At 38.6% G+C, this 144,179-nt stretch overlaps 2 protein-coding genes across 12 annotated transcripts; one reads left to right on the forward strand and one right to left on the reverse strand.

Moving 5' to 3' along the window:
- Nucleotides 1-11,128: 11,128 nt before the first annotated feature.
- On the reverse strand, nt 11,129-65,110 carry Znf280c (zinc finger protein 280C). 11 transcript variants are annotated; one of them, XM_085684606.2, is made up of 21 exons: nt 65,003-65,043; nt 63,561-63,625; nt 63,388-63,460; nt 61,505-61,685; nt 57,458-57,618; nt 50,638-50,703; nt 50,174-50,307; nt 46,839-46,950; nt 42,563-42,730; nt 42,319-42,428; nt 39,015-39,235; nt 33,233-33,390; nt 32,956-33,056; nt 32,202-32,348; nt 26,982-27,113; nt 22,748-23,055; nt 21,981-22,118; nt 17,853-17,915; nt 13,247-13,365; nt 13,065-13,101; nt 11,129-12,938 (listed from the first exon to the last, which is right to left on the reverse strand). In XM_085684606.2, exons 4-21 carry the CDS (start codon nt 61,546-61,548, stop codon nt 12,923-12,925), a joined length of 2,235 nt encoding a protein of 744 aa, XP_085540732.1. In that variant the 5' UTR covers nt 61,549-61,685; nt 63,388-63,460; nt 63,561-63,625; nt 65,003-65,043; the 3' UTR covers nt 11,129-12,922. The 11 variants fall into 11 exon arrangements, with proteins under 11 accessions (XP_085540732.1, XP_087759297.1, XP_087759300.1 ...); XM_087903171.1 differs by lacking the exon at nt 65,003-65,043 and adding an exon at nt 64,825-64,972; XM_087903174.1 differs by lacking the exon at nt 50,638-50,703 and having other exon boundaries at nt 65,003-65,047.
- Nucleotides 65,111-65,402: 292 nt separating this feature from the next.
- On the forward strand, nt 65,403-95,729 carry LOC148117267 (transcription initiation factor TFIID subunit 7-like). The gene is made up of 2 exons (XM_087902542.1): nt 65,403-65,513; nt 94,362-95,729. The coding sequence occupies exons 1-2, from the start codon at nt 65,403-65,405 to the stop codon at nt 95,274-95,276; spliced, it is 1,026 nt and encodes a 341-aa protein (XP_087758668.1). The 3' UTR covers nt 95,277-95,729.
- The last annotated feature ends 48,450 nt before the right edge of the window (nt 95,730-144,179 follow it).

Raw genomic sequence — 144,179 nt, forward strand, 5'->3', positions numbered from 1 at the left:
TTAGAAACAGGAATTCAACAACAGAAGGCTGGAGAGATGACTCAGTGATTAAGAGTCCTTGATGTTCTTAGAGAGGAGGCAGGTTTGATCCCCAAGTCCACATCATGGTTCACAACTGTCTGTAACCCCAGTTTCAGGCGGTTCAGCCTCCTGTTCTTACCTCTGCGTGCACATGGCACACATACATACATGCAGTCAAAACACTCATGCACACAAAATAAATCTTTTTTAAAGATTTTATTTATTATGTATACAGTGTTCTGCCTGCATGTACAGCTGCAGGCCAGAAGAGGACACCAGATCTCATCATAGATACTTGTGAGCCACCATATGGTTGCTGGGCCTTAACTCAGAACCTCTGGAAGAGCAGTCAGTGCTCTTAACCTCTGAGCCATCTCTCCATCCCACAAAATAAATCTTTAAAAAATAAAATTAAGCAAGAGTGAGTTCAAGGGTATGTTGAGAACATATACTCAACATCACTGACTGCTCCCAGAAAGAATAATCTAATTTATTTTAATATTTTTATTTATTTGTGTGTAGTGAGTGTATAAGCATGCTGGTATTTGTGTGGAGGTCACAGGATGGCGTGCAGGAGTTGATTCTCACCTTCCACCATATGGGTTCCAAGGATTGAACTCAGGTCATCAGACTTGGCAGCAAATGCCTTTGCCTACTGAGCCATCTCACAGCCCTCATAAGTTTTTAAAAATATTTATTTAACTATTTTATGTGCATTTGGTATGAGGGTGTCAGATTCCCTGGAACTGGAGTTACAGACAGTTGTGACCTGTCGTATGGGTGCTGGGAATTAAACCCGGGTCCTCTAGGAGACCAGCCTGTTAACCACTGAGCCATCTCCCCAGCCCTGCCCTAAATAGTTTTTGTGTACAAGTCTACATTATGTTTTTTTTCTTTTTGCTAAATTTATTTTGAAACATTAATTCTTTTGGTATTATTGTTCTAAAGGGTGTTGAGGTGGATGGCCTTACTGTCAGGTGGAACACTCTATTTGGTTTTTGGTGATTCTCCAGCAGGAGACTTCAATAGTTGTTTTTTTATACATCTAGCTCTTTGTCCAACTGTAATCTAAAGATGTCTAGTAAAGGAACAACAGTCCCGGGTGAGTATCCATGTTTGAAGATGCTCCTTTAATGGTCTCACTGGAACCCTGCTATGAGAGAGTCCTGAGATGACAGCTCCTGTGTTCTTTCCTGTTAGGCCTATGCAGCAAAATGTAACACATTTCAGTGGGCTTCTCAAAGAACGGTTCAGTTCACCTCTACAGTCCTTTGCCAAGACCACCTGGCCTTGGGCTCATCACAATCACCAGTATGCTTCTTGTTTCCTGGCCTGGATCCCAGTCTTTAGTATTCCAAAAAAACCAGCTCTTACTGGAATTCTTGTCAGTTGCCCCTACCCAATGTCTTGCCTCTGCATCTTACCAAAAGAGCTCGAGTTCTGTTGTCTGTTGACTTGATGACTAATGAAACCCTGGTTGGTATGCTTTTTCATGACTGAAAATCTTGCAGCCGTGACTCAGACTGTACTTGCTTGCTCAGAGGCTAGTAGCTAGCATGAGGACATATTGTGGCTTAGGTCAGTGATGTTAAGGACCGTCACCTCAATTACTAAGAGAGTCCAGGGTCAGATGCTGATCTAAGCACAATTGGTCAGGGCAAGGCCAGAAAAAAATTCTTAGTCCAGAATAGCTGGATAAGCCCAGGAAAGGAACTAAGCCCACTTGGAATGGCATGGGCCCAGTTATGTACAGACAGCTTTCTAGAAAGCAAGGCTTAATTTCTACTGTGTTTACTAGCAAATGCCTCTAAAGGTAGTTTATTATCTTGAAACACCTAAGGGTACAGAGTTGCTGCCTTCCTTCATTGCTACCTTCCTCCATTGGTCATTCCTCATCATCTTCCTGGAACGGCACTTGCTTCTTTTGGAAAAAAGGCTGGCTTAAGCTCTTAAACTACCGTTAAGTTTTCTTTCTTCTTTCTTTCTTTCTTTCTTTCTTTCTTTCTTTCTTTCTTTCTTTCTTTCTTTCTTTCTTTCTCTTTCTTGCCTTGCCTTGCCTTTCTTTTCTTTTGGATTTTCAAGACAGGATTTCTCTGTGTAACAGCCCTAGGGTCCTGGAACTAGTTCTTATAGACCATGCTGGCCTCAAACTCACAGAGATCCGCTTACCTCTGCCTCCCGAGTGCTGAGATTAAAGACATGTGCCACCACCTCCTGGCACCTTTAAGTTTCTTGACGATATCAGCATGATTTACACAGAGCAACCACCTGGGTTAAACTCTTGTTTTGATTCCAAGTCCTTTGGCTGTCTGTGCCTCTAAGGGCTGTGCATAGACATTAAGACTAATGAAATATTTCACCTGAGAGTTTCTTAGATTAGTGAATCTCAAATATTGGTTCAAGTTAACTGCAGAGTTTCAATTACTTATAGAACAGATTTCCAAACCACTTTATCTAGAAGCTCAAAAGTGTTGTTCAGGAATTGGAATTTTTAAAATGGTCAGAGATGATTCTGTGGTGCCCCCATGTCTATATGTGTATAGCTTTCCCAACGCTTCCTGACAAGCTCTAACAGCAGAAACTATCTTTCTTTAGCCATGTCGTTAAAGCCAGCTATGTGAATAGGACACTCAGTCCCTAAGCAAGAAAAAAATGAAACTATTTTGGTCACACCCATTGTCCTTGGGCTGCTTGCCTGAAACTACTAGGTAAGAGCCTCTTAACTTCAAGAGACTTGGGAAGACTAATCCTGAGTATAAACACTTCCACATTGAGTGCCACTCTAGATGCAAGCGACAAAATTGACACAAGGAGGAATGCACGTCCACCACACGCCTCCTGTTGGCGAAGTTAGTGATGGCAGAAAAGTGGTTTTCTGACAGCTGAAGGAATATTTCCTGGATGTTGTCTAAGTAGCAGGAACAAATTCTGGCCCCAACTCGGGCACTTAGACACCAGGAGCTAGGATATCCTTACGCCAGGAAATGACCTGAAGGTGCCCTGACATTACTCCCTGTCCAATCACTAGGGCTTCGCTCTCCCCGGGAAGCCTGTGAACCTGCTATGTTAAGAACTGTAGCAAAGCAGCAGAGTGGAAGAACAGGGACACATAGGAAGCACTTGACCTGTGCGGAGAGGTAGTCTCTGAAGCCCAGTAAAGTAGCTAGTCCTGTTGCTTTGGGTGTGTATTGATTGCCTTAAACCAGGATGCAGCTGAACCAGAATAAGAAATGGAATTTTAAGGCTGACTCTGACTCTGTGGTTGGTATTTATTTCTTCCCCAATAACTGAGTAAGCACTGTGACTTTGCATTTAATCTTACACAACCAGAGGAAGCTGTAGGCACAATCATGGCTAAGAAACCTGCTTTACTTGAGTCTACCCACAAACCCCATATGGAAATTCAGATACTTCAAACAAAAATGGCAGCATTTCTTTAGTCCTAGCACTCAAGAAGCAGAGGGAAAGGCACATGGATCTTTGAGTTCAAGTCCAGCCTTCCTACAGAGCGAGTTTCAGGACAGTCAGGGGCTACACAGAGAAACCTTGTCTTAAAAAACCAAAAAAGAAAAATAAATAAATAAAAATAAAAAACAAAATCAAATAAAGGGGAGTACATCAAATGCTGTCCTGCTTATTCTTCTGGGGACCTCACTGAATGGAAACAATATCAGACTAAATGACAAAAAGATTAGCTCTATTCTTCTCAGTTTGTGTGTGGATTCCTTGGCAAGATCAATGAACTCAGTTAACACAAGAACTGATTGACAAGGCTTTTTTTCAATTAATTTTACATATACACTGTAATTTTCACAACATTGAGCTCTGAAGAATTGATCAAAGCATGGTGTATTCATACTTTTCTAGATCAAGGTCAATAAATCTGTACAGTAATAACATGATGGTTTGTTATCTGGACTAGGGTCTTAAGTTCTAGGGATGTCCTTACAGAGAAAAATGGTGGGGGTGGGTGTAGTAACTATTGGAAGATAAGAGTTAAATTAAGGAGTTTGTTTACTCAAGGTCACTGAAGCCCTAACAACCAGTCTATTGTGACCAAGGCCATTTCCCAGCTTTGGTATGTGAAGGCCATCCCTCCTGAGAGAATCATTATGACTTGTCACTGTGACTTGCTGCTGCCTGTTGAAAATACAGGTCAAATGGCCTTTTCCGAAGTTAGATATGCTTCAGTGATTTCAGCTTGACACAATCAATTGAAAAGTTTGGTTTATTTAGACATGGTAGTTCTTTTTTTTAGGTTTATTTATTATCTATACAGTGTTCTCCCTGCATGTATGCCTGCACACCTGCACACCAGAACTTATTACAGATGGTTGTGAACCACCATGTGGTTGCTGTGAATCAAACTCAAGGACCTTTGGAAGAGCAGCTAGTGCTCTTTACCGCCGAGTCATTTCTCCAGCCCCAACATGGTACTTCTTGAGGACTAACTCTAGTTTTCAGTCTCTGTTTCCCACTGAATTAACGACAGCTCTTAGATTATTATTATTATTATTGCTGTTGTTTTTTGAGACAGGGTTTCTCTGTAGCTTTGGCTCCTATCCAGGAACTCATTCTGTAGACCAGGCTGGCCTTGAACTCACAGAGATCTGCCTGTCTCTATCTCCCGAGTGCTGGGATTTAAGGCATATGCCACCACCGTCTGACAGCTCTTACATTATTACTTTTGGTTGTTTGAATTAGAGTCTTGTTTTGTAGCGTAAGCTGTCTAGAAACTCAGTATGTAACAGCTCAGGCTGAAACTCTCAATTCTTCTGCCTCAGTCTCTTGGGTGCTGGGATAACAGGCATGCACTAACACATCTAAGTACTACATGATGGTTTTAGCATGGGCTGTCACGCTTAATCCTCACAACAGCCTCTGAGGTATATAATGAGCCAAGTATTTTGCCTAGGGTTACGTGGCTGCCAAGTGTTGGAATAGGGTAGAACCCTGTTCTGCCTAACTGCAGTCTGAAGCACAGTGCATACTTTCCTTACCCCACTCCATCTCAAACTTGAGAGGAGGAAACACTCTTGGGCCTGAGCTTATTGGCCCCATATCTGTGTCATTTAGGATAAGTAGAGTAGATGGGCATTGATACAGGATGCCAGGGCTTGAGTTGGTTAAATCATCCTAAGAATAGGCTTAGGCCTAGAACCTGGGAGTTCACAGGCACACAAGGATCAAAACATCCTAGGAACGGCAAGGGATGGAAAATCTAGTTTCGAACTATAGAGCTTTTAAAGAAGAGGTATTTTATAGACACTTCTTGCGCCATTTGGGAAATGGGAATATGATCTGTAAGATTCTTTCCAGGTCACTATTCCTATGACAAATATAAGTATTAGGATTGAGCACTACTTTTTATGGACCTATGCATGTTAAGCTCACTATGAAGATAATGAAGATTTAGGCCAAAAGATAAGGATTACATGTTTGTCTACAAATCAGAAATCAGTTTTGAATAGTATAAATTTTCTGATAAAGAAAATGCTTCAAGGGATAGCTGTAGTTGGTTTAAACACACACTTATTCTTACTTATGAATGCCTTGGCTTGTTTCTAGTCAGCTTTTCTAACATAATTTACCCCACTTTAACTACATTTCGACTCTGGGCTTTTTACCTTTCTTTATTCTATACATCTTTCTTTCCTTCTTATTCCGTGGCTGGCCCCTGGCATCCTCTTCTCTTTTTCTCCCTCCTCCTCTTAGCTCTCTCCCCTAGATTTCTCCTCTTTATTCTCTGCCTGGCAGCCCCATCTATCCCTCTCTCCTGCCTAGCTATTGGCTGTTTAACTCTTTATTAGACCAATCAGGTGTTTTAGACAGGCAAAGTAACACAGCTTTACAGAATTAAACAAACACAACATAAAAAGAATTCAACACATCTTTGTTCAAGACCATCCTTTGGCCAGGTATGGTGGCTTAGGGCAGGTTCCAGCATTCAGGTGGCAGAGGCAGGTAGCCTCTGTGAGTTCAAGACCAGCCTGGTCTACATAATGAGTCACAGGAAAGCCAAAGGTATAATGGAGAGATTCTGTCTCAAAAAACAAACAAAAACATTGCTAGTGGCATGTTCGAGGCCAACCTGATGGCTATGTGAGAATATGCTCCAGCTTGGAGTATAGCTCAGTTGGTAGAGTATGACTAGCAAGCATGAAGCCCTAAGTTCCATCTCCAGCACCACCATAAAAAAAAAAAATCAATCAAACTCCCCAAACCCATCTTCCTGCTTCTCCCACCCCTCCAAAACACACCACTCAAAACAACTCAAAACCAAAACCTTTAGTAGTAAAAAGAAAATGCTGATTTTCCTAACATGAGGCAGGGAAAGTGGTACTTCTACCATGCAGATGTAAGTACTTCCTGATAATGATGTTATCTTCCAGAATGATGTCACTCTAGTTTTCTCATACATAAAATAGGCTTGGAAACCATTTGTTCAGGAATTTTGGAAGGTTAATGAAGATAACTTAGGGGCTGGAGAGATGGCTCAGTGGTTAAGAGCACTGTCTGCTCTTCCAAATGTCCTGAGTTCAATTCCCAGCAACCACATGGTGGTTCACAACCATCTGTAATGAAATCTGGTGCTCTCTTCTGGCCTGCAGGCATACATGCGGACAGAATACTGAGAATACTGTACACACAATAAATAAAATAAATCTAAAAAAAGATAACTTATGTGAAATTTAACTTTTGGATAGATATTTGTATATTGCATGTATTTTCCATATATATAGTTATTTTGAGACAGGGTCTCTTGATGAAGCCTTGACTGTCCTGGAGTTCTCTAAATAGACCTGGCTGGCCTCAAACTCATAGAGATCCACCTGCCTCTGTTTGTCAAGTGCTGCGATTAAAGGCTGTGCTCACACCAACCCCGAATTCTTTTGAGAAATAAATGAAAATGGAAGGTTACACAATCTCTTTTATCTAGCGTAAAAAAGTAATTTTGTGTTGAATTACATTTCTTTTATTTAGAGGCACTCACAGATTACTAAGTGATCTAAACTAACTTAAAAATTATTTCAAATTGTCTTTAGGGCATTTGATCCAATCAGTGAGAGACAACTTGGTAAATAGCCTACTCATTTACTAACAATTATCTTGTTTTGAGGCTCTGAAGATTTGGCAAATAGTAATATCTCATTCTAGGGCTGGTGAGATGGCTCAGTCAGCAAAGTCCATCATTAAACCTGAGTTTGAGCCTCAGATCCCACATAGTAGAGATCATCAGACTCCCAAAAAATGTTCTTTGACTTCCACTTATGGGCTATGGCATGTGCACACCCATACACATAACAAATGACTAAATAAATAACTGGGCAGTAGTGATGCACGCCTTTAATTCCAGCATTCAGGAGGCAGAGATAGGTGGACCTCTGTGAGTCTGAGGCCAGCATGGTCTACAGAGGAAATTTCAGGACAGGCTTCAAAGCTACAGAGAAACCTGTCTCTAAAATAAAAAAAAAAAAGTTCTAAAATTAAAAACGTTTTCCTACTAGAATATGCTATAATGCATCTCATCAGACAGATTATGATAAAAGATATGAAACATAGAGTAAATGGAGATCAACGGTTAAAAAAAACAACCTCAAGACTGAGTGACAGTATCTTTAATCTCTAAGAAAGGAACATATTTTTTTAATTATTTCAAAGCAAAGCCACTTACCTATTGATACAACATGTTTTCAGAAATTAAAAGCATTAAGTAGCCAAGATTTCTGAAAGTAAATTCCTGATAATAAAAAAACTTCAGGGGGCCGGGCGGTGGTGGCACACGCCTTTAATCCCAGCACTTGGGAGGCAGAGGCAGGCGGATCTCTGTGGGAGTGTGAGGCCAGCCTGGGCTACAAGAGCTAGCTAGTTCCAGGACAGGCTCCGAAGCTATAGAGAAACCCTATCTCGAAAAGGAAAAAAAAATATTCAGGGGGTGGAGAGATAGCTTAGTAGTTGAGAGGACTGGCTGCTCTTCCAGAGTTCCCTGGTTCAATTCCTAACACCCGCATGGCAGCTAGCACCCACAACTGTCTGTGACTCTAGTTCCAGGGAACCCAACACCCTCACACAGACATACATGTAGACAAATCACCAATGCACATAAAATAAAAATAACTAAATTTAAATTTTCCCCATTTTTGGAGTAGGGATTCAAAATAGAGTCCAGGCTAGCCTCAAACTATCCTCCTATCCTGGCCTCTATCATGGTAAGATTATAGGTGCTCAACATGCTCAGTCAAAATCTTTCTGTTAATGAATTCCCAGGCATGGTATCACACACCTACAATTCCAACACTTGTGAAACTGAAGCCGAAGGATCAAGAATTTAAGGTTGTTTGGGCTATTAAAGGCTAGAGAATGTTTAGCATATATAAGGCCTTGGGTTAAGTCTTGAGCATCACAAAAAGGAATTCTAAAAGTAAGAGCAATGTTTTTTTCCAAATGAGATAACATTCTATAGTGCTTTTCAGCAAGGCAGTATCACCTTAGTTTTCAGACACATGCCTTTAATCCCAGCAGTTTGAAGGAAGAGGCAGGTGGATCTCTGACTCTGAGGCCAGCCCGATCTACACAGCGAGTTCTGGGACAGCTAGGACTACATACTGAGGGCTTGTCTCACCACCCCCAAAATTCCCACAAAATCAAAGTCCTCCATTCAGCAGCATGGTAAGCAAAACTTATGAATAGCCATAGTGGTGACGGATTGCTAGAATTTATTGATGAGTTTCCAGTATCTCTTCTGAGGATTATTATTAGTAGCAATAGTAGTTTACACCTAGAACTCTTGTTTTAAAGATTTATTTATTATGTATAAAGTATTTTGCCTGCATGTATGCCTTCACACCAGAAGAGGGCACCAGATCTCACTATAAATGGTTAAGAGCCACCACTGGTGATGCTGGAAGAGCAGCCAATGCTCTTTTATGACTGGGCTGAGTAGTTAAGAGCACTCGATTCTCTTGCCTAGAAACCAACAGTGTGTGACTTCCAGCACCTACAACTCTAATTCCAAGGGCAATGATTCTCCAAGGGGATCTGAATACACATAGTGCACAGATATGCATGCAGGCAAAAAAAAGCAATGATTTACTCTGGGTTCCACATGAGAAGACACGGCTTCTTTCTCTTTTCTATCTTGTCATCATCCTGTCCTGTTTCCCCTTCCATGGTCCCCTTCATTTACACACACACCATCACCAGTCACTTTTCAGATATGAAAGAAAATGTAGTACTTTAGCCTGACATAACACAGTAAACTCTAGTCCCACCTATTTTCCTGTAAATGCCACAATTACCATCATCCTTATGGCTGACAAAAACTCCACTGTGTATTTATATACACACATACACACAAAACAATGGAGTTTTGTCAGTCACACACATATAACTGACTTTTAAAATTCATTCACTTCCGCCATTCAGCTGTTGATGAGTATCTAGGTATTCCATATTTTGACTATTGTGAATAGTGTCGCAATAAGTATAGACAAAAGTAATTCTGTGGTATGCTTACTCAGAGTCCTTTGGATGTCTAGGTCATAGAGGTACAGGTGGGTTATATAGCACTTCTACTTTAGTTTTTTGAGGAACCTCATTGAGTTCCATAGTGGCTGCATGAGTGTACATTACTATCAGATATGTGTTCTAAAACAAAATGTAATAAAATGTACTAAATGTACTAAAACAAAATGTTCTATAAATAGAGTGGAAAGATGGTAACTGACAAAAATAATTCCTTTAGTTAGGTACATAAATAAAAGTCTAGTGTATCACCACGGTCACTATTTCAAAATAAGTCAATCCCAAAAGATTTTGAAATACATTGTTGGCAGGTATCAGTATGAAAAACTAGCCTAATGATTCAAACTTTTTTTCCTGAGACAGGGTTTCTCTGTGTAACAGCCCTAGCTGTTCTGGAACTAGCTTTTGCAGACTAGGCTGGCCTTGAACTTACAGAGAGAGATCTGCCTGCCTGTGCCTCTGGAGTGCTGGGATTAAAGGCATGTGCAAAAACTGGCTATGAATTCAATTCTTAATTATGACTACAAAGGATATACTACATAACAAGTGACCACTTGAACTGGCTTTTAGTGTGTTTCAAAGTATGCTCATATAAATCTGACTTCAAATTAAAAAGAAACAAACAAAGAAATAACTAATGAACAAAACCCCTCATAACTGAATTGGGACTTCAGATTTGGATTCCTTTCACCATAATTAAGAAATTAAGTCATTTGTTAGCTTAAAAAATTCTTTTTATGGGGCTGGAGAATGACTGAGGTTAAGAGCACTGGCCGCTCTTCAAAAGTCTTGAGTTCAATTCTTAGCAACTGCATGGTGACTCATAACCATCTGTAGTGAGATCTGGTGCTCTCTTCTGGCATGCAGGCAGAACACTGTATATATAAATAAATATTTTTTTAAGTACAGGTGTGGTGCTGCATGCCTTTAAACTCATCAATCAGGAGGCCGAGGCAGGTGGAACTCTGTGAGTTCAATGTCAGCTTGGTCTACACAGCAAGTTCCAGGACAGCCAAGGCTATACAGAAAGATTCTGTATCAAAACTTTAAAAGAAATTTTATTTTAGGTATATGGGTATTTTGCCTACATGTACATCTGTACACCACATGTATGCCAGAATGGGACATTAGGATTTCCTGATACAGAAGTTGCAGATGGTTGTGAGCTACCATATGGGTACTTGGAATTGAACTGGAAGAACAGTCAAATGTTCTGAACAAATGAGCCATCTCTTCAGCCCATCTTTTGCTAGCTTGTAAAATAGTTCAAATTAGCTGGGAGGTGGTGGCACACACCTTTAATTCCAGCACTCGGGAGGTAGAGGCAGGAGGATCTCTGTGAGTTTGAGGTCACCCTGGTCTACAAGAGCTAATTCCAGGACAGGCTCTAAAACTACAGAGAAACTCTGTCTCAGGAAAAAAAAAAACAACAAAAAACCAAAACCCTAAATTAGTGAGCTTTTAAGTATGCTTAAGGAAACAGCACAAGATGTACTCTGTAGATAAAGACCTTAGTCTATAGGCAAAGCAGGCAGGCTTCCATGTAAAAAGGAAAACAATTTTTGTTATATGATACAATCTATAGGTTTTTATAGCAACTTATTTATTATAAAATAATTCCTAAGAGTGTTTAACAATACAAATTTTATTAAAAAAATAACATCAAGACTGTTCAGAAAATCTATATTCAATGTAAACCAAAATAAACAAACACCAAAATAAAAAAATATACATCTCTATATATATGTGGGCAAGAAACAAGTGCATTTTTTGGTCCCAATATTATTGAATATATTATCTTTATCTAAAGGAATTACATTAATGGCTAAGAAGATAACTACTAATTGAATAGCAATGTAAAACTTGCTGTAATATTTGTAAGGGGAGTTTTTGTTCTTTGTCTTTGAATTCCTGACCGCTAAGATGTTCATGATAGTCTCAAGATAGACAGAGCATATATTAATGTATAATGACCTGAACAAGTACCTCACATGCCTTTAAAAGCAGTACTTGGGAGGCTAAGGCAGAAAAATCTGTGAGTTCAAGGTCAGCCTGAACTATATAGTAGAAACCGTGGCTCAAAAAAAAAAAACAAAAAACAAAAAACAAAAAAAACCAAAACAACAAAAACCCTCCAAAAGAGAAAGAAAAAAAGAAAAAGAAACTACCAACAGGTAGCTGCATGAAATCTGTAGAAAATTTTAAAGAAATTTCTTGGCATTTTTAACAAACACAAAAGATTTAATCAGAAATTACAAAAGTTGACATACAAAGTAGACATCAATAAATTTGGTGAATGACAAAAACCAAGCTATCAAAATTGAATTTAAAAAAAATTAGGAATTTAAATAGTATCACTGCTGAGAACTCTTGGAATACTGGCTAAAACTTTAAATGACAACATAAAAAAGTTACTTTGGAGCTAGAACTTTACAAAGTTTGTTTTTCCAAGAACATGAAAGCAATTTTCACTCCCTATACAATCAGGTTTTTCATATACCCCAGACTGTATTCATGCTAGTGGAAGATTAAAGGACTGTAGCCAAAGTGATTAAATTTGAACTTGGGTGTTAAAGCACTTACTTGGTGGGCTTTCATTATTATAATCGTTCATAAGCCTAAACTTAAGTACCAAAGCCCCCACTAGGAAGCTGTGCTCATTTTAGTGGACCTTGAGGTTATCGATGGCCAAATCAACATCAGCCTTATGTAAGGCTAGTTAGGCAGGAAGGGACTTTGCCTATGAACTGATAGATTCCCAAGGCCACAAATTGAAACAGGTCTCACAGTCAAACAATTCACATTCTGTGGAAAGAAAAACAGGCATTCGTTGTGTCCATCGAAGGGGGACACTGTCCAGGAGTATACTGGACATTTTTTGAAATTTGTGTTGCTTCTGCACCTGAAAAATATGAAAAATAGAACAATGACAGACAAAGAATGAAGGAAAAAGCTATTTGAGCAGTAAGACTTAGAAGAAATTAAGAGGCAGACAAAATAGAAAAAAGAAATAGAATAGCTACACTGTTTGATATTTAATATTCTGAAGGCAAAGAGAAACACAAATTATCTAAAGTTAAAGACTATAGCAACTAAAGTTCTTTTAGTCAGAGCTAACTGGAGAAGCCAAGTACTGGTTAAGATATGTTAACCTGACACAAAGATAAGGTGGAACAAGAATCTACTGCCGTCTGAAAGCTGAAAAGAGTTGAAAAAAATGTGAACTAGTGTTGTGGATTTTAACTGCCTTTATGGAACATTTAGGAACTTTGAACTTAGGAAATTGGATTTGTAAAGGCAAACACTGCAGAACTTTGAACTTAGGAAATTCCAACTTGTCTTGCACCAGGTTGCACGAGTTCCATAGAGCAGGAATCTATTTCAACAAGCCGCTTTAAAACAAAAACAAAAAAAAAAACTTTAATATTTTTCATTCCTATTAATGATACATTTAAAAATTGCAACAGTACTAAAATCTATCAAAGCAAATTGTGTTGAATGAAGAAAATTAAACTCACTCAGAAGTGGATTCGGAGGTTAAGTTTCTTTCAGTAACTGAAATCAGAGAAGGCTTTATGTTTACAAATGTAATAGACATAGACAGAGTATCAATTTAATTTGTAAAAGCTCACAATGTAATATATTTAAACTACTGGCTCACATATATCATAAATTCAAAGTAATAGACACATGTACATACCATTTTCGATTACTACTTGGCAAGTATGAGTTTTACGTTGATTTAAGTGTTTAGCCATACGGTCTAATCCAGAAGTATCAGCTAGGAAGTCACATTTAAGGCATACTAGAGTGATACCCCTATGAAAAGAGAAAAGACTAATAAGAGAGATCATATGTGGCAATACATACATAAATTCAGTAATTGCTGTTCCATGTAATAACTCTTGACTTTTATTTTATATGCTATCACTGTCATTTTCCAATTTTGTTATAAATATATCTAATATGCTTTTCAAAAGGTTGGGCTGTAGGCAGTTATTTGCCTCCTATGTGCAAAGTTCTAGATTTAATCACTGGCCCTGAAAAGAAAAATGATTCCAAGAATCTGGCCAAAGGCTGGAGAGATGGCTCAAATGGTAAGAGCATTGGCTGCTCTTCCAGAGGTCCCAAATTCAATTTCCAGCAATGACATGGTAGTTCACAACCCTCTATAATGAGATCTGCTGCCCTCTTTTGGTGCACGGGCGCGTACAAGCAGACAGAACACTATATATAATAAATAAAATCTTAAAAAAAATATGGCCGAGACATAGGTAAATTATGGTATCATTTAGTGCTTTATAAATTGTTGCTTTTAATCTGTTGCTAAAAGATTGGCATCCAGAGACTCAAAGCAGTCTTGGATCTACTAGCAACTTGTATAACTTGTTTAAGTCACAGTGATTCCATGCTTTGGCTTATCTGCCAAGCAAGAAGATATTTTCATTCTAAATATATTTTTGGTTGAAGATCTTGGTTTTTTTTCTTGCATGTCTTCATGAGAGATGCATATACACTTGAATAAAACACAGCACTATTTTCACACAAAATTGAGCAAAAGATCTCTAAGTAAGATATATAAATAGTTAAGAGGTCTGAAAAAGATTTTAAAATCATTAGCCATCAAAGAAATAGAAATTATTATCACAATGAGATATCATTTGACTCAAGTCTGAAGGGCTTGTATCAATAGACAAAACATAACACATGCTGGTGAAGATAATGGAGAAAGATCTCTTATACAGTGCTGTTAGAAGTATACGTTTGCAATATGGAAAACAGAATAGAGTCTCTTAAAAACTAAAAATAAAAAAAAAACTAAAAATAAGCCCTAGGATATTCTCTATACATCAAATTAGTAGGCATTGTATACAACAGCAAACAAAACAGTACAGTTTATGAAGCATATAATCTAGTGTTATTTAAATCTGAATAAAGTTAGGAGAGCTGTGAAAGCCTTAAATTTAGTCATTTAGTATAATTATTTGTTTATCAACAAAGCATATACATACTTGGTATTTTAGTTATGTTTTGTTTGCTTTGAGACAGGGTTTCACTAATAGCCCAGTGGATCCTAACTCGGGATGTTCCTGCCTCCCTTCCCCAGTGCTGGAATTATAGGTGTGAGCCACCACAACCGCTTCATCATATAAAACACCTTACCTTTATAGGTCTAAAACCCAGTAGTATACCTTATGCTGATTTTTTTTCTCTGCAGCTCTTGTCTTAACATCCTGTTTTATAGTCAAGACTAGGTGTTAGACACATAAAAAAGTGTCCTTGAACAACCAAAATCATGTTTTCCTCCCCCAAACCACCCTTTATTCCTAGTTTCTCTTATGATGCCATTTCCTTGCTTCTGAGGTTCAAATAAAAATATTTTATTATTTCAAATATATAATAAGAATTTCAATTATCATTTATATTATACTAAACTGGGGATTTTAGACCTATCTCTTCTAAACAAATACCTAAACAAATAACCCCTAAAAGACAGGTGCTATAATGACTACTTTTCTAAAGAGGACAGGGTCAGATTTAATAGCTTATCTAAGGCTAGACTCATATTTGAAAATTAGCCCTTTGATTCAGAAACCCACTTTCTGTTCTTTTAAATAGCCCATAAGCTTTGTTGTAAGATTTTAATTTAATTATCTATTTTTTTAAACAAATGGGCTTCCTTGAAAAAAAATTATTTTTATGGTCATTGATGTTTTGCCTGCCTGCATGTCTGTGGGAAAGAATTAGAGTTACAGACAATTTTGAGCTGACACATGGGTGTCTTCAACCACTGAGCCATCTCACTAGCTCCTCTGGTTCTTTCTTTTGGATTTTTTAAAAAAAAGATTTACTATTTTATTTTCTGTGTATAAGTGTTTTGACTACATGAATGTATGTATACCACATCCATGCCTGGTGCCCAGGGAAGTTAGAATATTAAGATTCCCCTGAAAGTAGAATTATGGATGGTTTTAAGCCACCACGTGAGTGCTGGGAACTGGACCTAGATCTTCTGTAAGAGCAAGAAGTGCTTTTGACCACATCAGCATATCTTTAGTTCCAGCCCAATCAATTACTAAGTAACAGCCATAACTACTCTGTGGTTTATGCAGCTACAACTCACCATGTATACTCCTGCACACTGATCTTCCTTTCAAACCCTTGTTTCGACTCAAAGTATTGGTTTTGATTTTCTCAATGTCTTTTAACGTAAAATTAATTCTTAATTCCTTAGAACTATTTTTTTGGATTTAAAATATTCTGTCTCTAAGCTCAAAATTATTTCACCATATATGTGAACTTAGTGCTCCATTCAAACTGTACTACTAGTTATTCAATGTGACTCAGAAGCACTTGCATACTTTCTCTTTGTTTCTCCACTTCAATTCACGCTTTCTTCTTCATGCATCTTTTAAGTAGAAACCTCTGTCTTTTCTGAAATAAGTGACTCACTGTGTTTATGACAAATTTCCTGATTCTGCTATATTTACTTATGTTTACTTCTTATATCCTCCCAATAAATTGTACATTGTTTTGAGACAGGGCCTCACTATGTAGCTCTGGCTAACCTGGAACTTACAGAGATCCTCCAGCCTCTGCCTCACAAGTGCTGGGACTAAAGGCATGTTCCACCATACCCAGCTTAAATTGTACCTTCTTGAAAGTTGGTACCAAGCCTTCTTCATCATTGATCTGTACATGACTTGACACTTTGTGTTACACGTGACAGATGAACAATAAATAGCTAAAGAAACAATTCAACATAAAATAATATTTAAAAAATCCATTTTAGATTTACAAATATTTCTAGTAATGGCACTATCTAATATTCTTTATTTTTCTAATTCCTTGAATCAGTCATGTTTTAAAAATATTTATTATTATTATTAATTGTTGTTACTTTGAGACAGGTAAGAAGCTGGCTTGGAAGTTGGTATGTAGATCAGTCTGGCCTTGGGATCACTATCCTTCTAATTTTAGTCTAACTAGTGCTGGGGTCATAGGCATTCATTCCCAAGTGTTATAACTACACACACACACACACACACACACACACACACACACACACACACACACACACACACATTTTAAGATTGTATTTTAATTAAGTGCATGGGGAAGTATGTGTATACATGCACGCATTGCCTGAAGAGACCAGAAGATCTCTGGATCCCCTGGAGTTGGAGTTACAGGCTTTTGATATGATATGCTTGACATGGGTGCTGGGGATTAAACTCTAATCATCTGCAAAAGCAGCAAGTACTCTTAAACCATGACCCACCTCTCCAGGTCTTATTTTTGTTTTTTGAGACAGGGTTTCTCTGTGTATCTTTGGCTGTCCTGGAACTCATTTTGTAGACCAGGCTGGCCTCAAACTCAGAGATTTGCCTGCTTCTGCCTACTGAGTGTTGGGATTAAAGGTGTGAGCCACCCACCATGCCCTGCCTGATATATTTTTAATGGCATCAAACTTTCTTTTGTGATCTACTGACCGAATATTAAGGACGTATATTTTTAATACACATTGTAATTTAATTAAGTGTCTATTATGTGCCAGGCACATTCAATGTCTTGACAACATGAATGGGATAATTAAAAAAAAAGAAAATTGAGTAAAAAACCACCAGAAGAATGTGAAAAGTCCCATAATACTTAGTTGATTCTGAGCAAATGCCTTTATAAGCAGTTACCAAACAGTCTTTTGTATAGTATAAAAAGCTGTATACTGTTTTTTTCATAAAGAGTAAAAGTGAGAGGTTAGAGGGATGGCTCAGTTAAGAGCAGTGGCTGCTCTTCCAGAAGAACTAAATTCAATTCTCAGAACACACATGGTGGTTCACAATCATCTGAAACTCCTGTTTCAGGGGATCCAATGCTCTCTTCTGGCTTCCATGGGCTTCAGGCATGCAGGTGGTGCACAGATATAGATATAGGCAAGACACCCATACATAATAAAATAAAGAATATTTGAAAAAGAATAAAGCTGAGATTTATAAATACTATATATTAATTTCAAATATTATAGCATTTTAATAAACTTATTCCCAATCAAGTATTGCTAAAGAGACTTTTATTTTCATTTTACAGAGTAAATTCATGAAAGTTTCAATTCAATATCTGGTATCATTGAAACAGAGGTTAGTCATATGATAGACTAGCCCTTTCTTTGTTCTAAGAATATAACAAACATAATTCTATCATATCCAGTGACAATTGTATAGATTTAATTAGGTATACCAACATCTGGCTAAAAAATGTAATTTCACCTCTTTAACACAAAGTACAGAAAAAGATCAATTAATTACCTGAGTGCTCTTGAATGCTTCTTAAAAATATAAAACTGTTTACTTGGGTGGTCACTATGAGAGCTGATAGATAAAAGACAAATAAGATTTTATTACTTTTATTACTAAATAAGTCATTAATTTTATTTCCATATTTTCAAGTCTATGCTTAATTTCTTAATTTTGAATAGAAGTTAATGACAGAAATAATGATGTTATATTAATACTGGTATGATCTGAACAACCCATTAATATGTTAAAATCCTAACCTCCCCTTTATCTCAATGTGATGGCATTAGAAGAAACCATTTGGGAAATAATTAGGTCACAAAAGTAGAATCCTTACACATTTGTAAGGATTTGTGTCCCTTATAGGAAGAGACCTAAGATAGCTAGTTTGTTCCCTCCACTGTATAACATAGTAAGAAGGTATTATGAGGGATTGGCCTTGAGCAGAACACTTGTTCTTGTTGGCACCTCTTATTTTTTTTCTCATTTCATTTCTTTCCTTTTTCTTCCCTTTACTTTTTATTCTATTTTTAAGATTTTCTTATGAGTGTTTTGGCTGCATGTATGTCTGTGTACTGCATGGTGCCCATGGAGGTCAGAAGAGAACATCAAATCCCCTAAAACTGGAGCTATCGATAGTTATGGACCACCATGTGGGTGCTGAAACCCTAATTCTAGTCCCTTGGAAAAACAAGCACCAAGTGTTCTTAATCAGTCACTGAGTCATCTCTCCAGCTCAAAACAGGTATTTTTAAAAACATAGGCTGAAATTAAAGATTATGAATTAAGAGCTGATTGAATAAATCATGATTTAATAGTCCAGAAGACAGAAATCAAAAAGGATAAGAGAAATTCAAAGATACCTGTAGTGAGGAGTTGCGGGCAGGCCTGCTTTTCATCCTGCCCGGCTCCCGCACAGTTAGCTTAGCCCCGGAAATAACAACACACAAATTGTATTCATTTAAGCACTGCCTGGCCCATTATCTCTAGAGAGTTAGTTACTGACTAACTCTCATTCAGCATGTCTGACCTGGTGGCTGGCTCCATGGCGTCTGCCCCATTGCCCTCTTCCCAGCATTCTGTTCTGTTTACTCCGCCTACCTAATTTTCTGTCCTATCAGAGAGCCAAGGCAGTCTCTTTATTAACCAATGAAAATAACACAATAGACAGATAATCCTCCTCCATCAGATACCAATGCTAACTATGACTTGAAATGCAAAGTGTCGAAGAAAAAAGTGGCATTCAAAACAGACAACACTGAATATAAAGCTGAGAAAATGGATTGGTGTTGTAGAATTGTTGGATTAGAAAGAGGGTACACATGCCTTTAATCTCAGCACTCAAGAGACAGAGGCATGTGGATCTTTGTGAGTTTAAGGTCAGCCTGGTCCAGACAGATAGTTGAGACAGATAGTTAATCCTGTCTCAAAAAGAAAAAAAAAAAAAGAAATATCAAGGCCCCAAGAGCTATGTCAATAAGTAATTGAAATAAATATTTTATATAATGAGGCAATGCCAAGGTAGCAAGAAACAGAATTTAGTAAGTCAAAAGCATATATACTAAAGCTAAAGTACCATGACCATGAAAAAAGTTGAAGTCATCAAAATATGTAGTCAAGTCCTTCCAGTGATCTTGCACAGTAATCTTCAAGAAAAGCTAAGCATTGTAACAAAAATATTTAATTCTAGCACTCAGAAGAGATAGGTAGGCAGTTCTCTTGTAAGTTTGAGCTAGCCTGGACTACATAGAGAATTTTAGGTCAGGTCATCCAGGGCTATCTATACAATAAGAGAGACCCTATCTCAAGTAAAATAATCTTCAAGAAAATTACTTTTAGAGATTGTACTTTATTTAGCTGAAAAGAGGCAGAACTTTAATAGGAATAGTTGACATATAATTATGTCTGAGTGCTTTTTGGCTTAAAAATCCATCCTGAAACTTCGGTGCACAGGGCGTGGGAAGGTGGAAGTAAGGGGAGATGGTTGGAGAGAAGGGAGAGGGGGAGGATTGGGGATGGCTTGGGGGAGTGGGATAGGGGAGGGAGGAAGGATGGATGTGGGAGCGGGGAGGTGTGCATCTCAACTAAGGGAGCCATTTTGGGGTTTGCAAGAGACTTGATTCTGGAGGGGTTCCCAGGCCCAAGGAGAGGTTCCCAGATTGTTCCCTGGGCAGCGGAGGAGAGGGTGCCTGAACTGGCCTTAGCCCATGACCATACTGATGAATGTTTTGCATCCATGGCGATGGATGGAGATAGAGACAGAGACACACATTTGAACACTGGATTTGACTCCCTGGGTCCGGATGGGAAGCGGATGGAAGGCAGGATCGGAGGGAACCTTCATCCGAGGACAGATGGAGATAGAGACGGAGACCCACATTGGAGCACTGGACTGAGCCCCCAAGGTCCAAATAAGGAGCAGAAGGAGGGAGAACAAGAAAAAGGAAGTCAGAACTGCGAGGGGTGCGTTTACCCACTGATACAAGAGGACTGATCTAATGAGAGCTCACCAAGGCCAGCTGGACTGGGACTGAACGAGAATGTGATCAAACCGGATTCTCTGAATGTGGCTGACATGGGGACTGACTGAGAAGCCATTGACAATGGCACTGGGTCTTGTTTCGTCTGCGTGTACTGGCTTTTTGGGATCCTAGTCTGTTTGGATGCTCACCTTCCTAGACCTGGAGGGAGGGAGGAGGAACTTGGACTTCCCACGGGGCAGGAGGCCCTGACTGCTCTTGGAACTGGAGAGGGAGGAGGGGAGGAAGTGGGGGGAGTGGGAGGGTATTGGGAGGAGGGGAGGAAGTGGAAATTTTTTATAAATAAATGAATAAATAATAATAATAATAATAAAAAGACAGACCTTCTGAATGTGAGTGACAGTTCTATGGCTGGGGGAGATTGTGAGGTCACTGGTGGCTGCACCAGGATTTATCCCTACTGCTTGTACTGGCTTTTTGGGAACTCATTCTCTTTGAATGAATGCCTTGTTAAGCCTAGATATAGCAGGGAGGCCTTGGACCTTCCCCACAGCAATGTGTCTTTCCCTCTCTGAGGAGTGGATGGGGGTGGGGTGGGGGATAAATGGAGGGAATGGGAGGAGGGGAGATAGTAGGAACTGGGATTGGTATGTAAAATGAGAAAAGATAGTTTGTATTCTTTAAAAAAAAATTATATAATCCATCCTGAAGGAACAAAGTAAGCCTCTACTTAATGAGGTCCAAATGAAAGGAAAGTGGGCCCTGAAGTTTTCCCCTCACATAGAACCCTTAATCAGAGCAAAATAATGGAAGTTGAATCAATGTATAAAAAAGGATCCCAATGGTTGCCTCATGATCTTTTCATTGAATGAGGAAAAAGATAGATGGCTGTGCAAAGAGAGGAAAAGGTCAGAGAGAAGGAGGGTAATGAAAATAAGTGTTCTTTAGTATCATTAAAATCCCTGGAGCCTGGGGATTAGAGATGGCTCAGCAATTAAGAGCACTCGTTGCTTTTTCAGAGGACTTGGATTCATTCCCAGTACCCATACAGCTCATAATCTTTTCTGACTCTAGTCATAGGGAATCTGACACCCTCTTCTGGTCTCTATGGGCACTGTTGTAACTATTCAGTGCATATGTATACACAAACAGGCAAAATATTAACTTACATAATATATTTTAAAAAGAATTTATTTAATAAAGCCAGTCTAATTTTACAAATTTAACTGGTTTTATATCTTCTGTCCCATTGGTTTTATAAATTATTAATTTGAAAACATATAAGGAACATCCTAGACATTCTGTATTTCTAGAATTGTACTTCCACGATGAGACATAGATACTTTTAATAGGACAATTTTGTCTTTAAAACAAATAAACAACAAACAAACAAAAAAGTCCTCAAAGGGTAGCAATTTTCGATACAGGGTCTCATGAAGCCCAAGCTACCTTTAAACTTAATATAAAGCTTGGGATAAACTTGAATTCCTGATCCTTCTACTTTCACCTCCCAAATGATGGGATCACGGGCATTTGCCATCAAACTTGGATGGCAAAATTTTTTGTTCTAGGAATTGAATCTAGAGCTTTTTACACACACTAGGCAATGGTATACCAAGAAGTTACACCCCAGCTCTGAAAGGTAACATGCTCAACTTACCTCATATGATTTGTAAAGGCTTTGTTACAGTTAGTAGTGTACTTGCAAAAATCACAGTTTATATATGTAGAAAAGTGACTTGAAAAATCTTTTATTTTGGAATGGCACTCAATACACGTGTGAATTCCCTGGTGATATCTTATGGAGACAAAAAAAAGTCATACCACAAATAAGGAAACTCTTATTAACAATTAATTGAAACAAAGATGTTTAAGATTATCAAACAAATATATCTAAAATTTAAAATTTCTTTGAAGTAATAAGCAAAAATGAACGCAAAAAGTTTAACACATATAAATATTTCCCTAGAGTAAAAAGGCTTAGTTGAACTGGGTAGTGGTGGCACAGGCCTTTAATTCCAGAACTTGGGAGACAGAGGCAGGCAGATCTCAGTCAGTTCAAGGCCAACCTGGTCTATGAATTGAGTTCCAGGACAGCCAGGATGGTTACACAGAGAAACCCTGTCTTGAAAAGCAAAAACAAAACAAAACAAAACAAAACACAACACCAAAAAACAAAAAAGGACTTATTTAAGCAATTTAATGTCATTAGGTAAAAATATAAAGTTTAAGACTAATGAAAAAAATTAAAATCTTAACACAGCTAAATTAAATTCTACTTGATAGTTATAAAAATGTACCATTTTCTTATCTGCTTAGTCTTTATATTAAAGTGTATAAGAAGGTTATGTGACATGGTAAGTCATTAAAACAAAACATATAACTTCTGAGATTAAGTTAGTATCATATAATGGATAAAGATAGTACCTCAAATTCTTCAGAGCAATACTGAATTTGTTTTTCCTCGTGCGCTGTTTCTTTTGCTTGTAGGAGGACTTGGCTTTGGATTTAGTTGCACCTGTACCTGGTTTACTTGGATTGGGCTTACATGTCGCAGTTAAGACTGTCTGACACTTAGTTATCTTACTTTTATTTGCAAATACTTTTGTGTTGATTTTAGTAGTTGTACTTTTAGACTCTGGAGCTGATACTTGAAGAGACGTGCTTGGAATAGAACTAGAAGGTGGACTTGATGATCTTGATTGAGCAGATCCAAACGAAGCTCGAATAGTAACCTATGAAAACAAAGTCAGGATGTATTTTTAGATTATTGAAGTGGCATTAAAAACACCGCTTGTGGGTTGGAGAGACGACTCAGAGGTTAAGAGCACTGGCAACTCTATTCTTCCAAAGGACTGGGGTTCAATTTTTAGCAACCATATGGTGCCTCACAACCATCTGTAATTAGATCTGGTGCCCTCTTCTGGCCTGTAGGCAGAATACTGTATACATAAGTAAGTAAATAAAATAAATCTTTAAAAACAAAACAAAAAACACTGTAATGGTTCCTGTAATGGTTCACATTAAGTTATCTAATATGTGTAAATATGTTCATGTGTGTGGGTTCACACATTTGTGTATATGGAGGCCTGAAGTTTGATACTAGGTGTCTTCCTCAATTGCTTTCCACCTTATATACTGAAGCAGGGCCTCTTTGCCTGAACACAGAACTAGTTGGTTTGGCTAGTCTAGCTAGCTGGCTTACACCCAGAATCCCCTGTACTCCCTCCCATCCCCCTCATTCTGGGACTATGGTTGGGCCACCACACCTACCCACATTTATTTTAGAGATTGCTAGGGCTCTAAAACTTCAGTTTTCCCATTTGTACAAGTATTTTACCCACTGAGCCATCTCTCCAGGCTCTCACATTTGTGATCAAATGCTTTGTTTTAGAAGAGTGTCAAAACACTTATAGGCAGGAACGACAGTTCTATCAACAACATTTTAACAGTGATGTAAAAACTGACATTCACATTTAGAAGGATGAATTAAAACCCTCACTTCATATTAAACATAAAAAAATGAACTCAACATATATCAAGGACCAAACCTCAAGAGTTAAAATTATAAAACTCTCAGAAGAAAATACAGAAATAAATTCTTATATGATTGGGGTCAGTCAATGACTTCTACTTTTTTCTTTTTTTGAGAGAGAGGGTCTCTCTATATAGCATTGACTGTCCTGGAACTTATTATATAGACTAGGCTGGAAACTCATAAAGATCCACCTGCCTCTGCCTCCCATGTGTGATGGAATTAAAGGCACCACCATGCCTGAAGGCAATGATGTTTTTAAAAATTTATTTTTATTTTACATGCATTGACGTTTTGCCTGCATATATGTCTGTGTGAGGGTGTCAGATTTTGGAGTTACAGACAGTTGTTAGCTGCCATGTGGGTGCTGTGAATTGAACCTGGGTCCTCTGGAAGAACAGTCAGTGTTCTTAACTGCTGAGTCATCTCTCCAGCCCTGGCAATGACTTTTTAAATATGCCATTCCAAGCATAAGCAAATAACAAAATAGAAAAGCAGGTATCTCTTCAAAGAAGATATAAACACTAAATTTAAGTCTTAGCAAAGGAGTGCATAATTCTACTCCTAGGTATATTCCTAAGAAAATGAAAACATATGCTTGCACAAAAACTTTCACAAAAATATTTATAGCATCATTGCCACAGTCTAAAAAACTCAAATACCACCAACTGATAAATGAAAATATACACACAATGGAATATGTTCAATCATGGAAGGAATGAAGCACTGGAAGATGCTACAAGACAGATGAGCCTAGGAAACATTATACAAATAAAATAAATCCTCAAAGACTGTATATTGTATGATTTCCTTTACATGGAATTCTCAAAATGAGAGAATTCATAGGGAAGAGATTCTATCTTGCTTTGAGTGGTGCTGGAACACAGTCACTGTTAATGGATGTAGAGTTCCTTTTACTGATAATGCAAATGGTCTAAAATTGCATAGGATGTTTTCACAACTCTGAATGTTAATAAAACCACTGAACTGAGCACTTGAAATGGAAAAATGTCTGGTACATGAATTATATTCTAAACAAGCTATTACAAAAAAAATCAGTATGACTCAAAAAGTCAAATATTATTTAAAGGAGTAAACCATAAGATGCAATTAGATATATTTTCCATTTACTCTACTTTTAGTAGTTTATTTTGTTTGTTTGTGTGTGTGTGTGTGTGTGTGTGTGTGTGTGTGTGTACTTAGTGCATATGTAGAGGTCAAAGAAAAACTCTGGAATTGATTATTTTTATCTCTATATGGGTTCTAGGAATTGAAATCAGATAATCAGACTTGCATTGTTGGGAGGCAAGCACCTTTATTCGCTGGCCCAGTTTCCTATTTATTTTAAATGGTCTTACCAGTTAAATGGAATTTAGTTAGATGTTTATTTGCTATTAAAATATTATAATTTTATATTGGTAACATTTATATGTAAAGAAATATTAATGGATAATTAGATAAAGAATGCACTTTTCAACCCTTCCTGTAATTTTAAGTAAATAATTGGTTCCATCTAATTAATTCTCTTTATCTCTAATACAGGGATAATACTAACTTACTCTCCTGTCTTGTTGGATTGCTGACTGGATAAATTAGAATGTATAAAAAAAGACATAAATATTATTATTAGTACCACTGTATTACAATATGGAAAATATGAGAGCTTTGCAATGTTTACATTAGTATTTTCTATGCTAGTCTCAACATGGGATAAATGGGTTGCAAGAAGTTACACTGTAATGCTTTTCTTACTCTAGATGCTCACAGCAATTGCTCTGTATTAGTTTAGGTAATTAGCAGATACACTCACAAAAGTATGTGCTAAAAGCCAAACACGAAAGCTTGGGAATAATTTAATTTTGGATTATCCATCCATGTGCCAGACCAAATATTTGGGAGCAAACTTTACATAAAGAAACCAGAGAGAAAAATATGGCAAACATAGAGAACTAAATTTATAGTCAAATGTATGTTTATTCACTGAAAACAGTAATGCTGGGGCTAGTGATGGCTCAATGGTTAAGAGCATTGACTGCACTGCCAGAGGTCCTGAGTTCAATTCCAGCAACCACAAAGTGGCTCTTATTAACCACCTGTAATGAGATATGGTGCCCTCTTCTGGCCTGCAGGCATATATGCAGACTGAACACTATACACAATAAACAACCCTTAAAAAACCAGTAAAGTTATTCAGGAAAAGAACCTGTTTCTCTGTAAATAGATTCAGTAACATCAACTTCAACACCGTCATAATATTCAAGACACTATGATAGATGCTTGGACTACAAAGATAAATTAAATTTGACTCCCAGTCTCAAATGCTTTGTAGTCTAGCAGTAGAGACATGTAATAAATAAATAAAAAAGTCTACAGAACAGTAAAATCACTTAGTGACTCAGTCTACAACAACTCTACAAAGGAATGTCACTTCAACAAGGCACCTGTCAATCAACTCGAACAACAGTCAAAAGTTTTACTTTTCAAGCATAATAATGAAACCTGGCTGAAGAGATAAGAGAACTCAGCAGTTCTTAACACTTGATACTCTTGCAGAGGACATGAGTTTGGTTTACAGAACCCATAATCCATGTAGGGTAGCACCTCACAACTACTTGCAACCCCAGGGTATCGGATGCCCTTCTACAAGTACTAATACACACACACTAAAAATGTAACAAAACTTTAACTTTAGTTCTTAATAAAAGTAGACAATATTTTTATATTATATTCAATACCCAGACCGGAGTTTTTTTTTTTCTTTTCCTTCCTTTCTTCCCTCCCCCCACTTTTTTTGAGACAGAGTCATGCTGTTCTGGAACTCACTATGTAGATAGATCCACCTGCTTCTTCTGCATACTGTGTGGTAGGATTAAAAGCATGCACCACCATATCCAGTCAGGGACTTTATCTATTTATTTACTTGTTTATTTTTTGAGACAGGGTTTCTCTGAAGTTTTGGAGCCTGTCAGGAAACTCACTCTGTAGACCATGCTGACCTTGAACTCACAGAGATCCGCCTGTCTCTGCCTCCAAGAGTGTTGGGATTAAAGGTGTAAGCTACCACTGCCTGGCCAGTCAAGGATTTTACTAGACAAAATGCTAGGATACAACATATTTAATACTCACTTTTGTTCCAACAGGCAATCCTTCTAGTCCTTTAGGCTTTATAAATGTGCGATGTTCTAACTTATGATCTGTTTTCTCCTTGCAGGTCAAAAATTGTAGTCTGCATTTTGGGCAACGATAAATTCCTTTATTCTGTTTATATAAAAATTATTAGAAATGATATTAAAATTCGTTTCTTTTGAGAAAAGTCTCACTATACACCCCAATTGCCGTTGAAAGCTCTGTGTTATACTTTGTTGGTTTCTTGTGATCCTCCTGTTTCAGCACCCAAGTGTTAGAATTACAGGTATGTACCACCACATTCTAAAGACACAACTATCAACCAATAACCAAACAAAAAGCAAAAAATGAAAAGAAAATCTAACCAGAAACTGTGAAGAAAGTTTTGTAATATAGTTCGAAATGGCAGTTCTATCCAACAGAACATTCTATAGTTTCATTAGTCACTGTGAAGTCTACCACTTACAAATGAACAGTGAGTGCTTTAAATGTGAGAAGTGCAACTGAGAAGGTAATTTTGTAAGTTTGTTTTTTTTTAGGTCTACATTTAAACAGATACACATTGTTAGATATTATGAGGTTAAGTTGTATGCATATGGAAATATAAAAGAACTTTCCAACTTACTGTTTGATAATCCTTTGACTGAATTCAAACACACATATTACTACTTTGCTGATACAAAACAAAACTTCAGGAAAATGAAGTCACTTGTTTATAGCCAAGTACTGTTCTCTATATCTGTTAATTGCAGGATTTATGTATATAACCTCATTGATTACACATCTTATATTTATATCTAAATTTTAAGCAAAATAAATAAAATAGTTCTGTTTTTTATAAATCTGTATGTCCACAAGCACATAAGTATTTCTTTATAAATAAATAATCATGGAGAAAAACCAAAATACCATATACAAAAGTATCTAGCACAGTTACCGGTGCACAGTAAATGATGTTCATGATGGCCGGGTGGTGGTGGCACACGCCTTCAATCCCAGCACTCGGGAGGCTAGAGGCAGGAGGATCACTGTGGGTTCGAGACCAGCCTGGTATACAAGAGCTAATTCCAGGACAAGCTATAAATCTACAGAGAAACCCTGTCTCGAAAAACCAAAATAAAAAAGTTGTTCATGATGTTCAGACTGACATACAACATAAATGTAAAGTGTCTGCTTTATTATGTTAGATAATATCCAGTGATGTCATAAATACTCGGAATCTGAATCTTTCATATATCACCGATTCAAATTTATATATTCTCTAGGAAATAGTAACTTCTCTTTCATGTACAGAATGAAACACAATACTACATGCTTTCATGTAAAAGGGTCGCCCACTGTTATCCAATACCACATGAGCAATCCTTGGATCATATACATACAGGTAACACTATATGGCTAGAGCAGGTTATATATTTCGGGGTGTGCACGTGTTATGTTTGTGGATGTAACACCAAGAAAAGAAAAATAGGATATGAATGAGAGAGAACAAGAGGAGAGGGTTATGGGAAGGGTTGGAGAGAGGAAAAGGAAGTAGAAATAATAATTCAAAAAATTATTATACACTTAAAAATTTATTCCTTCCATATTTTTCTAATGTCCCAGTATATGAAAATTCAATTCTTACAGTAGCTCATAACAAACAACAGACTTGGTCACTCTTAACTCCTCTTTCTTACACATTAATACAACCTGTAAGTTATTAGCAATATGTTTAAAACACTTATCTTTCTGTTTTTTCATTACTTCCAACCACCGCTACCATTCATACTAGTAAAAGCCACGTGTGAACTTTGAAACAGGTTCCTATCTTCTCCCTGTTTCTATCTTTTAACCCCTACTATGGTCATTCCTTTCCACAACTGCTGGGGTGACCTTAAAAACATATATTTCTCAGTTACTTAAATCCTTTGGTGGCAGATAACGGCAGATCTCTGTGAGTTTGAGGTCAGCCTGGTCTACAAGAGCTAACAGTTCGAGGAGGGACAGGCTCCAAAGCAACACAGAGAAACCCTGTCTTGAAAAAAAAAAACAAAAACAAAACAAAAAAATCCTTTGGTGACTTTCCAATTACTCTCAGGAATCCTGACTCTGTCACACAAGGTCTTACTTCATCTGGCTTGACTTCCATCACCACATCTTCAGCTACTACTTTCCTACTGCTGTCTTTTCCCTTCCTTCCCTTTCCTTCCCCCTCCCTTCCCTGGTTTTTTTGAGACTTGGTTTTTCTGTGTAGCCTTGGCTGTCCTGGAACTTTTTCTGTAGACCCGACTGGCCTCAAACTCAGCGATCTGCCAGTCTCTGCCTCTCAAGCGCTGGAATTAAAGGTGTGCACCACACCCGGCTTTACTGCTTCCTCTAGCCCTATTAACACTGTTGCTATTCCTCCAACATCCCAAATACATGCTCACCTCAATATTCTCTTTCTGATGGCCATATTATATATTGCCTTATCCTCTCGGGAGAGGCCTTCTTTGATCAAATCATGTAAAAAATAGCACATATCACTTCAAAGATCTAGAAGTCCTAATTCACCTGCACTTTCTTCCCACTGTATTTACTACTAACTGATGTATGTAAATTACACACACACACACCTTTCTACATTATAGTACAAATTTCAGAGGGCAAAGGCTGCTTTTCTCATTTTAATAATCCTAATATTTATATGCTATAAATTATTTGTTAAATAAATACAAGTAAGGCAGCAAAAGAATAGAAGAATACCCATAAACACAGAGCACAATTCATTGAGTTTAAAATGTCTGCCATTCCATTCAGAGTAGATTTTCCTAGAGGTCTGTGTTAGAGATATTAATCTAATATTAAAATTAACTAAACTTAAATTTTCAATGTCTTTCATGTATATGTATGTTGCAAGGTATTAAGGTTGATGAGGATACAGGAATACCATAATGTCCAACCAAAGAGACAGTGATATATTACAAAGGTTAAAAAAAGAAACACAAAAGGTTCCCTGTACTGAAATTTTTGACAAGTCACTATACTGTTTGATGAATTTAAAGGATTTTCAAAAGTAATATTAACTTTCTGTAATTTCTGTCTTCCTACCTATTATTGTGGATTTTGAGTCAGTGATAGGTTTAGGCTCTGAATCAACTTTTAGCTGTCATTTGTTGGAGAATGTGACATTGGTCAAATTATTTCCTATAAAGCTTTGTTTTCCCTCTTCCAAAAAAAATTATTTATTTATTTATTTTATGTATGAATATTCTATCTGCATGAATACCTTGATGCCAGAAGAGGGCATCAGATCCCACTGTAGGTGGTTGTGAGCCACCCCATGTGGTTGTTGGGAATTGAACTTCAAGACCTCTGGAAGAGCAGCCAGTACTCTTAACCACTGAGCCAGCTCTCTAGCCCCTGTTTTCCCTTCTATAAAATGGAAATGATCACATACTTCCTTCATAGGATAGCTGTTAAAAAAATGGACATAAAAGCATCACTGTTATTATAAAATAAGTGATTAGTAGTTGGCAATTTTACAACTAAGAACTTAAGGAAAAATATTTAGCATATCTAAAAACTTTAGTATTTCTTAAACATTATACAAACTAATATTCCTAAAATTATATTCCTTTTAGGAAAATGTTACAACAAAAATCTTAAAAAATAATAACAAACTACAAATTCAATAATTGTTAGTGTGTTAATAATGTAATTTCCATTACAAGACTAAAACTGTTCAGCTCTGGCTTTCTGGTCTTTGTGAATAATTATTCAAACTGAAAATAGCTGAGAAATATACGATAAGTCTTATGAAGATTTTTTTTCTTTCCTGCTGAATGTTTATCTCTTAGGTATACTAAACTTGAATGAACTGAATGCTCATCTTTCTTATATGAATTCTTATATGGAATTCCTGAGCTCCAATGTAACTTCATTGGGAGACAGAAATGTTTGGAAGGTAATTACATCATGGAGGCAGTGGGATAGTGTCCTTATAAAAGAGCTTCTTTGCCCCTTCTGCCATGTGAGGACACAGTGAGAACACAGACATCTGTGAATTAGGAAGCAGGCCCTTGCCAGACCCAATTCTTTTGGTGCCTTGATTTTCGACTTTCCCTTCTTTAGAACTGTGAGAAATAAATATTTATTATTATTTGATCCAGTTCATTATAGTGTCTTACAGATGCCTGAATAGACAAAAAGAGTACTCATGTGATATCAATGATTTCCATAAGTATCTCAGGTTTGCTGATTCAGCCAGTTTTGTTTATTACAGTGAAAGAATAAAGAAAGAGATTAAGGATAAAGAATACCAGGCACCAACCTCAAAGCACTCTCTTAGACCAGAGTTGTATTAATCCACCCAGAACTAACTATTAAAAAGAGAAATGAAACTGTCTAGTGGAATAAAGGAACTGAGAATAAGGGGATAGGTGAGAAAGAGGAAGGTAGTAGAGAAGGAGGAGATATATAAAGACTAGGTGAGGCTGGGCGGTGGTGGAGGTGGTGGAGCATGCCTTTAATCCCAGCACTCGGGAGACAGGCGGGTTGATTTCTGAGTTCAAGATCAGTCTGGTCTACAAGTGCTAGTACCAGGACAGGCTCCAAAGCTACAGAGAAACCCTGTCTCTAAACAAACAAACAAACAAACAAACAATAAAAAAAGAAAGAAAGAAAGAAAGAAAGAAAGAAAGAAAAGACTAGTTGAATACAAAATCAGAACTCAAGAGAGGAACAAGCACTGCTACTGGTATCTTAGGAATTATAAAGTACAACTAGCAAAAGTCATGTAGAAAGCAAGTTACAACCTAAGTATAGTTCCCTGACACAGTTTATAAATCTGGTAATAAATGTCACAACTGTTTCCTCTTTTGGCAGCTACCACTAGAAACCACCCTGGGTCACTGATGACAAATACTTGTCTTCTCATAACAGCAACAAAAAAAATGGACTAGTAAGTAGAAAGATTTGAAGAAAAGCAAAACCATAAGGTTTTAAGTCTTTAAGCTTTCTCAGTTAAAATCCTTTCCTCTTATCTTCAAAATTACCCACAAGACACAATGCCTAGCAATCTTGGATGCCAAAATATGCAACTTATATATTCCATTCATTTATTCCTTTTCCACTCTATTCTGTGGTTCCTATTTCTAGTGATAGCTTTAAGAAAGTTCAGATTATGGACCTCAGAATTACCCATCTAAGTCTGTATATCTTTTCCATAAAACAATATGAAGAAAGTTTAAATCTCACCTGATGTTTCATGTAATGATTCATATAAGGGGTTGCCATTCTACTAACTTTGAGACAAAATGGACACAGCAAGTTCTTAGTGTTCTCATGGGATGATCGAAAGTGAGTTTCTACATCAGAAAATATTGATGATCTAAATTGGCAAACCTAGAAATAGAAAAAGTTTAAGTTCAACATAAAATTTTATAATTTGCATATAATTTACATCACATTAGCAGTGATATATCATTGGTTTAGAAAAACATTATGCCCTAGGGATAATTCAAAACATAGATTTTATTTCTCTTTGCAGATCGATCATCCCTTATGTTGACTTAAATTTTCAAGCACTGATCCCACTTACTCTTTTTTCAGGATAAGCCAGAGACAGTTTATTTTTATGTTGCTGTCTTAATACTGGGAGTCACTTCAAACTCTGAAAAACCACTGGTCAAAAGATATTTATTTAGTTCTCAAATATTTCCTATTTTCCAAAACATCTGTATTCTTCCCTGTATGATAAGCCCATCTTTGTCATTCTCCAGTTGGACAATTTTTATTACAGTAGTCAGAGAACTATGGCCAAGAAGGCCAAATCTAGCCCATATATAAAATATGAACAAGTCCCAACAAATGGAAATCTCACTAAACACAGAGGCTTTTCAATTTTAGTATACTAATTAATTTTATTTAAATGCTTCAGAAATAAAAAGAAACAATACTATTTAATGGCATGCAGATATTGAACAAACACTGAAGTATACAATGTGTATACCTGGCAAATATATGGCATTTCACCAGGCTTATGAGTGTCCTTCATATGTTGTAAAAGCATATGCTCTGTTTCAAATGACAATTCACAGATTTTGCAAATAGCTGAAAGAGAAAAAAACATACCATTTTCACACGCATATGAAAACAAGATTCATTTTTGTATAAATCACAACATCAAGTAATACAGTAACACTACTACTACGAGTAGTAAAAGAAACAGGTGGTCCTTAAGGTTCCCTAATAAACAGATAATCAAATTCATTTAAACTGTCACTTACTAGAAAAATCATGAGGAGTGTGTGTACTCTCAATGTGGCACTGTAGCTGAAAGGGGTTGGGATACTGCCGATAGCAGTGCTGGCATGTGGTATGGCTTTCCCAGGACTCACTGTTCTGTTTTTCATGCTCCAAGTGATGTTTCATGTGGTTCATGAACCTATAAATTAGAGTAAAACAGGTGCAAAAATGCAGATTTATAACAACAAAGGTTCACAAATAATTATCTGATCCTAAAATTTTAAAATGTAGTTGCATGACTGCAATTCAAAATATTATCTTTATGGCCTTAAGAGTCAGCTTTTTGGGAAGTGACTGGATCCTGAAGGCGCTGATCTAATCAATGTATTAATTCATTGGTGTAGTCATAATAAAACAGCATCCCTGGAAGGCAGGGCCTAGCTGAGGGAAATAGATCATTGGATGCAGGCCCTAAAATGAGGTACTTTGCTCCTTTCACTTCCTATGCCTCTTAATTACCAGAAGGTGAACGATTTTCCTTCATTATATCCTTCCTCCATGTTGATTCTATCTTGCAACAGGCATCAGCTAATCAAGGACTGGAACCTCTGAAACCATGAAGAAAACAATCCTTTCTTCCTTAAACTGTTTCTCTTAGATATATGTCACAATCTCAAAAATTATAATGCAGAAAGTATTATTATTTTTCTTGCAGTGTGTTAATCTTTGTAACACCTTCCATTTGCTCAGTTTTACATTCTCATAAATGGGCTTCTTATGAGAAGGAACTTTGACTTTCCATGACAAAGCTTATGATATAAATGGGCAAACCTATTTTAAAGCCTTTATCAAACTGAATTTCAAAGTAAAATAACTCAATCAATCAAAACACTTTGGTGTGTGTGGTGGTTCACACCTGTAATTGTAGAGCTAGGGAGGCTATGGTAGGAGAATACAATCAAAAGCAATTTTAAGATTAGGTTGACTATAACAAATCACTGTGAGTCTCAATAAAAGCCATCCTATAATTGAGTAATAATTTTATCAGTTTAGAGAACCAATCATCTCAGAGGCTTTGATCTTTCATCTCCTATTCACACCACTACCAAAACACTCTTTATTTCTGCTTGTTGAGACAAAGTCTCATGTGGCCCAAGCCGGCCTTGAACTCATTACATAGCTGATGCCTGTGTTGAAATTCTGATCCTCCTGCCTCTACCTTCTGAGTGCTGGAATTACAGGCTTAAACTGGTTATAATTACATTCTAAAATATCTACTTTTTTAGAGACAGGGTTTCTAGGTAGCCCAGGATGGTTTCACAATCATACAGTCTCAGCATCCTAGGAACTGGGATTATTGGCATTGCACAGTTCAGTTTCTGTGCTCTCTTCTCAAGTTACTGAACCTCCCAATGCCTTAGGCTCTTTATCTATGAAATTAGACTGATGATACTCATGTCTCAGGATTATGATGAATATCTAAAGCCTATCAAAGAAATCCAGAAATCACCACATAACACATGATAAGTCGTATGCAGTCTCACATTCTCATTTCAGGTCAGGAAAGGCAGAGACTGCAGATCTCCAGAATAAGGCGACTAGATACACTAGATTAAATGATGGGCACTGTGTTCAACTGAGAGACTCTCCCTCAATGAATAAGGTGAGAGCAACTTAGGAAGGATTTTCTGTCAGTGTCTGTCCAGACAGACAGACAGACACACACACACCACAAACATGTGAATTAGAGAGTAAGCAAGTAAATGAAGACAGAACAAACATCAGTCAGACACAGACCCATACACATGTAGTCCTATGAGCAATGACAGAAGGTTATGTGAGCAGTGCACTGGAGAAACCACAAACTTCCCAGGGAATGCTGAGATCGTGTGTATCTAGAAGGAAAGTCAGTTTTTTATTCCTAGATTCCTCTGCAAAAAAAAAAAAATCAATTCAAGGTGTAATGTAGGTTTGAGTGTTAAGTCTGAAGCAATGATTTTTTTTTTTTTTGGAATCAAACCTGATAGAATGTATGTATTATTTTAGGGGAGCGAAAGCAAATGTAAGGTTTTTTTCAAAAGAGCAGTTTCCATGGAGGGAAAAAATTGTACTCTAGGAAAAGTGAAAAAGTACTCAAAATATGTATATAAAGAATTAGAAATAAATATAGAAACAGATACTTCAATGGAATAGTAAACAATATTTAATAGGCATTTCACAAGGCAGTTGTAGGCACTGATGAGCTTAAGGTTCTCAGCACCATTATTCATCTGAAAATTGCAAATAACACCACAGTTTCAATCCCCACCTTCCTCATCTCAATTTCACATCACCAGATGCCTACCAGCATGGCTTCAATAACGAAACCTAGCATTGACAAAAGTAACTGGATCCAATGAGAGAGTAATTAAAATGTTCCCTTTACTGTATGCTTGACAGTATTCCTGAAAGTTGAACACATTTGCGCCATTGCTCAGCAATGTAAATACACTGAGTACAATATCTTTTCTACTCCTTCGGTTTTAGTAGATGTCTATAAGTTACTCTGAAAAGTAATCCTTGTTAAATATTTAAGTAATTTTATTATAAAATGTTGGGAAACTAGCACGGTTACACACATGAACTCACAGTAGTTGTGACTGTATGTACAAGGCCTATACAGTTGATCCGATCAAACCAGTCAAAATCTCAGCATGAATTGAGAAAGAGTTCATGAAGTCCTATTCCTAATCGAGAAACTACTGACAATTAATGGCTGTGGGTGGGAGAGAAGAGTCAGTTTTCTTCAGGAATGTGGTCCCTAAAAGATTGCTCATGTTCCAGTGGATGGCCCTACACTGCTACACCAAGCAGTACTAGGTGGACCCAGTGGGCTTAAGGGAAAAAAAGCAATGACCTTGGGAGTAAAAAGTAGGGGGAATGGGGTAGTATGGAGGGTGAAGAAATGGGGTGGAATTGATCAAAATGTTTTATATGCATATATGAAATTCTCAAACAATAATAACGATAAGAAAAGGGCTACCAACCCATACCTTGTTTTTTAGTTTCCCTAAAGCTGTACTGTATAGTGACTATAAAGTCTACAAGCTATGTGAAGATTTTACTGACTCATTTCTGTATTTGACAGAGCTCATAGCCCAATTCTTACAAATACTAGTAATTTAGTAAGTATGAATAGAATGAACAAAAGATCAGGCTTTAAGAAATCTACTAGGTTATATTTACAAAAAAAAATTCTAGTGGGACATGCTGGTACATACCATTAATCTCAGTACTCAGGATTAAAGAAGAGCCAGGCAGAGCTATATGGTCTTGAGGCTAGTCTAGTTTACATAGTGAGTTCCAGATTAGTCAGAGGTACATAGTGAGACCCTGTCTCAATTTTTTTTCTCTAATCCAGGCATGGCAGTGCACACCTTTAGTTCCAGCACTTGGGAGGCAGAGGCAGGTGGATCTCTGTGAATTCGAGGCCAGCCTGAAATATAATAATGAGTTCCACGACAGCCAGAGGTACCAAATAGAGAGACCCTGTCTCAATTTTTTTCCCTCTAGAAAAATCTTAGAAGTATTAACAATAAAGAAAAATATTATACACACACCAATTGGGAAAGCAAAGTCACTCACTGCAAATACAAGGCTATAAAACCAATGAAAAAAAAACAGTCATTTTTCTTATTTTGATTTATTACTATCTTACTTATGATGATAATTATCCAACATGCCATATAATTCAGAAAATAAAATATAAGTTCTTAAATTTTAAGATAAAAACCTACAAAATCTTTAGAATTTCAACCAGGTATGGTGGCACACCCTTTAACCCCAGTAATCAGGAGGCAAAAGCAGGTACAGCTCTGAGTTTAAGGCCAGCCTAGTTTACATAGTGAATTTGGATATATAATAAGAACCTGTCTCAAAAAAAAACTTTTTAGAACTCCATTGTATATGTGTTATAAAAATTGTAAAGAAAAAAACCCAAAGCAGACATATTGTATACAACTTCTCTAAAGAAGATAATTTAAATATGAATCATTTTTCCCTGAGGTAAATATGCTGAAAATTATAAAATGAGTTGAAAAAAATTTGAGCTAGAATAAAAATTCGAGCTAATATCGAAAAATAAGACTAGCATGGAAGATACTAGGCTGAATAAAGTAGTTCTTATTATGTAAATAAATATGATTCAACATGACAAGAAAATAAATATAGGGATGTGGCGGCTAATCTTGGTTATCAATTTGACCACATCTGGATTAACTAAAACCCAAGCTGCAGGGTACATCCATGAGGGATTTTCTCAAATGACTGCCATCATTTGAGGTGAGAAGACTCACCTTCTGACGGTAGCTACATAAAAGGCTATACAGGAAGGAAGATGATGCTTTTTGCCTGCTTGCTTTCACTTTCACTGGCAAATTTGCCTATCCTGTTCCTGAGTCATTCATTCTTTTGCTGATACTAGAACCTACTTTTTCTAGATTCCAACAAAGACTGAAGACTGGCAGCTCTCTAGGACTTCCCTGGGATTCTGACACCAGACTGGGGACTGCTGAGACATCTAGTCTTGTAGACTGAACAACTACCAAACCCTTGGCCTTTCCATTAAAGACAGCCACTGTTGAGAACTACTTGGACCACAGCCTGTATGTAAGCCACTCTAACAAATCCTTTTACACATATTTACACATATACATGCTAGAAGAACCCTGACCAATACAGATTGGAATGTGGTGTCTAGGAAGAGAATGGACCTGACAGGCTCATATGTTTGAATATTTGTTCCCAAAAAGGAGGAACTGTTGAGAAAGGCCTTGTTATAAGAGATGTGTCATTAGAGGCAGGCTTTGATGTTTCAAAAGACTCTAGTCATTTTCAGTGTCGTGATCTCTTTTTGCCTTCTAGTTGTGGATAAAGATGTGAGCTCCCAGTTGTTCCTGATACCATATCTCTGCTTCACTATCATGGTTTCAGACCCTCAAAACAATAAGCTCAAATTAAAACCTTTTATAAGTTGCCTTGGTCATGGTGTTTTATCACAGCAATAGGAAAGTAACTCAGACAAGTGTAAAACATGTTATCTTCCCCAAGTTACAGTAAATACTCTTGTGTTTTCTTAAGCTATCTGAAAAATTATAACTGGGTAGACCCAGGTGTAAAACTATGAAATACAAAAAAAATAAAAACTTTCTTTTGTGGAATATTATTTTAACTGGGCAAAGATGTGTTACATTCGTTTACACTGCAGACTATTATTTTAACTATGTAAAGGTATGCTGTTTGTTTAATTATGAAAAGATGTGGTGCTGTTTCACTTTGCTTGCCTAAGTCACCTGACTGATCTAATGAAAAGCTGAATGGCCAGTAGCTAGACAGGACAGGGATAGGCAGGGCTTCTGGGCAGAGAGTAAATGGGGGAGGAAGAGGGAAGAAGAAAAAGTAGAAGAGAACAAGGGAAGAAAAGGAATATGCCTGGGACCAGCCAGCCAGGTACAAGTAATGAAAGTAAGAATTACAGGAAGGAAGAAAAGGTAAAAAGCTCTGAGGCAAAAGGTAAAAACAGGTGAATTTAAGTTAAAAGAGCTTGCTGGAAAAGAGCCTAAGTTAGGATTGAGCATTCAAAACTAATATGTCTCCTTGTCATGATTTGGTAGCTGGTTGGTGGGCCAAAAGAAAAGCCTGGTACAACTTTCAGCATAACAAATAGTCTTTCTTAGCAGAAATATTACGATGGTTTACCTAAGGATAGCAAAGAAAAATATATTTATATTAAAAGATCAAGATGCAAATTATTGTTTCTTAATTTTCAAACAAATATTTACATACCTAATATTATTTTTAAGAACTTTCGAGCAACTGAAGCATTTAAAAGTTGTGTAAGTCTTTAGGTCTTCCTCAACAGCTCCTTCATGTCTTCCATAGTAAAAATCACTAACTAGCATGATCAATTTTTCTTTATCTGAGCCAATGTTAGCTTTGTTGTCAGTCGTTGAATGTTCTGATTTAACAGTCTCCAGAAAGTCATTTATCATGTCTGGGCAGCAACGCTAAAAGAAGAGAAATAGTGTTTTATTTGTACCTCTTATAAAAATCAGACATCATTCTATATTTACAGTAGGTTCAGATCATCTAAAGCTATGCTTAGCAATATAAATGATATATATGGGAAGTCATCCACCAAAACCACTGGCTTCTTTCCTTATAAATTGCAAAAATTTCAACAACAAATACCACTATTTTAATGAAATATCTTCCAAAATGAATGGAAAACTTTTAAAACTTTAAATTACCTTGTAATTTTTCTTTTCAGAGTAGGACTTATTAATTTGCTTTTTGAACACAAATCATAGATTTCATTCATATTAATGTCAAGATATAACTTGAAAGTCATATATATCATTTATGTATGAAGCTTAATTACCTAATGACATAGTAATATTTTAATAAAGCACAGTTGGAACTAGACTTATGTGGAGAGTTGATATGTTATTCTCCTATCACAAAGCACTACATAATTTATGTCCCACAAAGAAAGAGTTATCAGTTACATCCTCAAAATCTCAATGTATCCTATCTATAATACTTCATTATTTCACGGGGGAAATATACTTTGAATAAAATCAGAATCTCATTTAAACTGATACTAATAATTCTTTTCTCAATGAAAAAAATTTTTCATATATAATTTTCAGTGGTAGAATTTCTCTAGGAGGATTCTCTAAGAAAACTGGAACAGACAGGAGAGACGGCTTAGCAATTAAGAGCATTGGACCTGGGGTTCAATCCTGAGCACCCACATCATCACGACTGTAACTGCAGTCCTGAGCGGGCCAATGTTGCTTCTAGCATCCAAGAGCACCAGGTAAGTAAGCAGTGTACAAACATACATGCAAACAAAGCACCCAAACACATAAAATAAAAAAAAAATCATTAAAATAATAACTGCTGAACAAAATAAAACGGGAAAAAATGTTAGCAAATTCGAATTGTTGAGTATTTAAACATTTTATTTAAAGTGGTAGAAAACAACTGTGGCTGGTCAGTGGTGGCGAAAGCCTTTAATCCCAGCACTCGGGAAACAGAGGCAGGTGGATCTCTATGAGTTTGAGGTCAGCCTGGTCAACAAGAACTAGTTCCAGGTCAGGTTCCAAAGCTAAAGAAAAACCGTGTCTTGGAAAACAAACAAATAAAAAACAACAAATAAATAGTAAAAAAGAAAACTGTGAAAATTCTTATAATTCAGTAGCACAACAGTAACAATCACACTAAAAATATCCTAAACCAACTTAAAAATAATCACAGATGGTAGAAAAGGGGCTTATGTATGAAAGGAGAAAAATTACTTTCATAAAAAAAATGACCATGTAATTAAATCTCAGTAAATGCTATCTATGCTGGAATTTTCATAGGGTTAGAAAGAAAAAGCAACACAGGTAAAAATTAGAAATACATAAATAATAAAGGGCTTTGGAAATACTGAAAATAAAAGGATAAAGTAAGTACATAGCAAGTAGCTGGGCGAGGTAGTGCATGCCTTTAATCCTAGCACTTGGGAAACAGAGGCAAGTAAGTCTCTGAGTTCAAGGCTAGCATGGTCAATGTAACAAGTTCCAGAACAGTCAAGGTTACACAGAGAAATCCTATCTCAAAAATAAAGCAATAAGTAAAGGATTTAGCAAGCAAATGGAAATAGGAAAATAAGAATTATGAGGGCTAGGAAAATGCTTCAGTGGGGAAAGCATTTCTGAACATGGGTGAGAAGCTGATTTTGAATCCCCAGAACCTAGAAATACTATACTACTGCATAGAGATGGGAGGCAGAAATTGGAGAATGTGGCATACACAGCCCCCACCAACAAAGAGACCCTGTCTTAAACAAGGTAGAAAGCAAGGACTAACACTTGAGGTTGTCCTTGGACCTCTACATCTGTACGGTGGGAAGTGCACACTTATATGCAAACACACAAATTTGCAGACATATACATACACATTTACACATAAATGATATAAATAAATTAAAATGGAATTTAGGTCAGAATGCATTAAACAAAGAAAAAAGGATATTTTATTTAAAACGTCAGTGAAGTTACAAAACACACGCAGAGAAAGCTATAGAGAAATACAAAATAGAATTGTCAAATATCAAAGAAAGTACTGATGATGTGAGACTGGTTTCACTATTCTCACATGCTCAGAGACGTAGAGGGACTAACATCCAGGATAAGTTTTGTTCCCAGAATAGATACTGTATTTGAAATATTGGAATTCATTCTCACTCTTGTACTTTTCTCCAAGGTGCGGGATTTAATAAAAATCTCTTGGGAACAGTAAGCAGAATCTTTCCTAAGATGTTTCTTTGCATTCTCCCTATCCTTTTCCATGTCACCTATCTTACTTATCTTAGTGCTTTTCTTGCCTCTTCACTCACTACCATTTACATGGGGCAGGCAAAGAGAAGACGATCTATCTTTAGAAAGATACAACAAAATACCATATAACCTGGTAAAATATTAATAGTAATCCCTCTAAATTTCATACTTTAGTAGCTTCAAATTTATCTAAAACCTAAGTAAGTTCAGGAGTTTGAAATACCAATATAAAGCTATAATTCATTAATAACTCTATATATTCTATTTTGGATTGAGCTAAAGCTATTATTTCATAAGTAATGTTTCATTAGGAAACTGGAAAATTAAGATACAAAACTAAAATTTCCATTGAAAAATAGGAAATGAATATGACAACATGGAAAAAAGTATAAAATAGGAAATTTTAAGTTATATTTTAGATTAATAAAATGCCTGCTTTATGAGAAATATAAAGAATGGCACAATTTAGTCAATAAAATATTACGGTTTGTGAATTTTCATTTAAAATTAAAAAGCAATGCACACATACAATAGAGTATACATGATCACATACTATGATGTATGTATGATGAACTTAAGTTTTATAATTTTATGATTGGGAAGAATTTAAATTTTGCATAATCATGAAAATTCTTATTCATATGAAAATGACAATAAAAGGTTTTTATTTAAATATATAGATAAACAAATACTCTCTACTATTCTTACTATTTCTTGGATTTATAAACATTTTCAAAACTCAAAATTTGACACTATTTTACCTTCATGTGGCATTTCAAAGGATCCAAAAAACTGAACTTAACCTTGCAATTTGGACAAGATCTTAGTGAAGGTGCTCCAGTTTCAGCCTGAATTGATGAGGTATTTTCATCTAAAATAAATTGAGGACTTTTATGAGTAAAAATTGATCTTTTAAAAAGCTTAAAAATCTTTAAAAATCCATCTCACAATTATTAAAATTTGTTTCTAACTAATACATTTTTCTACATGAGATTTCATACTTACTTGATAGTACAACCTGGGAGGAAGCCTCGGAAGGAGACTCATTTAAAGATGATGAAGAGGAAGGATTTGTTTCAGAAACACTTGCATTGGTCTTTGGCTTTTTTGGATTAACACTGTTTAATTTGGAAGTGGAAGGATGTTTTAATCCTAACGAAGTTTGTTCGATACCTACAAAGATTTGAACAGCAGGAAAGATTTATAAATGCTTTAGTATAGAATATTACTTATTTAAATTGCTATAAAAATGTCCTTAGATTTTTAATATAATAAAAACATCTTGGATCTAACTTAAATGGAAAAAAATAATTAAAAGGCAGAAATTATACAAGGAAGCAGCTTCTATGAATCATATATATTTCAGATTCACAAAATAAACTTTATGCAAGAAAACTATAAGGATACTTTCAAATAAAGCTATCCATTAAAGGACGCAGGCTGAGAAAAAAAAAAAAAGAAAAGCATAAATCACACAAAACCCAAAGCAACAATATAACAAAAAATAAAGAGAGAAAAGAGAAAGGTAAATAACTTTTTCTGAGCTACACCCTTACAAATGAACTTATGTTCTGGTGATTAAAGACATTTAAACTTAAAAAATACTCATTCTAAAATCCAGGAGAATTCTTTATAGTTGTTTTAAAAATCTTTAGCTATTCAATCAAAGTTTTCTTTCTTATGTAGAAAATGGAAACAAAAATGCTTTAGTCATTCATATGAAAAAAAAAACTATAGTCTTCCAACTACTATACCGAGTTAATTAGACATAATGGGCATTCCTGACAGAGCCTTTCCTTTTATGCTTTCTTTGACTTCTGTGATTGGGAGAAAGTTTTGTTTGAACACTATCGTCTTAGCATCCAAAGGATTAGGTAATCCATGGCATCTGTTTGAGAAACAGGCACAGACCCAGAAAAAGTGATTTTATAAAATAATCCAAAATAAATTGTTTTCTGTGACAAAGGCTGTAAAATCACACATAGTTTAATGCTCTCAAGTGTACATTCACAGAAGCAGTAGATATATTCTTGTCAAATTTATGATGTTTCATTCTTTGAGATAATAGAATTCTTTTTCCTATTATTAGAGACTATGGCTACTGAATGATTACTGCCAGCACATGAGACTGATTTTGGTTTTGTTACTTTAATGTTTCTTTAAGATGCCTGTGTCACTTGGATAATCAATAAACTTTGGCATTTTGCACTAGGTAATATACAATATACCATGTAATAAAAATAGACCATTTTGATAAAGTTTTTAAGGATGGATTTTTATTATATCTATGCACATGTATGTTTGTGCATCTCTGTGAATGTACATTACATACATGTCTGCAGTGTCCAGATCTCTCAGAGCTGGTATTTGTGCATCTCAGGGAATATAAACTACTTGCATGTCTGCAGAGCCCATAAGAAGGTGTCAAGACCTCTCAGAACTGGTATTTGTGCATCTTAGGGATTATATGCTACATGCATGTCTACAGAGCTCAGAAGGTGTCAGATCTCCTGGAACTGGAGCTCCAGGTGGTTGTGAGCCGCCTGACATGACATGGACGCAGGGAACTAAGCTCAAGTGCTCTTAACTGCTGTGCCATCTCACCAGCCTTATCTAAATAAAAAAAAATTACTCTTAGATAAAGAGTTTTAAATACTGATCCTTTACATTATTTTTATTGCTTTGATCTTTGCTACTCCCTACTTTCAAGTCTTCCTATTTACACAAATAAAAATGAGCAGGCAGCCCTAATTAAATACAGTGGGTTACACAAGAAAAGTAAAAACAAAAAGTGGAATGGGAAATAGGGAGTTGGTGGAGGTAAGACGAGTATGGTGGTGGTTGGGGGAATGAGTGTGGCCAAAATGCATTATATACATGTATGAAATTGTCAAAGAATAAATTGATGAAAAGAGTCTTTTTAAAATTAATTTTTGAGATGGAGTATCACTTTGTAGTTCTGGCTGTCCTGGACTTTGCTATGTAAACCACACTGGCCTTTAACTCACAGAAATCTTTGTGTCTCTGCTGGGAATAAAGGCAGGCACCACCACCATGCCTGGCTAGAAAACAAAAAAACTTATTCTCATAAAAAATCCTATTTCCCTTCTTCAAATTCAAGCTCAAATCTAATTTTATCTAAGAAACTTTCATGGTCATCCTAGACTTCAAACATTATCACATATTTGTGGTTATTATTGTAAACTTTAATAAACCATTTAAAGTTTATAAAACAGATTTCACTTTTCTTAATTTTGCAAACTCAATAAAATCCTAAAATGAATAACATTATTTACAAATGGCTCATATTAGGTCCAGAGAATGAATGTATTATGTGAGAAACAGAAAATAATATTTTAAAGCCAGGCAGTAGTGGTGCACACCTTTAATCCCAGCATTTGGGAGGCAGAGACAGGCAATCTCTGGGAGTTTGAGGCCAGCAAGTTCAAGGACAGGCTCCAAAGCTATAGAGAAATCCTATCCCAAAACACTAAAAATAAATAAATAAATAAATAAAGACAATACTTTATCAATGTGAGAAAAGTTAGGTGACTTGATAAAGACTTGATATAAAACTTGATAAAGATCTATACAAATCTGTAGGACAGAGGTTTAAACGTTTATCTTTTAATCCAACTTTAACAGTGTTTAATATTCCGGACAAAGCTCTCTTCTCTACAGTTTAAAAACCTTTTGTTGAGACAGGGTCTTATGCAGTCCATGCTGATCTTGAACTTGCTAAGCAGCTAAGACTGGCCCTCGAACTCCTGATCCTCCTGGCTCTACTTCCCATGTGGTGGAATTTCATACGTGTGCCACCACACTTAGTGGAGAACCTTTAAATAGTGAATAGGAGTTACTGTCTTTAACTTCTGGAAGCTTCACAAATTGAGACTTGTTCTAGGAATGAGACCATGTGCTTAGTAAAATCAAATTTAAGACACCTATTTTATTTCCCTATCAATTTTGGTTCTTGGTTATTTTGCTAACCATAGGTTAATCAAATGAAATATTTAGCAAAGTGAGAAAATATTGTGACACCCAAATTACTATAAAACTTTTCCTTTGGTTTGATAAATATAATATACTACTTATTAGTAAATAAAAATTCAAAAGAATTATGTTCCTCTTTAGTGAAATATATCAAATTAGCTAATAGAGAAGCTACTTTATTCCATTATAGGGATTTTTTTTTATCTAGATAACATTCTTCTACTGTCATACTATTTACATTCATGAAGATTTTGCCAAGGCAGAAAAAAAATTTTTTAAATGAATTTTCTTCCAATTGTCCAATTTCTGTTCCTTCAATGAATATGTATTAGGTACTGATCATGTGCTTATTCTATCTCTTTAGTTCTGTCATTTTATAATACCATTCTATTATGTTTAGCTATCTCACATGTCATTTATTATATAGAAAGTTTACCAAAAAATAAACTAAAGCCATGCCAAATAATAAATACATTTTACACAGTATTTAAGTCATCAGGAGACTTCTCTGACTCACAGAAACTATATTAAGATTTCATAGCTCACAGGTAGTTCTAAATGAGAATAAACTCAGCCAGGGATGGTGGTGGAATCTTTAATCCCAGCACTTGAGGCAGAGGCAGGTGGATCTCTGAATTACCAGTCAGCCTGGTCTACAGAGTGAGTTATAGGACAGCCAGGACTATACAGAGAAACCTTGTCTCAACAACAACAACAACAACAACAACAACCAACCAACAATCCAAAAAAACCCAAATCCAAAAACCTCAAGTAGCACACACTAGCTAAACTAACAGAAAGGAGATAGTCCATTAAGTAAGATTACACATCTAAAGCATTCAGGAATGATAGCTCTATTTCCATCTTATATGCAAATAACAACACAAAGGCACTGATTTCAGAAGTATGTGTATATATGTGGGTGTACCTGTGGAGGTTATATGTGGGTGTACCTGTGGAGGTTAGAGGACAACCTGCCAGAGTCAGTTCTCTCATCTTATTGTGTGAGTTCAAAGATCAAACTCAGATCAGCTTGGCAATTGCCTTTGTTGAGCAATCTTGTTAGCTTCTTAAATCTTTATTAATTTGATTATTTAGTGTGCACCTGTGCACGGCATGGAGTCAATTCTCTACGTTCCTATGTAGGTTCCAGGGATCCAACTTAGGTTACAAGTTTAGCAGCAAGCACCTTTACCTGCTGAGCCATCTTCAAGCCCTTGTATAAAAATTCTATATGAACATTAACAAAGTCTCTTTTTGTAGATTTTTAAGAAATACTAAATCAAACCTTCTGTACTCTTTTTCAGTATGCTGTAGGATGGTTTATCCTTGGTTGAGTCTAACTGTAAGACAGAAGAAGAAGCACCTGGATCATCTTGTGATGAAGTCTTTGAAAAACTCTGTAAAACGTTAAAAGTTATTTTGTTTGTTAGCTATTAGAAAAGTAAACTGAATAGTATGCTAGTACTACAAAGATCAGTTAGAAAGCACAAAAGTAATTTACCCTCTGCTAAAATGAGCACATACTGCGTGAAAAGCATATTGGCATTATTAAATATTCTTGTAATTTCTTTGGAAAATTAAAATTCGGTGTAAATAAAATGTTAAAATAAAAAACAGTTATAACACTGTTAAGGTTTCATTTTTGGTATAACTTCTTGGCAATAACATTTTAGCAGTATCTACTAAAGGTTTTCAAAATCCATATTCTTTGACATAATCATTTCACTTCTAAGAATTTGTGTTTAGGAAGTGAAAACGTTAATAGAGCATTTATAAAAGCAAAACACAAAAACCTGTATGTTCAACAAAAGAGGAATAGTTACATAAGTTTGACAGATTAAGCAAGATAAACAATGAATGACAAAGAACTGTATTTTCAATACAATATTCAGTTAAAAATGAGGAATAGGTATCAAATCTGTAAAATATGGTCATGAATGACAGACTATACTATCTACAGAAAATCAAAATATAAAAATATATTTCCTTGTTTCTAATACCTTTCATATACATAACTTTCATAATACAAATACAAAGATTTTGTTTGCTTGTCTTAAGCTTTCAAGCTGAGATAATTAGGTTGGAAGAATTTTCTGTTCTTACTAAATATTACTTTTTTTAATTGAGGAAGAGGAAATGAAACAGTTTCCCAATATAATCTTCTATAGCCCGAGACTGACTATGTAGAACAGACTGGCTTCTTTATCCTCCTGTCTCAGTTTCCTGAGCCATCATAACTGGCTTTGTCACTAAATTTTCTCATCAGTAATTTTCTCATCAGGAAGTTAAAAAGACAAGAGACTGGAGAGATAATGTCTCAGTGGATAAGAGTACTTGCTGCTTCTGCTGGTTGGGGACCTGGGTTCAGTTCTCAGGGCCCATATAAAGACTTACAATTAAATACAACTCTAGCTCACAATTGAATACAACTCTAGTTCTAGGGGTCTGCAATTTTTTTCTGACTTTTGTAGACATAAGAATTATGGAGACAGATACTGAAATTACCTAAAACAGCCAGGCAATGATATATATACTTAAATGTATGATTAGGTATGTGTATAAACCTCTGGGCTAATATGGATTGAAATCCTATGTCTATTGGTTACCAGCTGGCCTTCGGATAATCATTTAGGCTCCCTGAGTTTCAGTCTCCTCAACCATAAATTGGGAATATCCTCCCTCATAGGGATGTCTTAAGAATTATGTAAAAATCACATTTGCACATATTAACAGTTTCCCTCCAAATGTTAAACATCACTGTTATTTCTTACTTCTATTAAAAGTTTTTTGTTATTGCTCTACTTGGGGGTGATTTTGTTTTGTGAGACAGTCAAACTTTGTAGTCCAGCCTGGTCTGGAACTTACTAAGAGGAGGCTGGTCTTTTTTTTTTTTAAAGATTGATGGAGGAGGGTCATCTGTCTATGAATAAAGAAACTGCCTTGGCCCTTTGATAGGACAGAAAATTAGGTAGGCAGAGTAAAGAGAACAGAATGCTGGGAGGAAGAAGGCAGTGAAGCAGTCGCCATAACTCTCCTCTCTCCTCTCTGAGAGAGATGCAGGTTAGAATCTTTCCTGGTAAGCCACCACCTTGTGGTGATACACAGATTACTAAATATGGGTTAAAGCAAGATGTGAGAATTAGCCAATAAGAGGCTGAAACTAATGGGCCACAGTGTTTAAAAGAATATAGTTTCCGTGTGATTATTTCGGGTAAAGCTAGCTGGGCGGGCAATGAAAAGCAGCCCGCCACTCGCTTTACAGAAGATTTATTTATTCATTAGTGTTCTGCAGGCCAGAAGAGGGCACCAGATTTTACTACAGATGGTTGTGAGCCACCATGTGGTTGCTTGGAATTGAACTCAGGACCTCTGGAAAAGCGGGTTGTGCTCTTAGCCACTAAGCCATCTCTCCAGCCCAAGGAGACTGATCTTAAAGTCAAAATCCTCTTGCCCACAGCTTCCCAAGTACTAGGACTACAGGCACATTAACAACCATGCTGGCTAAATGTTTAAGAACTAAATAGTGAAAAAAGGGTTTTGACAATAAAGTCACAATTTGTTGGAATAATCATCTCAATTAAGAACACCTAAGTTGGGGGCTGGAGAGATGGTTCAGCGGTTAAGAGCACGGACTGCTCTTCCAGAGGTCTTGAGTTCAATTCCCAGCAACCACATGGCGGCTCACAGCCATCTGTAATGATATCTGGTGTCCCCTTCTGGCCTGCAGGCATGCATGGAAGGAATGCTGCATACATAATTAATAAATAAATCTTTAAAAAAAAAGAACACCTAACTTTACTCTCTTAAGTTGATTTCCTGTGTGTTTCCTCTTTACTTGATTCTTTCTTTAGCTGTACAGAAGCCTTTTAGTTTTATGAGGTCCCACTTATCAACTCAGAAAGTCCTTTCCTATACCTATATTACATAGGGTACTGCCTTATGCTTTCTTCTGGCAGTTTCATGCTTCAGGTTGCAAATTGAGGTCTTTGATCCACTTTGAGTTAATTTTTTTGTGCAGGGTGGTAGATATAGGTCTAATTTCAATTATCGATATGTGGACACCCAGTTTTCCAGAACCACTGGTTGAAGATGCTGTCTTTTCTTCAGTGTGTTTTGGCCTCTTTGTCAAATACTAGGAGTAGAATATAGGTTACTGGGGCTGGAAAGGGCAAAGGGGAATAGTCAAGACTTTAGTACAAAAAACTCTAGGTAAGGTAGTCATTGGATTTGTAGTGTTGACTTTAATATACTGGGAAAATCTGTATATAAAGATCTCAAAATATGCTATATAATTTTGTCAGCATAATAGTGTTCTTTAACACAATGAAATGATTTTGGTTTTAAAATAAAGCTAAGTGTGGTGGCTCATGGTTTTTAATTTCAGTATGCAGCAGGTAGAGGCCAGTGGCTAACTTTGTTTTGAGGTCAGTCTGGTCTATATACTGATTTCCCAGAGATTCAGAGCCACATAGTGAGATCCTGTCTGGAAAAACACAAACAAAAAAGAAAGCCTAAAGATAATGACATTTTCTTTAGTTAGCTATGACCATTCTCCATTCTAGCTGGATATATACTATCCAATGTGTTCCTGAATTAACTGTGAAGTTAAAAATTACTTACAGGTTTAAACACAGTCTGAACATCAGAATTCTCTGAAGATTTGGATTTAGGATGAAATCTAGGCAAAGCAGCCACTGGATTAGGCAATGGATTTTTGTAGTGTCGATTTGCAGGTCTGAATATATTAGAAATAGCTAAACATAAAAAACAAACAAAAAACAATGTAATGAACATATTGGTATACAATTCTGTCAAACAGGTGAGTTTAAAATTAAACTTGTAAGGGCTTAGCCATTAAGCATACCCACTGCTCTTGCAGTGGACCATGTTCAGTTCCTAGCATCTACATCAGGTATTTAACACTACATATCAATTCCAGTTCTAGGGGATTTAATGCCCTCTTCTACCTTTCATGGGCACCTGTACATACATAGTGCACAAAAACCCACACAGGCACAAATACATACACATAAATAAAAAATTAAACAAATTTTTGGCATTAAGAGAGTGTAGTAATACTGTACCTGGATTGAGTGAGTAATTCTTTAGTCCCTTTGAAGATGAACCAGGGCTACATCTATTCAAAATATCTACAAGAATATTTAAAAACTCATTACTGAGATAAACTACATAAAGATTATGGAAAACTGTCTAAAATAGACATATACAACCAACGATAGAAACATTTTTATTCCCTTTAATTGTTACAAGATTTTGACTCAAATTCTTGCTAGTCAAAAATCAAGTCCATGCACATTACTCATGCCACATTTCATATCCCTAGATACCTGGAAGTTTCATTATGGACCAGCTGACTGGTTTGCTTATCTCATGATTCTCAATATCATCACTTGAGCTCAAAAAGGAAAATTATCAGATAACACATTAAGTTATTAACTAGATTTTAGTATTTGATTAGTTTCAGAGGCTAAATACACTAGAAGTCAATTTGGGTCTGACAGGATACTCTAGACCAATTCAGACTGCTATCTCTTGTCCCCATATGAAGTTAATTTTATGGTTACTGAGGAATCATATTTAAATTCAAAATTTTGTCTTTTTATTTTATTTTTTGGTTTTGTGAGACAGGATTTTTCTGTGTAACAGCCCTAGCTGTCCTGGAACTAAGTCTGTAGATCAGGCTGGTCTCGATCTCACCAGAGATGTACTTGCCTCTGCCTCTGGAGTGTGGGATTAAAGGTGTGTGCCATCACCACCCAGCTTAAATTCAGAATTTTAAAATGATTAAAATTTCTTAAAGAAAATGATATCTAGGTTATGGTTCCTACTGCTGTTGAAAAAACACCACGGCAAAAAGCAACTTAGAGAAAGAAGGATTTATTTCATTTTACAACTTGTACTTTATCGTTGAGGAAAGTCAGGGTAGGAACTCAAACAGGGCAGGAACCTGGAGGCAATAACTGACACAGAGGCTTTGGAGAAATGCTGTTTTCTGGCTTTCTCCTCAAGGTTTGCTCAGTCTGCTGTTTTCTTATACCACCCAGGGGTGACACCATCACCTATGGGATGGGCCCCCCCAACATAAATATCAGTCAAGAAAATGCACCGCACAGGCTTGTCCATAGGCCAATTTGATGTGCGCATTTTCTCAATTGTGGTTCCCTCTTCACTACCCTACCTGACCAATAGACAGGACACCCAGACAAAAACTACACATAGAAATGCTGGAGTTAACTGACTTTATAAGCCAAATGGACCTAACAGATATTTACAAAACATTTTACCCACACACAAAAGAATACTAATTGTTCTCAGCACTTCATGGAACTTTCTCCAAAACAGGCCACATATTCTGACATAATGAAAGTGGTTCTAAGGACAATTTCATAGCACTAAGTCCCTACATTAAAAAAAAAAGAGAGTTTGTACTAGTCACTTACCAGTACACTAGAAAGCTCCGTAACAAAAAGAGAAAAATTACACTCAAAAGGAATAGATGGCAAGAAATAATCAAATGAGGGCTGAAATCAATAAAATAGAACCAAAAAATACACAGAATCAATTAAATAGTTCTTAGAGAAAAATCTGTAAGATTGGCAAACCTTTATTCAAAGTAACTAAAATGTGGAAAGAATATCTCAATTAACCAAATTAGAAATAAAAAGGGGGATATAACAACAGGTATCGAAGTAATCCAAAGAATCATAAGCATATACTTTAAAAACCTACATTTCACAATATTGGAAAATCTAAAATAAATGGATAATTTTCTTAATAGATACTACTTTAAAAAGTTAAACCAAAGTCAGATAAATAATCTAAATAGACCTATAACCCCTAGTAAAATAGAAGCAGTAATTAAAAGTCTCCCAACTTCCTGTATCCTCCTCAAAAGACAAGGACCCAGATAGTTTTAGAGCAGAATTCTACAAGACTTTCAAAAAAGAGTTAACACCAATACTCCTCAAATTGGTCCATGAAATAGAAAAAAAAAGGAACTATTCTTTTTAGGTCAGTTAACCTGATACCCAAAAACATAAAAACTCACCAAAGAAAATTATAGACCAATTTCCCTTATAAATATAAATGTGAAAATTCTCAGTAAAATACTTGCAAACCAAATCCAAGAACACATGAAAAAGATCATCCACCATAATCAAGTATGCTTCATCCCAGAGATGCAGGGATGGTTCAACACATGCAAATCGATAAATGTAATCCACCAAATAAACAAACTGAAAGACAAAAACCACATGATCATCTTATTAGATGCTGAAAAAGCCTTTGGCAAATTCCAACACCCTTCATGATAAAAGTACTGTAGAGATTATGGACAGAAGAGGCATACCTAAATATAATAAAGGCAATTTACAGCAAGTTCATAGCTAACATCAACTTAAACAGAGAGAAACATAGAGCGATTCCACTAAATCAAGAGCAAGACAAGGCTGTCCATTTTCTCCATACCTATTCAATCAATACAGTACTTATTAGCTAGAATAAGCTAACTAAAGGAGATCAAGGGGATATAAATCAGAAAGAAAAAAGTCAAAGTATCTTTATTTGCAAATGATATAATAGCATACATAAGTGACCATACAATTTCACTGGTAAAATCTTATAGTTGATAAACACCTTCACCAAAGTAGCTGGATACAAGATTAACTCAAAAAAAAAATCAGTAGCCCCCCAATATATAAATAACAAATGGTCTGAGAAAGAAATTAGGGAAACAATACCTTTCACAATAACCTCAAATAATATAAAATATCTTGGAGTAACTCTAGCCAAACAAATCAAAGACTTGTATGGTAAAAAATGTTAAAGCACTGAAGAAACTGAAGAAGGCAAGATCTCCATGCTCATCGATCAGCAGGATTAACACAGGAAAAATGGCCATGCTACCAAAAGCAATGTACAGATTCAATGAAATCTCCATCAAAATTCGAACATGATTCTTCACAGATCTTAAGAGGATAATTCTTAGCTTCATATGGAAACACTAAAAGTTCAGATTGCTAAAACAATCCCATACAATAAAAGAACTTCTGGTGATATCATTCTGATTTCAAGTTGTACTACAGAGGTATAGTCATAAAAGCAGCACAGTATTGGCACTAAAACAGACATGTTGACCAATGGAATTGAAGACCCAATATAAATCCACACACCTATGGACATCTGATTTTTTATAAAGAAGCCAGAAATACACATTGGAAAAAAGGAAGCAACTTCAACAAACAGCACTGGTCAAATTGGATGCTTGTATATATATATATAAAAGATTCCAAATATATCTATACTCATTACCCTGCACAAAACTCAACTCCAGGTGGATCAAAAACCTCAAAATAAATCCAGACACACTGAACCTTATAGAAGAGAAAATGGAGAATTGCCTTAAACTCATTGGCACAGAAAAGACTTCCTGAAGAGAATACTGTTAAGCACAGACACTAAGATCAACAAATAGTTAAATGGGACCTCATAAACCAGAGAAGCTACAATTCATAGACTCACAGAGGTTAGGTATATCATAAGTGACTGGGGGTGGGGGCACAGACTAATAAGGAATGAAAAATAAAATAAATAATTATGGATGCATAGGGGGACTGGAATGGGAGGATCAAGTAGGGATGAGCAGGGAAGTGGGAGATGAGGGAGGAAATATGGGGAAATAGCTAAAATCAAGGGCCATTTGAGGAGTTGTAGGGAAGCCTAACACAGTAGAAGCTTCCCAAAATATATACATATAATGAAGAGGATCTAAATAAAATCATTAAATAATGGGTGAGACAGAGTCCCAACTGGGTATCTCTTGTCACCAAATGAAGTTTCCAGTAGTGGAGCTGGGTTAAATCTAATTGAGTTTTTGGCCAAAGGGGTCCCTTGGGAACCCCCAAACAACCCAGGCTGTTGCCAAGACAACAGGTTGCTCTTCACAAACTGACAGCAAGGACCCATTGCTGAAGACAACATCTACACAATTAGAATTGATGAACTGGTGCCTACATAGAGCTTTCATCCCTACATTCCAATGTCTTTGGTACAGGAACATATTCTACATGCTCTCAAAAGTGAAACATAAACACCAATCCAGCCACAAACCCTCTATTTACAATGGGGTACTGCCTGCAAGATATGCTAGGGTAGTGGTGGCACAAAGCACGTGGCAGTAACCAAACAATTCCTGATTTGATTCAAGATGGAACCCATATCTGACACTGCTTGGGTGACAAAGAACCTGAAAGTAGATAGCCCAGGGACCTATGGTAAAAGCAAACACTACTTTCTAAAACAAATAAAACAAACATACAAGAAAGAACAGGAATAAAATGACTCTTAATAAAATTTTGCTATACTCATAGATCGGTGCCTTGTTCAGCCATCATTAGAGAAGCTTTCTTCGTTGCAACAGGTAGAAACAAATACAGAGACTCACAGCCAGAGATCATGCAGAGAATGAAAGACCTTGGGAACACTTAACCCTAAACAGGATGTCTCCATCAAGTCACTCCCCTCAGGACTCAGGGAACCCCTGGGAAAAGGAGGCAGAAAGAGTGTAAGAGCCAGTGGGAACAGGACAGAGGACACCAAGGGAACAAGGTCCTCTCAATCAATGAGAACGATGCACAAGACCTGCACATATCTACACCAGATGGAGTTCTAGAGCTTTAAGGAGAAGTGGACACATGTTCCCACCCCTAATCCAGAAGCATTCTCCATTTGATAACCACTTGCAAATAAAAATTTAGTTTTCTCCAAAGGGTTCTCACTGGGGAAACTAACTACTCTTAAGGATAGGCTGCAATCCCTGAAAATGAACTCAACACATATTTGGAGGTTCCGTATTTCATAATGTTGTGTCAGGGCTCTAGCTTTTTAAAAATTTGTCTTTTTTTATTTTACTTTATATGTATGTATATATTTTTCCTCCTCTCTTTTTAATCCTACAGGTCCTTTGCATATATATTACAGCTTCCAGTTTAGTGTTTTTGTGGGATGCTGAAGTATGTGAATGAGTGGGTCTCTACATCTGTATCTGTTTCTTGTGCCTTTTGGGGGATCTCTTTCTTCTGTTTGTTTATGTTGTCCTATTATGATGTGTTAGGGTTTTTAAAAATCTTACTTTTAGGGGCTGGAGAGATGACTCAGTGGTTAAGAGCACTGGCTGCTCTTCCAGAGGTCCTGAGTTCAATTCCCAGCCACCACATGGTGGCTCACAACCATCTGTAATGAGATCTGGTGCTCTCCTCTGGTGTGCGGGCATACATGGAGGCAAAATGTTGTATACATAATAAAAATAAATCTTTAAAAAAATAAAAAAAATAAAAATCTTACTTTTATTATTATCCTTTAGAAGCTTATTTGTTTTCTAATGAAAGAAAGGGGTGGGTCTGGATGGAAGGGGAGGTGGGAAAGATCTGGGAGTAGAGGGAGGGAAAACATAATAAAGATAAATATTATTTAAGAAAAATATCCATTTTCAATAAAAGAAGTCCCCCATACAAACAAACTAGAGCTGGTGAGATGGCTCAGTATTAAAGGTGCTTGATGACCTAAGTTTGATGCCCAGGACCCATATGGTAGGGAAAAGAGAAACCCATTTATGCAGGTTGTCCCATTACCTCCACTCATATGCCATGGGTATGCCTTCTCTGTCTCTGTCTCTCTCTCTCTCTCTCTCTCACACACACACACACACACACACACACACACACACACACACACACACACACTATGTGAAAAAAGTATTTTAAAAGTAGGATCTCTATCATATAAGGCCTATAATGCATTCAGGTAATCTTAATCCTTAGTTACTTTAATTATTACCCCTTTCTTACACATGATATTTTAAGTTCTCCCTTTCATTACTGTATGTAACCACTGTAGTGATATTTTGTTTGTGTTTTAACAAATAAAGCTAGCCTGAAGATTAGAGTGCAAAGCTAAGCCACTAGTTAGCTATTGAGGTCAGGTAGTAGTGGCATACACCTTTAATCCCAGGGAGACAGAGGCAGACCAATCTTTTAGTTCAAGGCCACCCTGGGCTACACGAAATTGATCCAGTCTAAAAGAGAAACAGAGCTCACACAAAGGTTATCCTAACACTTGGGATTTCATACCTTTAATCCCAGCACTAGCAATGTAGAGATAGGGGTGATATGGCTGGGCAGAGAGAGGACTATAAGGCTGGAGGAGACAGGAGCTCATTGCAGTCTGAGGCAGAAGTCTGAACAACAGTCAGTCTGAGGATGCATTGATAAGAGGTAGGAACTCTAGTGGGTGGCAGCTCTGTTTCTCTGATCTTCCAGCTTCTACCCCCTGATAGCTAACTCCAAAGTTTTATTATTAAGAACAATGAGAATTTGTGCTACAAACCACAGTGTCACCATGAACATCTTAAGTGCTCACTGACCGTTACTGTGCTTTCCTCTGTGTGTTTGTGTACATGCATAGTCATACTGTGTGGGTATATATGCATGTGGGAGGCCCAAGGCATCAAGATGCTGGGAGTCTTCCTCAATCCTTCTCCACTCTATTCACTGAGGCAAAAATTAAACCTAGATCTGGCCAAAAAGGCTATAATCTAGCCAGTCACTTTCCTCTAGGGATCTCCCTGTCTCTGCTTTCTAAGATTTGGGATTACAAAAAGGCAGCCATTTTACATGGCTTCTGGGTATCCAAATCCCTGTACTCATGCTTGTGGCTTGCATGACAAGTACAGTAACTGCTAAGGCACTTCCCTAGCCCTATCTTGCTTTTCATCTAAGTTCTGTACAGAACAAATACATCAAGCACTAAAAATAAAACAGTCACAGGTTTTTCCCACTCAAAAAACCAACAACTATCATAAGAAACTTCACTGAAATAAATGCTTACTTGAAATGGCTGGTTTGGAACTTGATATCTCTCCAACAAAGATCAACTCATCATCATCATCGTCTTTATTTTGAATTTCATCTACTTTCTGCTGCCATGGTTCCAACTCTTCTTCTTCACATTCCATAACAAGTTCTGCCATTTTTGAATTATCTAATTTCCTAAAGGAGAGAAACCCATATTTTCAAAAGGAAAAAAAACTGTTTTTGTAACAGGAAGTATGATAATTAAAGATAAGCTTTATCAATCTTAAAGGAAATTACTGAATAACTACAGATAGCAAGAATAAACTGAGAAAGCAATTTATATATCTAAACTAAGCGCTCAGTTTACCTATCATTCATTCAGGAGGTTGAAGTAACAGAATAGAATTATTCTGAGGCCTGTCTGTTCTACACAATGATGCCCTATCTCAAAACAAAGCTAGTAAAAAATAGCTAAGTAGCTAGAAGATTGGGGACAGCAGTTGAGTTACAGTGGCCAAAATTTTCTTTTTGTAATTTTTGCTTTAAACATAGAGATGTTTTGTTTGCATGTATGTCTGTGTACCACATGCATGTGATACCCCCAGAAGCAAGAAGTGGGGATGAGATCATCTGGAACTGGAATTCTTTGACAGTCATGTGGGTTCTGGTAATCAAACTGGGGTCCTCTGGAATAACAACCAATGCTCTTAACTGCTAAGCTAGCTCTCTAGCCCCAGGTGGCCAAAAATTTAAAATTAAATCCAAGCAAGCTAAGTTTATATTATATGACTAGGATATTATACATACCACAAAGAATAGTATATAATTATTACCTGAGACAAAAGCCCACCACTTGTGTTTATAAACCAAGCATAGGAGGCAATTAGATTGGAAGGAGAAAAAAATCAGCATCCGATTCAGAAATATTAGGGTAAAGAAAAAAGAAAAACGAGATACTAGGTTGAAAACAGGGAAAAAAGAGAAGCTTATTCTATTCCAGGATAGAGTAAACATTTCTCATCTCAAGAAATTAAACAAAGGACGCACTACAAATATTACACACCTCATAGCAAACATTTTAAAGCCTTACTCCTTTGGGGATGCTGTTGTTTGGTTTCTGTGATAGGGATTTTCCATGTAATTTGGGCTGACCTGTCCTGGAACTAATTATGTAGCCTCAAGCTGGCCCCAAACTCACAAATGTCCTGCCTCAGCCTGAGTGTTAGGATTTCTAATGTGTGTTGTCATACCAACTCAGTGCCACATTCTTAACATATGGATATAAGTTAGGCATGGTGGTGTACACCTTTAGTCCCAGCACTTGGGAGGCAGAGGCAGGCAGATCTCTGTGAGTTTAAGGACAGCCTGGTCTACACAGTGAATTTCAGAGTAGTCAAGGACTTGTCTCAAAACAAAAACAACATAAAACAAAAAAATTGCTGGAGAGATGGCTCAGCAGTTAAGAACACTTGCTGAGGATCAGGGTTCATATCCCACCAGTGACACTGGTGCTCACAACTACTTCTAGCTCCAGTTTCAGGGGATTTGACCCCTCTTTTGATCTCTGAGAGCACAAGACAAGTAGATGGTGCCCATACATAAATGTAAGCAAAACTCATAAAGTAAAATAAATACATCTTTAAAATAATCTAAAAAGAAAAAGTAACAAAAATGGATATGAATAACTAATGAACACCAAATTTGAGGAAAGTCTCTAATGTGAAAGACCAAAACAATCAAACAGATTAAAAGATATAAACAAAACAGATAATACAGAGGACAGGAGAAAATGATCTTTCTGACAAAATTTAATCAACGGGCTGGAAAGGTAGCTCAGTGAGTAAAGGTGCCTACTTCCCCAGCCCAATGACCTGAGTTGGTCTTGAACTCAGAGATCCACCTTTCTTTCCATCTTGAGCAGTGGAATTAAAGGCATGTGCACCCAGTCTCTAGATTTTTTTAAACTGGGAGTTATTTACAAGCTCATGAGCAACTTATGGAGGATGGCTTCACTACTGAAGAAAAAGTGGGGCTGGAGAAATGGCTCAGCGGTTAAAGGCAATGACTGCTCTTCCAGAGGACCTGGGTTCAATTCCCAGCACACACATGGCAGTTCAAACTGTCTGAAAATTGAATTCTAGGGGATCTGACACCTTCACACCAATGCATGCAAAATAAAGATAAATTTAAAAAAAAAAGAAAAAGTGGTTTCTTGAGGCCCACCCCCCCATGCAAAAGCTTTCAGTCTGTTTGGAGACAGGCATGAAGCATTCTCCCAGAAACAACTGCCTGTAAGTCTTGAAGAGGGTTGGGGCCCCTGAACCTGTCCCCTACTAATTATTTACAAATTTAGGCTATATCTATGGCCTCTGGAACTCATTCCCCTAGTAATTATTAACTGTCTAAAAAACCTTGGGAGGGGCAAGACCTCATCAGGCTCTCTTCTTGCCAAACTTGACTGTGAAACTTTTAACAGTCCATAATTCCTTGGGGAGGGGCAGGGCCTCATGGGTCCTCCTCTTAACAACTGTTAACCCCACCTCCCCTCAACATTTTTGGTTTTATACTTAATTGTGAGGGCCACACCCAGTCAATTATCTCCTTCCACCATATAGGTCCCAGGGATTGAACTCAGGTCATCAAGCCTGGTCCTACTGAACCATCTCACAATCTCACATCACAACAATATTTAATTGCCTATAAATCCTTGGGGAAGGATGTGGCCTCATGAGCCCCCTCCTTTACTAACTGTTAACTGTCTATAAATCTCGGGGAAGGATGTGGGATCATTAGCCCCTTTCCATTCCATGAAGAAAAATGAACCCAATCTTGTGTAGGTCTCCTTCAGGAAATCATAGCTGCTGATAGTTCAAGAAGGTAATGGCTACATCATTCCCAGAGAACATAGTGCTCCATAACAATTGGCTAATTGTAAGTGAAGTTAGGATAGCCTGGGATACATGAGATGGTGTATCAAAAAAAAAAATTAAAAAGAGGGTATGCAAGATGGCTTAGTGGCTGCCAGGTGGTAGCGGAGGCACATGCAGGTGGATCTCTGTGAGTTTGAGGTCAGCCTGGTCTACAGAGCTAGCTCCAGGATTGCTAGGGCTGTTACACTGCGAAATCCTGTCTCATTACCCCACCCCACCCCCCAAAAAAGGCTTAGTGGATGAAGATGCCTCTACCACTAAGTCTGACCACCTGAATTTGAGTACCAGTACATATAGCAGGAAAGCAATGACTCTCACAAACTGTTCTCTCACTTCCTCATGTCACATGTCTGAGCGAGCATGCATACAAGCACACACCCACATTTTTTTTTAAAGGATGGAGCAATAGCTCAAGCAGTAAAGTTCTTGCTCTGCAAGCATGGGACCTGAGTCTGATATTGCTAGAATCCATATAAGAATGCTGGGCATAAAAGTATGCACTTGCAATTCCAGAAGTGAGGAGGCAGAGAAACACAGTTGCTTGTAGGACAAATGGTCTGTCATAGTCAGTAACCTCCAGGTCAATGATGAAACCATGTCTCAAGGAAGTGGATGGCACCTGAGGTTGTCCTGTGGCTTCTACATACACACACCTGCGTGCATACGTGCGCACACGCACACACAAATACACAATGGATAATAAAAAATTAAACTAGGCATGGCTGCTCACAGCTGTAACCCCATCCCCAAATGGGGACTATTAAATGTACGCATCATTTATTACTTTCCCAAATTGGCTTATTCCTGAATGAATGTAAATTTAGCAAATAAACTAATGAATATTTTAAGCAATTACTACTTGAAAAATAGGATGAATTTTAGAATTAGAAATAAAAATTAAAAAGTATGTTACATAAAACATAATTATCTAGACACGTTTCAATAAATGATATCTTTTTGGTTTTTCGAGTATAAGTGATATCTTTAACTAAGACTTATTCTTTATACTTTAGAAATGAATGCTATTATTACTATAATAAAGTACATATAAATACTTTGCTTATGTATTTTTTTTATCATTTCTAACTGAAAAGTAAAAGAAAATTACCTAAAGTACTTCATAGCTTAATTCATCACCAAATTTCCATTACCTTCTATATTCTAGAGGAAAACAAAGAATAAAACGTAGTCCCATTCTTCAGAAGTTTACAATCTTATTTGTTTACGGTATTTGGACATTTTATCTTTATGGTGTTGGTAATCAAATTTAAGATTTTACATGTGCTAAGCGAGTGCTTTTCTATAAGCAACATCCTGCAGCCTTATTTGGACCTTAAAAAAAAAAAAACAAAACAGGTATTGGCCAGGAAGTGGTGGCATATACTTTTAATCCCCACACTCAGGTGGCAGAGGCAGATGGATCTCTGTGAGTTTGAGGCCAGCCTAGTCTACAAGAACTAGTTCCAGGACAGGCTCCAAAGCTACAGAGAAACCCTGTCACAAACAAACAAACCCCCAGGTGTTACATTAAAATAAAAAATTTGAACTGCTTCATTAAAAAGAATTTTAAGTTATATCTTGAATTCTCATACACATACCATATACTCTACAAATTCTCTTTAAAAATAAAAAATTTTAAAAACATCTTAGTTATAGCTAGATGTGGTCACATTAAAATGTAATCCTGGAATTTGAGAGGGAAAAGAGGGAGAATCATGAGTTTGCGGCTGGGATAGGATACACAGGAAGTCAATGCTATCCTGAGCTACATAGTGAAAGCCTGGCTTGAAAAATCAAAAGCTAGGTGTGTAGCTCAGTGACAGAGCATTTGCCTAGCATGCACTAGAGCCTGAGCTTGATTCTTAGAACCGAGAGGAGAAAACAGATTGTCTCTGCTGCTAAAATGCATCAGTTGAACTGACCAGATGGTTCAGTGAGCAAAGACACTTGCCACAGAGCCTGATTACCTAAATTCAATCCCTGGAACCCACGTGACGGAAAGAGAAAACCAACTATACAAGTTGTCCTTTGAGAACGCATGCTCACACTGAGCACATGTGCACACACCCACCCACACACTAAAATAATTAATAAAAAACAAGTTAAAAGCATTTAAAATAAATGCAGTAAAAATAATTAAATGCATTTGTTTATATTTTCTTTAATAAAAAAGCAATGCTAAGTGGTAAAATGCTGGGCTAAAAAGGCCAGTCTAATTGGAAAATTTAACAAACAGAGGAAAGGAGTTGAACAGAAAAAGTTGAGGTGTGGAACTTTTCATCATCAGAACTTTTTCAATACTATTCTTCGATTTTTCAACATACTTGGATGTAGTATTATTCAAGCGCTAAAATACAAAAATATAAAGTCTCGGGGTTAAGAGCACTGACTGCTCTTCCAGAAGACCTGGGTTCAATTCCTAGCACCCACATGGCAGTTCCCAACTGTTTGTAACTCCAGTTCCAGGGGACCTGATACCCATGGCAAAACACTAATGCATCTAAAAAACAAAACATTAAAATAATGTATAGAGGGGCTGGGAATGATTGCTCACACCTTTAATCCCAGGACATGGGAGGCTGTGACTTTGATCCAGCCTGATCTACAGAGTAAGTTCCAGGACAGCCAGGGCTGTTACATAGAGAAACCCTGTCCTGAAAAACAAAACAAAAAACAAAAAAGAAAGAAAAAATGTAGAGAGGAAAAATTGAATAATATTTCTTAAAAATGTTAGGTGACCCAGGCTGGCAAGATGGCTCAGAGGTTAAGAGCACTAGCAGCTCTTTCAGAGATCCTGAGTTCAATTCCCAGCAACCTCATGGTGGCTCACAACCATCTATAACGTGATCTGGTGTCTTCTTTTTGCCTACAAGCAGAACACTGTATACATAAAACCCTCTTTACCTATCTTTCTCAGGTACTTTGAGATGCCCATAAAAAGTGAGACATTATTCAATGAACTGAACCTTAGGTGTAAGTCAGAAGACACTTGTTCAAGAACTGGCTCTAAGGAGACAGGCATGTTGGCTCTTACCTGTAATCACTGTATTTGGGAGGTTGAGCCAACAGAATCAAGAGTTCATGGAGAGCCTGGGCTATGTGGAACCCTTTCAAAAACCAAACAAAAAGGGGTTTCAGTGAGATGGGCTCAGCAGGTAAGGGGGCTTACAACCAAAACAAAACCAGAGATTCACTGTGGGTACCTACTCAGTAGGAGAGAACTTCGTATTATCAAGTAGTCATCTGATCTTCAAACTGCGGTGTGCGCACACCTACATGCATAATACACCAAAAAAAGAGAAATACAAACAAATAAATGTAATTTAAAAGAAAACACACCACAACTGGTTCTATTTAAGGACCATATAATCGTTTGTGGCTATTTCTTCATCTTTGCAACAGTTCTTTAATACATCACTGCCCTGTAAAGGAGCGACAGCAATAAAACATTCAAATGCTATGATAATTGCTTTTGCAGATGTTAAAGCAAATCACACAGATCTAACTGAATTTTATAAATAAACCAGCACCTTCATAGACTTGTTTTTTCTTTTTTAACATAAGATGGCTTGAATTTATACTGTAACTCTCAAAGCAAGACACCTCACAAACCCTTCGGAGAACTGTGTAGTTTAAAAATGTTTTTAGGTATCGAATACAGGTGTAGAGCCACTAACAGGAACTAAAACTCATAATCCTACCCCAACCAACAAAAGCAAAAAAATTCCAGCTCACAGATTTAAAATAAAAATGAGCAAATCCTCCAAACAAAAGAGAGGTCCTTGGATAAAATCTCTCGCATTTGGAAGAAACTGGTTCCCTTGTCACTGAGACCCCTTCCTGAGAAGAATTCAAACTTGAGGTGCATTGAGAGGGGGCTCCCATGTCTGCTGCAGGTTTTCCTCCTCCGAATTGAGATGCTTGCCCCATCCATCGCTAATAAAACCCCCACACAGCTCAGTGAGGGAAAAATCACGCCTCTTAAGTACACATCTCTTCCCTCGGGGCTTTTATCCTCCAGAGTCTAGACAATAACTAAATAGAGGAAGATTTCTGTGACCGAGGAGGGCAGTCCCTTTGGGAAGATTAAGGAGACCAGCACAGAAAAACTCCTGGCCGTCCAGGGAAAGAGGTTGGGCAGAACCGAAGGGCCTCAGGAGCCCGAGAATGGAAAGTTCGGATTGGCCCACCAGCCTTTCCCAAGGCGCCCGGGAGGATCTCATCGCTCTCCAACGTACAAAAGAGACATCCGATGTACAAAAAAACAAACAACAAACAACAACAACAACAACAAAAAAACAGACGAAAGGGCTCTCGAGAAAGCAAAGCGGGAAAGGCACGGAGGCCCCACGGCCTCCCCGGCCTCCGTAGACCGCGACCCACGCGGCCCGGCCGGCTTGGGGCCCCTCCACAGTTGAGGCCTCGCCTCGGACGGGGCAGCTCGCGGTCACCTCCGCCAGCTCCACGTTACCTCGGCGACCTTTCCGAAAGCCCCCTCCCTCCCCGGGGCCGAAACAAGATGGTGGGCCACGCGCCATCGCGCCACGGGGTCCCTACTCTCCACAGCCACGGGAACCCCCGCAGCGGAGCGCGCCGCAGTTGCAGCCGCTGCCCTCGCCTCGGAGACAGGGAGGTGCGGGGAGGCTTACCCACGACGCTGCAGGACGTCCGGAGCTCAGAGAAGGAGGAGGAGCGGGAGCAGGAGGAGGAAGAGGCGGAGGAGGCGGAGCAGGAGGAGGAAGAGACGGAGGAGGGGGGGCCGAGGGGGACAGGAGGCGGGGAGGAGGCGGAGGCCGAGGCCGAGGCGGAGGCCGAGGCTGAGGCCGAGGCGGGGAGGAAGAGCGGAAAGGGAGGAGCGTGAAAACACGGGGTGACCTCCACTCACAGGGCGGTGGCGGCGGCCGCGGGAGAGGTCGCAGCCTGGAGTTCCAGCGCCAAATGAGCTGCGCAGAGGAGACAAGCAAACTAGAAGAGCGCGCACTGCCTGATGGGTAACGTATCCATCCGGGCACCTTGGAGACGGCCGCCGGGCCAATGGTGGGTGCTAGCATGTGCTCCGACACGAACAGCCTCGAAGGCTCGGCCGCTAGACTGGATGCCCGCCTTGAGAAAGCGGAAAGGGGCCGCGGGAACTCTGACCCCCGCCTCGCCCAAACTACGGCTCCATATTGGATCTAAGCATACGCAAACAGGAATTCCGAGATCTCCCTGCGAATAAACATTAAAGGCACCCGTATTTAAAAACACTGGACTTGACATAGCTTTCGCGTTTTAAGAGAGAAGAGAAATTAAATCGACTTTTAAAGTCATTGACTGATGGTACCCACCACATCGTTTTAAACACAGTTTTGTTTCCTTTGCCACTCCTGCCTTATAAAGTCCTATAGTTATAAAAAGTTCTTTTAAATTTTTTTTTTTGAGCCAGGGTTTCTTTGTGTAGCCCTGGCTGTCGTGGAATCCCCTCCATAGGCCAGGTTGGCTTTGAATTCAGTGATCTACCTGCCTCTGCCTCCCGAGTGCCACTACACCTGGCTTTTTCAAATTTTGCCAGAAAAACACTTGCCAAAATACTGCTTACATAATCATTATATAAACCATGTCTTTTAATTTTTTTTTTTTTTTGTATTTTCGAGCCAGGGTTTCTCTGTAACTTTGGAGCCTGTCCTGGTACTAGCTCTTGTAGACCAGGCTGGCCTCGAACTCACAGAGATCCGCCTGCCTCTGCCTCCCGAGTGCTGGGATTAAAGGTGTGTGCCACCACTGCCCGGCCTCTTTTAAACAGTATTTCTTATCATTTCTACCTTTTCCTTTGGTGTGGGCAGAAAAAGTTTCAAGGTAAAATCTGCATTTCAAGCTGTTCTGCTTTTGGCACCTTCACTAAGTTAAATAAGAATTCCAGGCCTGAGAGATGGCTCAGTCAGTAAGGGCCATCACTGGGACCCACATGGTAGGTGAGAACAGACTTCCTCAAGTTGTTCTCTGATCTCCACATGCAGCCCGGGCCATGAACACAAAACACACACACACACGCACGCACGCACGCACGCACGCACACACACACGCACACATGCACACTACATATTGGGTTTCCTGGGTAGAATGTTTAAGTTTTGGGGGAGCCATTCTACAGAGGCAAACAACTTTAGTCCCAGCACTCAGGAGGCAGAGGTAGGCAGGTTTCTGTGAGTTTGAGACCAACCTGGTTTATAGAGGTAGTTCCAGGACAGGCTCCAAATCTTTAGTGAAACCTTGTCTCAAAACAAACAATAAATTTGGGGGGAGAAAAAAAAACCCGCTGCTGCTTGTCTCTAAAAACCTTTAAAAAATAGGTCTCAAACATTGAGGCAGTTTGTATGATGCATCAATCAGAAGCATGGTGTCAAGAAATTTAAAAGACAAATTTTAGTGCTACAAATGTTTTTTACCAAGTTCATTTGTGTGTAGGTAGGGTTCCTTAATTTATCCTTACAGTTTAGCCAATAGAAACATTGCCAAGCAAACAAATAGCAAATTCTGTGTGACATGAAAAGAATGGCTTTCAATCTATAATTCTTAGTGGCAACAGAATAGTTTTTAGATTCAAATCTGCTTGTGTGGATGAGCATGCACCAAGCTATTTCCAATGAAGCTTAACAACAAAGTCTTTCAGTTGTCATTCTCACCAGTTTACCTCTTGACTAACAACGAAGGGTCCAAGAACCCTCAGAGAAATTACGTTACAAGAATATCTTGAGGGAGTAATGACTACCAGGAGCTCCTTATAGATTATTTCCTTCCCTCAGGCTTCATTTTATATATGTTGCCACTTTTAATTCAGTATTTGCAAATCTCCCTGGAGACTTGGCCTGTATGATAAACTAGGGGTCACCATTCAACTGCTGGCATCATTCTACAGAGGAAACCCAGGATGTATTCCTGTATGCTAGTGGAACATACTTGAGTCTCAGTTTGATCAAACAAACCATAAGAAAAATATTTTGATACAGTTTGAACAATATCTTAACATTGGTTTTCATGCTATTATAATTACAAAAACATTAGTGTAATAATGATATTCTGTTTAGAGGTCTTTGGGAGCCTTTCATATCTTGAACCATAACACATGATTTGTAAATATTTTCTTCTGTTAGTCGTTTCTGTTATCTCTTCCTTGAGAGTACATAATTCACTCACCATTTTTACTGTTATTTTTATATCATAAATAAGAAGCCACTGCCTAATCCAAACTCATGAAAATTAAAATCTATGTTGTCTACTTAATAATTTACACCTCTAGAATTCTGACAAATTTCCCCTTTCTTCAGTTTTTGTACAAGTTTATATTAAAAATTGGGCATATTCTCCTCATACGCTCCTAAGCATCCTTTTTTTCATTTTTCCCCTCTTTAAGTCTCTCTTGTTCCCATTAACACTTTTACTTCTATATTCACACTATATATACATACATTATTTTAATTATTAATTAACTAATTTATCAGCGGGAGTCTCAGTGAAGCTAGTTTGACCTTAAACTCACTATGTAACTGAGGCTGGCCTTGAATTTCGGATCACTTTCAGGAATATGACCATTTTAACAATATCATTTTTGCTGATCCATGTTGATCATTTATCAACTTTTATTCGTTCTTCAGTTTTTTGTTTGTTTGTTTGTTTGAAACAGGGTCTCACTACATAATCCCTAGCTGGCCTGGAATTGGTTCTGTACACCAGTCTGTCCTGTCCTCAGATTCCCAGAAAATGGCCCTCCTTTGCCTCTCCAATGCTGGAATTAAAGGTGTGCGCCCCCATACCCAGCATATTCTTCCACTTTTATCTTCAGTGCTTTATGGGTTTCATTATGGAAGTCTCTCTCTCACTTGATTACGTTTATTACTATGTACTTTATTGTTTTGAAGATTGTTCTAAGATTTACTCTTCTAAGTTTTTTCTCAGTGAATTGATTATTGGTGTATAGTAAAATCTATTGGCTTTTGAGTGTAGACTTTATATTCTACTATTTTGCTAAATTTATCACTTCTAAAAGTCTTTTGTTACATCTTTGTTTCGCTTCTGATTTTAGAGAACATGCTTTCAGTATGTCCCCATTCAATAGAATGCTGACCTTTGGGTTGTTGTACAGCTTTCATTACATTCAATTTATTCAAAGCATGTCTTTTCTTTTTTTCCCCTCTAGATAGTGTTTCTCTGTGTAACAACTCTGGCTATTCTAGAACTTACTTTGTAGACGAGGCTGATCTCAAACTCACAGAGATCCTCCTGCCTCTGCCTCCTGAGTGCTGGGGTTAAATGTGTGCGTTACCACTGCTTGGCAATTCATTAACTTTCATATCATAACCATGCCACAGAGGTCTTGACAATTGTTATCATGATTACGTATTCTTTTTTAAAGAGTTATTTTTATTTTTAATTATGTGCATGTGTCTGGGTGTTCATAGACTCTAGAAGATATGATCAGGCCGGGCAGTGATGTCACACCCATTTAGTCCCAGCACTCAGGAGGCAGAGACAGGTGGATCTCTGTGAGTTTGAGGCTAGCCTGGTCTAAAAAGCGAGTTCCAGGACAGCCAGAGCTGTTACACAGAGAAATCCTGTCTCAAACAACAACAACAACAACAACAACAAATTTTTAAAAGAGAGAAGAGAGCATCAGATTCCCCAAGGCTACTCAAGTTAGAGGCTGCTGTGAGCTAACTGACATGGATTATAGGAAACAGAAGTTGGGTCCTCTGCAAGATCAGTGTGAGCTTTTTGTTTGTTTGTTTGTTTTTGTTTTTCAAGATGGGGTTTCTCTGTGTAACAGTCCTGGCTCTCCTGGAAACTTCTTTGTAGACTAGGCTGGTCTCAAACTCACTGAGATCTGCCTGCCTCTGCCTCTAAAGTACTGGGAGTAAAGTCATGCACCACCGCTTCCCAACCAGTGTGAGCTCAGACTATTTCCAGCTTCTATTTGCTGTGGGACAATGGTCTGTACCCTGTCACTTGTATTTTAAATAAATGCTGATTTAGTCAATGACCAGGCAGGAAGTATAGGTGGAACAACCAGGGAGTAAGTAGAGGCAGGGCAAGGAGAACAGGAGAATACTGGGAAGAGGACTCAGTCTGCACCCATCATCCAGACACAGAGGAAGCAAAACATGATTGCCTCACCGAAAAAGGCACCAAGCCCTGTGGCTAACACAGACAAGAATTATGGGCTAATATAAGTTATAAGAGATAATAAAAAGTCTGAGCTAATAAACCAATCAGTTTATAATTAATGTCGACCTCTGTGTATTTATTTGGGACTGAACTGCTGTGGTGTTGGGTGGGACAGAAACCTGTCAACACCTAATTTGTTCTTTATTGCTGGCTGAGTGTAATGCTTTAGATCCTGAACATTTTTCTCCCACTTGGTCTAGTGTATTGGTGATGCTTTCCACCGAGGGCTTTTTGTTTGTTTTATTTTTCAAGATATGGTTTCTCTGTCCATTGTGGTTTTTTACTGAGCTTTTCATCTCTGAGATTTTATTTTTAAGACTCTCTTCTCTTTACTGAATTTCTCATCCAAGTTGTTCAATTTCTTGTCCAAATCTTTAATCAAGTTGTTTCCTTCATCTCTCTGCTCATTTGTATCTTCTTTGACACAATGATAGCTAATAAATTTTAATTCTAGTCTTTTGAATTTATTACTTGGCATTTCTAATTATTTTGATATCCTTGAATTGAAATGTTGGAGCTTTGTAATATTATAATATTAACATTATATTTGTTTTCATATATCCTATATTTTTATGTTGTGATTTTTACATTTATTAGGCTGAGTTTTTTTCTGATATTCTATGAAGATCTTCCCAGTAATCAGTGTTCTCTTCAGGTGTCAGTCACCACTATTTCTCAGAAGGATGAATGCACATTGTAACAACAATAACAGTATAAAAACATGCCTTTTTGTCGAGACAGGGTTTCTTTGTGTAATAGCCCTGACTGTCCTACAAACTCTCTTTGTAGACCAGGCTGTCCTTGAACTCACAGAGATCCACCTGCCTCTGCCTCCTGAGTGCTGGAATTCAAAGTGTGTACCACTACTGCCTGACACCACTAGCACTTTTATACTGAGATCTGATAAATTTATTCTAGATTTTGGATCATTGTTTTTCACTTAGATTGTGATATTCTAGTAGATAATACTTTGCTTGAGAAAGTATGTGGGGGTGCCATCTGTAGACAGAAGTATCTGTCCTACCCAGTCCCATAGCCATTCAGTCCCAAAGAAACACGAAGAGGATTATATTAATTATAAAATGTTTGCCTATTAGCTCCAGCCCATTATTAACTAGCACTTACAATTTAAATTAACCCATAATTCTTGTCCAGGTTTAGCCACGTGACTTGGTACCTCTTACCAGTGAGGCACTATTATCTTGATTCCTCTGCATCTGGCTTGCAAATGCATCTCTCTGCCTTTCCTCTTCCCAAAATTCTCCTAGTCTGATTATCATGCCTATACTTCCCGCCTGGCTACTGACCAATCAGTGTTTTATTAAACCAATATGAGTGACAAATATTCACAGTGTACAAGAACATTATTCCATAGAAGTCATTCTTCCAAACTAAAAAGTATGATAGTTGTAACAATCTGAAAAAAATGAAAGGCTGAACCAGGCAGTGGTGGCACACACCTTTAATCCCAGCACTCGGGAGACAGAGGCAGGCAGATCTCTGTGGAGTTCGAGGCCAGCCTGGTCTACTGAGCTAGTTCTAGGACAGATAAGACAAAGAAACTCTGTTTAGAAGACAAAAACAAAAAAGGAAAGCTTGATTACATTTGTTCAAACATTCAGGGTACGTTCCTATTGGGATGTATCCTGTACCGAAGGAGGGCTAAACCGCACCTGAAAGTTTTATCATATTTATTAGTCACAAAGTTTCTGGTCAATTTTTAAAAAATCCATTTGTTTTTATTTTGTGCTTATCCGTGTTTTGCCTGCATGTATGTAAGTATACCTCATGTGTGCCTGGTGCCCATAGAGACCAGAAGAAGGCATCAGATCGATCCCCTGGAACTGGAGTTACAGACATTTATAAGCTGCCATATGGATGCTGGGAACTGAACCCAGGTCCTGAAAGAGCAGCTCATCAAATGCTGTGCCATTTCTCCAGCCCATTCCTCTAGTACTGATTCTTTAGTGTTGACTGCGATGAACACTTCTATCTAAACCTTTGCAACAAGCCTGACAGTTGACGATTTCTCTCCAGTATGAATTCTCTGATATTGAATCAGGGATAAATCCTGGCTGAAGACTTTTCCTGTAGAGTTTCTATCCAGTATGGTTTTCTTACAGTTTAGGAGAGTAGTTCAGACTCGAGGCTTCACCACATTTCTTTATATTTGCAAGAGTATTCTCCAGTATGAGTTCTGTGGTATCAAAAATAAAGGCAGATTAACCACTAAAGGCTTTCCCACAGTCATTACAGCTATATAGCCTCCTTTTAGTGTGAGTGCTCAGATCATGTGCAAGGTTTGAGTGACCTTGCCACATTTCATACAGATCCGATCAGTGACTTGAAAATTTGATCATATGTTCACCAATTTCTCACGCACGCTTCAGAAAGTACTCCCTGACCTTGACCTCCTCAGAGCAACCACTTCTATCTGTGGAAACCTCAGCTCTATTCCTCTAACTCTCAATCTTTCCCTTCTTATCTGGGTGTCCAGGCATGCCCAGATGACCAATAGGATGTCAGATCACACTGAGCTGGTATTCTAGGACAAAACAGTAAAAATCTGATTCTCCTACTTTTAAGATTCTCACCAGAAATGAAGCAGTCCCATCTTGTCTCCTATGACTGTGCTGCTGATGAAAGGCTTGTTGAGGACACAGAATCAGGGATTATCAACCAACCAGTAGGAAAAAAAAAGTGACTCTGATTGCTAGCATGCAAGTCTCAGAGTTTTAGAAAACATGGGTATTCTATAGTGTGAGGACATTTGGATCTGAGAAGGTATTGCTTGCACCATTGTCCAAATTCCAAGGTAAGTTGTGAGCTTCATCTTCTGCCTGAGGGATTCTGGATCTTCTGGCTTTTATATCCTCCCAAACCTTTTTCTCTTTCAACAATGGGTCCTGAGGTGCTGGAGAGATGGCTCAGAGGTTAAGAGCACTAACTGCTTTTCCAAAAGACCTGGGTTCAGTTCACAGTACCCACATGTCAGCATGTAACTGTCTGTCTGAATCTCCAGTTCCAGGGGATCTGACACCCTCACACAGGCACATGCAGGAAAAACACCCATATACATAAAAAACAAAATTAAAAAAGAATAGGGCCTGAAACCTTCCATGAATGGCCAAAAGTGGTCAGTTCAATGGTCTTACATCAAACCAACAATGTGTAGGCCCATGAAAGACTCCATAAACAAGGGACACCAGTCATCTCTGGTTAGATGTCCCATCGATCAAGTTTAGCAATCTGAGCATAGAACCCCATGACATCTGCCTTCAGACCAGTCCATAGAAATGGAATGACTTCAACATCTCTGCCTAGATATGAACAGCTCAACACAAACTAGATGAAGAACCCCAGTCAGGGACAATTATCTAGGCCTTTGGAAGCAGAGCTAGGCTGTTGTTCCCTTGTCTCTCAAAGAATGGACACAAACTATGAATAAGAGTTGGAAGCTCATGATCAGTGCTAGGAACATTCTCCACTGTATAATGTGCCGAGGATATTCACCTTGAAAAGAAGTCTGTACAACACTTTCACACTCTGCTAAAAGGAGATTCTGTCCTTCACATTTTTTCAATGGGGCCTCAAAGGTTTATTTTCTTATGTGGGACTCAGAGCTTCCATTTTTCTATTATTATTATTGTCATTATTATTAATTTATTCCTTCTTCGTATATGGAACAGGATGTCAGAACTCTCCTAAGACTAAGGTTGCCCTCAATCCCACTTGCTTAATGGGACCTAAAACATTTATTTTGTGTTACATGATTCTTATGTATTTCCTTTCTTACCAATTTGCTCTTAATCTTTTCTCATTGAGGGGTGTCAGACCAAGGGGACATTTTACCACACTGCACAAACAAGTATCAGGTGTTCTGATCTTCCCAAGAGATTGGTGGGACAATTATCTATGTCCAAACAACAAGAGGATGTCAGGCATTCAGTTTCTGTGAAAGGAAATCTGGGAAATCAAGCTCTATTGAAAGGTCTCTCAAAATGACCCCCATATGCATAGAATGTCTCAGATCTCCACCCTCTGCTCTTCGCCACTCTAGTCCACCCTGATGACTAAAGAACCATCAAGCTTCCCTTCTTTGCATTTTGATCTCACACATTCCCCTATTAACTAAGATTGTTTTTAGCTGATCCCACTGACCAAGATAACCATAAAAACACATATGCAACCAATAAGATCTTACAACTTTCTGCTTTTAGAACATAGAGCAGAAAGATAGAAGGAGGAAATCAAGTTATCTGCCTCAAAGGTTTGTTATCAAAAATGCACTGTTTCTTTTATTCACAGCTGAATATAACCTTGAGGAAACATCAATGCTTGCATAACCATTTATCATTTTAGAAGATTGTTATGAGATTTGCCTTAGACTCTCAAAGATTTCACACAGGGTACGTATGTTTGCATTGGGAAAAAGAGTTGGATGCTAGTAAGACAGAGCCAGGAGCATTTCTTGTTACCCAAGATAGCCTGGGACCTTCCCCTACTGACCCTGGTTGAACTGCATATTCCTATAAGACCAAATACATCTTAGGACCTCCTCCCTGTGAACAAGACTGTTCAGGATTTCTCCTTTGCTGAAGATGGTCTCATAACTTCCCATTCTGAGAAAAGCTTCTCAGAACTCCTGTGGTTCCAGGAAACCTTATAATTTCCTAGCTTAAGGGAGTTGTCATGAGAACTACCCTGGGCCAGACTGTTCTTTGGTCCTTCCCTCCATTAGCAATGTGCCCTTAGATGGTATCCACCTGTACAAAGGGGAATAACAACCAGTGACTTTGACCCTAAGAAACCCAAGTATTCCTTTTATTCCCAAGGTGACATTAGAGATGTTCTTTTGAATAATACTGCATCATGTCTTATCACTTATTTCACCAATCCTCAAGCATCCCTCCTGTTTTGAAAGCATCTCCAACATGTGTTACTCTAAATAAGAGAACTTTGAACCTTTCACCTTTGACATTGGTGACTAAGGAAAGAAATTGTTCCACTCTGTTGTGAGGGCCCAGGTACAAAGTGTAGAATTTGAGACTTAAGCTATGCACTTCAATCTAATCAATAGAAGTCTACTTGTTCAACCATTGCTGCCTATGTATGAACTATGAAGGCAACCTGAAAGAAGAGGCAACATTGCCAGGGACAGTCATGCAGGTTCATTGAAGAAGGCTCTGGTTGCTCCTGAACTATGCAAGACTCAACATATGATGTATAAACTCTAAAGAATAGCTGGAGGTTGAAGTGCAGTGATGGAACCTTCCTTCTCTGAATGAGGTAACAGTGATGTTCACCTGCAACAGAATGGTGCATGGCCTTACCCCCTCTGCCCAAGGGGTTTTCAACTCACACCCTTGGCCAACCAGGGCTCAAAATTTTCCCTTTTACACAAAGGCCTCTGTGTTTCTCTTCTTCACAAGTTACCTCACTCTTACATCACTGAAGAGAATATCAGACCTTCCTCCTAGGACAGAACCTACTCTGAACCTTCCCCATTTGCCCAAGCTGGTTTTAAGTAATCATATTGTGGAAAATACCCTCAAATTTTCTCCTTTTGCAAGTTTTATCTAAGTCTTTTCCAAAAGATTAAAGAGTCCTCAGACCACGTATTTCTTACACCACTCCCGCTTTATAAGTGGAAATTAGATCTGCCCATATTACTCCAGTGTGCAGCAAAGGGGATCTATGATTATGCCCTTTAACCAAAAGACTACAAAGTTCTAATTATTTGCCAAAGGATGTCTGGCCTATGCCCCAACGATGAATAAGACCTCAGTATTGGCTCTTGTGACCAATCCGGTATCATTTCTTCATTCAATATTCAGGTCTAGCCTCTGACACTGAGAGACCTTAGAGCATCCCCTTCCTTTCATAGGCAACTTTCACTGGACCCTTGGACTCATCTTACCTTTAAGCCAGTCCCTACAATCAAGTTTGCTAGGAAAATACTTGCAACCAATGGGACCTCTGAAGATACTAGTTTCAGATCAGAGGTCAAAATATAGAAAGCTAAAACTAATAGTCATGTCATCTGCCCAGAAGTTAGTTGTCCTGAATGCAATGTTCACATCTTTCATTGATGAATAAACACAGAACAATACAACCTTTAGAAAGCATAAGGTCCACACACCCACTCAACATCTTGGAAGAGTGTTGTATTGCTTCTTGCATACTTCTCAACAGACGATGTAGTATATAGATCATGGGAACCAGGCAGAACAGTTGGAAACAAATGGCGCAGAGAGAAATCATCATCCCTTCACCAAAGGTAAGCTAGGCCTTTCCCATTTGCACAATGGGGTGAGTGGATCTTGCTATTTGGTTAAATAGGGCCTGGCACTTTCTATCTAATCAATGCACTTCAGAATGACCTCAGAAGCTTCTCCTCTGAATAGAGGCTCCCTAAAATGTCCCTATTCTCAAGGCATCTCACACCATGCCCTTTTGATGATGGCTTATCACAACTTCCTGTGGGTTAAAGTAGTCATCAGGCCTTTCTGCTATTACAAACAACAGTGAAGGATATCCCTCACTCTCTGTTCAAGGAGAGTCAAAAGAACGACTGTTTTTTACTAAAGTTACCTCAGAATTTCCATTTTGCTCAAGGGGACAAGGATCTAAGGGTCCTCAGAGCACCACCCATGTGCTCATGTACCTCAGAATTACCCAACTAATGAAGGACCTTAGATATTTCCCCTCTAACCATGACCACTAGGAAAATACATCTGTGACCAAAGAAACTTCACCTTGTTCTGCTTTGAGTTCACAGAGCCTGAGGCTTAGGTCATCCTTCCTTCATTATAGTCACCAGAATGAAAAGGCCTCATCCTTCATGCTCACACCAGTGTAGCTGATGATAAGCTTCAAGAGAACTTAGAACCTGAGACTGTCAATCATGACTGATGGATGATGCTCAGGTTGCTGCCATGCCTCACACAGTATGCCTGAAGATGTGAATCTTCTAAACTGTGATGAAGTCCTTTCTCCACTGCACAAGGTAGACTGGAACACTCTCTTTCCACTAAGTGGTTTGTGACTTTGCTACTCTCTCTAAGTCTACTGAAGTCTTCCATTCTTAAACACCATCAATTTCTGTCCATTAGACCTCAAAGGCACACTCTGTAACCAAGAGGGCCTGATATCTAACCTGCATGATCAAGGGTTATAAACAGCATATCTTCCTGTCCAAGGCCTCATGACTTTCCAATTCCAGTCAAAAAGGCCTTCAAAAGAAACTCTCTTATGAAGGATTGAATATTTTTCTTTTTGTTGAAGGAGGACTCAGACTTTCCACTTCTACTTAAATATGTTTCACTTCCAATACGTCATCTGAGAGGGACTTCATTATGCTCCTTATGTTCAAGGGCCCTCAAATTCTTGCCTTTTGGTCCATATGTCTGAAAATATCTTTCCTTCACAAAGGGGATTCAGAGCCTGTCACTCTGCCTATCATAGACTCCAACATTCTATACCTATTCATAATTACTTGGTTTTCCCCTCTATATGGGGGGAAAATAAAAGATTCTCCTAAAGACCTAGGTGATCTGAACTATATCCTCTTTTTCCCAAGGGGGACTAAGGGCTACCATCTCTTCTATTAGACCCATAGATCTTTTTCTATTGACTACATATGTCTTCTGTATTCCAAAATGTCTAGGAATGCTTCTAAATTTCTTCCTGCTGTGTATAATCTAAGATATTACTTTTCTGAGCAAAGGAGCCTTAAGCTCATCTTACCTCACCAACCGCTTCTTAGACTGAGGTTAACCATCAAACCACTTGGAAAATGTGTATTAAGTATTGCCAGGCCTTCCACTCAGCACAAAATGGTATGGATATTCTAAATACTGAAAAAGACTTGGAAGCTGATCAAGCAGTACTGGACCTTCCTCTGTTCCACAAGGTATTTACTTTTTGTTAAATGTGATATTGCCTTTCTTATTTCATTGAACATTGCCATAAACTTTATACCTCTGACAAATATGTGCAGAGTTTTACCTTTGCACAAAATGTCTCTGAAATACAGGTTATGACCTAGTGTGCATCAACATTTCTCCTTAATCCCATGGAGTCTGCCACATTACATCTTTGATGAATGGCATAATAATCTCTCCATTTCTGTCCAAACATCAACAACTGTCTCAGTCTTACAAGTGAGACTGAGACATCCACATCAATAAAGAGTGCTTCTGACCTGCCTTGTGTGATTAAGGAAAGTCCACAGTTGATTTCTTACTTACAACTTATAATTTGCGAGGCCTGGAAAGTACTTTCCTGACTAAAGAGATCTCAGTGCACTCTGAACTGAGGTACTTGATCACAAGAACAGCAAGATAAGGGTAACTGAGATTACTTTCTTCACTCTGGCTTATTAAACAGAGAATTCCTGCCATACATGAAGAGGAATGTGTGGATGGACCATTACTAGATGAAGACACGGAGCCAGAGATTACTGTCATGCAGTGTCTTACACAATTTCTATGACTGTTGACATGCTTGACATGGACATTCAGAAGATGTGTATTCTAGGTTGTGATTTCAAGTTTGGTGCTGATGAAGTGAGTGCCTGGGACTTCCTCTCTTTCTCAGGGTACCATTTGACCTTTAGATTCTGCCCAATACAGCCACAGACATACTGCCAAGAGAGGCTGAAAGTTTTCCATCCACCCCTGGGGAACTCCTTTCTCCTCCTTTTAAGTTGGAGGGTCTTGGACCTTTCACCTGCTCCCAAAGTGATAGCTGGAATTCTTCTTCTGTCCACTGATAACCTGGATATGCCCCACCTATCCCAAGAATTCTGAGAGTTGGTGTGGGACAATTCTACATTCTGTCAATTATATTTTAAATAAACGCTTATTGGCAGGTAGCCAGGCAGGAAGTATAGGCAGGAAAACCAGACAGGAAAGTAGGGGTGAGGCAATGAGAATAGGAGTATTCTGGGAAGAAGAAAGCTCCCTCCCAGTCCTGCCCAGATCACCGAAGAAGCAGGATGTGACCTGTCCCGCTGTAAAAGGTACTGAGTCATGTATGGCTAACATAGATAAGACAAATGAGTTAATATAAGTTATAAGAGCTAATGTGAAGCCTGAGCTAATGGGCCAATCAGTTTATCATTAATGTAGACTTCTGTGTGATTATTTGGGACCTAACAACTGTGGGAACTGGGCCGGATAGAAACCCCCACAAGCAGGCCTTCATGTTACAGAGAGTATTCTCTCTCTCTTGCTGAAGTGACTTTTCAATTATCTCCTCACCCAAGTGTACACCAACTCTTTTTTTCTGATCAAAATGTTCTCAGACTTGCCTGTTCTAATAGAGATGTACAGTCAACCAGCATGCAAAGGGTTCTCAGATCTTCTGAATATGACCCTGTGGGAATGACTTACTCAGTCCATGTAATTGGGTTTTAGATCATTCCACTGGGACTAAAGAAGTTCCAATCTACTGACTCTGATTTACCAGATCTTCAGGGCTTCAGATCTTCTCACACAGCCAAGGTTTTCTTCAGATGTGCCCTTCTGCCCAAGGAGTGCCTCATATTGTCATCTTCTGATTCAGGGGCCTTCCACACCCAAACATGAGGTCAAAGAACATTTTTTATTCTTCACTGATGACTTCTTCAGAACACCCAGGCTTAAAGTATGAGGACCAAAGTATAGAAAGTAAAGTCTAGAACTGATGCCCACTACCTCAAGGCAGAAACCAATATAATGTGGCCCTCATCATTTAAACCTAGATCTCAGCAGCTGAGCATGCGCTTGAGAAGAAGAACCACCTTGGGACTCTCATGCAGACTATTGGGTGACCACTCAGACTGCTGCCTCACCTACCACACATTCACTACAGTGGACAGACGCTCAAGTCTCGGATGAAGAGCTGGAAGCTGATAAGGCAGTTCCTGGAATGTGTTCCACTGCATGAGGTGGGCTGAGACTTTGATCTCATGCCAAGCAGTGGGTATGCTGATTTCCAAATTTACCCAATCCAACATGTTAGTCTACATATACAATAGCCCCCAGATTTCCACACTCCTCACAAGATGCCCTCAAACATTTCCCAACTGACACTGGGGTTCTTGTATTTTCTCCATCACTCTTGCCCCCCCCCCCCGCCTTTTCCCCATGCACCTTTGTAAGCCTCCAACATCTCACTTCTGCCCATTGATCCCTATAAGTACATTTCTGACTTATGTTGGGGGGCATTCAAGGTCTGAATATAAGGCTTTCAATAGTGCTCCCATTCACCAAGGTTGTCTCCACATACTCTTTCCCTTTAATTGAGTATTCAGACTCCACATCGGGCCAAGAGAACTTCAGATCTTCCTTGTCTCTTATGTAAGGTGTCTATACTAACATTCTTACCTAAAGGCCTCTAGTTTTTCCTTCTCTTCAAGCAGGTGTCTGACATTTCTACTCTGCTCAAAGACTCATCTCATGTACATGAGTTGGACAGAAGACTTGGGCACACTTCTGCTAATCAATGTAATATTTCTCCCTTCAGGCTGGAGGTCTTAGAGCTCAAGAGTAGCAAGGAGAGGCTGGAAAACAGACATCAGTCTTCAGGGCATTCATTTGAACTTCAGAAACAGAGTGGTTCCATCTTTAGTGCCCTGAACTGGATGACTGAACAGTAACCTGGAGGCTGAAAAAGAAGCAGACAGAAGCCACGCTCGTCATACAATGTTCAGATTACTGCATATCCTCCTGATGATGCCACAGATGATATGGTTACTGTGTTGTTGTTGTTATTTTGATTGTTGTTCACTTCTTGGTGTTATTGTCTTCTTTTAAGTTTAGAGGACATATTGATATTTTCTTGGTATGTTAATCATCTACTGGCATTAAAATCCAGCAACCAATTGCTTAAATGCTTCACATGTTCAACTTCATTTAGAAATCACAATGTATGCATATCTTCTAACTTTTTGTTTCAAAGACATACCATTATGCAATTCTACTTTACAAATGTAATCATTTTAACCAATATTCCCAAGAATATAAACTTTATGTGCAAAACTATTTCTTGTGTGCTGTCAATTTTTCTACCCAATGCTAGGTTAATTTTATGCAATTTGGAAACATTCTTTCTTACTAATGTGTCTTAAAAAAGATGTACCTTAGCAAGATTATCCTTTACTGTACAGCTTATATTCACTTAGAAGTGTGTACATACCATGTTTGTCTTTCTGGGTCAGGATTACCTCACTCAAGATGATTTTTTTCCCTTGCCCCATCCATTAGCCTAAAAATGCTGTGACGCCATTGTTTTTAAATACTGAATAATACTCCATGGTGTATTTTTGTTTTTAGTTAGGTAGTAATAAATTTGTCACTACCTATTATCTTTGTAATATCTCTTGTGGGTCATTGATTTTTTTTTTTTGCTAAATTTCCCCTTTGTTTATAAAACAACTTATTTTTTCTTTTAAAGTTTAAAATTGTTTCTTTTCTAATATAAAACATCCTAATTACAGTTTCTCCTCCCTTCTTACCTCCCAGTTCTTCCTCCAACTTCTCTCCCTTAGGGTTCCATTCCGTTTCTGTCACCTATTTGAAAAGAATAGGCATCCAAGAGTTAACAACCAAATAACAAAATAAGCTATAATAAGAGAAAACAAAAATTATCACATTGAGACTGGACCAGTGTGGGACAATATTACACAGCCCGCATATTTTTGCATTGCATTGGCAGCCAGGATCTCAAGCCACAATAGCAGCTGAGGTGCTGAAAGCACTTTCAGACTGACTGTATCCTGAGGTCAGGAAATGCTGATGTTGTTTGCTCCTTCTTTGTAATTATGTGGACTGCCTGGGAAGAGGTGTTTATTCCAAGCTAATGACAGAGCAGTGGATGAGTCTTTAGTCCTGCTACCCTGGAAACAGAATGCTAATGAACTTCCTTCTCAGTTTACCTTGGGAGATAAAAACTGTTTGGAGAATAAATGCAAGTGATCTTCAGGATTTGAATGAACCCTGAGACTGCCTTCTGATTTTGCTGTGTGAACGGTGTCTCAGTTATTCCCGCACCTCATCGCCAGTCCAGAAGGTTAGTTTATGTTGGAGCTGGACCCCAACATAGTGATGCCTGCAACATGGGACTGACCGCTGAACCGCTGAGAAACACTGGAGAAGTGACCAGAAGTACGGAGGAGAAAGTGAGGAATCCGTGAGGGAAAACGGCAACACAGGTCGATATGTGAATAATGAGCACTAAACAGTAGAATTTAAGGAAGCATAGGATAAAGTGGGGCAGTAATATCAGGAGTAAAATTTGTAAATATAGAAATATGGGACAAGGAAAAAGCAATCAAATGGCTATGCAGTTGATTCGAGATATATTAAAGGAGAGAAGAGAGAGAATACAGCAGCATCAGATACAGGAATTTTTAGAATTTATAGAGAAGATATGCCCTCGGTTTTCTGAGTGTAGGACCTTAGACGTTGGTGCGTGGAAAGAAGTAGGTATAAAGATTTACCAATGTTATTGTAATTATGGACCAGAAAGCATCCCTGAAGATACGCCTTATTTCTGGATTCTAATACAGGAAAGGTTGGACTTAAATCCTGACCAGCACCAGATAGTTCCATCCACACCACCTGAGGAGTTGCTACATACTTTTACAGAACAGAGTAGTGACAATAAGTCAGAGACTAATAATTTAGACTACAAAAGGGAGTTTTCATCTCCCTCACTAGCTACCAGCAATGCTGAGAGATAGGAACAGAACAATAAGGTTCAGAAGGAATTAAAAGGCTTGAGAAGGATGATAAACTCGCTATCACACAGACTAGAAACTATGCAGATCCAGGACTCTTGTCAGAAGAGTAATTCTCTTCCTACCATAATAGCTGATTTAGACCCGCCTACAGTACAGAGCACTCCAAAAGTGAAGCAGATGCATAACAATAGTAGCGAATCTCCTCTACAGGCTTGTGGTAGAGAAACCACTAGCAGAGGGGAAAAAATGGAAGGGTTTCCATTCTTTCCCGTAATAGGGCAAAGAGATGTGCAAGGAAACTTGCTTAGGATACATACTCCTATATCATTTATGTTACTCAAAGAATTAAAAACTGCTTGTGCTCAGTACAGCCCCATGGCTCCTTTTACACAGTTACTGTTAGAAAATATAGCTGTAGAAGCTTTGCCACAAGCAGATTAGAAGCAGATAGCCACGGCTTGCCTGTCAGGAGGAGACTATCTATTGTGGAAAATTGAATTTTCAAAACAGTGTCAGGCCACAACTGAGAGAAACAGAGCTCAGCAGATTCCATTTCATATGAAATGCTTTCAGGTAAGGAATCTTATTCAGGAAGAGATCAGCAGTTAGAATTGGATATAGCAGCGTATGCCCAATTTAATGCAGTGGCCAAGGAGGCCTGGATTAGACTTCCATTGTCAAAAGAACAGATTGTGGAGTTATCTAGTATAAGACAGGGACCAGACGAATTAGCTCAGAACTTTGTTTCCAGACTAACACAGGCATCTAATAGGTTGATTGGAGACACAGAAGCAGGACAGTTAATAATTAAACAGATTTTGAGAACACTAATGCTGTATGTAAGGCAGCGCTAAGACCTTTGAAAAAGCAGGGTAACATTGTAGATTATATCCAAATTTGCTTGGTTATAGGCCATTCATATACACAGGGAATGACCATAGCTGCTGCCTTGCAGGGAAAGGCAATTAACGTTATTGTATCCCAGCAGAGAGACCTAGGCCCAGGGAGAATGCAAACTACAGGAATAGCTGGAGGCTGTTTTGGATGTGATCTTATGGGGCGTCAGGTCAGATGATGTTGATAGGAGAGAGTGAATTGTGGTTAAGTATTGTACATGCCACATACTTCTGCATTGTATTGGCAGCCAGGATCTCAAGCCACAGTAGCAACTGAGGTGGTAAAAGCACTTTCAGACTGACTGTATCCTGAGGTCAGGATCTGCTGAGGTTGTTCTGCTTCTTCTTTGTAATTATGTGGACCGCCCTGAAGAGGTGTTAATTCCAAGCTAATGACAGAGCTGTGGATGTGACTTTAGTCCTGCTACCCCGGAAACAGAATGCTAATGAACTACCCTCCCAGTTTACCTTGGAAGATAAAAACTGTTTGGAGAATAAACGAATAAACGTGGGTGACCTTCAGGATTTGAATGAACCCTGAGACTCCCTTTCAATATTGTTGTGTGGACTGTGTCACAATTACTCCCATGCTGCCACACCAGTCCAGAGAGATAGTTTATGTTGTGGTTAGACCCTGACAGACCAGGCAATCCAACAGTAGGCAAAGAGCCCCACTACCAGGCACAATAGTCAGGGACCCACTCATTCACACATTCAGGATTCTCATAAAAATATAATTCTAAACGCTATACTGTATACATAGAGGACCTATTGCAGGCCAGAGGCGGCCTTGTACTTGTTTCTTCTGTCTCTAGGAGCTTATATAAGCCTTGTGCAGTTGATGTGGAGGGCATTTTTCTCCTGATATTCTCCACCCCTGCTGGTTCTTACACTCTTTCTGTCTCCTCTTTCACAGGGTTTTCTGTGTTCTGAAGAGAGGTATTTAATGGAGTCATCCCCTTTAGAACTGTGTGTTTTAAGAGTTCTCTCTGCCACCCTCTCTGTGCGTATGTGCCTTTCTGCGGTAGGAAGGATCTTCTCTGAGGATGACCAAATAAGGCCCTGTTGTATGAGGATAGCAGCATATCATCAGGAGTCATTTACATTACATTTCTTTCCTTTTTAAGACGAGTGTTATTTGTTTTTACCATGGGTCCCTGGGATACCTAGAATCTGGTTCTTGGTTACTCAAGCAGTGTCAGGCATGGGTTCCATCTCATGGATTGGGCCGTAGGTGAATCAGTTAACTGTTGGCTACTCCCACTAGTTCTGTACCACCACTACCCTCGAATCCATTGCAGGCAGGACAGATTGTTGATCAAATTTTGTGGTGGTGTTGGTGTTTGCATTTCTCTTTTGGTAGCATGAAGAGTACCTATCTTCACTTAGTGTTTCTATTACTGCAACAAATCATTAGGACCAAAAAGCAAGTTCAGAAGGAAAGGACTTCTTTGGCTTATACTTCATCAATGGAGACCATCACTGAAGGAACCCAGAAAAGGAACTCAAAGAGAGACGATATGGGATTCCCCTCTGTATGCTGTGAATACCACTGGTTAATAAAGAAGCTGCTTTGGTCCTCTTGCAGTTCGGAAAAGGTCAAGGTGGGAATTCCAAACAATTAGGGTAGGGGAGAGTAGGTGGAGTCAATGAGAAGCCATATAGCTGCCAGAAATGACAGATGCAGAAACTTTGCCCCATAAGCCACAGCTATGCCGCAATACCAAAATTAATAAAAATAGGTTAATTTAAGATGTTTAAGTGTTAGCTTGCAATACTCTTAAATGACTGGCCAAGCAGTGATTTAATTGATATAGTTTAAGTGATTATTTTGGATATATACATCCAGAAAATTGACTAAGCAGCCTCTGCCTACAAAATGGCATGGCAGCATGGCGAAAGAATTTCCACATATAGTCTAAGGAAGCTTTAAGAGAAAGGCTTCTAGACTCACAAAAACAGGAGCCAAATGCAGTTTCTTGGTAACAGAATTTTTTTTTTCAGATATGCTCTGTTTTCTGGGGGCAAGAAGGGGAACCACGACTCCTTTAAGACAATCTTACTGACTCAGCATAATAAATAGTGGCTTCCTGGTTTGTGTTGGCAGCATGAACTCTGACTCTTTCAGGACACTGAGCACTTAAAGGGGGGGTCTGTCAGCAACCTGTTACAAATTGCTCAATGGTGACACAGACCTGCTGTGACCCTGGAACTGGGGCAATGTGCATGGCTCTCAGAAACAGCAAACATACCTTATCCACGTTGGACTGGGCAGAGCCAACAGACAGTATCACTTATATATAGCCTCACAGTACATATAAATGTATATATGACAATTAGAAACTCTCCTATACAGTTTTCTGTTTTCTACTTTAGATTTTATGATCAAAAATTTACTAATGAATACTCTCTATGAAACACATTTATCGGAGTTGCACAGATAGTCCATGTTTTCTCTTTAACTATTTACACATTCTGTTTGAAATGCCCTACACAGAAACATTTCAATTGCTTCCTCTCTGGTTTTCAACCTAACAGTGAGCCAGATCTTAAATTTAATGACTATACCCCTCTCTGGTTCTGAATTTCTTTAAGTATACAGTATACACCAAGGCTGTTCCTGCACGTTTAGTAATAGGTATGATGCCTAACACACACACACACACACACACACACACACACACACACACACACACACACACACATTTATACCAATGCTCTAGCGGAAATGTGAGTTATGTTTTATTTATTCAATTCAAATAAAATGTTCTTTAAAACTTTTATTTGCCTGTAAGAAGAACAATCAGAGTCTGTCATTAAGTGAGCCTCATTCTACTCACGTATGGATATATATTATCTCATATAAACATATATGTATATATGAGACATGTGTATGATAAATATCCACATATACATGTACATGTGTATTATACACACAAATATGTGCATATATGTGATATGTATATACATATACATATACATATATCACAGGCAATACAGACACCCATGCACCACACACAAACACACACACAGTGCTGTTAGAGTCCCACCCAAAATCTAAAATTTGGAAAAAGCAAATCTCAAATGTTGCCCTTTGATCTTCATAGATATACCATTGTATGTGTTCACACCTCCTTCCCAAAACAAACACAGAAATATAAAAATTATTTTTAAAAAGAAAGAGAGAGAAATAGGTATCACCATTCCAGCTCCAAAAGTCTGGAGTTTTCTAGGGCAACACTAGTGTGTGTCTGAATTGAGAGGTCGAAGAGTCTGGAATCTGATCTCTACCAGCAATGACCACAGGAACAGATGCACAAGTTCCCATTAAACTTCTTCACAGACCTTGAGAGAATAATAATCAATTTTATATGGAAAAACAAAAAACCCAGGATAGCCAAAACAATCTTATATAATAAAGGAACTTCTGGAGGCATTACCATCCCTGACTTCAAACTCTATTACACAGCTACAGTATTGAAAACAGCTTGGTACTGGCATAAGAACAGAGAAGTCGACCTATGGAATCGAATAGAAGACCCAGATATTAACCCACAAACCTATGAACACTTGATTTTCGACAAGGGAGCTAAAGGTATGCAATGGAAGAAGGAAAGCATCTTTAACAAATGGTGCTAGCATAACTGGATGTCAACCTGTAGAAGAATGAAAGTAGATCCATATCTATCACCATGCACAAAACTCAAGTCCAAATGGTTTAAAGACCTCAACATTAATCTGACCACTTTGAACCAGATAGAAGAGAAAGTGGGAAGTAGTTTACAAGACATAGGCACAGGAGACCACTTCCTAGGTAGAACCCCAGTAGCACAGACAATAAGAGAATCAATGAATAAATGGGACCTCCTGAAACTGAGAAGCTCCTGTAAAGCAAAGGACACTGTCAGTAAGACAAAAAGGCTACCTTCTGACTGGGAGAAGATCTTCACCAACCCCTCATCAGACAAAGGCCTGATCTCCAAAATATATAAGGAACTCAAGAAACTAGACACTAAAACTCTAATTAACCCAATTAAAAAATGGGGTGCTGATCTGAACAGAGAATTCTCAACAGAAGAACTTCGAATGGCCAAAAGACACTTAAGGTCATGCTCAACATCCTTAGTGATCAGGGAAATGCAAATCAAGACAACTATGAGATACCATTTTACACCGGTCAGATTAGCTAAAGTCAAAAACACCAATGATAGCCTATGCTGGAGAGGATGTGGAGAGAGGGGAACTCTCATCCATTGTTGGTGGGAATGCAAACTTGTGCAGCCACTGTGAAAATCAGTGTGGCGGTTTCTCAGGAAACTGGGAGTCAACCTCCCTCAAGACCCAGCAATTGGGTCTTGAATATACCCAAGAGATGCCCTATCATACCACAAAAGCATTTGTTCAACTATGTTCATAGCAGCACTATTTGTAATAGCCAGAACCTGGAAACAACCTCGGTGCCCCTCAATAGAAGAATGGTTAAAAAAGGTGTGGAACATATATATATTAGAGTTTTACTCAGCGGTAAAAAAACAATGACATCTTGAATTTTGCATGCAAATGGATGGACATAGAAAACGCTTTACTGAGTGAGGTAAGCCAGACCCCAAAAGAGGAATATGGTATGTATTCACTCATATGTGGATTCTAGCCATAATTAAAGGTCTTTGAGCCTTTTATTCCTGATACTAGAGAAGCTAAATAAGAAGGTGAACCTGAAGAAAATAATGTAGTTATCCTCCTGGAGATTGGAAGTAGACAAGAGTCCCAGGCAACCTCGGGTGCATGGGGGGGGTGGGGGGGTTGTTGTAAGGGGAGAGGGTTAGAGAGAAGGGAGTAGGGGAGGAATGGGGAAAGCTCAGGGGATTGGGATGGGGGGAGGAAGGAAGGATGGATATGGGATCAGGAAAGTATATGTCTCAACTAAGGGAGTCATTTTAGGGTTTACAAGAGACTTGATTATAAAGGGGATCCCAGGTCCAAGGAGAGATCCCCAGATTGTTCTCTGGACAGAGGAGAGGGTGCCTGAAACGGCCTTGGCCCATAACCATACTGATGAATATTTTGTATATCACCATAGAAAAAAAGCACTTAGAAAATCATGAAGTTCTGAGAACAGAGAAAAAATTAATATTACAACTACAATTAATATCCTTACACAGAAAATAGAACTGTGAAATTTTCCTAGAGCAAAACAAGCTATAAAAACAAGTTAGTAATTTAAAAAAATTAGTAGAAATGAGGGCACATAAAATTGAGGCACATTGTCAAAGTATAGAATAAAATGAATAATCAGGAATAAAGATAAGAGAAATTAAAAAATTAGTAGCTCACTCTAGGATGTTTGACAATGTAAAGATGGAATTTTCTGGAAGTGAAAATGGTGTGCAAAAATTATCAAAGAAGTGACTGAAAGTTATTTTATAACTTAAAAATGTCTTCATTACATTTCTATTGCTTTGTAAAGATACGATGACCAAACCAAAATTTCATTGAGGGCTCACAGTTCCAAAGTCCTTTACTGTCATGACAAGGATCATGGGAGCAGGCAGGCAGGCATGACACTGGAGCAGAAACTGAGAGCTCACAACAGCATGGCATTGGAGCAGTGCTAAAATCTTACATTCTGATTTGTAAATTGGAGGCAGAGAAAGAGAGTGCTAACTACAAGTGTCATATCTTCGAAATCTCAAAGTCCACTTGCAATGACATACCTTCTAATCCTTCCTAAACAGTTTACCAACTATTCAAATATATGAACCTATGAAGGCCATTCTCATTAAAAAATACCACAAAAGGTATGAGTTTATGAAAGGAAAAGAGCCATTTAATGGAAGGTCAAACAAAACAAAAAGGTTCAGAAAACCAGATATTATAAACAATATTTTAGAAAATTGGAGGAAAGAGATGATCCTAAAAGTCGTTAGGGAAGAAAAGTAAGGCAAAAATAAAGACCCATCGAGAATAGAAACAGAACAAAGAGATCTCTTGGAATTAGCATCTGATTGTGATTTTTTTTCTGGTTTCTTTCTCATTTGGTAGCAGGGGCATCTCTGTTAATAACTGCTATATTCCATAGCACATCTCTAATGGGAAAGCTGATGGGACAAAAGTCAAGTTCAGGGTAATGTATTAGACATAAGGATATGAAGCCAAGACACAGGAAAAGAAATCTATTACAAGGTCTGGAGAGGTTAAAGATAGTAAAGAGGAGTTCGGAGAGCTTAACTAGCAGGGAAGGAGTACAGTAGGGGAAGGATGTTGAGCATTGGACTTTATCATGAAATAGCTGAGAATTTTGTTGGATTTCAAACTGGATTTCAAACAACTTTGTCAATATCTAAAAATTGATGTTGAGGCCAGTAACTATATGAAATAAATTTATAAGATACTTTGTGGATGAAAAGTATTAAAAGTTTTGGGGAGGAATCCGTTTAAACATTGAATTATAAACCTTAAAATATTTAGAGGTACTGATTTTTCATATATGTGTTTCTCAAATGACTTGTCACATTCTCAAATAATTATATAACATTTAAAAAAATAGTAGATCTAATTTGTCAAGAATGGAAGGCATCAAGAAATAGGAAAACTAGAATCCATAAAAATGGGAGCAAGGAGAAATGAGAAATGAAATCTTAGAGCCCAACACTGCTGATCTGAAACAGAAGGATAGAGAATTGCAACAAAGATAGCTCCAAGTAAGATATAAAATTAATAGGTTACTAAAAGGTTGTTATGTATTGGGAAATCATTTTTGCTTCTAGGATACTAGTTGTAAATTAAGTCAAAATACTCACAAGGTAATTTCTGAAAAATGAAATATTGTACAAGAAGTCTAGGCAATGATTGTCAATCTGTGACTCTGATGTGACTATTTAATCATATCTTTATAATTTAGTTTTGATATAACCATATTAATGCAGGCTTGTGTCAAATTTTCATAAATGACCTTACAGGAGTCTGTTATTTTTAACCATTACTTTAATAATCAATTGAAATATAAGATGTCACCCAAGGGGTTTAGTTTAGAACTTATGGTATCCTAGTTCAATGTGATGACAGACACACATAATGGCCACACTCAGGACTTTGAAGTAGGAGAATGATCATGATTCTAGCCCAGCCCGTGCTACAGGGCATGACTACCAAAAATTACAGGCACACATGCATGAGGGTGCACACAAGCGCACGCACAAGTGCCCACATACATGTGCACACACATGCGCACGCGTATACATACACACACACACACACACACACACACACACACACAGAGGTTTCTCATTTGAGAAACCACATTTTTTCGGCATAGGGAACAAATCACTAGGCTCTTTTGGTCAATACAATTTTATCTTTTTAAATAAATATTCATGCTCCACATCATTTCTACATAACAGATTTCTCTGTGTCTCTTTGTTTAAGGGAACAGCAGTTATCATCTAGTTTTGCCTTTAGTTTGTTATTTTCCCATATAGTTAATAGAATTTCGTTTAAAATACTTTGTCATTGTAATTTGATGAGATTGAATTGGAAATGCCATCAAAGAAACGGTTAAAGCTTATGTAAATAGAAAGTGCCATTTGCATATTTAAGCACCACAAAGCCAGGATATATAAACACAGGCTCTCTTTTCAATATCAATTTGCATAAAATTAGAGCCACAGACAACATATTTATTTACAAAGTATATAACTGGTAATCACAAAAAAATTCTGGGTGCTTATTCTTTTGTACCAGTGAAGAAATTACTTAGATATTCACACTTGAATTTTTATGTCGATATGTGGAAATGTGAGTTTTCATTACAGATAAACTAATTTTCTATTCTACTATTAACACACCAGACACAGAAAAGAGATAAGCCTTTTCAACTATAGGGGCAGATCAAATTACACCTGAGAATTTGCACTGACTAGGGCTAGCCTCAAGGGTAGATATAGCCAACAATTTTTGTTTTTTTACTATTGATACAAAACACAGCTCTCATCAAAAAGAGAACAAGACAGTTTACTTTGAGCCAAAGAGGAGGCAGATACAGACTCAGATAGACCCAAATTTCCTATTTCAATAAGGGAGTAGTTACATAAACTTCTTATAGTCACAAAATAAAAGTCATTTATTGAGGTATTTCCCAAGTATATTGGCAAAGACATCAGAAAGGAGGCTTATAGAAAAACAGAGAAATCTTTCCTGTAGACTTTAGATGCTATCTGATGATATCTTTAACTTGTGGGTCTGTGGAAGGTAGCAATCTTTTAAGAAAATATTCCAAAGGTTTTATTGATAATTACAAGGACTTTAGGTTAGATTTGGGGAAAGGCAATAAATGGCTAAGAGGACTCGAGATAACTCAGATTATGTCATTTGTTTTGTGCCATTTGAACTCTAATCTCAAAGTTCTAATCGGTCCATCCCTTGCTACAGTCTCTTCAACAGAGTTGTAGCAATTTTCTAGGCAACTTCCTTTAACATTACCGACTTTATGTGATTCCCCAAACGTAGTACACCGGTCTCTATCTCAGCAGCACAGGAAAAAAACTCCCACCACTAATTCAGTCATAAATGTGTCACTTCAGTTATTATATATAATTGTTTAAATAATATTTTTGAAAGTAAGAAAGGTTTGAATATTATTTCTGGTTGTGGGTGATCTCATAAGATGCATTTCATCTGACATGATGTGACATTAGACTGGGAGCACAGACTGTGATAGGCTACAATGAAGTGAGAGGATGGCCAAGATGCATAAAAGAAACAAAGACTGGGATCGAGGGAGATGCCCTAGTTGTTAAAGCACATGCCATTCAAACAAGAAGACCTAGGTTTGTAAAACCCATGTAAATGCTGGATGGGCATGGATGCCCACCTGTGATTCCAGCCTCCAGAGTTGATGTCACGGAACTCTGGAACAGCCTGATCACCTAAAGCAACAGAGGAAGATTTCAGTATCAGTTTGGACACTTCACACCCTCTTTTACATGCACATGCAGGTTTGCCAAAGCACGTAAGACCATGCCTGCACATCCTCACAGACTGCAAATATATACACAAAGAGAAAATAAATTTGGGGGCTTGAATAATTATGTCTGTTTTGTGGTTTTTGTTTATAGCTCTATTTGATGACTATTTCAAAAATAAAATCATAATGTAAACTGTGGCAACATACAGCACAAGGCATATGCAATTATTATATAAATCTGTATCAAATAGCAGCTGCCTATTAATACCATCAGGATTGTTTTAGGGTAGCTGCAAATAAATATATTGTCAATCATCAAGAAAATTCTTAAATGTGTTTTATTGCTTAGATTCTTATTCTATCATATCACCACACAGCCTGCAATCATTCTCTGACTCCTATTTATTTCCTACACCCCAAAGACACTATTTGAATGGACTAAACTTACCGTTACCCCTTACTTTTACCACTTTTATATTTATGATGTACTGGCTATCTAATCCAAACCTCTGCGTGCTAGGCAAGAACTGTACTACTGAGAAACTCCCCATAACACCAGCAATGCATGCACATGCCAAACAAGCAAGCAAACATATTAGTCCTAAACTAACTCCTTAAGATACAATGTTGATTATTTCCATTCATAATTCAAATCCCACACATTCTTCTAAGTTCGGAGAAGTGGGATTTTTTTCTTTGAGGTAGGCAAAGTGGAAAATGAAGCACTTTCTGGCCTCATGCACTGCCGCCTTCAGTTATGTAAGTTCCTCCACTACCCATGGGTCATTTGGTATGGGAAACAAATATGTGTCTCATTCTGATAGCCTCCATTGCTATGGTAGTTTGGGTTTTCAAAAACCTCGTGAATTTTAATACCCTCTCCTAATTGCTCCATAAATACGTTCACATCTTTAAGCTTGCTTGTTGACAATATGTTTGGAAAACATGGCTATAATGTTCATAATCATGGATATCAAGAATACTGATTTTTCTGCCTCTCTGAACTTAAACATCTAGCAAAGTTTTGAATGTTCCTTCATTTGGATATTACTTATGATTTCCAGTCATCCTACTCTACCTTTGATGGTTTCCTCTTACCCAAGAGTTTCACAGCACTCCAGGGAGGAGAGGCAGAAGGGTCTCTGTGAGTTCAAGACTAGCCTGATCTACATAGCAAGGCTCAGGACAGCCAGGGCTACATAGAGACTCTGTCTCAAAACAACAGATTCTCAACTATGTCTTCTAATTGTTAATGTCTGGAACCCTCAACCTCACAGCTGGCTGTTAATTCTTTCTCTTTGTTTTGAAAAAAAAATATCTCCCCTAAGAATCATGTACATCCTCCCTCCTTTGTTTTTGTTAGATCCTGCATGTTTGTTTAGTCTCCCCTTTAAACAGAGTATTGAAAGCAGAGTTATGAGAGTAAAACATCGAATTAACAATTATGTTTTCTCCATTGCAATATTAATATTGAAATGAAAACATCAATTAAATGTTTTATCTAAATCAAATACTACATGTATGTTACATGCTAAAATTTAAAAATTACTTGGCTTTCTAGGGTAAAATTTATATCAAACTTTCAGCTATAAGAATTTTTAGGCTAACTTAAATTTCTACTAAACCCCAAATTTTCACTTTCAATTTTTTTCTTTTTATTTTTGTTTTCTAATTTTTTTCAAAATTCTCTTTTATAATTTAAACATTTTTGGGAATTTAATTCCTCTTTCTCTTTCTTCCAACTCCTCCCATGTCCTCCATTCCTTTTCATATTATTAATTAAAGTTATTTAATATAACATTTCTAACTATTACTTATATTCATAATACAAATATACATACATACACTAACACACACATCCTCCTGAGTCCACTTAGTATTACACACACACACACACACACACACACACACACACACACACACACACTCTTACATTTAAGGTTGACCACTTGGTATTGGATAAGCAATTAAGGGGGGCTCATTATTCCTGGGAAGGACTGACTATCCCTCTCTCCACAGCCATTGATTGACTAGCTCTTCATCTAGGATTGAAACCTTTTGAAGTATTCTCCTCTAGGGTTTATGACCTCACCAGTAGTTGGCAAGTTTTCCAGTACCAGGCATGAATTTGCTCCTATTGAGCAGACTACAAGTGCATTAGAAAGCTTAAATTCTTGTTTCAATCAAAAATAGAAGTTCCACTCGCTTGTTTTTTGCGTAAGTGGGTGGCGGGCCGAGCGCACGGCGGTGAGATCCGGAGTCCACTACTTCGAGCCGGACCTGAGCCTTTTCGCTGGTGGTGCGCAGGTCGGTGCGCGGCGGCCGAAAGCGCGGAGAAACCGAAAGGCGGACGCGCCGCTCCCCGCTGCTTTGCTCAGGCCGTGGGAAGCTGTACCTCGCCCGTAGACTATGGTGACCTATACCCTCCTGTGGAGGAGCCAGTTGCCACCGCTGATCCCAAAGCAAGCAAGAAAAAAGATAAGGACAAAGAGAAAAAGTTTGTTTGGAACCATGGAATCACTCTACCTCTAAAAAATGTCAGAAAGAGGAGGTTCCGGAAGACAGCAAAGAAGAAGTATATTGAGTCTCCCGATGTGGAAAAAGAAGTGAAGCGGTTGCTGAGTACCGATGCTGAAGCTGTCAGCACTCGTTGGGAGATAATTGCTGAAGATGAAACAAAGGAGACCGAAAATCAAGGCCTCGATATCTCCTCTCCAGGAATGTCTGGCCACAGGCAGGGCCACGACTCATTAGAACATGATGAGCTTCGAGAGATATTCAATGACCTCAGCAGCAGCAGTGAAGATGAGGAAGATGTCAACATCATTGATACTGAGGAAGATCTGGAGAGGCAGCTACAAGACAAGCTCAATGAGTCAGATGAACAGCACCAAGAAAATGAAGGAACCAACCAGTTGGTTATGGGAATTCAGAAACAGATTGATAATGTGAAGGGCAAGCTCCAGGAGACCCAGGACAGGGCAAAGCGCCAGGAGGACCTCATCAGAAAAGTCGAAAACTTGGCTCTCAAGAACAGGTTTCAAGCTGTTCTGGATGAACTGAAACAAAAGGAAGACAGGGAGAAAGAGCAGCTTAGTTCTTTGCAGGAGGAACTAGAATCACTCCTAGAGAAGTGAGAATGTTGATTTCCATTCTTCGACTGGTTAGCTTGAGAAAATTTTTATTTTCATAATACGATCTCAAAATTATTCTCTATTATGTTAGGAGTTTTGTTGAATTTTGTTGGTTGTTTTTGGAACTGTTGCCAAGGTTTTCATTCTTAGGAAGTAGGGTTACATAGGCAGGTGTAGGGAAGTTCTAAGATTAGGGAATAGTTGAACTTTAATCATTCACCATAGGACTTTATTACGTTTGTCTCTTTTCCAGAAGTTTTTATTCCTATTCTGTGGTGCTAAGATCAGTAAGAAACTAGCCTACAGGCAGTGAAGTTAATTTTATTTTTTTAATGTATGTTTACAGTAGCTATCTTACTAGCTACCCAGCAAGTTTTCATGTATAGAAATGTAAGTTTTTGCACAAGTTGTTTCTTGCACAATAAAAGTTACCAGTTTTTGCATTAAAAAAAAAAAATAGAAGTTCCACTATTTCACCATGGGGACTATTTTGCCAGACTAGTCATTATGTTATTGTGGTTTTTAGAGCTGTAGCTGGGTAGGACTACTGACTGCTATTGTCCCTTGGAAGTATGCATAGCATCTTCAGATACAATTTTTAAAATTGATTTTTATTGAGCTCTACATTTTTCTCTGCTCCCCTCCCTGCCTCGCCCCTTCCCTTCAATCCTCTCCCAAGGTTCCCATGCTCCCAATTTACTCAGGAGATCTTGTATTTTTCAGATACAATTTTAACCAAAAATCTTTTTTTCTTTTTTGTTTTGTCTTGTCTTGTTGTTGTTTGTTCAAGACAGGGTTTCTCTGTGAAGCATTGGCTGTCCTGAAACTCACTCTGTAGACCAGGCTAGCTTTGAACTCAGAGATCGACCTGCCTCTGCCTCCCACGTACTGGGATTAAAGGTGTATGCCAATGTTCCTGGCAAAATAATGCCAAAATCTTTTGTTTTAATGTTTTTTAAAATTTGTTTTAAAATTTCATTTTGCATTCCAGTTTTCCCTCCCACCCGTCCACCCTTTCTCTCCCTCCTTGCCTCTCCCCCAGCCTACCCCCATCCCTCCTCCTGAATGGTAAGTGTAACCCAAAATCTTATGTGACTTTCTAGAAGCAAAAGTAATCTATTGTAATGTGATAATTTATATATAAAAACTAAAATAGCCGCATGGCAAAAATATTGTCTTAGTATTCAGTGTTTCATCCAAATTTAAGGCATAAGCAAATTTTTAGCCGGATAGTACTATTCTAAATTAAGATTTGTATAATTAAATAAAATTTTGTAGGGCACCACGCCGATCTGTGCTCCATGTGCTACCATACAGTTCGTGAACTGGGCAAGGGGCTGGAGATTTAAACACACACAGACACACAGAGACGCGGGCCATCCTTGAAACAGGAATGCCCCAAGAATGCCCCCTTTATTGTGTCCAGGGTCATCTTATATAGGGATCCTTAACTGATAGCCACGCCCCAGCCAAACCCACCAGAAACCACTCCCCTGCCATCAGGAACTCCTGAGAGTCTCATGCTCAGAGCAGCTGCAAGCACTCAGAGCATGGGCAAACAAGTTGTTTACCAGAAATTCAGGATTTGGGGGAGGGGTTCATAGCTCCCAACACAATTTAAAAAGATAGTTAATTGAAATATGTGATAACATAATTAATTTTTCATTGCAATTCACAAAGTTTCAAGTAATACTTTAATTAAAACTATATTTATTTCTATGAAAATTACATTTTATATTGTAGCCATTTCTGTGATGTTTTCACAGAAGAGAAATATTGCACTAATATATTTTAAAAGATAATTGTATTTGAATAGTTGTGTGATGATAAATGAATAAGTACTATCTGTTGGCCTGGGATAGTTAAGTCTAAACTTGGATATTTCTAAATGTCTTAGAAGCTGACTATCAAGATTTGAAAGTCCTCCCTATAGATATTTTCTTATGGAAATATGAACTTGCCCCTCGCAACTTGCAGAATATCATCAAATATTTCTTTAATCTCTGCCCTAATGTGTTCCCCTAGAAGGAGTCAGGGTTGTAGATTAGAGCTCAAGTTCCAGGAATAATAAAAAATTACCTGTTTGCAACTCTTTAGACATGTACATAGAAAGAAGGAGAACTGCGTGATATTATTGCAGTTTTGAGTTTGACTTTCTTACAAACTGCCAGATTATTGCCTACAGAGGCTGTACTATTTTCCATCCCCAACCTTATATGCTTTTCGCCTACAGGGATGTCCAACCTTTTGACATTGTGACATGATGCATTGAGCTCTTTTCATAGCTATCCTGGAATGTATGAGGACTTTGGCTCTTAAGTTGAAAATGTTGCCTTAGAGTTTTAATTCTCCACATTAGCACCTCATATGTGTGTAAATATATATGTAAATATATAATTTTCATCATGATAGTATGTAAAACATAGCATTTCCCTATTCTTTTAATTTGGATTTTCCTATATGACAAATAATTATCAACATGGTTTTCACGTACTTATTGTTTACTGGTTATTTTGTTGTTTATTTTTTATTTATTATACAAAAGTTTCTTTTGATTTGGATTGCCCTATATGACAAATAATTATCAACATTATTTTTATGTACTTATTATTTACTTGTTATCTTCTTGTTTGTTTTCTATTGTCAAACCATATTTTTAAGAAAAAAACATTGAGGACGAGACTAATCCCCAGGATCAAAATTAGTGATGTAGAAGGGACATCATATAAGTCTTGTAAAACCTCACACATGGTGAAAGTAAAGAGGCTATTGAAACTTTGGAAGATTAGTTTGTCTGACATATTGCCCTTTTAAATTAGCAACTTATGATCTATATTTAGGATATTAAAACGCACCTGTAGTTTAATTAGCTGGATTTGGTGCAATAACCGTTACTTGCCAGTAGGTGTCGCGGGCCACCTACAAAACTAACCCAGCTGGGCCCAGCGACATAGTTGGAGTCACGTGACTGGTATGAATCTGATTTTAGCGTGAAATACTGAAAGATATACTTAGATCAAAAATAGTTATTAAAAGAAATCACAAACTGTGTGTACCGTGGTGGGCCCTGATTGGTCAGCAACCGCAGTAGCACAGGGATAACAAGATAACAGCAGGCACCCAGGAAAGCCCCTATCTCATGTGAATTTCCCTGCAGTGTGCTCATGGCAGGACACAGACACGGAAGTTAGTGCACAGGGACTGGAAGCCACTCTGAGGTGAGTAATGAGATACTATAAAGAACCGCGGTCAATCTGTAGCAAGAAAAGCAGCCCCTTCGCGAGAATTCTATATCCAAATGAACTGCTGGCTCCAAGCACAGGCCACGGCTAGCTGAGGGAGGGCTCGCACTAGCCAGGTGCACTCTGAGCTGACAGTGGGCAATAGAGCCGGGAGGGGGGGGTTTCTAAAACCAAACATTGGGTGCCAGATGAAGGGATAAATCTCCTTGAACATTGCCATAGACTTTATAACTCTGACAAATAGGTATCACCTGTGCACAGAATGTTTCAGAAATTCAAGTTATATCTAGGGTTCATCAACATTTCTCCTTATTCCCATGGAGTCTGCCACCTTACTTCTTTGATGAAGGGCATAATAATCCTTCAACTTCTGTCCAAAGGTTCAAAAACTTTCTCAATCTTACAAGACATAGACATTAACAATAATAAAAAGGGCCTCCTGCCCTGTGTGAACAAGGGAAGTTTACACTTGATTTCATTCCTACAACTTCTAATTTAAGTACTATTCTGACCAAACAAATCTCAGAGCACTCTGAACCGAAATCCCTGAACACAAGAACAGCAAGATAAGGGTGACTGAGACTACTTTCTTCACTCTGGCTTATTAAACAGAGAATTCCTGTCATACATGAAGAGGAATGTGTGGATGGACCTTTACTAGATGAAGACACTGAGCCAGAGACTACTGTCATGCAGTCTTTTAGGAGATTTCTATGACTGCTGACATGCCTGACATGAACATTCAGAAGATGTGTATTCTAGGTTGTGATTTCAAGTTTGGTGCTGATGAAGAAGTGAGTGTCTGGGACTTCCTCTATTTCTCAGTGTACCATTTGACCTTCAAATTCTGTCCAATAGAAACACACACATACAACCAAGAGAGGCTGAGAGTATTCCATCCATTCCTGAGAAACTGCTCTATCCTCCTTTTAAGTTAGAGGGTCTTGGACCTTTCACCTGCTCCTAAAGTAATAGCATGAATTCTTCTTCTGCCCACTGGGAACCTGGATATGCCCCACCTATCCAAAGAAGTCTGAGAGTATCTCCTCTCCCAAGTATACTCCAACTCTTTGTTTTCTGACCAAAGTGTTCTCACACCTGCCCGCTCTAATAGAGAGATGCAGTCCACCGACATACAAAGGGTTCTCAGATCTTCTGAATATGACCCTGTGTGAGTGACTTACTAGGTCCATGTAACTGGGTTTTAGATCATTCCATTTGGACTAAAGGAGTTCCAGTCTACTGACTCTGATTTACCAGTGGGCCTCAGATCATCTCACATAGCCAAGGTTTTCTTCAGATATGTCCTTCTGCCCAATGAGTGCTTCATATTGTGCTGATTCAGGGGCCTTCCACACCCAAACATGAAGTCAAAGAACATTTTTTATTCTTCACTGATGACTTCTTCAGAACACCCAGGCTTAAAGTATGAGGACCAAAGTATAGAAAGTAAAGTCTAGAACTGATGCCCACTACCTCAAGGCAGAAACCAATATAATGTGGCCCTCATCATTTTAACCTAGATCTGAACAGCTAAACATAAGATTGAGAAGGAGAACCAGCTTGTGACTTTCATGTAGACTACTGGATGACCACTCAGACTACTGCCTCATCTACCACACATTCATTACAGTGGACAGATGTTCGAGTCTCCGAAGAAGAGCTGGAAGCTGATAAGGCAATTCCTTATCAATGTGCTCCATTGCATGAGGTTGGCTGGGACCTTGATCTCATATTAAGCAGTGGGTATGCTGATTTCCAACTTTACCTAATTCAACATGCTATTCTATATCTACAATACCTCCCAGATTTCCACATTCCTCACAAGATGCCCTCAAACATTTCCACTCTGACTGGGTTCCTTGTCTTTTCTCCAGGGCTCTTGCTTCCTCTTTCTTCCCCATGCACCTTGGCAAGCCTCTGACCTCTCACTTCTGACTTGTTGATCCCTTTTAGTACATTTCTGACTTATGTGGGAGGGCATTCAAGGTCTGAATATGAGGCCTTCAATAGTGCTCCAAATGACCAAGGGTGTATCACACATACTCTTTTCCTTTAGTGGAGTATTCCAGCTCCATATCTGGCCAAGAGAATTTCAGATCTTCCTTGTCTCTTACATATAGTGTCTGTACTAACATCCATATCCAAAAGACCTCTGGTTTTACCTTCTTTTCATTGAGCTCTATACTTTTCTCTGCTCCCCTCACTTGCCTCTCCCCTCCCTGTCTCTCCCCTCCCTGTCTCTCCCCTCCCCCAAGGTCCCCATGCTCCCAATTTACTCAGGACATCTTGTCTTTTTCTACTTTCTACTTCCTACGTAAATTAGATCTATGTGAGTCTCTCTTAGTGTCTGCATTGTTGTCTAAGGTCTCTGGGATTGTGGTTTGTAGGCTGGTTTTCTTTGCTTTATGTTTAAAAACCACCTATGAGTAAGTATATATGATAATTGTCTTTCTGTGTCTGGGTTACCTCACTCAAAATAATGTTTTCTAGCTCCATCCATTTTCCTGCAAAATTCAAGCTGTCGTTATTTTTTCTGCTGTGTAGTACTCCTTTGTGTAAATGTACCACATTTTCCTCCTTCATTCTTCAGTCGCGGGGCATTTAGGTTGTTTCCAGGTTCTGACTATGACAAACAAAGCTGCTATGAACATAGTTGAGCACATGTCCTTGTGGCATGATTGAGCATCCTTTGGATATATACCCAAAAGTGGTATTACTGGGTCTTGAGGAAAGTTGTTTCCTAATTCTCTGAGAAATTGCCACACTGATATCTAAAGGGGTTGGACCAGCTTGCACTCCCACCAGCAATGCAGAAGTGTTCCCTTTTTCCTAAAACCTCTCCAGCATAGGTTGTCATCAGTGTTTTTGATCTTGTCCATTCTTTCAGGTATAAGATGGAATCTGAGAGATATTTTGATTTGCATTTCTCTGATGACTAAAGATGTTGAACATTTCCTAAAGTGTTTTTCAACCATTTTAGATTCCTCTGTTGAGAGTTCTCTGTTTAGGCCTGTACTCCATTTTTTTTTTTATTGGATTACGTTTTACCTTCTGACAAAGCAGGTGTCTGACATTCTCACTCTAGTCTTAAGGTCTCAGAGTTTAAGAGTAGCAAGTAGAGTCTGGAAAATAGCCATTAGTCTTCAGGACACTCATCAGAACATCAGAAGTGTTCCTATCCTTAGTACCCTGAACTGGATGGCTGAACACTAACCTATGAGGCTGAAAAAGAAGCAGACATTAGCCTCACTCTTAGAACAATGTTCAAATTGCTGCATATCCTCCTGAAGCTGCCACAGATTATATTGTTACTTTGTTGTTGTTTTGATTGTTGATCGCTTCTTGGTGTTATTGTTTAAGTTTAGAAGATGACATATTGATATTTCTTGGTGTGTTAATCATCTACTGGCATCAAAATCCAGCAACCAATTGCTAATTGATTCACATGATCTACTCTATTTGAAAATCACAATGTATGCACATCTTCCATCTTTTTGTTTCAAAGACATACACTATGTAATTCTATTTTACAAATGTAATCATTTTAATCAATATTTCCAAGAATATATATTTTATGTGCAAAATTATTTCCTGTGTTGTGTTATTTTTTTCACCTGATGCTAGGTAATTTCATGCAATTTGAAAACATACTTTCTTACTGATGTGCCTTAAATAGATGTACCTTAGCAAGATTGTCCTTTACTATACAGCTAATATTCTTTTAGAAGTGTGTACATAGCATGTTTGTCTTTCTGCATCTGGATTACCTCACTCAAGATGATTTCTTTCTAGTTACATTTATTTGCCTGAAAATGTTATGATGCTCTTGTTTTTAAACACTGAATAATAGTCCATGGTGTATTTTTTAAAATTAAGTAGTAAGAACTTTGTCACTACCTATTATTATTATAATATCTCTTGTGGTTCTTTGAGAGTCTATTTTGCTACATATTCCTTTTGTTTATAAAGCTTCATATTTTAAAAATCTTAGAGCTGAGGGTGGACAATGAAATATCAGCAACAGCATAAAAATTTTCAACAACATTACTGTCTAGTGTTTTATAAATATCAGTTAGCACACAGTAGTGAATGAATTGAGACCAAAGTCTGAGGAAGATATCAAGGGTTTAATTTCTGAAAATAGTCAGAAGCTAAAGAAAGCCCAGTTACTAATCATATCTTTGTGCATCAAATGGACATGGAGTGTTTTGTGTATATGTTTAGAAGACTTTGTAGTTTGAATTCTCATTATTTGTGTGTCAAATGGGAGTAGTAAATCATGTTCAGTGTGGGTGTGAGAAGAGTATTATGTTTTTGTGTTAAGTTTATCATTATATCTATGTGTCTGTATGCCTATCTACCATATATGCATGCGTGCATATATATATGTAGCTTGCTTATATATGCAGCCTGCTAGGTATGTAATGATCCATCCATCCATCCATCCATCCATCCATCCATCCATCCATCCATCCATCCATCCATCCATGTAGTACGAGGGCCGGCTTGTTGGGGTTTCTGTCCAGTCCAGTACCCCACAACCGGCAAGCCCAAAGAAAATCACACACAGGACTCCATAAGGTTATAAACTGATTGGCTCATTAGGTCAGGCTACTTATTAGTTCTTATGACTTATCTTAACCCATTATCCTTATCTACGTTACCCACATGGGCTCTGTACCTTTGGCCATTATGAGTATACCTGCACAAATAAAAACAGATAATGGTCCAGTTTATGTATCTAGGAAAATGAAACGATTTTTTGCTTATTATAATATTAAGCATGTTACAGGTATACCATATAATCCTACAGGTCAAGCAGTTATAGAAAGATCAAATCGTATTATAAAGGATATGCTAAACAAACAGAAAGGGATGAAAGATACCCCCAGAAATAGATTGCATAATGCTTTATTAACCTTGAATTTTCTTAATGCTAATGAGAAAGGAACAACAGCAGCAGAGAGGCATTGGATAATGGAAAAAACTTCTGAACTAAACCAACCTGTTTATTTCAAAGACGTGCTGACCTCTCAATGGAGGCCAGGAGATGTGCTACGTTGGGGAAGGGGTTTTGCTCTTGTTTCCACAGGAGAAGAAAAATTGTGGATACCATCAAAATTAATAAAGGTTCGATTTGAAGAGGAGAAACCTCTTGGAAAGGAGAAATGACAGCTCATCCACAATGATGATATTCATACAGTTGGTAAGAAAAACATATAGAATGGGGGCAGGGTTCTGTTCTTATCTCCACAGGAAAACACTGATTTTTGAAAAGTTCAAGGGACCCTGGATATCTGAATACTGACAGATGGAAAATAATGGCCCAATAAGGACTATCAAGAAAACTGAATAGGTTCTGTAAATAAAATATACTAAATCATATTTCTAAATTTATAGAGCTGGTTTTAGAGTTGGACTCTGGCTCAGTCCCTCTCTAATTCCAAGCCTGTTGTTAAAAGAAAAACCCAGAGTTTCTGGAGTTTCTGTCTCATGTCAAGAGCCATGATATGGGACAGAAAGGAATATGAGTTTAGAAAACATCTTTACTTTTCTTCATATCTATCATACCTTTCATTAAATATATCTATCATGTCTTTTATTGAATATATGTATGTCTGTATATGTCTATATGATTAATATATGATTATATATTATTATAATAATATAATATATGATATTAATATATGATTAATGTTTAAGTTTTCCACAATGAACAATAAGTTTTTCCTGTAGTGACATTTGAAGTTTCCAGGAAGAAGATGGGGCCCCATAACAACAATTCCACCTGGTTGATATGACATCATGATACTGATAGCGCTACTACAAGACCTGTTTTGGGTACCAGCTGCACAAGATGATTCCAATGTAGTTAGCTGAAATGATGCACATCTTGTACAACATTCTGGCCAGTCCTCCACAAAATACTCAGAGACTATTTGCAATTTTAAAAGACATTGATCTTGAAATTTAATCATCATTTTGCTTTCACAGGATCCCCCAGAAAGAATGTCGCCCCCATGACAGCTGGAAGTAATTCTAGAGAACGACGTCCCCTCTCCCAGTAAAGTTTGTCCTTGGGTTTAGGGACATCATTTAGGGGTTGGTTATAATTAGTATAGGGTTGAGGGTTGGGGGAGGAATTTTATAAGCGCAGGAATCCTTAAAAAAAAGAGGGATAATTGGATTATGGGATAATAGCTTTGTACTTGTGAGTTATTGTTTTTAGACAAATATATTGGTATTGATTCTTATATATTGATACAAAGTTAAATTATGTTGACTATTTTATGCATGCATGCTTCTACCTCTGTTTACAACATTTTTATGTATTGACATATATATATATTGTATTGATATATGTATATTTTACCATATTGCATTGTACACTTCTACCTCTGATTAAAATACTTATATATTGTTTATGTATTGATATATATATATATACCATATTGCAATGTATACTTGCACATTGTTTATATTTGGAGGTCATATTGTCCCCATTTATTGCACAGTTGTTTACTATTTCAGTCTTTAAGTTAGATAGATATTGAGAATAATATAGATCAATAGTCATCTAAGTTTGTCATTTACAATTAGACTAATCAGGTTCTTTAGATACATAGAGATTATATTCAGTATAGATAGATAATCTTCAACCTCTTCAAAGAGCTGTAGAAAATGGCCTTTAATCTAACTCAGAGTTCTGTGGTAGGGAGACACAATTGCTCCTGGCAACACTGATCTATTCCCGAGAGAATGTTGAGCACCAAAGACACTCCACCTGGAGCCTTTCTTCTTGGCAGAACTGGCCTTTGGGTAAAGAAATGCCCATACCTCAACTACTGACAGAGTTACAGAGTATCCGTAAATGGATAAAACAGGACTGTCATATCCTGCCAAGACAGGATAAGATAGTTTTGAAAAGTTCCTTGCCTTTGAAAATGGTATGTCAGTTACGTTAGGCCTTAGCCAAAGTTGGTTGCTTCAACGCTGCAAACGTGATTTTGGGTGTTTGCCCAGGTAACCAGTTGTCTCTGTGATTTGTTACATGTTCTGGAAGTTTGATTGTACTTCCTAATTACTTAGGTAACATTATTTCCCTTCTCAGATCTTTGATGGGATTGAAGATTATATAAACGTAGTTACTTTCCTTTCATGACGTGGCCAAGTTATTTCTTATACAAGACTTAAGCTAGTTAGAATAGGATATTTGTATTTATTGTATATAATTGTGTAGGTTTGTACTTACTGTATATAATTTCGTAGTAGGCTTAGAACTCTCTTACTTAAACAAAAGGGGGAGGTGTTGTGGGAGTAACTTCAGCTGCCTCAACCAATAGTCGCTGAAATACGAGCCCACAGTGCAGCGGGGAGCGACTTCTGCTCCGTCAGCCAATAGCTGCTGAAATACCAGCCCACTGGGGCATGGTATATTTCTCTTTTAAAAAGAGAAGCAGATCCGGATCAGGCCCTCTTGGTTCCGGTGCTTGGTCCCGGCTCCTGCTCCAACGACTAGGCTCCCTTCCTGACGGTTTATGGTGTATGTAGTTTTACCCCCCAAAATAAATAGCCCCTTAAAACATAACTGGTGTGGGATTGATTTGCTGATACATCCATCCATCGATCTATGTATTTATCTATCTTTCTATTTATCTATATAGTTGGTGAACAGTGCATCACATATATACAGAAATCAGAAGTGCATTTTGTAATGTCTTTTCTTTTCTCCTACCATACGCACCTTTGGATTGGAACATTGGTTATCTGGCATTTCTTTTACCATGCACACCTTGAGGAAGGAGCATAGTTGACCTGGCATAGCTGCTCTTACCATTTACTTATTTAACCAGTCTGAATCCTGTGTTGTAAATCTTTCTTAAAGGATTATATACACTCTTATTACCAGGTACACACTGTATCATCACTATTATTCCAGCTACCCAGTAAATGTGAACTCTTAATTGGTATGTGATTCCACTCACCCAGAGTCCATGAAAGTCATCTAGTTCAGGGATAAACTATGGGGCCCTAGGAACCTCTCTGCCAAAGAAAACAACTTATTTTTTTAAAAGTTTAAAATAGGGAGGGGGGAGGAACTTGGACTTCCCACAGGGCAGGAGACCCTGACTGCCCTTGGGGACAAAGAGGGAGGAGGAGAGGGAGGGGGGGAGTGGGAGGGCGTTGGGAGGAGGGGCGTAAATGGAAACTTTTTATAATTTAATAAAATTACTTTCAAAAAAATAAATAAATAAAATAGATTCTTTTCTAATATACAAAATCGTAATTACAGTTTTCCCTCTCTTTCATCCATCCAGTTCTTCCTCCACCTGGTCTCTTGTCAGGCTCCACTCCATTTCTGTCTCCTATTTGAAAAGAATAGGCATCCAAGAATTAGCAACAAAATATGACAAAATAAGCTATAATAAGAAAAAACAAAAATCATCATATTGAGGCTGGAGCAGGCTATCTAACAGAAGGAAAATAGTCCCACTAGCAGGCACGATAGTCAGGGACCCACTCTATCACACTCTCAGAAATCTCATAAAAATATAATTCTAAACTCTATACTTAATGCAGAGGAACTAATGCAGCCTAGAGGTGGCCTTGTACTTGCTGCTTCTTTCTCTAGGACTTTATTCTCTGGGTATCCTCCACCCCTGCTTGTTCTTACACACTTTCTGTCTCCTCTTTCACAGGGTTCCCTGTGTTCTGAAGAGAGGGATTTAATCGAGACATCCCCTTTAGAACTGTGTGTTTTAAGAGTTCTCTCTGCCACCCTCTCTGTGCATATGTGCCTTTCTGCGGTAGGAAGGATCTTCTCTGAGGATGACCAAATAAGGCCCTGATGTATGAGGATAGCAGCATATCATCAGGAGTCATTTACATTACATTTCTTTTCTATTTAAGACGAGTGTTATTTGTTTTTACCATGGGTCCCTGGGATACCTAGAATCTGGTTCTTGGTCACTCAAGCAGTGTCAGGCATGGGTTCCATCTCATAGATTGGGCCTTAGGTGAATCAGCTAACTGTTGGCTACTCCCACTAGTTCTGTATCACCACTACCCTCGAATCCATTGCAGGCAGGACAGATTGTTGATCAAATTTTGTGGTGGTGTTGGTGTTTGCATTTCTCTTTTTGTATCCTGAAGAGTACCTTCCTGTACTTAGTGTTTCTATTACTGCAACAAAATATTATGAACAAAAATCAAGTTCAGAAGGAAAGGATTTCCTTGGCTTATACTTTTCCAATGGAGACCATCATTGAAAGAACCCAGAGCAGGAACTCAAACAGGGATGATGTGGTATTCCATTATGTATGTTGTGAATACCACTGGTTAATAAAGAAGCTGCTTTGGACCTATTTCAGTGCAGCAAAGGGCAAGGTGGGAATTCTAAGCAGGTAGAACAGGGGAGAGTCGGTGGAATCATAGAGAAGTCATGTAGCCACCAGAAATAATAGATACAGGAACTTTGCCTGTAAGTCACAGTTATGCTGCATACAGAGATGAATAGAAATAGGTTAATTTAAGATTAAATGCTTGCTTGAAATATGCTTAAGTGACTGGCTAAGCAGTGGTTTCATTAATATAGTTTGAGTGATTATTTTGGTTCTGAGTGTCCAGGAATTCAAGCAACCAGCCTCTGACTACAAAATGGCATGCTAGCATGGGGCAAAAAATTCCACATAAAGTCTAAGAAAGCTTTACGAAAAAGGCTTCTAGACTCACAAAAACAGGAGCCAAAAGCAGCTTCTTGCTAACAGCATTTTTTTCAGATAGTCTCTGTTTTCTGGGGGCAAGAAGGGGCACCACGACTCCTTTAAGACAAGTCTTACTGACTCAGCATAAGAAATAGTGGCTTCCTGGTTCGTGCTAGCAGCATGAACTCTGACTCTTTCAGAACATTGAGCACTAAAGGGGGTCTGTGAGCAGACTGTTACAAATTGCTTAGTGGTGACACAGACCTGCTGTGACCCTGAAGCTGGGACAATGTGCATGGATCTCAGAAGCAGCGAATATTCTTCATCCACGTTGAACTGGGCAAAGCCAACAGGCAGTGTCACTTACTTGGTCCTAGCAATACTCATTTATCATTAAAAAATTGCTCCTGGTCATAAAATAATGACAGATGTCCAATAAAGACAGATTCACACAGAAATAAACCACTGAATGAGTCACAGTGTGTTTAAAAATATACAGAGGAATGAGAGAGAAAGGAAAAAAACATAGAAAAGATAAAACAAAATTTTTAAAGAGACAGAATACAGACAGTCATAGATGAAAGGAGTAAAGAAAAATAAGTCACGTAAACATAGAAAACACACAGAGAATCTAGATTATGTATATCATTGTATTTTCTTTGAATTTTTTAAAGTATGAATAAGCTAAATACAGAGAGATATTTCATTGTACAGGCTGCTAAGTGAAACCAACACATATATTTTAAAGATATCCTGACCTCAAAGTTTGTGTCTAAGGATATGTTGCTTTGGAAAAGAGGTTCTGCTTTTGTTTCCACAGAGGATGAAAACCTGTGAATTTTTTTCTAGGGTAATGTGGTTTGGTGGACCAAAATCCTTGAAAAATCTATGTAAACTCCTCAAATTTATTTGTCCCACAAAAAGTAGGAAGCAGTTTATATAGAACTATGTCCAAATTCCCAAATATTGTTTATAATTCTTTTTACAGCTAAAGTGGTATGTACTATAGAGATGAATACTTTGCCTTGGTATGGGTCTTGGTCTATTGATACAAATTTAAAATTAATTTTGTTATATGTATATTTATACTCTTTATTAAGACATTGCATTTGTGTAGCTCATTAAAAAGGCAATGTACAATTAAGAAATATAGGTTAATAGATAATCACCTATAATAGTCAAGATTGCCATCATGTTACTTAGGTTTTCTAGATATATAGAGATATATTTCAGTTAGATACCTTTCAAAGACCTTTAGAGTATGGAATTTAAAATATATTACGAACTTAGGACTTTTAATGACAGAGACACACCTGCTCCTGGCAGCACCAATTTACTTCAAGAGGAAGATGGACATCTAATAGGTTTCTTATGGGGGAATATTAGCTATTTGTGCAAAGAACTACAGTGATATAAAGTAGATTAGTGGGTAACTGGTGATGGAGGGCAGCCAAATATCAATATTCTAAGCATGCATATGGGCTGACACTATACTAAACTGGAAATTTATTTAAGTCATTCAATCATGTATTTAAAATAAGCTAATTTTATGGTGAATAAATTAAACTACAGTTGAAAAACAGAAAAAGGGAGAGACAGGAATAGAAATAGAGGTTGGGGAAGTTTAATAAAATAATTTTCTCAAGGTTTGTGTAGGTTGAAAGGACTAATGATATGATACTATCCATAAGCTGTCATGGAAAATTTGGAGAGATAAAAAAGAAACAAGGGGCTAAGAGACCAGGAAGAGGAGTAGAAGAGTCTAGATAGTACTGTGCTCATCCCGAACATATTCTTTTATCATATGTTTAGAAGATGGAGATGTTTTCACAAAGGTTTATTGAGCAAGAGGATGGGTTAGAATTAAGTCTAATTTGCTAACTGGCCCTATAGGGTACCATCTTTCTGAGTTTCCTCTCACTAACAAGACAAAGAATAATTCTAAAAGCAGGGTGTATCTGTTCTTAAGGTAAACCTTCATTAGCTGCTACCTGAATAGATGGCCCCAGATGTTTTCCCATGCACAGAGTTGAGACTATAGGCACCTGATGTTAAGAACCAGATGGCCTGCTATGGGTGTTCAACCATGAGATTAGCCCCAGATCAGATGACCTAATCAAGGGAGAAGGTGGCTGAAATTCAGTGGACAAGAAAGACAGGCAGTGTATGATAGGAGTGTCAAGTCTAGCAGTGGATGGAGAACAAACATAGGACCTGATGAGTTTGACAGTCTAAATCCATTTTTCAAGCTATGGACTTCAGAATGGATGCCATCAGAGAATAGAGCGATTGGAAATTGGAAAGACTTCATGAGGATATCATTGTAGAGATTAGGGGGAACCTACACAATGTCAATTAGCTGCCCCCTTTGTTTCAATTTAAAGGAAATTTGTTGTACGGAGAAGCAGCTGGAACTCTGAAGCACAGGGAATTATCCTCATAAAAGAATTGTATTAGCCCAAAAGAGATTGGTTTAAATTAAAAGATAATGTGCTTTCTTCCTGATTTAGAGCCATAGTTGAATAAATGGACATGGTTCTGAGATAAGTCAACAGCCACAGGTCCAGGTAGCTAGATGCCCCACTCTATAGGACTTGCCCAGAGACAGACACTACCTCAGAGTAAAGGGTTGGGAAAAGGTTTTCCAATCAAATGTACCTAAGAGACAAGAGTGTATGGCTATCATAATGTCTAACAAAATTGATTTCAAACTAAAATCAATCAGAAGAGATGGGGGAACGACACTTTATACTTGTAACATGAACAATTCATCAAGATTTTGATAAGATTTTGCCTGTCTAGAATCACTTGTAGATCTTTGAATGGGAGAGTCTTCCGGAATTTTGTCTCACACCTTAGGTGTATGGACTATCTCAATGAACTCAATTTGCATTCTTTCATCCTCACAAATCATCTTGAAACTGTCCTGAGGTACAGGCATGGAGTAAATACTTTGTTTCCAATAGTAGCCTGTTTTAAAGATGAGAAAAATGATTCTTAGATAGTCTTGACCTATCTTTTTCTTCCTCAGCATGGGCAATTCTGGGAGTTTACAAACAGACATGGAATGGTTTCTTTCTGTAATTGAAGAGAAAAATGGAGTTACAAAAGGCGCAATCAGGTGAGCATGTTTAGGCACTGTGCTCATTCCAGAAACATGAAGGTCAAAAGAAAAATCCAGCCCTCCTCTGGCCATTGAGAGATAAAGAGGGGGAATTGTAAGACTTTATGTTCTGGCCAAGATGCACAGATTCATACACCCATGGACACATGATAAGGGATATTTCCAAGGTTCAGTCCATGACTGGCCATGAGAGGCTGTCATTTATGGACTGGCCAAAGGAAGTTTCCAGTTGGTTGCTTCTTCTGTCCCCTCTCTTCTGAGCAAGTGAACTAGCTCCCCCTTTGGTTATGTTGTATTTCCTAAGTTGATAGAATTTTCACTAAGTTTTTCACACCACTTCATAAGAATATGTTTTTCATATTGTTAAGGTTAAAATAGTATTTGCCAGGGTGGTAAAGTATCTCTCACAGACTCACAAGTCTATTTTAAGTGTGTGAAAGCTCACATTATTTGCTGCTGATGTGCAAAATAGTTTCTAGATTCACAGATATAGTTCCCCTTTTCTAGCCCTCATTTTTCAGAAATCCTTTTCTGTTTTATCCCTGCAGAGTCCTCCGACCACTTTAGATTTCTTGCATCTAACGTTTTGTGAACTTGATTACAATGATTTTAAGTTTCTAGCTGAGTGCCCTCAAGCCAACCATTTAAAGCTGCTGAATATCAGCAATAATCCCATGTACTGGAAAGACTGTGAGCCCTTTTATGACCTCTGCACAGTATCTCTGGCACCTTGGAACATCTGGCAGTTAATCACTGCCTTTTAACACAGTCTATAGTTCTGGGCTCACCCAAGCACTAAGTCGCTGTTCCAACTCCCAGTGTTCATCTTTTCCTCAAAACCAGTTAGTATGTCCATGCCCATGAGACTCCTTGAGCACTTAGCACCCTTCATGTAGATAAATACGTGATTTTTCCTGTCCAGGTGCATTGATATGGGAGATGGGACTTCCAAGGCAGTTTACATAGGCAGAAACTGCCTCGTGTGGAGGCATGATTGAAACGAATACTGTAAGAGGCAAAATGGAATGACATGACTTGGCTGACTTACCCTGGATAAATTTGTGGTCCAACACAGCTTTACCTGCATACATATCCTTTACTTATTAAATATTTTTAAATAAATTATGATTCAACACGTTTCACCTTGATATGTTCCCTTTAAGTATTAATCATTTTTTCTTGATCCCATAGACTGAATATGTAAAGTTTTTATGTTGTATCAAAATACAGATTAAAAATACAGGTATGTAACTGATTTGTATAGTAAATATCTTGTAAGCAGATGGAGGAATTTCAGAGAGTCTGTGTGTCTCTTGATTATTGTTCTTGATATTGCTTCATCTTACCTACTAAACTTTTAGGTAGAAGATGTGGAAAGCCTACATCATGAAATCTTCACTGAGATGTACTTGTGGGTACATGACACCAGTCTGGAAACTCCAACCTTTCCTGGATATGTTGTTGGAGGGTAGGTACCTTTTGAAACCCATGCTTTTATCCCCTAAATTGTATTAAGCTTCTCTATTTAAGGCTGTTTTCTGTATCTTGCAGGATACCATCTGGATTTAACAGTGACAAAAAGAATCTACACACAGTACTCATGGAGTGGCTCAGTTTTTCTTTATTTCATACTAATTTACCAAGGGTAGGTTTGCTATATTGTTGTAGTCAGCAAAAATGAACAGACAAACAAGACAAGGTTCCTGCCACTCAGTGGCTGAATATTTCTGTGGCTTATCTGTTTATCCAGAGTGTGTTAGTGCACAGAAGGAAGTCGTTTACCCTCTTGGACCCCATTTTGTTTCCCTTTTTCTTGGTACACGTTCTGTTCAAGACAAAGTGGATTCCATGACGTTCAGTCCCTTCTCAGCAGAATTCAAGGTTTCCATGGAGAATTTCTCTCACATCTGTTTGACATTTGCCTTCTGTCATTGTGCAAAATGCCTGACATATTAGATTCTAGTAAGGAAGAGAAGTTTGTTTTCCAGCTTTCGACGTTTCCCCCATGCTTGTTTAATTGCACTGCTTTGGAACTTCAGCAAGGCAGAACATGGTAAAGAGCTTGTGGCAGAGGGTGCCCTCTCAATTCACGAAGCATGGAACCAGAGAGCAGGAGCCTGAGTCCCTATACAGCCTTCAGGAGTGGGACTATACTGATCTGCATCCTTGAATCAACCTGCTCTAAAGTTTCTACCACCTGACCTGGAGCCATTCTTGAACTAGCCTATTCAAAATTTCATCCACCTGCCACGAGCCATCATCTTGGGTCTACCTTTTATTGTATTAACTTAGGAAGACATTTAGGACACATGCATAACTCTTCCTTTATGATATACATGATTCTGATTCAATTATATGATTGAATATCTGCTGCCATTTTTGTATTAAAGCTGCCACAATTGCTATAATCTTGTATAACAAATATGTACATGGGGTCCTTCATATTTGACACTCCAAAATGTGATTACCATACAGAAAAAAGCATGTTTGTTCAAGATATTCTACAAAAGAAGCATATAAAACCAACTAATTCGTAATGTATTTATGTTCTTAATGTGTTGAAGTGGGAAAACACTGCATTGCAAGGATACAGCAAAAGTGTATAAAATTTTGTTTGTTCTTGTCACATGCTGAAATGTCAACACCACTGCATTTTCATTACTTACTAAGGAAAAGAAATAAAAATAACCATTTATGCAGGTATTGAAATAAACCTAAATGCAGTTTAAAGATCTAGTTAATGTTGTAAGGAGGCTGCATGTTGGTTCCCACCTGTCCAGACCCAAAATAATCACATGGAAACTATATTATTTAAATCACTGCTTGGTCCCTTACCTCTAACTTCTTACTGGCTAACTCTTGCGTATTAATTTAACCCATTTCAATTCATCTGTGCATGGCCACGTGGCTGTGGCTTACAGGCTAAAGTTCTGGAGTCTGTCTCTGGTGGAGCTACATGGCAACTCTCTGACTCGCCTTTCTTTCTCCCATCATTCAGTTTAGTTTTCTCTGCCTAGCTCTGTTCCCCTATAGCTCTGCTATAGGCCCTAAGAAGTTCCTTTATTAACCAATTATATTCACAGTATACAGAAGGGAATTCGACATCAAGTTAAGAAAATACAGAAACAATAATGTTTTTATATTACTTCAAACTTTAAATGATAACATACTGGATTTCAGATCAACCTACCAAAAATATAGTTATAAGTTGAAGAATTTTATTCATAGTTCTTACATATTGAGATGATATTGAACTTTCTTTTAGAGATGCAAAATATGAAAATGCACCTGCAAAACTAAAGTTTGTATGACTACATTTACAGGATAAAAGATTACCAAAGTCGAGAAGATATCAGTAAAAATCACATGCACTTATCTGGCATATTATTTATTTTTCTGAACTCATATATATGTGATTTTTATCAATAACATTGTTAAGAAATTATACAACACATATGTTAAAAATTATTGAATCAAATTTAGAGGGAACATAGCAAAATAAAATTCAAATAAGTTTGGCATAGTAATCCTTTAATTCCAGTACCTGCTTTTCAGAGGCAGGGAGATGCCTGTGAGTTCAAGATCAGACTGTTCTACATAGTGCCAACCATGGGTATATATTAAGACCTTGTCTCAAAAAATTAAATAGGAATAGAAAGACTTGATTAACTCCTAAATTCATGCTTTAATATTTCTTTAATTAATTTATTTTTTAAGAAAAGATATATTTTCACATTTTACATACCAATGCCAGTTCCCACTCCCTAACCTCCTTCCACTCCCTTCAACTCTCCCACCATTCACTCCTCAGAGAGGGTGAGGCTTCCCATGGGAAGTCAACAAAGTCTGGCACATTGCTTTCAGATATGACAGAGGCCCTCCACACTATATCCAGACTGAGCAAGGTATCCCTCCAAAGAGAATGGGTTCCAAAGAGCCAGTACAGAAGCAGTAGGGATAAATCCTGGTCTCACTGACAGTGACAGTACAGTCTGCTGCAGTCATACAACTGTCACCCACATCTGGAGGGCATAGTTTGGTCCTATGCTGATTCCCCCCAGCCCCCGCTGTCAGACGGGAAATGGTGAACTCCCATCAGCTCTGGTGAGCTGTGTCACTGAGTATCCCCCTCATGGTCTTGACTCCTGTTTTCATATTATTGCTCCTCCCTCTCTTCGACTAGACTTTGGACGCTCACCCCAGTGCTTGCATCTGTATCTCTGCATCTGTTTCCATCAGTTACACCATGAAGGTTCTATGATGACATTTAAGAGACTCATCAATCTGATTACAGGGCAAGACTTGCTTAGGGTCTTAGTTGGGTTCATCTTTGTGGATTTTTGGGAATTTCTCATGCTAGGTTTCTTCCTAGCCCCACAACGACTCCCTCAATCTAGATATCTCTTTCCTTGCTCCCCCTCTCTCCTCCCATCTTGATCATTCCATCCCCTCGAATTCTCCTCCCACCTCCCCTTCTCTGCTCCTCCTCTCCTGCTGCCCTCACTTTTCTCTCTCACCATGCTCCCAATTTTCTCTGCTAAGTATAATCACCAACAGGAATGAACCCTCTCCAGGGGAAGGCAATGACGATATTGCTGAGCTGAAGTACAAAGTCACCTGCTTGGCCAGGATAAAGAACCTCATGGGTTCCATTATTCTCTTTCCCCTCCCCTCTGGTTCTTCTATTTCTTTTACCTAAGTAGCCAGGAAATAAGTGAGGGGTAGACAAAACCAGTGAAGACAGGGCCTTTGACCCAAGGCTGGGTCCAGCAACATACAGATGGTCATAAGAGGAGCCTCAACTGGGAAAGAATACTGGGATGTGGATTCCACAGAATGGAGGCAGCAAACTCCACACTGATGGTGGCCTTTAAAAGTCAGTTGCAAAGCTGCTGGTGTTGCTCAGCAGTTAGAGCCTGCTTGGCAAGTCTGGAGCACAGATTTCACCCCCAGCTCTAGACAACAAAGGCCATTTTAAACAACTCCTGCCTTGTGTTTTCAGTGCCTTTACTCTTTCATGTTTTAGCATGGATCTGGTCTCAAAAGGATACTCCTGAATCAGACATCCATAAGGAAAACTAATTTAAAAAACATGTTATAGAAGCCTGTTTTAATCGGGATTTTTTGTCTGTGTGATTCTGATCGTGTGATCTCATATGCTTTTGCTGATCCTGAAGACAATGCCCTGCCCAAGACCTAGAATTAGTAAATATTCCTTGGATTAGTGCCTTACCCATGCAAAAATGCAGGAGCCAACCCACCCTCCATCTCCACCTCCTTCACGAGTATTTCCCTAGCCCTAGTCTTCCCAGGGTCAGTTACCAGGTAAGTCTGGACTCACCCACTGAAATCAATCAAATTACCCAGTCTTTAACCTGCTCACTGAACAATAAATTCATGAGGCAAATGAAAGGACAAGAGTGAAGTCCTATGACTTCTGTATTTCTGGACTGTCAAATTGACCACGAGGATGTGTTAACATTACTCACTTCTGGTCAAGGAATGAAATCATGCATCCAGACCTAGTAGGCAAATACTGGTATCATTTGTTTACTTTTTTAAATGATTGGCAGTGCAGGGATGGAACCCAGAGCCTCCTGCATGCTATGCAAGTACTCTAGCTACACCCAATAATACCAAATGTGGCCCTTGAAAAATTTTTGTGTGTTTATTTTTGTTTTGAGACATCTGGCTATATAGGATAATTAGGCTTCTGCTGCCTGTGCCTTCTGCAGGCTGGGATCATACATGTGGGTCACCAGGTCTACCTGACATAGATTTATCTAAAGGACATTAATAAGAATTAAATGTACCTACACAGCCCCTTGCTGAAAAACATAGTAGGAGAGTATGGACAGATGATTCAGACCAATCACCATTAGAGTAACTGAGATAAGGTCTACTTGTGCAAACAACACAAAATCCCACAAGGATGCACAGTGAAAGGACCAACAACACTTTACTGGCCAGAGGTAGAATAAGAAGCTCTCACCATGCTGCCTTGCTGAATAAGTTACTGAGCCACGTGGCTAACACAAACAAGAATAATGGGTTAATAAAATTTGTAAGAGTTAAGAAGAAGCCTGAAATACTGGGTGAATCAGTTTATAAATAATGTAGACCTCTGTGTGGTTTCTTTGGGACTTAATGACCGCAGGAACAGGACAGGAGAGGAACCTCAGTCAACAGTACTTGCTGATTGCTGTGGGTTGAAAGTGGTGGCGTGGGGGGGGGGGTGTGGAGGTCTGTGGGGGAGAGGACAGATTGTGAGAGAGCTGGTGGCAGTTCACAATGGTTGCCTGGTGATGAATAGAGGACAGACAGTGCTAGGATTGGGAGCCTGCCCAGGGTTTGGTAGGCAAGGGGGCAGGTGGGCTGGAATGGGTCTTCTTTCGATGTGACTTTGTGTCCACAACAGGATCCCAAGAGGCTTGGCTCTTGGTGAGAGGTCGCGGATGTCCCGTTCCAAGCTCTGGTCCAGGCTGAGGACGATGTGGGACCGCAGCCACCTGAAGCCGGATGACAGGTGAAGCTTGGGCCAAGGTAGCCAAGGTTTACTGTGGCTCTTCTCATCTCCCATGGGAGCATGAGACCCATGGGACCATGGGGCGGGACTCAGGCCTGCGAAGCTGGAGTCCTCACGAATGCACGCAGCTGCCTGCCCATTGCTTGTGTCCGGTCATCTCGTTGCTGCCTTCTGCCAGGTGGGAAGCCTGTGCTGAGCCTGGGGCCGCACTCAGGTGGGTGGTGGTGTGCTCCGGGGCATCAACCCATCTTCCCTTGGGAGTATTGTAAGTAGGGGATTAGAGGGAGGGGAAACTGTGCTTGGGATGTAATGTATGGGAGAGTTTCCTTTGATTTCTAGACAAAATTATTAATATTGTGTGCATTCCCTTTATATCCTGACACAGGCAGGCCAAGCGCACTATGAGTTGGCTCTGCCCAAAACCACACACTAAGCTTGAGCTTTTGAAATTCATGTAAACAATTCTAAATGTTGTATAAATAAAAGCCTTCAATCTTTGCCTTTTCAAATCCTTACAGAATTAGAATAAGCTTAAAATTCTTATTAATATCTAGGCCTAAATGTTAAATATTCCGGTTTTGTTATTCTCCTAGTATGTCTGTTTCTATGGAAGACTTCTTCAGGCTTCTCCTTTCTTACTGTCTTTGCTTTTTGTTACAGAATCATTTCTCCTTGTATATAGCCTCATGGTACATCTGAATGTGTATGTGACAATTAGAAACTCCTATACAGTTTTCTGTTCTCTCCTTTAGATATTATGATCAACAATTTACTAATGTATATTCATCATTGAACACATTTATCAGAGTTGCACAGATAGGCCATGTTTTCTCTTTAACTATTTACACATTCTGCTTGAAATGCCCTACTCAGAAACATTTCCATTGCTTCCTCTCTGGTTTTCAACTTAACAGTGAGCTAGATCTTTAATTTAATGACTATACCCCTCTCTGGTTCTGAAATTCTTTAAGTATACAATATACATCTAGGCTGTTCTTGTACACTTAGTAATAGGTATGATGACTAACACACACACACATACACACAGACACACACACACACACACAAAATTATACCAATGCTTTAGCGGAAATGTGAGTTATGTTTTATTTATTCAATTCAAATAAAATGTTCTTTAAAACTTTTATTTGCCTGTAAGAAGAACAATCAGAGTCTGTCATTAAGTGATCCTCATTCTACTCACGTATGGATATATATTATCTCATATAAATATATATGTATATATGAGATATATGTATGATAAATATCCACATATACATGTACATATGTATTGCACACACAAATATCTGCATATATGTGATATATATATATACATATATATCACAGACAATACAGACACCCATGCACCACACACAGACACACAGACACACATAGACATACAAACACACACAATGTTGTTAAAGTCACACCCAGAACCTAAAATTTGGAAAAAAGCAAATCTCACAAGTTAGCCTCTGATCTTCACAGATATACTATTTATGTGTTCACACCTCCTTCCCAAAACAAACACAAAAATATAAAAATTATTTTTAAAAAGAAAGAGAGAGAAATACGTATCACCATTCCAGCTCCAAAAGTCTGGAGTTTTCTAGGGTAACACTAGTGTGTGTCTGAATTGAGAGGTCAAAGAGTCTGGAATCTGATCTCTACCAGCAATGACCACAGGAACAGATGCACAAGTTCAGGAAGAGTGAGGCTTGTATGCACTAGTTTTCATTCTCTTTTTACTTCATAATTCCATGTAGGCTCCCAGACTATTAAATTATTCTATCCACAACTAGGCAAGACATTCTCCTGTTTCTCCACCAATCTTCTCTGTAAACAGCTTAACATATATGTCACACATGTGCTTTACTAATGCCTTAACTAATTCTCATTGCCGTCATGTTGACAACATGACTGCATGAAAGAGAAAGTGAGTGCATGTGTATTTTGCCATTTGTTTTAGATATACGAAAGTTCCAAGTCAAAATGGTTTCTATTTTCTTAACATGTGTATAAAGATGTTCAAAGACAGCCTTTGATTTCCTCCTCAGAATCAGCAAAAACACAAAACTCAAACACTCAGTAAATATTCTTCTTTTCAAATGATATTCTCAGGATGGAATCTTGTTAGGATACATTTGATAAAAACACAATTCTGTTTTATTTTAAAAACTGTTAAAATCATATGGATAATACACAATGTGAACGTTAGTTTTAAGTACTATGACATATGATACCTGGACACCACATTTTCTCACAGAAACAGTCTCATTGGGGCATACAGTAAATAGAGAAAAGTTAAATTATTGTTTTAGACTTCATAACACCTGCCTTCCCATAACTACTGGAATTCATAATATTTCAGAAATAACAAAGCTATATTCACTGCATAACTTTTACTTTCAGTACTTAGATAACATTCCTGCCACAATACAAATAATTTATCTATCTATCTAGTAAAAATATGTGGGTCTCTTTGTGATACAATCTCTTTGTCAGCATCAAATGGAAAAAGTTTCTCTACATATTATTTTGTTCAAATCGTCTCTAGAGATGTGTCAGAAAAATCAGTGAGAATTCAAAGTACTGTTCTTGGCTCTAGAAAAGGATTCAAAATTTTGTCACTTTGTAAAGATGCTGGTCCATTCATAATGTGTAGCTAATAGTTAATAAAATGTAAACTATATGAGGTTAAAAATTCAACCTCACACTTCTCACTGGTGTAGGGTCGTAATGGGGGGCAGAGTACTTTCTTTTGTTTTCTACTAACTAGCTCATTCACAGTTAATAACAGTTGTATGAAAGGAGTCTCATCAGCACTGTTATCCTAAGAAATGCAACTTCAAAAATCCAAAAATCTAAATTAATTCAAAACACCAAAAGCACGTACTGAAACAAATATCATAGAGAGTAGTTTAAAAATGGTGATTCTGTTATCTACTCCACCCAGTAATACACACCCCACTTACTCTCTACTACGCAAAACATCCATACCTCTTCATTGTTAGAAACATTTCCATTTCCCAAGTTTAAATAGTGAAGAAATGTATAAAAATCAAATGGCAACCTATACATAATGCAATCCTATGCATGGGAAGAAGACATTAAATGGGGTCCTGTAGGTCAGTGCTCACTCATGACTGTGTGAAAGTTGTACGACTGAAAAACAGCACTTGTGAATGGTGAGCATCTTCTAAAACATACCTTGAATTTCTTGTAACATCTTCTGATCAGACTCCCTATGAAAAGTGTACAAAATTATTTAATGAGTATATGAAAATTTATTTTATTTGGAAATAAATATGTGGTGTTTAACAGAGAAAAGCTGAATTTTCTGAAACTATCTTCTAATGACAAACAAACAGTACTTTACATATATCACCACTCCTGCTGTTCATCTTGATCTGATTGAGCACTGTCGTCACTGATATCAGTCGTGAGGTTTTCTACTACATTGAAGAGAAAGAAAATACAAAATAAGTTGTCTATGGAATTTCTAGGCATCCCAGAGAGGAAGAGTACTTTTCAATCCAGCATGTGTGTACAAGTGAGATTAAAACAGGTACGTACCTGGGTTATGTTTTAGTTAGGCATTTGTACAAGCCTTCCGGGGTGAAAGTAATTTTAAATCTTGTCCTTGCCAGGAGACAAGCTGGAAGTGAGGATGGCTTAGGCTAGGAGTCCTGGAGTTAGAAGATCAAGGGGAAACCTAAAGTCAACAAACCAGTTTGGGACACATAGAAATATCCATTTTCAGAGTTGGAAACATCCTGCAATCTGAAGCAATGATCCTGAACCTGAGCTGTCCTTATGCACCACCTGCCAAGAGATCAATCAAACTGTCCCCTCGGGTAGGGGCAGCCTTTCACAAAACCCTCTGATTGTACCTGGTCTTTGGAGAACACCATGCTTCAAGTCATCATCAGATTGAGAATCAGGAGAATCCCTCGGACGTTTTGGAGTTTTGCTTGTAGCCTTCTTCTCCTTGGGTGGCATGTCTATTGTGTCCCGTTTTTTTTTTTTAAAGTAATTTTTTTAAATTATAAAAGTTTCCATTTCCGCCCTTCCTCTCACCACCCTCCCACTCCCCCCACTCCCTCTCCTCCTCCCTCTCCATCCCTAAGAGCAGTCAGGGTTTTCTGCCCTGTGGGAAGTTCAAGTTCCTCCCCCCTCCCTCGAGGTCCAGAAAGGTGGGTGTCCAGACAGATTGGATCCGCAAAATCCAGTATATGCAGAGGAAACAAGTCCCAGTGTCATTGTCAATGGCTTTTCAGAAAGACTCCTGTCCAGCCACATTTAGAGAATCCGGCCACATTCAGAGAATCTGGTTGGATCATGTCCTCGTTCAGTCCCAGTACAAATGGCCTTGGTAAGCTCTCATTAGATCCGTCCCCTTGTATCAGTGGGTGATAGCATCCTCGCAGTCCTTATTTCCTTTTTCATTTTCTTCGTCCTTCTGATCCTCATTTGGACCTTGGGAGGCTCAGTCCGGTGCTCCAATGTGGGTCTCCGTCTGTATAGCCATCCATCGCCAGATGAAGGATCTATGATGATAAGCAAAATATTCATCAGTATGGTTATGGGCCAAGGCTGGTTCAGGCACCCTCTCCTCTGTCCAGAGAACAATCTGGGGATCTCTCCTTGGACCTGGGATCCCATATATAATCAAGTCTCCTGTAAACCCTAATATGACTCCCTTAGTTGAAATATATTCTTCCCCGATCCCATATTCATCCTTCCTCCCTCCCCCCCATCCCGGTCCACCGAGCTTTCCCCATTCCTCCCCTACTCCCTTCTCTCTAACCGTCTCCCCTTCCAACAACCCTCCCACCCTCCCCCCATGCACCCGAGGTTACCTGGGACTCTTGTCTATTTCCTACCTCCTGGCAGATAGCTAAATAATCTTCATCAGGTTCATCTTCTTATTTAGCTTCTCTAGGATCTCGAATAATAGGCTCAAAGACCTTTAACTATGGTTAGAATCCACTTATGAGTGAATACATACCGTGTTCCTCTTTTTGGGTCTGGCTTACCTTACTCAGTAAAGCGTTTTCTATTTCCATCCATTTGCATGCAAAATTCAAGATGTCATTGTTTTTTACCGCTGAGTAAAACTCTAATGTGTATATGTTCCACATCTTTTTTAACCATTCTTCTATTGAGGAGCACCTAGGCTGCTTCCAGGTTCTGGCTATTACAAATAGTGCTGCTATGAACATAGTTGAACAAATGCTTTTGTAGTATGTTAGGGAATCTCTAGGGTATATTCCCAAGAGTGGAATTGCTGGGTCCTGAGGGAGGTTGACTCCTAGTTTCCTGAGAAACCGCCACACTGATTTCCACAGTGGCTGCACAAGTTTGCATTCCCACCAACAATGGATGAGTGTTCCCCTCATTCCACATCCTCTCCAGCATAGGCTATCAGTGGTGTTTTTGAGTTTGACTATTCTGACAGGTGTAAGATGATATCTCAAAGTTGTTTTGATTTGCATTTCCCTGATCGCTAAGGAGGTTGAGCATGACCTTAAGTGCCTTTTGGCCATTTGAAGTTCATCTGTTGTGAATTCTCTGTTCAGATCAGTACCCCATTTTTAAATTGGGTTAATTAGGGTTTTAGTGTCTAGTTTCTTGAGTTCTTTGTATATTTTGGAGATCAGACCTTTGTCTGATGAGGGATTTGTGAAGATCTTCTCCCAATCAGAAGGTAATCTTTTGTCTTACTGACAGTGTCCTTTGCTTTACAGAAACTTCTCAGTTTCAGTAGGTCCCATTTATTCATTGATTTTCTTATTGTCTGTGATACTGGGGTTCTACTTAGGAAGTGGTCTCTTATGCCTAAATCTTGTAGACTACTTCCCACTTTCTCTTCTATCAGGTTCAAAGTTGTCGGATTAATGTTGATGTCTTTAATCCATTTGGACTTGAGTTTTGTGCATGGTGATAGATATGGATCTATTTTCATTCTTCTACAGGTTGACATCCAGTTATGCCAGCACCATTTGTTAAAGATGCTTTCCTTCTTCCATTGTATACCTTTAGCTCCCTTGTCTAAAATCAGGTGTTCATAGGTTTGTGGGTTAATATTCGGGTCTTCTATTCGATTCCATAAGTCGACTTCTCTGTTCTTATGCCAATACCAAGCTGTTTTCAATACTGTAGCTTTGTAATAGAGTTTGAAGTCAGGGATGGTAATGCCTCCAGAAGTTCCTTTATTGTATAAGATTGTTTTGGCTATCCTGGGTTTTTTGTTTTGCCATATAAACTTGATTATATTTCTCTCAAGGTCTGTGAAGAAGTTTGATGGGATTTTGATGGGGATTGCATTGAATCTATAGATTACTTTTGGTAGAATTGCCATTTTTACTATGTTGATCCTCCCAATCCAAGAGCAGGGGAGGTCTTTCCATTTTCTGGTATCCTCCTCAATTTCTTTCTTCAAAGACTTAAAGTTCTTGTCAAATAGGTCTTTAACTTCCTTGGTTAGAGTTACCCCAAGATATTTTATGCTATTTGTGGTTGTTATGAAAGGTGATGTTTCTCTGATTACCTTCTCTGCTTCTTTATCCTTTGTGTATAGGAGGGCAACCGATTTTTTGGAGTTGATCTTGTATCCTGCCACATTACTAAAGGTGTTTATCAGCTGTAGGAGTTCTTTGGTAGAGTTTTTGGGGTCGCTTATGTACACTATCATATCGTCTGCAAATAACGAAAGTTTAACTTCATCCTTTCCAATTCGAATCCCCTTGATCCCCTTATGTTGTCTTATTGCTATTGCTAGAACTTCAAGCACTATATTGAAGAGGTATGGAGAGAGTGAACAGCCTTGTCGTGTTCCTGATTTTAGTGGAATGGCTTTGAGTTTCTCTCCATTCAATTTGATGTTAGCTGTTGGCTTGCTGTATATTGCTTTTATTATATTTAGGTATGAACCTCGTACCCCCAATCTCTCCAACACCTTTATCATAAAGGGGTGTTGAATTTTATCAAATGCTTTTTCAGCATCCAATGAAATGATCATATGGTTTTTTTCTTTCAGTTTATTTATATGATGGATTACATTGATAAATTTTCATATGGTGAACCAGCTCTGCATCTCTGGGATGAAGCCCACTTGATCATAATGGATAATTTTTCTAATGTGTTCTTGGATTCTGTTTGCCAGTATTTTATTGAGAATTTTTGCATTGATGTTCATGAGTGAGATCGGCCTGTAATTCTCTTTCTTGATGGTGTCTTTGTGTGGTTTTGGTATCATGGTAACTGTAGCTTCATTAAAAGAGTTTGGCAATGACTCTTCTGTTTCTATATTGTGAAATACATTAAGGAGTGTAGGAATTAGCGCTTCCTGGAAGTTCTGGTAGAATTCTGCATTGAAACCATCTGGTCCTGGGCTTTTTTTGGTAGGGAGATTTTTGATAACAGCTTCTAATTCTTCACGACTGACAGGTCTATTTAGATTTTTCACCCGGTCTTGGTTCAACTTTGGTATATGGTACTTATCTAAAAATATGTCCATTTCTTTTACATTTTCCAATTTTGTGGCATACAGGCTTTTGTAGTAAGATCTAATGATTCTCTGAATTTCCTCTGTGTCTGTGGTTATGTCCCCCTTTTCATTTCTGATCCTATTAATTTGCATGTTCTCTCTCTGCCGTTTGATTAGTTTGGATAGGGGTTTGTCGATCTTGTTGATTTTCTCCAAGAACCAGCTTTTTGTTTCATTGATTCTTTGGATTGTTTTCTCTGTTTCTATTTTGTTGATTTCAGCCCTCAGTTTGATTATTTCCGGTCTTCTACTCCTCTTGGGTGTGTCTGCTTCTTTTTTTTCCAGAGCTTTCAGGTGTGCTGTTAAGTCTCCAATGTGTGCTTTCTCCATTTTCTTTAATTGGGCACTTAGTGCTATGAACTTTCCTCTTAGCACTGCTTTCATAGTGTCCCATAGGTTTGAGTATGTTGTGTCTTTATTTTCGTTAAATTCAAGGAAGACTCTAATTTCTTTCTTTATTTCTTCCTTGACCCAGGGGTGATTTAGTAGTTGACTGTTCAACTTCCATGAGTTTCTTGGCTTCCTGGGGGTAGCATTGTTGTTGAATTCTAACTTTAATCCATGGTGGTCTGACAAGACACAGGTGGTTACTAATTTTTTTTGTATCTGTGGAAGTTTGCTTTGTTACCAAGTATGTGGTCAATTTTCGAGAAGGTTCCATGAGCTGTCGAGAAGAAGATATATTCTTTCCAATTTGGGTGGAATGTTCTATAGATGTCTGTTAAGTCCATTTGATTCAATATCTCTAATAATTCTCTTATTTCTCTGTTAGGTTTCTGTCTGATTGACCTGTCCATTGGTGAGAGAGGTGTATTGAAGTCTCCTACTAATAGTGTACGTGGTTTGATGACTGCCTTGTGTTCTAGAAGAGTTTCTTTTACATATGTGGGTGCCTTTATATTAGGGGCATAGATATTCAAGATTGAGACTTCTTCCTGATGAATTGTTCCTGTTATGAGTATGAAATGTCCATCTCCATCTCTTCTGATTGATTTTAGTTTGAAGTCGTTTTTGTTAGATGTTAGAATGGCCACACCCACTTGTTTCTTAGGTCCTGACCGGAATATTCTGTGAAGCTTGATCATCTCAGCCTTGAGGTTCTTCTGGATGTAAAACTCAGACATCTGGGCCATCCACTCTTTTCTGAGATTTCTCAGGAGTTCTTCCTTGGTCAAACTTGATTTTTCTTAACTCAGTATGAATCCACAGCTTCTCATTTCCTATGGAAACAAAAGCAACAACTATTCTCCAAAGAAACATACCTTTTGACTTAAATTTTGAAGCAAGGCATTTTCAAAATATATATGTTGGATTAATCTAGCAGCATTTATAATCAAATACCTTATAGCAGCTTTTGTTCCTTCCTCAGTAGTCATACAGTTCAAAGACAACACAATACTATACAGTATCCAGACTCTCTGTGCATTTTCCATCTTTTTATGGCTTTATTTTAAACTCTATTTCTTTTATATTTATTTTTAATTTTTGCTTTTTTGAAACTAGGTTTCTCTGTGCATCTTTGGCTCTCCTGGCACTCACTCTGTAGATCAGGTGTCCTTGAATGCACAGAGATCCACCTGCCTCTGTCTTCCACGTGTTGAGATTAAAGGTGAGTGCCACCAAACCCAACTACTTTCTTTTTCCTTTTAAAGACTTTATCCTTTTTATTTTCCTCCCAAGCCTACATCTATTTTTAAATGCAGTGTAAAGTATTTAGAGGTTTCTTTGTCTTTGAATCTATCTGTACTGTATATCACTCTTTTTCTGACAACATGAGTCTTTAATTCGCTAAGCAATATGGCTAGGATTAAAGCCCGTGACTTTGACGGCTAAATCCAGCCCACTATTTAGCTTTCTGAGAGTGTAGCCTCATGGCAGAGGTACTGGCCAGTGCCAACCTTATTGCCAAAACTCTATGGCGTTGCAAGGTCCCTGACACCACCATGAAGAATTCTTTTTTTTTTCTCAAAGTTTATTAAAATACAAAAGTCTCCATTTCCGCCCCTCCTCCCAACCCCCTCCCACTCCTCCCACTCCCTCCCCTCCTCCCTCTCCATCCCCAAGAGCAGTCAGGGTCTCCTACCCTGTGGGAAGTTCAAGTTCCTCCCCCCTCCCTCCAGGTCCAGGAAGGTGATCATCCAAACAGATTGGATCCCAGAAATCCAGTATATGCAGAGGAAACAAGTCCCAGTGTCATTGTCAATGGCTTTTCAGAAAGACTCCAGGCCTGCCACATTCAGAGAATCCGGCCACATTCAGAGAATCTGGTTGGATCACGTGCTCGCTCAGTCCCAGTCAACTGGCCTTGGTGAACTCTCATTAGATCCGTCCCCTTGTATCAGTGGGTGATTGCACCCCTCGCGGTACTGATTTCCTTTTTCATGTTCTTCCTCCTTCTGCTCCTCATTTGGACCTTGGGAGACTTTGTCTGGTGCTCCAATTTGGGTCTCCGTCTGTATCGCCATCCATCATTGGATGAAGGTTCCCTCTGATCTTGCCTTCCTTGCTCAACGTTCTCTTTCCTTCTGCTTCTCGTTTGGACCTAGGGAGTTAAGTCCAGTGTTCCAATGTGGGTCTCCGTCTCCATCTCCATCCATCGCCAGATGAAGGATCTATGGTTATAAGCAAAATATTCATCAGTATGGTTATGGGCCAAGGCCAGTTCAGGCACCCTCTCCTCTGTCCAGAGAACAATCTGGGGATCTCTCCTTGGACCTGGGATCCCATTTATAATCAAGTCTCTAGTAAACCCTAAACTGACTCCCTTAGTTGAAATATATTCTTCCCTGGTCCCATATCTATCCTTCCTCCCTCCCCCCCTCCCAGTCCCCTGAGCATTCCCCATTCCTCCCCTGCTCCCTTCTCTCTAACCCTCTCCCCTTCCAACAACCCTCTTACCCCCCCCCATGCACCCGAGGTTACCTGGGACTCTTGTCTATTTCCAATCTTCAGGAGGAAAACTACCTGAATTTTCTTCAGGTTCACTCTCCTATCCAGCTTCTTTAGGATCATGAATAATAGACTCAAAGACCTTTAATTATGGCTAGAATCCATTTATGAGGGAATACATACCATATTCCTCTTTTTGGGTCTGGCTTACCTGACTCAGTAAAGCGTTTTCTTTTCTTTTTTTTTATTATTTTTTTAAAATTTTTTTTTATTTTTTTTATTTTTTTAATTTAATTTTTGCTGGGAACCCCTCCAGAATCAAGTCTCTTGCAAACCCTAAAATGGCTCCCTTAGCTGAGATGTAAACCTCCCTGCTCCCCCAACCATCCTTCCTCCCTCCCCCCCTCCCATTCCCCCAAGCCTTCCCCAATCCTCCCCCTCTCCCCTCTCCCTGACCATCTTCCCTTACTTCCACCCCCACCCCCCCATGCACCCGAGTTTGCCTGGCAATCTTGCTTAGTTCCACTATCCAGGAGGATAGCTATATGATTTTCTTCAGGTTCACCTTCTTATTTAGCTTCTCTAGGATCACAAATTATAGACTCAAAGACCTTTAACTATGGCTAGAATCCACTTATGAGTGAGTACATACCATATTCCTCTTTTTGGGTCTGGGTTACCTCACTCAGTAAAGAGTTTTCTATTTCCATCCATTTGCATGCAAAATTCAAGATGTCATTGTTTTTTACCGCTGAGTAAAACTCTAATGTGTATGTGTTCCACACCTTCTTTAACCATTCTTCTATTGAGGGACACCTAGGTTGTTTCCATGTTCTTGCTATTACAAATAGTGCAGCTATGAACAGAGTTGAACAAATACTTTTGTAGTGTGATAGGGCATCTCTAGGGTATATTCCCAAGAGTGGAATTGCTGGGTCCTGAGGGAGGTTGACTCCTAGTTTCCTGAGAAACCGCCACACTGATTTCCACAGTGGCTGCACAAGTTTGCATTCCCACCAACAATGGATGAATGTTCCCCTCACTCCACATCCTCTCCAGCATAGGCTATCATTGGTGTTTTTGAGTTTGGCTATTCTGACAGGTGTAAGATGGTATCTCAAAGTGGTTTTGATTTGCATTTCCCTGATCGCTAAGGAGGTTGAGCATGACCTTAAGTGCTTCTGGCCATTTGAAGTTCATCTGTTGTGAATTCTCTGTTCAGTTCAGCACCCCATTTTTTAATTGGGTTAATTAGAGTTTTAGTGTCTAGTTTCTTGAGCTCTTTGTATATTTTGGAGATCAGACCTTTGTCTGATGAGGGGTTGGTGAAGATCCTCTCCCAGTCAGAAGGCAGCCTTTTTGTCTTACTGACAGTGCCCTTTGCTTTACAGAAGCTTCTCAGTTTCAGTAGGTCCCATTTATTCATTGTTTCTCTTATTGTCTGTGCTACCGGGGTCCTACTTCACCATGAAGAATTCTATCAGCAATTCATAAACACCATTTAAGTGTTTGGTGGCAGGGCCTCTTAAAAGAGCTGCAAGGTTTCTGCAGCTAAAGCTGAGCCAGGAAGCCTCTCTTAAATGAGATGTGCTTTCCTCTAGCAAACAGAGCCCACCCAAGAATATGATGCTATCAATAAGTTGTTCTTAACTATATTCTTTTGTGTCCAGAATTACTTCCCAAGCTCTCTCAGGGTTTATGTGGATGCAGATGGTGGAAGATACAAAATAATCCCACATTAGTTCAGAATTATGTATAATAAAGGGTTATTTATTTAGGGTAGACTTACAGATCACAGACCTCTGTACAAATGGGGAATTGAACAGAGTCTAGCAGCCAGAAGCAAGACTGAGAGCACACACTTTACAGCTGCATTTAAGTATTAAGTATAGTATAGTACAAGAGACCATGCCCAAGTAGGCTGGTATCTTAAAGGTTATTGGCTGAAGAAATGGAAGAAACTCCCACAGCACCTCCCCTTTTGCTTAAATAAGAAAGTTCCAAACCCAATACAAAACTATATACACTAGAAACAAATAGTAAGTATAAGATTAGCATTTCAACCAGGATAAACAATATTAAGCAAGGAAAGTATGCTAAATGTTTTAGTAAACGTTCTATGCTAAGAAGTCTAAGTCTTGGAAACGAATTGCTTGAAGAAACTGACATGACCTCACTATGGTGCCTTGCAAATCTTTTGCGGACTCAACTCTAATACTTCTTTCTGCTTCTAAACGTAGAACTAGATTTAAGTCATCACAACCTGCTAAAGATGGATTTTGAAGAGTCAGCCACAAGGAGATGGCACAGGTCTCTATCCTCAGCACTTGGAAGGTTAAGGCAAGGGGATGAGAAGTTCAAGGTCAACTGTGGCTCTAAGGTGAGTTTGAGGCAAGCCCCCTGGGCTACATGAGACCCTGTCTCAAAAATAACATGGAGCTATAGATATAATTCAGTTGATAGGGTACTTGCCTAGTATGCTTGGGCCCTGGGATGAACCTCCAGCAAAAGATAAATAAAGAACACTGGCGCACACCTCTAATCTCCATACTCAGATGGTAGAGGTAGTAGGATCAGGAGTTCAAGATCGTCTTCAGCTAGGTACATGAAAATTTCAAGGTCAGCCTAGGGAACCTGAAGCCATGCCTCAAATGAATAAATAAATCTTCAGACAAACAAAAAGTTCATCCTGGAGTCGTTACAAATAAACCTACATATGTCTTTAAAAAAAAGAAGAATGGCTTGAAGCCAGTCAGTGGTGACTTTAATCCCATTGGGAGGCAGAGGCAGGCAGGCAGATCTCTGTGAGTTCAAGGCCAGCCTGGTCCACAAGATTCAGTTTCAGAACAGGCACTGAAGCTGTCAGAGATAGCGAAACCCTGCCTCATAAAACTAAAAAAGAAAGAAAGAAGGTAATAAAAAGAATGACTTGAATTTTCTACTATCTACAGAAAAAGATGAGAAATATTTTAGAAATGGACACTAAGTATGTAGGATATGGGACAATGGTAGAAGAAACAAGACTCTGAATTTACTGGCAAGAGCTAACCTAGTAGATGAGCTGCTTTTAATTCTTCATTGGCTAAAAATGAACGCAGAGGGAAGGCCACAGGGTACGAGAGTGGACCTAGGAGGAATTGGAAGTTAATTTGATTGGGATGCATTGTATGAAATTAACAAATAATCAATAAGGAGGTTATGTTGGGAAAAAAATAAGGAAAAGAAAGTAATAACCCAGAGTTGGTCCACAGGAAAAGAAAAAGCCACAAAAGCCAAATTTGCCTTCATTTATTATAGAAGAAGGAAATCAAAGGCTTTAGAAAGTTAAAATGTTACAAATGTGGGGAAGGACAGATTGAGAAGATAACTCAGCAATTAAGAGTCCTTGCTACTATTCTAGAAGACCAGAGTTTAGCTCCTCACACCCACATCAGGCACCTCAAAATTGCCTGTTAACTCCACCTCCAGATGGATCCTATCCACTCTTCTGGCCTCCCAGAGCACCTGCACAGGTATGTCATCTGTGCACACAGTTAAAAATAAAAATCAATTTTAAAAATGTTCAAATGCACCTGTCATTTGTAATTACACCCACTCGAGAAGGTCCAGACACATGGCTTCTGCGATGACTGAAAAACAAATGTCTCAGGATCCCTAGTACCCTTGAAGAACTTTAACATTACTCTTCTCTGTCATGCAATTAGGACATCAAAATGCTGTCGAAGTGAGTAGGTCCCAGGCTGGTAAACGCCAAGTGAAACAGTCATGTATGATAATTCATTATAACAAACAGACCCAGAAGCATACATCCTATAGGTTGCTTCTCTTGAGAGTCCTACTATAATATTTAGAAACAGAACATTGTACTCAACATGCGCTCTAACGCACACTTTCCTACTGAAGCTCAGCCCTTTACCCATAGCCCTTACTGTATATGAAGAGATGCTATGGTATGACTGCCTTGCAGTGCCCAAAGAAAACTAAATCTCCAAGGTTATGATAGTAGGATTGCAAGGCCTGTGGGAGCGTTCTACTTTTGTGAGAATAGAACCCTAAGGGAAGGTAGGCAGAAGCTTTGAGAAGCACCTTTGATCCTCTCCACTATGGCTAGAAGGGGCTGGCTTCAAAACAGAGAGAAGCCTCATCAGACACAAAATCTGCCGACACTCTAAGTTTGGATATCCCAATGTCAAAAACAGTAAGCTTACAAATTATCTTGCTAAAGCGTTTTGTCATAGTAGCTACTTCAGTCTTTTCAAGGCAGTAGTATCTTGCCTTATCAAATGTTGCCACTAGAGGACAGCACAAGCCTAAAGAATTTTGGAGAAATTTTAACGCTGTCTTGAGACTTTATAACCTTTGAGTTCTGGGAAAGCTGAAATAAATATCATTTTTTTTCATGACAAAGAAACCTTTTCTTTGATACTCTACCCACCTTTCTACTTCGGTTCATAGTTAATTTCCATGTTGATGGATATTAAATCCAAGTAGGCTTTCAGTCAGAAATGAAAGTCTCCCTACCTTTGCCAGGGACTAAATAGAGATGCTCTTTTTTCAGAGGCTAGTACCGACATGCTGGTATATGGATATTCAAAGCCTCAAATCAGGAGTGACATCAGCAAGATGACCAAAGGAGAAATTACCAGTCCACATCTGCTGCCTGAAAAAAGAAAAGCTGGTGTTAACAATCAAAGAAATGTGGCCAGCAGATGGTGGCGCATGCCTTTAGTCCCAGTACTTGGTAGGCAGAGGTAGGGAGTTCTCTGAGTATGAGGTCAGCCAGGGCTACACAGAGAAACCCTGTCTTGGAAACAAAACAAAATCAGAAACAAAAGCAAGCAAACAAAAGGCAATCAATGAAATCAACACAAATACATTTGCTTCCCAGAAGGATGCACCTTCCAAGTCCCAAAGCATAAATTGTTATTTGGCATTAGGCTATGTCAAAAGGACAGATATTGTTATGGCTTTGGAAGGCCAAAATATAATGCCTTTTAGGTAGACATGTACATTACAACTAAGATGGGGGGAGCCAAATGTTTATCCAGTGGAATAGTTTTATCAGGAATGAATATGAAAAGGTCCTTCATCCTTCACATAGCAACACACAACTACTATCACTGTGCATGCTTTTAAATTCAATCCTATGAAACGTGTGAATAGCACTTCCTCTATCATCCATGTCATGGATAGTTTAGTACATTGGATGCTATTCCTCCATTGCTCTGCTTTTCCTTGTGTGTGTACAAGTATGGATATAGACGATCAACTTTTTTTTTGCAATCAACAATTTTAATTAAATAATAGTTGATAGTTCAATCTTCATCATAAATACAGATGCTTTAAGATTTATTAAAGCATGGTATTAAACACTTCAATATTTAAAATTTACTATGCAATATTGTATTTTCTTGTATTATGATTGCACTAAAAATCTGAATGAATATTTAAAATTATGATGGAAATTGAAGTAAATACAAATACTTAGATTCATTTTCAATGAGTGTTTTATGTGTATTTATCTATTAACTAATCTGGTAAAGTTCTCATGGAAATATATTTTTTCAAATTTCACTTTTATTACATGATTTTAATAGTCATTGTAGATAATTATTTATAATGTTTTCTTTAACTTCTACTAAATTAAGGAAAAAAACAACTTACTGGTTATGACGGTCAACATTTTTGACAAGTCTGTCTTAATGCTTCAGTGTAGTGATAACTATCTTAACCAACAGTCCCCCAAATGAAGTTTAACTGTGATTTGTATTACAAGCCACCTGACAGAAATGATCGAATGGAAGCCCAGGTCTGAATCAAACCTCTAAATGAAAATTTGGCAGTGCAGGCTAGAAAGATGACTCACCAGCTGAGAGTAGTACTAGTTTCTTTTGCAGAGGACTCAGATTTCCATACCCAGCACCCACATAGTGGCTCACAACCACCCATAGCTCCAATTCCGGGGAATCCAACACCCTATTTTAATATTTGCAGGTACTATTCACACATGTAAAGTATATCCATACATGCAGATAAAACACTCACACACATAAAATAAAATAATTCTAAAATAACTTTTGAGTTGGCAGTGAAATGGCTAGTCTTTGAATCCTATAAACTAAACTCTACATAGGAATTTCACAACTTGCCTTACTGAAAGCACAAGTCATGTGTTGCACTGGACAGGGTGCTGTGGAAGTGTATTCAGGTACACTTCCACATGTGAGTACTGCTGCAAAGGGAGTTGGGGATCAGGAAAGAAGGTACGGTTTTCTTAGCTTCCCAAAAGCTATGAAACAGTAGCATAACTTCAGATGTGAACTACCAAGAGTGCCTGCATGCCTCACTTCTATGAGGAAGCTGAACAGTGGCATCATCCAAATCCAAAGTAAAATAGTGCCCTGGAGACTTCAGCAGGGGTAGGTCCATGGATGTAATATTCCAGACCCAATAGGAGGAACAGTTTCTAGCATCCCATTGCACCGTTTGTACAGTAGGGCAACTGTTGGTAACAATACATTGCATATTTCAAAATCACTAGAAAAGATTTTTTAACATTCTTAACACACATAAAAAATATTTGAGATGAGAACTGGCTTAGCAGGAAGAAACACTGTGGCCAAGCCTGATAAACCAAGTTTCAGCCTTAGTCCCACAAGGTGGCAGCAAGGAACCAACTCCCAAAATTCTGCGTCACCCTCTCTTGGTACGGTTTGCGCGCCTCCGTACCAATCACGAGTTTGGGCAAAGGCCTGGAGATTGAAATAAAAGACACACACACAAGAGACCTGGGTCATTCGAGAAGAGATCACCAAATGCCACTTTATTTAGCTGAATGCAAGGCTAATATACCTTGGCCCCAGTAAGGGAACTCTCTCCCAACCAGAGGGGAAACTGGTGTTGTATGGGACCTGGCGCCATAGGGAATTCCTTCCCAGGCAGGGGGTGGAGAGCAGGACAGCAGGGAGAGAGAGACCTTGGTGCTGTGTAATTCTCCAGGGCAGGTGGGAAATTATCATACCAAAGGTGGACTGTGCCCTGCAGCTAAATCACCAGGCTATGGCAGGGATAACAGAAACTAGCAGGAAGCTTTAGCTGGCTGACCAGAACTGTCCTCAGAGTTGCACCCCAGGGAGTAAGGGGAGACAGGGCCCAACACAAACACAAATGGTGGCAGGTGCATTTGCACACATGCACATGAAATTAATAAACATTTAAAATTATTTGAAGTGGTGAATATGGTCAGTACCCTGATTTGACCTTACCGCTGCATATACATGTCTCAAAATATCACACTCTGCCTTATAAATCTATATACTATCATATGGCACTTGAAAAAAAATCAGCTGGGTTGTGGTGGTGAACACCTTTAATCCCAGCACTTGGGAGGGAGAGGCAGACAGATCTGTGAGTGTCAGGCTAGCATGGTCTACAGCACAAAGTCCAGAACACCCAGGGTTACACAAAGAAACATTGTCTCCAAAAACAGAAAAAAGAAAGGAAGAAAGGGAGGGGAAGGGGGGGGAAGAAAAGAGCTTAAAATTATTATTAAGCATGACTGCGTTTCTTCAGCAATTAGTACTGAAAAAAGCATATGGGTTACAGAAAAATACCGATATGGAGCATTTTAAATAGACTCTACCATCTATCATGTTTGAAAGCGAAAGCTTTGAACTGGAGAGATGGCTCCAAGGTTAACAGCACTGTCTGTTTATTCTTGCAGTAGACAAGGACCCATGTTCATTTCCCAGCACCCACATGGCAACTCACAACTGTCTGTAACTCCAGGTCCAGGGGATCCAGCACTCTCACATAGATATACCTGCAAGCAAAACACAAATGTACACAAAATAAAAATAACCAAATCATTAAAAAATAAAATAATAAAAATGAAAGCTTTGTTGGGAAGGACTTATGATTTTAGTTTGATAGTCAATAGTTTAAATATCACTTTTGGTAGCCAGCATAAGTACTGGAATAACAGAACTGATTCAAAGGAAAATGGTTGGAAGTAAGGAAGTCTAGTTCAATAGTGGAATGCTTGATTAGCATATATGGGGTCCTGTGTTCCATCCCCAACACTGGGGGAATGGTGCGGGAGAATTATCTGTATTCTGTCAATCATGTCTTTTAATAAAACACTGATTGGCCAGGCAGGAAGTATAGGTGGGTCAAGCAGACAGGAAGTGGAGGCAGGGCGATGAGAACAGGAATATTCTGGGAAGCAGGAAGCTCCCTCCACCATTCCTGTGCAGACCACCGAAGAGGCAACATGTGAGATGCCACACTGAGAAAGGTACCGAGCCGTGTGGGTAACATAGATAAGGATAATGGGGTAACATAAGTTAAAAGAGGTAATAAGTAGCCTGACCTAATGGGCCAATCAGTTTATAACCTAATGTAGACTCTGTGAGATTTTCTTTGGGAGTTGCCGGTTGTGGGGTACTGGGTGGGACAGATACACCAACAAGCCAGCCCCTCTTACTACAGATGGTGCCCACGTGGATAACTACATCCACAGAAAGCCTGAGAAAGTTTGGGAAAGAATAGAGTAAAGCATGTTTTGTTGGTAGCAGCAATTTCTTGGGTCTGCTCTGCTTGCTAGAGGCAAGCAAGTGCTCTCATCTAAGAGAGGCTTCCTGACTCAGCTTTAGCTGCAAAACCCTGCAGCTCTTTAAAGAGGTCCTGCCATGAAACACTTAAATAGTGTTGATGAAAAGCTGAATGCTTGCTTTTCGGTTTTCAGCCATAGCAGGAAAAAAGCTGTGCTGTTTTAAAATGCCGGCTTTCTGGACTGTCCTGCCAGGGCAAACTCTGACTCTTTCAGGCCGACAGTCTGTCTGTGAGCAGAATGTTGCAGCTTGCTTGCTGGCAGGGACCTTGAAATGCCATAGAGTTGTGGCAATAAAAATGACTACAGCTAGTACATCAGCCACGAGGCTGGAAAGCTAAGGAATGGGCTGGATCTAGCCGTGAAAGTCATGGCTTTAATCCTCTCCTTAAAGAGGTCACACATGTGACCACACATGTGGTCAGAAAAAGAGAGACATACAATAAAGAGAGATTCAAAGACAAAACCTCTTAATGGTTTACAGTGTGTTAAAATATGTGCAGGCTAAAGGTTAAAGTTCTTAGGGTAAAAAAAGGAAGAAAGAAAGTAATTGGGTGTGATGGTACACACCTTTAATCCCAACACTTGGGAGGTTGAGGTAGGTTGACCTCTGTGAGTTCAAGGTGTGGTAGCACATGCCTTTAATCCCAATGCCTGGGAGGCAGAGACAGACAGATCTCTGAGTTCAAGTTGTGGTAGCACACACCTTTAATCCGAGGACTGGGAAGGCAGAGGCAAGTGGATCTCTGTGAGTTCAAGGACAGCCTGTTCTACAGAGTTATTTCAGGACAAAGATAGATACAGAGAACCTGTCTCAAAAAGCCAAAAGCTAAAAGTAAAAATAAAAGAAATAGAGGTTAAAGTAAAGCCACATAAAGATGGAAAATAAACAGAGAATCTTGATACTGTATGCTATTATGCTCTCTTTGAATTGTTTGAATGCTGAGAAAGGAGCATGGTGACAAATTGCTTGAGGTTCTACTTACCTAGCAGGCTTACTCAGGGGATAGCTTAAGCCCAGGCAAGTGTGGGACCCTTTCCTCCCTGATCCTTGAGACCAAAATACTGGATGCAAATAATGTTTATGCTAACCAGTTAAGCTTCCTGCTAGTTCTGTCCTTGGTTCTGCTACAGCCTGGTACATTAGCCTGAGGGATCTATTTTACTTTAAAATGGTAATTTCTCAACCTGCCTCAAAGAAGCTCAGGCACCAAGGCCCATCTAACCTGTCTGACATTGCCTTGAACCCTTGACCACCTGCCTGGGGAAAAACTCCCACAGAGGCCAGTTTCCCCAGCCCCCTCTGGGTGGGAGGAGTTTTCCTTTACTGGGGCCAAAGGTATTTTAACCCTGGATTTAGTTGAATAAAGGGGCATTCTCTTCTTGAGGATGACTGGAACTCTGTATCTGTGTGTGTGCGTCTTGTGCTTTAACCCCTAGGACAATATGGAACTCGTGGGATGTGGGTGGCATGGAAGGACGACCCCTACAGATGGAGGCCCCACTGGGAGACGAAGAAGAAGCAGCCACGAGTTTCTGGAAAGGTAAACCTATGGGGTCACCCTGAAAGGAAAAAGGTTAGCCAGAAGGGTGTATTGGGATTTTGAAATGTAAGTATCTCTGTTCTTGTTCGGAACTGGGAGGCCTATTGAGGTCAATTGACAGTGCTTTTGGAGAAGCACCAGTATTTTAAGGTAGACGGCACCACATGAGAGTTCATTAAGACAGTTTGCTTCTTGAAGTGATATTTTGCCTAATTTTTATGAGAGAATTCAATCCCTGGCTTTGCTAGCACGGGGCTTTAATTTTGGTTGAGGAGAACAGGCTGGACATAGCTAGTGCCCAGCGGGAATCCGTTCCCAAGGCAACAGGGCCAAACGTAGCTGGTGACTAGCAAATAATATAGCCGAGGGCTCATGGAAGTGCGGGCCTCGGGCTGAGAGAGGATTCAAAAGATATGTTTATGAGTTCTATTAAGAGTTTTTGAGTAACAAAAGAACAGCTTCACAGAGCTTGTCTTTCAGGGAGATTAAAAAGCTCCCATGCATGTTTGAATGCGGATCACAGAACCATTCACGGCTCTCACAGCGGCCGAGGCAGCTGACGGTGATGGGGGCACGATGACCTTGCACAAGCCAAGCGGCAACGCAGAAAGGGGAGCGCTGGACACGCGCCCCAAGAGGAAGGCGGAGAGACATGGGCACACAGCCCACGGGAGGCGGCGATAGCCAGGCCTTGATGGTACAAAGGATAGTTAAAAATCCGCTGCCAAAACTCAGATGATAGTTTACAGACAGAGTGGAGCGGGCCTGCGTCCCGCCCCCCTGCTGTGCAGCACAGCTTCGGCAGTTTTAAGTTGGAGACTGTGGTAGATTCAAAGATTCCTTGGTTTTACAAACCCAATAGAGACATAGCTGAGTCTTAAAATGGTTTGTTGCCTAATTTTCTAAAAATCCAAACTGTGCCAGTTTGCATTTCCACCGATGGTGGAAGAGTTTCTCTTAAAATAAGTTATAAGCAATATTTAATCTTGGTCATGTCTTAAGAATAAGATAGAGTCTCAAGAGTTGTTTTGATTCACATTTCTCCAATGATTAAAGATGTTATATGAAAATTTTCAATTTAGGTTTATTGCATATTTGGAGGACTATTTCTGGAGTCCTTATGTTTTTTATATGGATTGATGACTGATAAAGATTTCCAAATCTGTAGCAGGTATGTCTTGATGACTGTTCTGTGCCATACAGGAAGCTTCTCAGTTCTAAAGATCCTATTAATTATTTCTCTAATTTTGGCGGGAGGCAATGTGCCCCCATAAAGATATCAATTTTGATAATGCTATCCAGTTGTGTGAATGCTCACGTACTGGATCAGATAATTATTTTCCGCCCCTGGAAAAGTTCCAGGCGGAATTAATTCTAAAAGATGTTTTGAGGTTGACTATTCAGCCCTATATTTAGGCCGGTTGCTATGGCACAGGCCAATAGAATTTGCTCTTTGGAGCAGAGACCTACAGGTCTCTAAGTTCAAGACCAGCCTACTTCCAGTACTGACTGTGCTGAATTTTTACACTGAGTTTTTTTAGTACTCTTAAATGTTAATTTGGGAGAAGAGTTTTGTTTATGTTTTTTTCTAGGAATGCTGACATGCATCTGGGTACTGTTCATGATGTGGATTCATCTGTCCAGAGGCCTGAGGACAAAGCCTCTGCTATGGAGCTGTCTGACCTGATTGCTGTGGAGCTGGCGGGTTCCTGAAAAATGATCCAGCTCCTACCCTTGTTCTATCAGTTATTGCTGTACTATTACTGCTGTACATTGCTATATTGTTATTGCTGTACAATTGCTGTACTGCTGGATTTCCCCTTGATTTGTCAGTTATTGCTTGCTATCAGTTTTTCTTATCCTGTCAGCTATTTCTGCTGAGCACTATGGGTATCTTCAAGGCAGGTTGCAAAATGCCATGGTTGTTCAAATTAAAAATTGGATACTGAGGTTAATCTTGACAGATTGGATATGGTTTTTTGACCTTTGCTGGTCACAGAATAGGATTTTTACTGTTTTTCATGGTCCCTGAAATACAAAATTTACTAATTGGTTGTCATTTATTCTAGTTAGCTTTCCAGGGACCTTACACCAGTGCTATTGAGACCTTACTTAAAGGGGCTCTATTCTGAGCAGAGTTTTCAGGATTGTGCCAAAGCACAATCTCCTTTGGGAATGCTTATATATGCTGGAGCATGACATTCATGATCTCATGAAGCCGGAGTCAGGACTACTCAGGTCAAGTCCTTTTGGCATTCGCCTCAAAATATCTTTCAGCATAATCTGGCTGGACTCAATGTATGACTAGTAACCAAAGACGGGTAAGGATTGAATGGGAGGAGACTCTGACCTAAGACAGAAAGGTATTTTGACCTGAAATACTTTTTCCACAACGGGTAAAGAGTCTGCCTGGCCATCACCACCTAAGACAAGGTGCTAGTCATCATATTTTATATAAAAGGGGGACTTGTGGGACCCTGTCCTTCCTGATCCTTGAGACCAAAATACTGGATGCAAATAATGTTTACGCTAACCAGCTAAGCTTCCTGCTAGTTCCGTCCTTGGTTCTGCTACAGCCTGGTACATTAGCCTAAGGGATCTATTTTACTTTAAAATGGTAATTTCTCAACCTGCCTCAAAGAAGCTCAGGCACCAAGGCCCATCTAACCTGTCTGACATTGCCTTGAATCCTCGACCACCTGCCTGGGGAAAAACTCCCACAGAGGCCAGTTTCCCCAGCCCCCTCTGGGTGGGAGGAGTTTTCCTTTACTGGGGCCAAAGGTATTTTAACCCTGGATTTAGTTGAATAAAGGGGCATTCTCTTCTTGAGGATGACTGGAACTCTGTATCTGTGTGTGTGCATCTTGTGCTTTAACCCCTAGGACAATATGGAACTCGTGGGATGTGGGTGGCGTGGAAGGACGACCCCTACAGGCAAGAGTTGAAGCATAGCCTGGCTGATCTAGCAAGACCTTGGTTCTCTAAAAAGAAGGCAAACAAAAGAGATGAGCAAACAAACACCAGTATTTGGAAAGCTGAAGGAGAAGGATAATGGTGTTGGGGGCATACTGGTCTACAACACAGCACAATTCTGCCTTGAAGAGTGATGGGGAGGGAGGAGGAGAGGGAAAAGAAAGCTAATTATTAACTACAAGGAAACCCCTCTCTCATCACCCTTGCTAATTAGGATTTGTATATCCTAGCCTGTGGCCTATTAGAGTCTGCTAATTCAAGATTCCCTAATCTTGAATACAATGGCTTGTCCAGACAGAGTCCTTCTGTAGACACTATCAGTATGTTGATCCTTTAATTTGGGGAGCAACTACATTGATAAAATTTTAAAAAGTCTGGATAGTATCTCAGTTCATTAAATGTAAAAGAAACTATTAACTAAGTGGCATTCCCTTCAGAATTTCCCTTTGAATTCAAGTTTAAGGGTAGCTTTGTCGGGTTTGCCAATTTATTTTTGATGGTAGTGGTTTGTGCAAGTGTGGTCCCTGTGTGAGGGTGCATATGCTATTGTGTGCACACATGTGGAGGCCAGAGGTTAATGTCAGGTTTCTTTATCACTTTCTGTTAGCATTCAGGCATTTTGCATTGGCCTACCCTTGGGGACTTAGCAGGACACAGCAGCAGCCAAGATGGGGACACTCTGCACCACTCTCTCTAAGCTCATGTGCTATAAACCCTTATATAAAGCAAGCCCTTCTCACCCTGCTCTCTCTTCCTTCTGCTTTTGCTGAGAGGTCGTCTCTGTACCCTCCCCCCATAAACCTTCCATGTGAGCTCTGTTACGTGGTGTGACTTTGTATTGCCATTTGGCCCCAACCCACCAAGGTTACCTTCCACTATAAAACCATTATAGTTCCCACCTTAACTTTTGAGACAGGATTTCACATTGAACTTGGTGGCCATCACATGGCTAAACTAACCAGCCAGTGAACTCTGGGAATCTTTCTGGCTCTGTACCACTGGCTGTGGGGCTACAGATGATACAGAGTATCATCACACATATATGAGTGCCAAGGATCAAACCAAGCCCTAGGGTTTACATACCCATCACCTTTACCCACCGAGCCATCTTCCCAGCACAAGATCCACCTTTCATGATATAAAATTAAACCAGTCCAATGGATCCATAATCTTTATAAACATCACAGACCTAATCTTTCGTAGGCCTAGTCCTTGAAAATTCCCTCCCCCTAAATATTGGTTGTCTTTACTGACCTTGAATCCAGGTAAGAAAGAACATCCTTATGACCAAATCTCCTTGTTAGAGTGGAGGCACTGGGCTAAATTGCTCTTTAGAAGAAGTTATTCTTAGAATGGTAGCAGCAACACTTTCAGACAGAAGCTGAATAATGGCATGCTTATAAAAGAGAATCCTCCATACCTTATGACAAGAAAAAAAAAGGTACAAACCAGATCTTAAGATTGAAAGATGTTGAGAGCGATTCCTGTCCAGCAAGGGGCACTGATCCTGTAGCAGAAGATCCATCAGATCAGTGAGTGTGCTCCTGACCCGCGGCAGAATCCCAGAAATGGAGAGCAGACTTTTCTGACACCCTTAACTCCTTGGTCATTCTGTAGGGGCTGCTCCACCCTGGTATGCCCTCTCTCCTCCTATCCCAACACAGCTTTCACCCAGGAACCCCTTCCTTTCTTCCTCCCTTCCTCGAGGCCATAAAAACCCCCAGCTCAGCCTGTTTGAGAGGTGGGACAGGGTGTTGAGTGCAACCGGGCAGGCGGGAGTTCCTTTGTTACAATAGCCTGCCACCAGCAAGGTAGGCATTTTGTCAGTGAGGGCCCTGGCCAGCAAGGGGCACTGACCCTGTATGAGAAGATCCATTGGAGAACATTTGAAGAAAGTGATGGGCAAGCACCAAGGCAAAAATTCTTGCAACAATCTGAAAAACAACATGAAAACACCAGAACTCAGCGATCTTACAACAGAAGGACTTGAACACCCTAATCCAGAAGAAGTGGAAAAAATTGACATTACAAAAGCGATAGAGTCCCTTAAACAGGATATGAAAGACTCCCTTAAAGAAATGGAAGAGAAGTATAACAAAAGTTCGAAGAAATGAGTAAATCCATAAATGATACCCTTGGGAAACCAAGGAAAAACAATCAAACAGGTAATGGAAACAGTTCAAGAATTGAAAAGTGAAATGGAGGCAATGAAGAAAACACAAACTGAGGGCCGGCCGGATATGGAAAATCTCGGTAAATGAATAGAGACTACAGAAACAAGCATAACCAATAGAATACAAGAGATAGAAGAACGAATCTCAGATTCTGAAGACACCATAGAGAAAATAAACGAGCTGATCAAAGAAAACAGCAAATCCAACAAATTCTCATCACAAAACATTCAGGAAATCTGGGACACAATAAAAAGACCAAACCTAAGAATAATAGGGGTAGAAGAAGGAGAAGAATTGCAGATCAAAGGCCCAGAAAATATATTTAACAAAATTATAGAAGAAAACTTTCCCAACCTAAAGAATGATATTCCTATGAAGGTTCAAGAAGCATAGAGAACACTGAATTGATTGGATCAAAAAAAACCCATCCCCTCACCATATAATAATCAAAACACAAAAGATTCAGATTAAAGAAAGAATATTAAGAGTTGCAAAGGAAAAAGCTCAAGTAACTTATAAAGGTAAACCTATCAGACGTACACTGGACTTCTCTATGGAAACCAT

The sequence above is a fragment of the Myodes glareolus genome, chromosome X (assembly GCF_982192425.1).
Source record: "Myodes glareolus chromosome X, mMyoGla1.1, whole genome shotgun sequence".
Classification (NCBI taxonomy): domain Eukaryota; kingdom Metazoa; phylum Chordata; class Mammalia; order Rodentia; family Cricetidae; genus Myodes; species Myodes glareolus.

What these genes read in the sequence shown, in the direction of transcription:
- Znf280c (XM_085684606.2), bottom strand. Translation starts at nt 61,548, where the DNA reads ATGGGACTACGTTTTATTCTTTGTTTTCCTCTAGAATATAGAAG. An exon ending in CACTCCTCATGATTTTTCTA is followed by an intron (nt 33,057 to 33,232) that starts GTAAGTGACAGT and finishes TTTCTCTTTCAG; the next exon opens with CTATTTGCAAAATCTGTGAA. An exon ending in GCCTTTACAAATCATATGAG is followed by an intron (nt 17,916 to 21,980) that starts GTAAGTTGAGCA and finishes TTTATCTATCAG; the next exon opens with CTCTCATAGTGACCACCCAA.
- LOC148117267 (XM_087902542.1), top strand. Translation starts at nt 65,403, where the DNA reads ATGTGCTCCGACACGAACAGCCTCGAAGGCTCGGCCGCTAGACTGGAT. An exon ending in CCCGCCTCGCCCAAACTACG is followed by an intron (nt 65,514 to 94,361) that starts GCTCCATATTGG and finishes TTTTTGCGTAAG; the next exon opens with TGGGTGGCGGGCCGAGCGCA.